Source organism: Hirundo rustica, chromosome 1, assembly GCF_015227805.2.
Source record: "Hirundo rustica isolate bHirRus1 chromosome 1, bHirRus1.pri.v3, whole genome shotgun sequence".
Lineage (NCBI taxonomy): Eukaryota > Metazoa > Chordata > Aves > Passeriformes > Hirundinidae > Hirundo > Hirundo rustica.
The window spans coordinates 307,266-442,643 of NC_053450.1; the positions used below are offsets into that span (position 1 = coordinate 307,266).

Below are 135,378 nucleotides of genomic sequence, written 5' to 3' on the forward strand. Positions count from 1 at the left end.
CACAGTGTGACCTTGCTGGGCCCAGCTGAGACGAGCGCTACAGATGAACCAACACCAGACATTGGACAGCTGGGGAGGCGTCACGGGGATTGTTCTCCCATATCCAGCAGGAAAGGCCTGGCATGTAGACAGGTTTAGAAGAATGGCAAGGTGACAGGGAGGGAGAGAATGTGATGGAAGAGGACACCCATCAGCCCCTGAAGAGCTGCAAAGCCCAGATGAGCCTGACATGGCTGTGGGAGAATGAGGACCCTCTCTATAAGACACCCACAAAGCACAGCACACCAGGGCCATGGGGTGACTTCACGGATGACACCCCACTGTCATGAGCTCTGGAATTGTAATCAGACCAACACCCAAAAACACCATCATCATCAGCAGCAGCCTTTGGTCTCTAATACTTGCATTTAAAAGCTGCCGCCAAGGTCACATGGACAGGCACTCAAAAATAGGACATGACACTGCAGAGCTGCAGGAAGGAAAACACTCCCCACCTCAGGACTCACCACTCTGAGCCAGCCACGAACTGTGGCCTGCAGAATGTCCTCAGAGTCATTCAACAAGACTGTCCCGCCCATCCAGGACCGGCATAAAAGCCAGCCCAGAGCCTCTCTCCATCACACACTATTCCTCACACCTTCTACTCCTGCTCTTGCTGACCAGGTGAGCCTCAAGCCCCTCACCCTCCTGATCCTGCACCCCTGGGCCCTCTCTGCCAGCACGCTCGGCCAGAGACTCAGGAGCCCCACAACAGCCTCCACGCTCCCTTGTCCTCCTGACACAGCGCCCCTTGCTACCCTCACCCCCACAGCCTTTCCTCACCCTCCTCTCTTCCAGGACCCTCCACACCACACCCATGGCCTGCTCCAACATCTGCCAAACCTGCGGACCCACCCCGCTGGCCAACAGCTGCAACGAGCCCTGTGCCCTGCAGTGCCAGGATTCTCACGTCGTCATCAACCCTTCCCCTGTGCTGATCACCCTGCCAGGACCCATCATGACCTCCTTCCCCCAGAACACCGCCGTTGGATCCACCTCCTCGGCTGCTGTGGGCACTGAACTCAGTGCCCAGGGACAGCCCATCTCGGGTGGATTTGGCTTCGGCCTTGGCTACGGCCTTGGCTATGGCCGTGGGTTTGGCTGTGGCCTGGGAGGCCTGGGCTGCTACGGCAGAAGGGGCTGCTACAACTGCTAAGGGCCCTCAAAACCATCCATGACACCACCAGCTTGGCGTTCTGGAAAAAGCTCCTGCAAGCAAAGCACCTCAGCTGATGGTCTCTCTAGTTGTACTTCACACCTGATTCCTTCAGTTTCTTATTTCACTTCAATAAATTTTTCTTGCATCAGAACTGGAGTTGCTTCCTCTCCTTTTTGAATTCCAATGTTGTCACATCTGCACCTTGGGCAATTGCAACACTCCACCATTTTGTAGGATGGAAAAGGTGCAAAGAACATTTCCTATCAAATATATCGCCACCAGTAACAGCCAACACTGACATGGGAAACAGAGTAGACAGGGTACCTTCCAAAAAATTACACAAGGCCATCACCTGATCTACCATAGGCTTTGACACTACCATTCTGTCTTGGGCACAGCTTGGCCAAAGTCACTCGAGGCCAGGGCGCACTTGAAAAATTCTCTTTCCAGCAGCACTCTTGAGTGCTCCCAGCAAACAGAGCAACAAGAGCATCCACCTGAGCAGGAATTCTGGATAGGAAGTGTTACCATCACCTCTGCTCTGGCAGGCACAGCAGGTGCTGCATTTCCAGCACTAGGGCCGGTTCAGTTTTGGAGCCCCCAGAAGAGGGAACCCATCATCTCCTATACTCTCTGAGAACCCACACACTCTGAAAAAGTCTTGCCTCCTTTGCCCATGGAACTCTGTCTCTTGTCACTTGCGCACTTGCAGCATTTTCATTCCCTGTGTGCAGTGTTAAGACCAGATGGGCACTCAAACAATCGTGACACCCACAGCAAAGCCTTGTCTCCTCAGAGTCCCAGCTCTCTCACTCTTTCCTCTAGCAAAGATCCACCACCCCTTGCACTATATAGTGGCCCTCAAATGGTCTTCATCCACTCCCCCATTTGTGCTTCTTCACCTGTGGAGGCCAGAACTGTCCACACCGCACCACATGGGATCTCCCCAGGGCTCTAAAGAGAGCAAGGGCCACCTCTCCCAACTTCATGCCAACAATTCTCTGAAATCTGTCTTGCACACTGGTGACACCCATTGGAGTAAAGCTCCACTGTGACATTGTAAGTTTCATTCTTCTCTACCAGTTGCTTTCTAGACCTGCAATTCTCAGCATTGCGTGGGCGACAGTGCCATTCCTGCCCACATGCAGAACTTCAGAAGTTACACTCTTGAAATGCCAGAGATTCCTTTAACCCCTAGGACTCCAGATCCCTCTGGCTGCTGGAACAACCAAGAGGGGCCTCAGACACTCCACCACGTGCCATCTTCCTGAGTGGGCAACTCTCCTGCTGCTCACATGGAACTGAAGAGTCCATGCAGTCACTCCGGCCACAGATGCAAAGCCCAGACCAGCCAGACTAGCATTTGATGGCTTGGGGCTCCCCTTCAAAACATTCTCACAAACACAAAGTCAGGGGTTCTACACGCTGACACCACAGAAAACACGACTCCTCTCCAAATCCTGGTCACGTCCTCTGTCCCCTTTCACACGCACCTTCAACACCAGCCTTTGGTCTCAAATACTCACACAGTAAAGGAGGAACGACCACAATGGAAGGAGCAGCTCCTCATGCACAGCACAGCTGCAAAGGCCAGATAGACTGACATGGCTGTGATACATTGGGGCCCCTCATCACAACACATCCACAAAATAAACCACTCAAGTGTCTCCAAATGATCTCACTCATGAAACCCACAGTTTTCCTAGGCTTTTATTGTATATTGTCTGGCATGCACCTTCCAAGCAAATCCTCCCAAATACCCACTCGCACATTAATGTTGCCACAAATATTACAAGAACATGGTCTGAAAAGCAGGACATGACACTGATGGAATGTCTAAAGGAAAACACTCCCCACATCATGACTCCCAAACCCATGCCAGACAAATCTAATGCCACAATATCCATTTAGCTACGTGTAGTGAGTAAAAAGGTCAACCCCCTTTCTCGGAAAAGTGAATGTCCACATTTCCTTCAATGGTTCCTCAGATCTTTATCTTATCCTTCACCAGTTTTCCTTTCTATGCTTCACCCAGAGCCCAGCAATGGCACCCACAGTGTGACCTTGCTGGGCCCAGCTGAGACGAGCGCTACAGATGAACCAACACCAGACATTGGACACCAGGGGAGGCGTCACGGGGATTGTTCTCCCATATCCAGCAAGAAAGGCCTGGCATGTAGACAGGTTTAGAAGAATGGCAAGGTGACAGGAAGGGAGAGAATGTGATGGAAGGGGACACCCATCACCCCCTGAAGAGCTGCAATGCCCAGATGGGCCTGAGGTGGCTGTGGGAGAATGAGGACCCTCTCCACAAGACACCCACAAAGCACAGCACACCAGGGCCATGGGGTGACTTCACTGATTACACCCCACTGTCATGAGCTCTGGTCTCGTCATCAGAGCAATACCCAAAAAACATCATCAGCAGCAGTCTTTGGTCTCTAATACTTGCATTTAAAAGCTGCCGCCAAGGTCACATGGACAGGCACTCAAAAATAGGACATGACACTGCAGAGTTGCAGGAAGGAAAACACTCCCCACCTCAGGACTCACCACTCTGAGCCAGCCAGGAACTGTGGCCTGCAAAATGCCCCCAGGCCATGGGACAATGCTGTCCCGCCCATCCAGGACCAGCATAAAAGCCGGCCCAGAGCCTCTCTCCCTCACACACTACTCCTCACACCTTCTTCTCCTGCTCCTGCTGACCAGGTAAGCCTCAAGCCCCTCACCCTACTGATCCTGCACCCCTGGCCCCTCTCTACAAGCACGCTTGGCCAGAGCCTCAGGAACCCCACAACAGCCTCCACGCTCCCTTGTCCTCCTGATACACCACCCTTTGCTACCCTCACCCCCACAGCCTTACCACAACCTCCTATCTTCCAGGACCCTCCATACCACACCCATGGCCTGCTCCAACATCTGCCAACCCTGTGGACCCACCCCACTGGCCAACAGCTGCAACGAGCCCTGTGCCCTGCAATGCCAGGATTCTCACGTCATCATCAACCCTTCCCCTGTGCTGATCACCCTGCCAGGACCCATCATGACCTCCTTCCCCCAGAACACCGCCGTCGGATCCACCTCCTCGGCTGCTGTGGGCACTGAACTCAGTGCCCAGGGACAGCCCATCTCGGGTGGATTTGGCTTTGGTCTTGGCTACGGCCTTGGCTATGGCCGTGGGTTTGGCTATGGCCTGGGAGGCCTGGGCTGCTACGGCAGAAGGGGCTGCTACAACTGCTAAGGGCCCTCAAAACCATTCATGACACCACCAGCTTGGCTTTCTGGAAAAAGCTCCTGCAAGCAAAGCACCTCAGCTGATGGTCTCTCTAGTTGTACTTCACACCTGATTCCTTCAGTTTCTTATTTCACTTCAATAAATTTTTCTTGCATCAGAACCGGAGTTGCTTCCTCTCCTTTTTTGAATTCCAATGTTGTCACATCTGCACTTTGGGCAATTGCAACACTCCACCATTTTGTTGGATGGAAAAGGTACAACGAACATTTCCTGTCAAATACATCACCACCAGTAACAACCAACGCTAACATGGGAAACAGGGGAGAGGGGGGCACCTTCCAGAACATGACACAAGGCCATCACCTGATCTACCATAGGCTTTGACACTACCATTCTGTCTTGGGCACAGCTTGGCCAAAGTCACTCGAGGCCAGCGTGCACTGGAAAAATTCTCTTTCCAGCAGCACTCTTGAGTCCTCCCAACAAACAGAGGAACAAGAGCATCCACTTGGGCAGGAACTGTGGAGACCAAGTGCTTCCATCCCCTTTGCCCTGGCACACCCAGCAGGAGCTGCATTTCCAGGACGATGGTCAGTTCAGTTTTGGAGCTCTCTGCTGAGGGAAACCATCATCTCCTACATTCTCTGAGTGCCCACACACACTGAAAAATTTCTGCCTCCTTTGCCCATGTAAGTCCATTTCTTTCACTTGTGTACTTGCCCTCTTTTCCATCATGCAAGTGCTGTGGACAACAGCTGGGCTCCAACACACTCATGACACCCGCCTGCTCATGCTTGTCTCCTCAGAGTCCCAGCTCTCTCACTCTCTTGTCTACAAAAGATACACCACCCCTTGCACTATCTGGTGGCCCTCAAATGGTCTTCATCCACTCCCCCATTTGTGCTTCTTCACCTGTGGAGGCCAGAACTGTCCCCACCGCTCCACACGGGATCTCCCCAGGGCTCTAAAGAGAGCAAGGGCCACCTCTCCCAACTTCATGCCAACAATTCTCTGAAATCTGTCTTGGACACTGGTGACACCTGTTGAAGTAAAGCTCCACTGAGACCTTGTGGTTTTGTTGTTCTATACCAGCCTCCTTCCAGGCTCTCAGTCCACACCATGACCTGGGGCCCAGTGCAATTCCTGTCCAGATGCAGAACTTCAGAAGTTACACTCCTGAAATGCAGGAGATTCCTTTAAGCCCTAGACTCTAGATCCCATGGATTGGTGGAAAAACCAGATCCCTCTGACTCGTGCGGTTTTAGACACTCCAGCATCTGGTAACTTGCTGAGGGAGCAACTCTCCTACTGCCCACATGGAACACAAGAGTCCACCTGGCACAGATGTAAAGCCCAGACCAGCCTGAGCGGACTGTGATAGTTTGGTACTTCCCCTCAAAACACACCCACAAACAAAACCCCATGAATTCTACAGGCTGACACCACTGAGGACACCCATCCTCTCCAAATCCTGGTCACATCTTCAGTCCCCTTTGACACACACCAAAACACCAGCCTTTGGTCTCAAATACTCACACAGTGAAGGAGGAATGACCACGATGGAAGGGGCAGCTCATCATGCACAGCACAGCTGCAAAGGCCAGACCACCCTGACACTGGGGAGATGGAATGGGGCCACTCATCACAACACATGCACAAACTAAACCACGCAAGTGCCACAGAATGACCTTACCGGTGGCACTCATAGTTTTCCTAGGCTTTTATTGTATATTCTCCTTTGTCTGACATGCACCTTCCAAGTAAATCCTCCCAAATATCCACTCTCACTTTAAAGGGTCCACCAAGGACAGATGGACATTGTCTGAAGAGCAGGACATGGCAAGGAAGGATTGTACGAATAAAAGCACTACCCCAAAACCACATTCTCAAGTCCATGCCACACAAAGCCAATGTTACAATTTCTGTTCCTCCACCTCTAAAGAGTAACAAAGTCAACCGGCTTTTTCTAAGTGAATGTCCACACTTCTTTCAATGGTTCCTCAGGTCTTCATCTTATCCTTCACCAGTTTTCCTTTCTATGCTTCACCCAGAGCCCAGCAATGGCACCCACAGTGTGACCTTGCTGGGCCCAGCTGAGACGAGCGCTACAGATGAACCAACACCAGACATTGGACACCAGGGGAGGCGTCACGGGGATTGTTCTCCCATATCCAGCAGGAAAGGCCTGGCATGTAGACAGGTTTAAAAGAATGGCAAGGTGACAGGAAGGGAGAGAATGTGATGGAAGGGGACACCCATCACCCCCTGAAGAGCTGCAATGCCCAGATGGGCCTGAGGTGGCTGTGGGAGAATGAGGACCCTCTCCACAAGACACCCACAAAGCACAGCACAACAGGGCCATGGGGTGACTTCACTGATTACACCCCACTGTCATGAGCTCTGGTCTCGTCATCAGAGCAATACCCAAAAAACATCATCAGCAGCAGTCTTTGGTCTCTAATACTTGCATTTCAAAGCTGCTGCCAAGGTCACATGGACAGGCACTCAAAAATAGGACATGACACTGCAGAGTTGCAGGAAGGAAAACACTCCCCACCTCAGGACTCACCACTCTGAGCCAGCCACGAACTGTGGCCTGCAAAATGCCCCCAGGCCATGGGACAATGCTGTCCCGCCCATCCAGGACCAGCATAAAAGCCGGCCCAGAGCCTCTCTCCCTCACACACTACTCCTCACACCTTCTTCTCCTGCTCCTGCTGACCAGGTAAGCCTCAAGCCCCTCACCCTACTGATCCTGCACCCCTGGCCCCTCTCTACAAGCACGCTTGGCCAGAGCCTCAGGAACCCCACAACAGCCTCCACGCTCCCTTGTCCTCCTGATACACCACCCTATGCTACCCTCACCCCCACAGCCTTACCACAACCTCCTATCTTCCAGGACCCTCCATACCACACCCATGGCCTGCTCCAACATCTGCCAACCCTGTGGACCCACCCCACTGGCCAACAGCTGCAACGAGCCCTGTGCCCTGCAATGCCAGGATTCTCACGTCGTCATCAACCCTTCCCCTGTGCTGATCACCCTGCCAGGACCCATCATGACCTCCTTCCCCCAGAACACCGCCGTCGGATCCACCTCCTCGGCTGCTGTGGGCACTGAACTCAGTGCCCAGGGACAGCCCATCTCGGGTGGATTTGGCTTTGGTCTTGGCTACGGCCTTGGCTATGGCCGTGGGTTTGGCTATGGCCTGGGAGGCCTGGGCTGCTACGGCAGAAGGGGCTGCTACAACTGCTAAGGGCCCTCAAAACCATCCATGACACCACCAGCTTGGCTTTCTGGAAAAAGCTCCTGCAAGCAAAGCACCTCAGCTGATGGTCTCTCTTGTTGTACTTCACACCTGATTCCTTCAGTTTCTTATTTCACTTCAATAAATTTTTCTTGCATCAGAACCGGAGTTGCTTCCTCTCCTTTTTTGAATTCCAATGTTGTCACATCTGCACTTTGGGCAATTGCAACACTCCACCATTTTGTTGGATGGAAAAGGTACAACGAACATTTCCTGTCAAATACATCACCACCAGTAACAACCAACGCTAACATGGGAAACAGGGGAGAGGGGGGCACCTTCCAGAACATGACACAAGGCCATCACCTGATCTATCAAAGGCTTTGACACTACAAATCTACTTGGGCACAGCTTGGCCAAAGTCACTCGAGGCCAGCGTGCACTGGAAAAATTCTCTTTCCAGCAGCACTCTTGAGTCCTCCCAACAAACAGAGGAACAAGAGCATCCACTTGGGCAGGAACTGTGGAGAACAAGTGCTTCCATCCCCTTTGCCCTGGCACACCCAGCAGGAGCTGCATTTCCAGGACGATGGTCAGTTCAGTTTTGGAGCTCTCTGCTGAGGGAAACCATCATCTCCTACATTCTCTGAGTGCCCACACACACTGAAAAATTTCTGCCTCCTTTGTCCATGTAAGTCCATTTCTTTCACTTGTGTACTTGCCCTCTTTTCCATCATGCAAGTGCTGTGGACAACAGCTGGGCTCCAACACACTCATGACACCCGCCTGCTCATGCTTGTCTCCTCAGAGTCCCAGCTCTCTCACTCTCTTGTCTACAAAAGATACACCACCCCTTGCACTATCTGGTGGCCCTCAAATGGTCTTCATCCACTCCCCCATTTGTGCTTCTTCACCTGTGGAGGCCAGAACTGTCCCCACCGCTCCACACGGGATCTCTCCAGTGCTCTAAAGAGAGCAAGGGCCACCTCTCCCAACTTCATGCCAACAATTCTCTGAAATCTGTCTTGGACACTGGTGACACCTGTTGAAGTAAAGCTCCACTGAGACCTTGTGGTTTTGTTGTTCTATACCAGCCTCCTTCCAGGCTCTCAGTCCACACCATGACCTGGGGCCCAGTGCAATTCCTGTCCAGATGCAGAACTTCAGAAGTTACACTCCTGAAATGCAGGAGATTCCTTTAAGCCCTAGACTCTAGATCCCATGGATTGGTGGAAAAACCAGATCCCTCTGACTCATGCGGTTTTAGACACTCCAGCATCTGGTAACTTGCTGAGGGAGCAACTCTCCTACTGCCCACATGGAACACAAGAGTCCACCTGGCACAGATGTAAAGCCCAGACCAGCCTGAGCGGACTGTGATAGTTTGGTACTTCCCCTCAAAACACACCCACAAACAAAACCCCATGAATTCTACAGGCTGACACCACTGAGGACACCCATCCTCTCCAAATCCTGGTCACATCTTCAGTCCCCTTTGACACACACCAAAACACCAGCCTTTGGTCTCAAATACTCACACAGTGAAGGAGGAATGACCACGATGGAAGGGGCAGCTCATCATGCACAGCACAGCTGCAAAGGCCAGACCACCCTGACACTGGGGAGATGGAATGGGGCCACTCATCACAACACATGCACAAACTAAACCACGCAAGTGCCACAGAATGACCTTACCGGTGGCACTCATAGTTTTCCTAGGCTTTTATTGTATATTCTCCTTTGTCTGACATGCACCTTCCAAGTAAATCCTCCCAAATATCCACTCTCCCTTTAAAGGGTCCACCAAGGACAGATGGACATTGTCTGAAGAGCAGGACATGGCAAGGAAGGATTGTACGAATAAAAGCACTACCCCAAAACCACATTCTCAAGTCCATGCCACACAAAGCCAATGTTACAATTTCTGTTCCTCCACCTCTAAAGAGTAACAAAGTCAACCGGCTTTTTTCTAAGTGAATGTCCACACTTCTTTCAATGGTTCCTCAGGTCTTCATCTTATCCTTCACCAGTTTTCCTTTCTATGCTTCACCCAGAGCCCAGCAATGGCACCCACAGTGTGACCTTGCTGGGCCCAGCTGAGACAAGCGCTACAGATGAACCAACACCAGACATTGGACACCAGGGGAGGCGTCACGGGGATTGTTCTCCCATATCCAGCAGGAAAGGCCTGGCATGTAGACAGGTTTAAAAGAATGGCAAGGTGACAGGAAGGGAGAGAATGTGATGGAAGGGGACACCCATCACCCCCTGAAGAGCTGCAATGCCCAGATGGGCCTGAGGTGGCTGTGGGAGAATGAGGACCCTCTCCACAAGACATCCACAAAGCACAGCACAACAGGGCCATGGGGTGACTTCACTGATTACACCCCACTGTCATGAGCTCTGGTCTCGTCATCAGAGCAATACCCAAAAAACATCATCAGCAGCAGTCTTTGGTCTCTAATACTTGAATTTCAAAGCTGCCGCCAAGGTCACATGGACAGGCACTCAAAAATAGGACATGACACTGCAGAGTTGCAGGAAGGAAAACACTCCCCACCTCAGGACTCACCACTCTGAGCCAGCCACGAACTGTGGCCTGCAAAATGCCCCCAGGCCATGGGACAATGCTGTCCCGCCCATCCAGGACCAGCATAAAAGCCAGCCCAGAGCCTCTCTCCCTCACACACTACTCCTCACACCTTCTTCTCCTGCTCCTGCTGACCAGGTGAGCCTCAAGCCCCTCACCCTCTGGCTCCTGCACCTCTGGGCCCTCTCTGCCAGCACGCTCGGCCAGAGCCTCAGGAGCCCCACAACAGCCTCCACGCTCCCTTGTCCTCCTGACACACCGCCCTTTGCTACCCTCACCCCACAGCCTTTCCTCACCCTCCTCTCTTCCAGGACTCTCCACACCACACCCATGGCCTGCTCCAACATCTGCCAACCCTGCGGACCCACCCCGCTGGCCAACAGCTGCAACGAGCCCTGTGCCCTGCAATGCCAGGATTCTCACGTCGTCATCAACCCTTCCCCTGTGCTGATCACCCTGCCAGGACCCATCATGACCTCCTTCCCCCAGAACACCGCCGTCGGATCCACCTCCTCGGCTGCTGTGGGCACTGAACTCAGTGCCCAGGGACAGCCCATCTCGGGTGGATTTGGCTTCGGCCTTGGCTACGGCCTTGGCTATGGCCGTGGGTTTGGCTATGGCCTGGGAGGCCTGGGCTGCTACGGCAGAAGGGGCTGCTACAACTGCTAAGGGCCCTCAAAACCATCCATGACACCACCAGCTTGGCGTCCTGGAAAAAGCTCCTGCAAGCAAAACACCTCAGCTGATGGTCTCTCTACTTGTACTTCACACCTGATTCCTTCAGTTTCTTATTTCACTTCAATAAATTTTTCTTGCATCAGAACCGGAGTTGCTTCCTCTCCTTTTTGAATTCCAATGTTGTCACATCTGCACTTTGGGCAATTGCAACACTCCACCATTTTGTAGGATGGAAAAGGTGTAACGAACATTTCCTATCAAATACATCTCCACCAGTAACAACCAACGCTGACATGGGAAACAGGGGAGAGGGGGGCACCTTCCAGAACATGACACAAGGCCATCACCTGATCTATCAAAGGCTTTGACACTGCCATTCTGTCTTGGGCACAGCTTGGCCAAAGTCACTCGAGGCCAGCGCGCACTTGAAAAATTCTCTTTCCAGCAGCACTCTTGAGTCCTCCCAGAAAACAGAGGAACAAGAGCATCCACTTGGGCAGGAACTGTGGAGAACAAGTGCTTCCATCCCCTCTGCTCTGGCACGCCCAGCAGGAGCTGCATTTCCAGGACGATGGTCAGTTCAGTTTTGGAGCTCTCTGCTGAGGGAAACCATCATCTCCTACACTCTCTGAGTGCCCATACTGACTGAAAAATTTCTGCCTCCTTTGCCCATGTAAGTCCATCTTTTTCACTTGTGTACTTGCCCACTTTTCCATCATGCATGTGCTGTGGACAACAGCTGGGCTCCCACACACTCATGACACCCGCCTGCTCATGCTTGTCTCCTCAGAGTCCCAGCTCTCTCACTCTCTCCTCTAGCAAAGATACACCAGCCCTTGCACTATCTGGTGGCCCTCAAATGGTCTTCATCCACTCCCCCATTTGTGCTTCTTCACCTGTGGAGGCCAGAACTGTCCACACTGCTCCACACGGGATCTCCCCAGTGCTCTAAAGAGAGCAACGGCCACCTCTCCCAACTTCATGCCAACAATTCTCTGAAATCTGTCTTGGACACTGGTGACACCCAGCGAAGTAAGGCTCCACTGCAACCTTCTGGTCTCTTTCTTCTCCACCAGCACCACAGGGTGCTGCTCAGAAAAGCCATTTTCCACAGTCTCAGCCCGCAGCATGATGAAGGGCCAAGTGCTATTCCTGCCGAGATGCAGAACTTCACATGTTACACTCTTGAAATGCAGGAGATTCCTTTAACCCCTAGACTCTGGAGCCATTGGACTGGCGGAAAAACCAGATCCCTCAGACTCGTCAGGTTTTAGACACTCCAGCATCTGGTAACTTGCTGATGGAGCAACTCTCCTACTGCCCACATGGAACACAAGAGTCCACCTGGCACAGATGCAAAGCCCAGACCAGCCTGAGCGGACTGTGATAGTTTGGGACTCCTCCTCACAACACACCCACAAACCAAACCCCATGAACTCAACAGGCTGACACCACTGAGGACACCCATCCTCTCCAAATCCTGGTCATGTTTTCAGTCCCCTTTGACACACACCGTCAACACCAACCTTTGGTCTCAAATACTCACACTATAAAAGAGGAATGACCATGATGGAAGGTGCAGCTCTTCGTGCACAGCTGGCCAGCAAAGCACAGAAAAGGCCAGACCACCCTGTCACTGCAGAGATGGAATTGGGTCCCTCATTACAACATCCCCACAAACGAAACCACATAAGTGCCCATAAATAACCTCACCGGATGCACCCATATTTTTCCTAGGCTTTTATTTTTGAATCTGATTTCTCTGGCATGCACCTTCCAAGCAAATCCTCCCAAATATCCACTCGCACATTAAAGTTGCCACAAAGATTACATGGACATGGTCTGAAAAGCAGGACATGACACTGATGGAATGTCTAAAGGAAAACAATCCCAACATCACAACTCCCAAACCCATGCCAGACAAATCTAATGTCAGAATATCCATTCAGCTACCTGTAGTGAGCAACAAGGTCAACCCTCTTTTTCGGAAAATGAATGACAGCACTTCCTTCAATGGTTCCTCAGGTCTTCATCTTATCCTCCACCAGTTTTCCTTTCTAGGTTTCACTCAGAGCCCAGCAATGGCACCCACAGTGTGACCTTGCTGGGCCCAGCTGAGACGAGTGCTACAGATGAACCAACACCAGACATTGGACACCAGGGGAGGCGTCACGGGGATTGTTCTCCCATATCCAGCAGGAAAGGCCTGGCATGTAGACAGGTTTAGAAGAATGGCAAGGTGACAGGGATGGAGAGAATGTGATGGAAGGGGACACCCATCAGCCCCTGAAGAGCTGCAAAGCCCAGATGAGCCTGAGGTGGCTGTGGGAGAATGAGGACCCTCTCCACAAGACATCCACAAAGCACAGCACAACAGGGCCATGGGGTGACTTCACGGATGACACCCCACTGTCATGAGCTCTGGTCTCGTCATCAGAGCAATACCCAAAAAACATCATCATCATCATCAACCATCTTTGGTCTCTAATACTCGCATTTAAAAGCTGCCGCCACGGTCACATAGACAGGGACTCAAAAATAGGACATGACACTGCAGAGTTGCAGGAAGGAAAACACTCCCCACCTCAGGACTCACCACTCTGAGCCAGCCACGAACTGTGGCCTGCAAAATGCCCCCAGGCCATGGGACAATGCTGTCCCGCCCATCCAGGACCAGCATAAAAGCCAGCCCAGAGCCTCTCTCACTCACACACTACTCCTCACACCTTCTACTCTTGCTCCTGCTGACCAGGTGAGCCTCAAGCCCCTGACCCTACTGATCCTGCACCTCTGGGCCCTCTCTGCCAGCACGCTTGGCCAGAGCCTCAGGAACCCCACCACAGCCTCCATGCTCCCCTGTTCTCCTGACACACCACCCTTTGCTACCCTCACCCCCACAGCGTTTCCACAACCTCCTGTCTTCCAGGACCCTCCACACCACACCCATGGCCTGCTCCAACATCTGCCAAACCTGCGGACCCACCCCGCTGGCCAACAGCTGCAACGAGCCCTGTGCCCTGCAGTGCCAGGATTCTCACGTCGTCATCAACCCTTCCCCTGTGCTGATCACCCTGCCAGGACCCATCATGACCTCCTTCCCCCAGAACACCGCCGTCGGATCCACCTCCTCGGCTGCTGTGGGCACTGAACTCAGTGCCCAGGGACAGCCCATCTCGGGTGGATTTGGCTTTGGCCTTGGCTACGGCCTTGGCTATGGCCGTGGGTTTGGCTATGGCCTGGGAGGCCTGGGCTGCTACGGCAGAAGGGGCTGCTACAACTGCTGAGGGCCCTCAAAACCATCCATGACACCACCAGCTCGGCTTTCTGTAAAAAGCTCCTGCAAGCAAAGCACCTCAGCTGATGGTCTCTCTAGTTGTACTTCACACCTGATTCCTTCAGTTTCTTATTTCACTTCAATAAATTTTTCTTGCATCAGAACCGGAGTTGCTTCCTCTCCTTTTTTGAATTCCAATGTTGTCACATCTGCACTTTGGGCAATTGCAACACTCAACCATTTTGTTGGAAGGAAAAGGAACAAAGAACATTTCTTAGCAAATATGTCCCCACCAGTAACAACCAACACTCACAGGGGAAAGAGGGGAGATGGGGGCACCTTCCAGAACATGAAACAAGGCCATCACCTGATCTACCAAAGACTTTGACACAACAATTCAGTCTTGGACACAGCTTGGCCAAAATTCATCTCGGCCAGCACGCACTCGAAAAATTCTCTTTCCAGCAGCACTCTTGAGTGCTCCCAACAAACAGAGGAACAAGAGCATCCACTTGGGCAGGAACTCTGGATAGGAAGTGTTACCATCACCTCTGCTCTGGCAGGCACAGCAGGTGCTGCATTTCCAGCACTAGGGCCGGTTCAATTTTGGAGCCCCCAGAAGAGGGATCCCATCATCTCCCATACTCTCTGAGAACCCACACTCACAGAAAAAATCTTGCTTCCTTTGCCCATGGAACTCTGTCTCTTGTCACTTGCGCACTTACAGCATTTCCTTCCCTGTGTGCAGTGTTAAGACCAGATGGGCACCCACACACTCGGGACAGCCACAGACCAGCCTTGTCTCCTCAGAGTCCCAGCTCTCTCACTCTCTCCTCTAGAAAAGATCCACCACCCCTTGCACTATCTGGTGGCCCTCAAGTGCTCTTCATCCACTCCCCCATTTGAGCTTCTTCACCTGTGGAGGCCAGAACTGTCCACACTGCACCACACGGGATCTCCCCAGGGCTCTAAAGAGAGCAAGGGCCACCTCTCCCAACTTCATGCCAACAATTCTCTGAAATCTGTCTTGGACACTGGTGACACCCATTGAAGTAAAGTTCCACTGCAACCTTCTGGTCTCTTTCTTCTCCACCAGCACCACAGGGTGCTGCTCAGAAAAGCCATTTTCCACAGTCTCAGCCCGCAGCATGATGAAGGGCCAAGTGCTATTCCTGTCCAGATGCAGAACTTCACATGTTACACTCTTGAAATGCAGGAGATTCCTTTAACCCCTAGACTCCAGATCCCTCGGACTGGTGGAAAAACCAGATCCCTCAGACTCGTGGGGTTTTAGACACTCCAGCATCTGGTAACTTGCTGAGGGAGCAACTCTCCTACTGCCCACATGGAACACAAGAGTCCACCTGGCACAGATGCAAAGCCCAGACCAGCCTGAGCAGACTGTGATAGTTCGGGACTCCTCCTCAAAACACACCCACAAACCAAACCCCAGGAATTCTACAGACAGACACCACTGAGGACACCCATCCTCTCCAAATCCTGGTCATGTTTTCAGTCCCCTTTGACACACACCAAAACACCAGCCTTTGGTCCCAAATACTCACACAGTGAAGGAGGAACGACCACGATGGAAGGGGCAGCTCATCATGCACAGCACAGCTGCAAAGGCCAGACCACCCTGACACTGTGGAGATGGAATGGGGTCCCTCATCACAACACACGCACAAACTAAACCACGCAAGTGCCACAGAATGACCTTACCGGTGGCACTCATAGTTTTCCTAGGCTTTTATTGTATATTCTCCTTTGTCTGACATGCACCTGCATAGCAAATCCTACCAAATACCCACTCTCACTTTAAACTTGCCACCAAGGACAGATGGACATTGTCTGAAGAGCAGGACATGGCACTGAAGGATTGTGCAAAGGAAAACACTCCCCCACAACCACATGTGCAGCCCATGCCACACAAAGCCAATGTTACAATTTCTGTTCAGCTGCCACTAGAGAGTAACAAGTTCCACCCGCTGTTTCAGAAATTGAATGTCAGCAGTTCCGTCAATGGCTTCTCAAGTCTTCATCTTATCCTTCACCAGTTTTCATTTCTACGTTCCACTCAGAGCCCAGCAATGGCACCCACAGTGTGACCTTGCTGAGATGAGTGCTACGGATGAACCAACACCAGACATTGGACAGCTGGGGAGGCGTCACGGGGATTGTTCTCCCATATCCAGCAGGAAAGGCCTGGCATGTAGACAGGTTTAGAGGAATGGCAATGTGACAGGGAGGGAGAGAATGTGATGGAAGGGGACACCCATCACCCCCTGAAGAGCTGCAAAGCCCAGATGAGCCTGACATGGCTGTGGGAGAATGAGGACCCTCTCCACAAGACATCCACAAAGCACAGCACACCAGGACCATGGGGTGACTTCACGGATGACAACCCACTGTCATGAGCTCTGGTCTCGTCATCAGAGCAATACCCAAAAAACATCATCATCAACAGCAGCAGTCTTTGGTCTCTAATACCTGCATTTAAAAGCTGCCGCCAAGGTCACATGGACAGGCACTCAAAAATAGGACATGACACTGCAGAGTTGCAGGAAGGAAAACACTCCCCACCTCAGGACTCACCACTCTGAGCCAGCCACGAACTGTGGCCTGCAAAATGCCCCCAGGCCATGGGACAATGCTGTCCCGCCCATCCAGGACCAGCATAAAAGCTGGCCCAGAGCCTCTCTCCCTCACACACTACTCCTCACACCTTCTACTCCTGCTCCTGCTGACCAGGTGAGCCTCAAGCCCCTCACCCTCTGGCTCCTGCACCCCTGGCCCCTCTCTGCCAGCACGCTTGGCCAGAGCCTCAGGAGCCCCACCACAGCCTCCACGCTCCCTTGTCCTCCTGACACACTATCCCTTGCTACCCTCACCCCCACAGCGTTTCCACAACCTCCTGTCTTCCAGGACCCTCCATACCACACCCATGGCCTGCTCCAACATCTGCCAACCCTGCGGACCCACCCCGCTGGCCAACAGCTGCAACGAGCCCTGTGCCCTGCAATGCCAGGATTCCCGTGTCATCATCGACCCTTCCCCTGTGCTGATCACCCTGCCAGGACCCATCATGACCTCCTTCCCCCAGAACACCGCCGTCGGATCCACCTCCTCGGCTGCTGTGGGCACTGAACTCAGTGCCCAGGGACAGCCCATCTCGGGTGGATTTGGCTTTGGTCTTGGCTACGGCCTTGGCTATGGCCGTGGATTTGGCTGTGGCCTGGGAGGCCTGGGCTGCTACGGCAGAAGGGGCTGCTACAACTGCTAAGGGCCCTCAAAACCATCCATGACACCACCAGCTTGGTGTTCTGGAAAAAGCTCCTGCAAGCAAAGCACCTCAGCTGATGGTCTGTCTACATGTACTTCACACCTGATTCCTTCAGTTTCTTGTTAATCATTCGTTCACTTCAATAAACTTTTCTTGCATCAGAACTGGAGTTGTCCCTTCTCCTTTTTGAATTCCAATGTTGTCACACCTGCACCTTGGGCAATTGCAACACTCCACCATTTTGTTGGAAGGAAAAGGAGCTAAGAACATTTCTTAGCAAATACGTAGTATTTGTAACAACCAACACTCGCAGGGGAAAGAGGGGAGAGGGGGGCACCCTCCAGAACATGACACAAGGCCATCACCTGATCTACCAAAGGCTTTGGAACTACCATTCTGTCTTGGGCACAGCTTGGCCAAAGCCACTCGAGCCCAGCACGCAATTGAAAAATTCTCTTTCCAGCAGCACTCTTGAGTCCTCCCAACAAACAGAGGAACAAGAGCATCCACTTGGGCAGGAACTCTGGATAGGAAGTGTTACCATCACCTCTGCTCTGGCACGCCCAGCAGGTGCTGCATTTCCAGCACTAGGGCCGGTTCAGTTTTGGAGCATCCAGAAGAGGGAACCCATCATCTCCTATACTCTCTGAGAAACCACACACTCTGAAAAAGTCTTGCTTCCTTTGCCCATGGAACTCTGTCACACTTACAGCATTTTCATTCCCTGTGTGTAGTGTTAAGACCAGAGAGGCACCCACACACTCGTGGCACCCACAGTCCAGCCTTGTCTCCTCAGAGTCCCAGCTCTCTCACTCTCTCCTCTGGCAAAGCTTCACCAGCCCTTGCACTATCTGGTGGCCCTCAAGTGCTCTTCATCCACTCCCCCATTTGTGCTTCTTCACCTGTGGAGGCCAGAACTGTCCACACTGCACCACACGGGATCTCCCCAGGGCTCTAAAGAGAGCAAGGGCCACCTCTCCCAACTTCATGCCAACAATTCTCTGAAATCTGTCTCGGACACTGGTGACACCCAGCGAAGTAAAGCTCCACTGCAACCTTCTGGTCTCTTACTTCTCCACCAGCACCACAGGGTGCTGCTCAGAAAAGCAATTTTCCACAGTCTCAGCCCGCAGCATGATGAAGGGCCAAGTGCTATTCCTGTCGAGATGCAGAACTTCACATGTTACACTCTTGAAATGCAGGAGATTCCTTTAACCCCTAGACTCCAGATCCCTCGGACTGGTGGAAAAACCAGATCCCTCAGACTCGTGGGGTTTTAGACACTCCAGCATCTGGTAACTTCCTGATGGAGCAACTCTCCTACGGCCCACATGGAACACAAGTGTCCATCTGCCACAGATGCAAAGCCCAGACCAGCCTAAGCAGACTGGGATAGTTTGGGACTCCTCCTCAAAACACATCCACAAACCAAACCCCATGAATTCTACAGGCTGACACCACTGAGGACACCCATCCCCTCCAAATCCTGGTCATGTTTTCAGTCTCCTTTGACACACACCATCAACACCAACCTTTGGTCTCAAATACTCACACTCTAAAGGGGGAATGACCTCGATGGAAGGCGCAGCTCTTCGTGCACAGCACAGCTGCAAAGGCCCGACCACCCTGACACCGCGGAGATGGAATGAGGCCCCTCAACACAACACTCCCACAAACTAAACCACATAAGTGTCCCCAAATAACCTCACCAGTGGAACCCATAGTTTTCCTCGGCTTTTATTTGAGAATCTGATTTCTCTGGCATGCACCTTCCAAGCAAATCCTACCAAATATCCACTCGCACATTAAAGTTGCCACAAAGATTACATGGACATGGTCTGAAAAGAAGGACATGACACTGATGGAATGTCTAAAGGAAAACACTCCCAACATCACAACTCCCAAACCCATGCCAGAGAAATCTGATGCCACAATATCCATTTAGCTACCTGTAGTGAGTAAAAAGGTCAACCCCCTTTCTCGGAAAAGTGAATGTCCACACTTCCTTCAATGGCTCCTCAGATCTTCATCTTATCCTTCACCAGTTTTCCTTTCCAGGTTTCACTCAGAGCCCAGCAATGGCACCCACAGTGTGACCTTGCTGGGCCCAGCTGAGACGAGCGCTACAGATGAACCAACACCAGACATTGGACAGCTGGGGAGGTGTCACGGGGATTGTTCTCCCATATCCAGCAGGAAAGGCCTGGCATGTAGACAGGTTTAGAGGAATGGCAATGTGAGAGGGAGGGAGAGAATGTGATGGAAGGGGACACCCATCTCCCCCAGAAGAGCTGCAAAGCCCAGATGAGCCTGACGTGGCTGTGGGAGAATGAGGACCCTCTCCACAAGACAACCACAAAGCACAGCACAACAGGGCCATGGGGTGACTTCACGGATGACACCCCACTGTCATGAGCTCTGGTCTCATCATCAGAGCAATACCCAAAAAACGTCATCATCAGCAGTCTTTGGTCTCTAATACTTGCATTTAAAAGCTGCCGCCAAGGTCACATGGACAGGCACTCAAAATTAGGACATGGCACTGCAGAGTTGTGGGATGGAAAACACTCCCCACCTCAGGACTCACCACTCTGAGCCAGCCACGAACTGTGGCCTGCAAAATGCCCCCAGGCCATGGAACAAGGCTGTCCCGCCCATGCAGGACCAGCATAAAAGCCGGCCCAGAGCCACTCTCCCTCACACAGTTCTCCTGACTCCTTCTCCTGCTTCTGACAACCAGGTGAGCCTCAAGCCCCTGACCCTCCTGCTCCTGCAACCCTGAACCATCCCTCCCACCACTCTCGGCCCCCAGCCGCAGCAGCCTTCACGCCTCCGCACAGCCCCACAAAAGCCTCCACACTCCCTCATCCTCCTGACACACTGCCTCCCGCACCTTTCACTCCCTCAGCCCTGCCTTACCCCCTCCTCTCTTCCAGGACCCTCCACACCACACCCATGGCCTGCTCCAACATCTGCCGTCCCTGCGGACCCACCCCGCTGGCCAACAGCTGCAACGAGCCCTGTGCCCTGCAATGCCAGGATTCTCACGTCATCATCAACCCTTCCCCTGTGCTGATCACCCTGCCAGGACCCATCATGACCTCCTTCCCCCAGAACACCGCCGTCGGATCCACCTCCTCGGCTGCTGTGGGCACTGAACTCAGTGCCCAGGGACAGCCCATCTCGGGTGGATTTGGCTTTGGCCTTGGCTACGGCCTTGGCTATGGCCGTGGGTTTGGCTGTGGCCTGGGAGGCCTGGGCTGCTACGGCAGAAGGGGCTGCTACAACTGCTAAAGATCCTCAGCAGTACTGGTGACACCACCAGCTCAGGGCTCTGCAGTGTTCCTGGAACAAAGCACCTCAGCTGATGGTCTCTCTACTTGTACTCCACACCTGTTTCCTTCAGCTTCTTCTTAATCATCATTCTCCCACTTTAATAAATTTTTCTTGCATCACAACCTGAGTTGCTTCCTCTTCTATTTGAATTCCAAAGTTCTCACATCCTCACCTTGCGTAATTTCAGCACTCACCCATTATGTTGGATGGAAAAGGAACAAAGAATATTTTTTAGTAATTATGTCCCCACCAGTAAAAACCAACACTGACAGGGGAAACAGAGTAGATGGGGCGCCTTCCAGAACATGACACAAGGCCGCTGCCTGATCTACCAAAGGCTTTGACACAACCATTCTGTCTTGGGCGCTGCTTTGCCAAAGTCACTCTAGGCCAGCACGCATTTGAAAAATTCTCTTTCCAGCAGCTCTCTTGAGATCTGCCTTTGAATTAAGAATAACATAATGAACTTCAGCAGAACTCCACATCACCTGTGCTTTGATGCCCTTTGCCCAAGCAAGCCCAGCTAGAGCAGCATTTCCAGGACAATGGCCAGTTCTGTTTTGGACATCCAAGAAGAGAGACCCCAGGGTCTCTGACACTCTGTGACCAACCACACACACTATATATTTCTTACCTCATTTGTCCCTGGAATTCCATCTGTTTTCACTTGTGCACTTGCCTCCTTTTTCTTCATGCATGAGGTGCTGAAAATAGAGCGGCTCCCACACACTCGTGTCACTCACCTGCTCATCCTTGTCTCCTCAGAGTCCCAGCTCTCTCACTCTCTCCTCCAGCAAAGCTCCACCAGACCTTGCACATCAGCTTCTTCTTTCTCATTATTAGTTCACTTCAATAAATTTTACTGGCATCAGATCCTGAGTTACTTCCTCTTCTCTTTGCATTTAAATGGTCCTACATCCTCAACCAATGAGTGCAATTCCAGCACTCAACCATTACGCTGGATGGAAAAAGAGCAAAAATATTTTTTAGCAAATACGTCCCCACCAGGAACAACCAATGCAGACATGGGAAACAGGGGAGAGGGGGGCACCTTCCAGAACATGACACAAGGCCATCACCTGATCTATCAAAGGCTTTGACACTACAAATCTATTTGGGCACAGCTTGACCAAAGTCACTCGAGGCCAGCGCGCACTTGAAAAATTCTCTTTCCAGCAGCACTCTTGAGTCCGCCCAGCGAACAGAGGAACAAGAGCATCCACCTGGGCAGGAACTCTGGAGAACAAGTGCTTCCACCCCCCCTGCTCTGGCACGCTCAGCAGGAGCTGCATTTCCAGCACTAAGGCCAATTCAGTTTTGGAGATCCCAAACGATGGAACCCATAATCTCCTACACTCTCTGAGTACCGACATCAACTCAAAAAATGTTGCCCACGGAATTCCATCTATTTTCATTTGTGCACTTGCCCCTTTTCCCATCATGTGTGCAGTGTTGAGGCCAGATGGGCTCCCACAAACTCGTGACACACCGGGCCCATCCTTGTCTCCTCAGAGTCCCAGCTCTCTCACTCTCTCCTCTAGCAAACATCCACCACCCCTTGCACTATCTGGTGGCCCTCAAATGGTCTTCATCCACTCCCCCATTTGTGCTTCTTCACCTGTGGAGGCCAGAACTGTCCACACCGCTCCACACGGGATCTCCCCAGGGCTCTAAAGAGAGCAAGGGCCACCTCTCCCAACTTCATGCCAACAATTCTCTGAAATCTGTCTTGGACACTGGTGACACCCAGCGAAGTAAAGCTCCACTGCAACCTTCTGGTCTTTTTCTTCTCCACCAGCACCACAGGGTTCTGCTCAGAAAAGCCATTTTCCACAGTCTCAGCCCGCAGCATGACAAAGGGCCAAGTGCTATTCCTGTCCAGATGCACAACTTCACATTTCCCTTGCTTGAACTTGGGAAGATTCCTTTAACACTCAGCCTCCAGGCCCTTATGACTGGTGGAACAGTTAAGTGGGGCCTCAGCCACTCCATCATCTGCCAGCTCGCTGAAGGAGCAACTCTCCCACAGCTGACATGGAATGGAAGAGTCCAGGTGCTCACACCTGGCAGAGATTCAAAGTCCAGATGAGCCTGACTGACCTGGGATTGTTTGGGACCCTCTTCACAACACATCCACACATCTGAAACTGTGAGTTCTACAGGCTGACACCACTGATGACACCCCAGCTTTCCAAATATTGCTCATGTCTTTAGTGCTTTTGGACAAGCATCATCAACACCAGCCTTTGGTCTGAAATACTCACACTTTAAAGGTGGAAAAATTGTGATGGAAGGGGCAGCTCCTCATGCACAGCACAGCTGCAAAGACCAGACCAGCCTGACACGGCTGTGATGGAATGGGTTCCCTCATCACAACACACCCACAAACTAAACCACACAAGTGCCACAAAATGACCTCACTGCTGACACCCGTATTTTTCTTAGGCTTTTGTTGTATTCTGGTTTCTCTGACACACATCTTCCATGCCAACGCTCCCAAATACCAACTCTCACTTTAAAGCTGATGCCAAGGTCAGATGGACATGGCCTCAAGAGCAGGATGTGACACTGCAGAGTGGTGGGGAGGAAAACATTCCCCACACCATGACTTGCAAGGCTGTGTCAGACAAACTGATATTATGATCTCTTTTCAGCTACCTCTAGAGAGTAACAAGGTCAACACTCTTTTTCTGAAATACGAATGTCCATAGTTCCATCAGCTGCTCTTCACACGTCTTCTTCTCCTTATCCTTCACCAGCTATGGATGAACCAACACAAGACCTTGGGGAGTATGGGAGGCATCCCTGAATCACAGGAATTACTTTACCATCTCCAGTGAGAAAGCATAGAATTCAGACAGGTTTAGAAATTTTGCAACATGGGAGGGAGACAGAAAATCTGATGGAAGGGGACACCTGTCACCCCCAGAAGAGCTGCAAAGCCCAAACAGCCCTGACATGGCTATGATGGAACGAGGCCCCTCTTCACCACACACCCACAAATCCACAGCACACTTCTGCCACAATGATGACATCTCATTGCCCAGAGCTCTGGTCATGTCATCAGACCAATACCCAAAAAACATCAACAGCAGCTTTTGGTCTCTAATACTACCAATTAAAAGCTGCCGCCAGGGTCATGGCCTCAAGAGCAGGACATGACACTGCAGAGTTGTGGGAAGCAAAACACTCCCCACCTCAGGACTCACGAGGCCTGCAAAATGCCCCAAGGGATGAGGCTGTCACACCCCCTCCACGACCAGCATAAAAGCTGGCCCGGAGCCTCTCTCCCTCACACACTTCTCCTCACACCTTCTCCTCCTGCTCCTGCTGACCAGGTGAGCCTCAAACCCCTGACCCTTCTGCTCCTGCCCTCTTGGATCCTCTCTGCCAGCATGCTCAGCCCCAGCCGCAGCGGCCCTCACGCCTCCGCACAGACCCACAACAGCCTCCACACTCCCTCACCCTCCTTACACACTACTTCTTGCACCCCTCACCCCCACAGCCTTTTCTCACCCTCCTCTCTTCCAGGACCCTCCACACCACACCCATGGCCTGCTCCAACATCTGCCGTCCCTGCGGACCCACTCCGCTGGCCAACAGCTGCAACGAGCCCTGTGCCCTGCAGTGCCAGGATTCCCGTGTCATCATCGACCCTTCCCCTGTGCTGATCACCCTGCCAGGACCCATCATGACCTCCTTCCCCCAGAACACCGCCGTCGGATCCACCTCCTCGGCTGCTGTGGGCACTGAACTCAGTGTCCAGGGACAGCCCATCTCAGGTGGATTTGGCTTTGGCCTTGGCTATGGCCGTGGGTTTGGCTATGGCCTGGGAGGCCTGGGCTGCTACGGCAGAAGGGGCGGCTACAACTGCTGAGGGCCCTCAGCACCACTCCTGACACCACCACCTTGGGGCTCTGAAAGAGCTTCTGCAAGCTGATGGTTGCCCTCGAAGCTCATATTGGATCCCATCCACTCACTGCTTCCGTCTCTTCATTCTTTTGCCTCAATAAAATTTTCATGCAGCAAGGCTTCAGTTGCCTCCTCTTCTTGTACCAGACTTCTCGCAGCTACACCCAGCACAGATAATTTGCTCCCAGTCTAAATAGTTGCAAGCTCTGTGACACCATCTTCACTTTCAGAGGGGTGCCAGGACAACCCAGAAGAAGGTCCTATTTCTTTGTCCCCTCTTCCTGCAAGGGTCTTGGCTTACCATGGTTTCCAGGTCATCACACCCCTTTCTGTGAGTTCCTCAGCTGACCCTGGTGATGGTCACTGTTGTGTTGTCCATCTGGCTGGACAGGCCCCATTCCACCTCCCTGGGAGTCTCCAGGCCAGGACCTCACCTTGTTACGAGGTCTTCAGCTGATCCCTGATGGAGATTCCCCTTTCCCTCTTCACTGCAGGGTCCCATGAAGGGACCTCCAGACCTCCCTCCTCCCTGCTCAGGGTCCCTGGATCATCTGTGATGCTGACCCCAAGCCACCACCCCTCTGCTCTGAGGTCACACAGAACATCCCCATTATGACTTGACTCCCACCAAGTCACTTCGGATTCCTGAGCATGGAGACCACAGCATGGAGACCGTGGAACACGGTGCGGGAACAAGACTGTGACCCTGTTGAGAAGGTGGTGTCCCTTGGTGCCACCTTCCTGCCTTTTTTGCCTCCTAATTTCGACACTCTAACATGGATTTTTGGGTCATAAAGATCTTTGGTCTCCCCAAATTGCTTCTCACTGGTGACGCTCACTCTTTCTTCTCCTTTGATGTGTTTTTTTTTCACTGTACAAAGGCTCCCGGCAAACAGGTGAGCTCTGAGCTGACACATGAGTTCAAAGTCTCCAGGGCTATTGGCAGCACTAAAATATTCATCAAAAGCAAATTAAAATAACATCTCTGGAGCAGCTGGAGTCCGGAGAGCTAGAGAACTCCACGCACAGCTGGATTAGGATTTTGTTCAAAGAGGAAGAGTTTTCTGAGGAACAAAGCCCTTCCCTAAAATGAAAACTAAACAGCCCCTGAATCTGAGCTGGAAAAGGAGAGAGGGAATAGGTCTGGAACTGTTTGACCTTTTATTTCTTGATTTAGTGTAAATAGTGCATTTCCCCTGGCTGCCCTTGAGGCCCAAACTTCAGCTCATCTTAAAGCAAAGTCTAACCCATAAAAAGACAAATTTAAGTAATCCGTGCTCTTAGACTCATCCACCTTGGAGTTCATCCAGCTTAACATCAACACTTGGACAGAAACAAGAGCAGGATTTCACCTTCCCAAGGTCCTGGGACATGCCCAAGCAGCCAGGCCCAGCGGGATGTCTGCCTCATCCCAAACCTGCGCCAGAGACGCTTTTTTTGGGCACAGTCAGCTCACGTGAGTTCCAGGGAACGCTGGGAGGAGGCTGAAATCCACATCCACAGTGCCTTGTGCCCACATTTCTCTCTCCCATCCACCCTGGGAAAACCAGGTCCCTTGGGTTGAGCCCTGCCCAGCTCTCCACACTCCATCCAAGGAGACCCCCAGCAGGTGGGATGGGCTGGAAGAGGTGGCATCGCCCGATGGGATTCACACCCAGCCTAGCCAAGATCCCAGTCCCAGAATAACCCCAAACCCTATCATGGAGCAGTGGCAGGTTCATCTCCCTCCTCCAGAGGACTGGACTCAACAAGACCAAACCCAAAATAAGGGTTGAAAGGACATTCTCATGCAGCAGCTGCTCCCAATCCCACGAACAGGGTTCCTTGGAATATCTGTGGCCATCGTCCCCATCCCCATCTCAGTTTTCCCCCTCTGTGCTTTTGGATATCTCCCACTGCCAAAGGGCTGCATATTGTAGGGAGCAACCCCCAATCCCTATGGAAAATGGCACAGGTGGGACAAGGCCTGGAAAAGGGGTCACTGCTGGTGTGCTGCTCCCTAAAAAAAAGAGCCCTAAAGCTGGAATTTTAGCGGGGAAGAGATGCTTAGAGCTCTCTCACCTGGGATCCTGGAGCTTGGCTGCATCCATAAAGCATCATCCTCCGACAGCTTCCACCTGGGATAGGCTGCACCCAGGAATCTCATCCCTATCTGCCCCACTTTCCTACAAGGCATGGGGAGGGCAGAGCAGGGAGTGGGGCTGGACTCAAAACTGGGCCTGTTCCAGAGAAATAGGTCACCCACAAGGAAGCTTCGTTAGGGAAACGACGCCACACACGAAGCAGCGGTTCTCCGACGGGATCTGGCCAAGCCGCCCAAGCTTTATCCTGCTGGAAGGTCCTGGGATGTCCTCTGGATCATGTCACGCAGACGCCCTGCCCAGATGAGCTAATGGGTCTGCTCTGGGCTTTGATCCTTAAATCCCAAGGCCTTGTTAGATAACATCAGAAGCCTGGGTGATATTTCATTAACAAACGAGTCTGTCCCATGTGGTCGCCGCAACTTTATCCCTTTCCTCTGTGATCTTCCCTCGTGCTCCAACATTTCTTCGGTAATTAGCCCCAGAATTAGCATATTTAAGCTCCAAAATTACTACATTTAATGCAACACCGTGGTTATTCGAGTGCTGTCACAGCAGCTCTTGCTGCGCCACCTCCCAGCAATTCCTTGGCCGAAACACGGGTTTATCCCTAATTAGTCTCCCAAAACTTGCAGGAGGCAGCAGGAAGATGTTATCCTCCCACCAGCACGTGGAAACTCTTCCTTGGCTTTTTCTCCCCCCATCCCTGGGAGTGTCCAAGGCCACATTGGAGCAACCTGGTCCAGCGGAAGGTGTCCCTGCCCATGGCAGGGGGTTGGAATGGGATGATTTTTATTTATGGGAATGATTTTATTCCAACCCAAACCTTTTTATTCCATAATTTCACCATGAAATGAGGTGGAAGCGTGGATGCAGCTGGATCTGACTCATCCCAACATCAGCATGAGGTTTCTCCTCGCCAAACCTTAGTGTCTCATGGAGGATGGAGGACAGAGAAGGAGCATGGCATGGAGAAGGAGCTTCAGTGTCCAGTCCTGGCTTCCTGGGTGAGATCAGCCAGGGAATCCTGTAAAACATCAGGTGGGAACAACACCACGACTCCTGGGAGTGGGATTTTGGAAGTGGGAAAGGCCTGGAAAGGCTGGGCACATGCTGGGACCCAGCCAGGTGGGAGAGGGGATGGGCAGTTCCAGGGGACACAGGCACAAGGTGACATCTTTTAGTATGCAAATGCCTCCCCCCCGTCCCAACTCCCAGCAAGGAGATCCCCAAGGATTCAGCCTTCCCTGAGACGTTCCCAAAGGAAAAGGGCACATTTCCAGGTCTCACCCAGAAGAAGAGGAATGAAAACCCGATATTCTATTGCTCCTTGACACTGGGGCTATCCAGGGCTTTGTTGGGAAGAATGTGGGAATTCTTGGCTTGGTCTCCTGCAATGCCACTTTAAAAAATTTAATTTAGAGCAAAGCCCTGCCCTTGCCTCACAAAAATCCTGAAGAAAAAGCCAGCTGGAAGTGGGGGTGGAGGGTTTGCCTTCAAAACCACCCCCCACTCACAGGAAAAGCTCTGCTCATTTTTAATCTCGGCTTAAGTGCATTAAAAGTGATTAAAACGTGTTCACATCGAAATCCCTTTTGATGAGCCCACTTTGGGGGGCGGAGGGGGGGGGGGAGAACCTAGGAAGAACCCCCTTTCCCTGCACCCCTTTCCCTTTCTGCATCCCTCTCCTTGCTTCTGCACCCCTTCCTATGAACCTCCTTAAAACCCCTGCACCCCCTTCCCTGCACTTGCATCCCCTTCCCGGTTCTTGCACCCCCTTTTCCATCCCCCCTTCCTTTTCCCTGCACCTCTTTCCCTCCCTCTGCACCTCATCTCCCCACCCACACCCCCTTCTCTTCCCCTGCACCTCTTCCTTCCTTGCACCCCCTTCCCTTCCCAAAACCTCCTCTCCTGCGCCTTCTCCTTTCCCCTGCTCCCGGGCACAGACTACATTTCCCGGCGAGCCAAGCGGCAGCGCCCGCTGACGGCGGCGGAAGACGCCGAGCGCAGCCGAACCCTCACCGGGCCGAAACGAACCGAGCCACGCGCAGCCGAACCAAACCGAGCCTCCACGAAGCAGCGCCGAGTAGCGCCGAGCATAGACGAATCTAGCCGAGCCCCTCCCAGATCCAACCCGAACCCTCGCCGAGACGAGAGCAGCCGAACACAACCGAGAGTATCCGAGCGCACCCGAGTGGCCCCGAATCCAGCCGAGGGTGAGACGCGCCCCTCACCCCATTAAGGGACATTTTGGGGGACAGGAGCCCCGCCAGGCCGGTGGGGAGGGGAAGCGGGGGGGTCCCCAAAGTGGGGGGGACAGGACGGTGGGGAGGGCAGGGGGACGGGAGGTTGTGGGTTTGGAGGAGGGACGCGCTCCGGGACGGGAGGGGGTGCGGGGAGATGGGGGTGCAGGAGTGGGATTTGGGGTGCAGGGGAGGTGTGTGGGGGGGATTAGGACCGGGTTCAGAGCTGAGATCTGGGGTGCAGTGCTGGGGTTTGAGGGGCAAGGGAGGCGTGGGATGCAATCCTGGGTGCAGAGCTGGGATTTGGGGTGCAGGGGAGCTTTAGGTTGCAAACACAGGACTTGGGGTTCAGGGGGAAAATTTGGGGTTCAGGGGGAGATCTGGGGTGCAGACCCGGGGTGCAGAGAGAGATTTGGGGTACAGAAGAAGATCTAGGGCGCAGGGGGAGATTTGGGGTGCAGACACAAGACTTGGGGTTCAGGAGTTGATCTGGGGTGCAGCCCTGAGGTGCAGGGGGGGGATTTGGGGTATGGAAGGCGATTTGGGGGTGCAGAAGGAGATTTGGGCACACACCTGGGGGTGCAGGTGCCTCTCCCTTTCCAGAGGCCGGGCAGTGCCACGTGGCAGGTCTGGCCCTGGCCCAGCTGAGGAGTTTCAGCCCGGTCACAGCCAAACACGCCCCTTTTTCCACTCCCTTTTTTCCCAAAAATGCAGAAAATTCCCCCCAAAAAATGCTCGTGGGTGCCCACACCAGGGTGGTCTGTCCCGAGGTGATCCCAGCTTGTCCCTCCGGCTTTTCCCTGCAGGGTTTTGGCCATGACGGAGGTGACCAAGCGCATCCTGGTGACAGGTGGCACCGGCTTGGTGGGCAGAGCCATCGAGAAGGTGGTGGCCGATGGAGAGGGGCGGCCGGACGAGGAGTGGATCTTTGTGTCCTCCCGAGACGCCGACTTGACGTGAGTTGCGTTTCCCCTTGGAGAACCCGGAATTTGCTCTGTCAACCCCAACAAACCCCAAGATTTCCCATCCCTGGATTTGGTTTTTCCTTGGAAACACCCCAGTCTGGTCAGGTGACCCCAAAATTTCCCGCCTCTGGATTGTGTTTCTCCTTGGAAGTGCCTCAATTTGCTCTGTCGACTTCACTGAATCCCAAATTTTCCCCTATCCAGTCTTTGATTTTTCCTTGGAAACAACCCAGGCTGCTCTGTTGACCCTGACAACCCCCAAAATTTCCCATCCCAGGATTGGAATTTTCCTCTGAATCTCCCCAGTCTGCTCTGGTGACCCTGACAAACCCCAAAATTTCCCATCCCAGGATTTGGTTTTTCCTCTGAATCTCCCCAGTCTGCTCTGGTGACCCTGACACACCCCAAAATTTCCCATCCCAGGATTTGGTTTTTCCTCTGAATCTCCCCAATCTGGTCTAATAACCCTGACAAACCCCAAGATTTCCCATCCCAGGATTTGGTTTTTCCTCTGACTCTCCCCAGTCTGCTCTGGTGACCTTACTGAACCCAAATTTTTCCATCCCAGGATTAGGTTTTTTGTTGCAATCACCCCAATCTGCTCTGGTGACCCCAAAATTTCCTCTCCCTGGCTTTGGGTTTTCCTTTGAAACACCCCAGTCTTCTTTGTTGATCCCACTGAATCCAAAATTTTCCCGTCCCAGGATTTGATTTTTCCTTGAAAACAACCCAGTCTGCTCTGTTGGCTCTGACAAACGCCGAAATTTTCCATCCCAGAATTTGGGTTTTCCTTGGAAAGACCCCAGTCTGCTCTGGTGACCTCACCCAATCCCAAATTTTCCCCATCCCAAGACTGGGTTTTTCCTTAGAAACTCCCCAATCTGCCCCCACCAAACCCCAACATTTCCTCTCCTAGGATTGGGTTTTTCCTCGGAAACACCTCAATTTGCTCTGCCGACGGTGCTGAATCCCAAAATTTCCCATTCCAGGAGCAGCTCCGAGACCAAAGCCCTGTTTGAGAGGCACAAGCCCACCCACGTCATCCACCTGGCCGCCATGGTCGGAGGCCTCTTCAAAAACCTCCGCTCCAACCTGGATTTTTGGGTGAGTATCCATGGAATTGGCACTGCTGGGATCCCTGTGGGTGAATTGGGATAAGGGAACAGGAGGGATGTGGCTTGCCCTGCTCCCAGAGCCAAACCAGAGCTCCAGTGGTTTGTGGAGCGATTAATGAGGTTTTGGTGAAGGGATTTGGGGATCCCTGGACCTCACGATCCCAATAAACGTCCCCTTCCCCAGAGGACAAACATCCACATCAACGACAACGTTCTGCACTCGGCCCACGAGTCGGGGGTGCAGAAGGTGGTCTCCTGCCTCTCCACCTGCATCTTCCCGGACAAGACCACCTATCCCATTGACGAGACCATGGTGAGAACCCCCATTCCCGCACAAAATCCTGGGAAAGCCTCGGCCCTGCTTAATTTCTCCGCTCTGATATTCCCAGATCCACAACGGGCCGCCTCATAGCTCCAACTTTGGCTACTCCTACGCCAAGAGGATGATTGACGTCCAGAATAGGTCAGCTGGGGATGTGGGAGCACCCCTTGGTTTTCAAGGCTGGGGGAATCCAGTGGGATTCCCAGGTGGAAGCTGGGGACGCACCTGGGCTCAGCAGGTGAAGGTGCTGCTGGCCAGGGGATTTTTGGGGTCACATCAGTGCCGTAGGAGGCTGTTGGGGGGCTTGACAGCCCACCCACCATCCCTGCTCTCATCCAGGGGTTATTCCGAGCAGCACGGCCGACGCTTCACCGCTGTCATTCCCACCAACGTCTTCGGGCCGCACGACAACTTCAACATCGAGGACGGCCACGTCCTGCCAGGGCTCATCCACAAGGTCTACCTGGCCAAACGTGAGGGTGGCAGGACTTCCAGGGATTCTTTTGGAGGCGGGGGGGGGGAGAAGTGAGGGTTTTTTCCTTTCCCACCCGCTCTGTGGGGTGGTTACAGGTGGCTCTGGTGGTCATGGCTCCTTCCTCCTGCAGAGTCCGGCTCTGCTCTGACCGTCTGGGGAACGGGCAGGCCCAGGAGACAGTTCATCTATTCCCTGGTAGGTGTGGCCTTGGGAATGAGGGAATGGGGCTGGAGGACCCACTGGCAGGGCCCCAGAGGGGTCTGAACCCCCCTGGCTTGTCCTGGGCCATCCTCAGAGTTGTGTCCCATTGGGATGGGAGGGCTGGGAGACATCAGTGACCCCTCCAAGAGGTGTCTGCTCTTCCACAGGACCTGGCCCGACTTTTCCTTTGGGTCCTGCGGGAATACGATGAGGTGGAACCAATCATTTTGTCAGGTAAGCCCTGGCTGCCCCCCAGAAGTCCCCTCTCCGTGAGGGAACAGCTGCGATCCTTCCCTTCTCCACAGTGGGAGAAGAAGATGAAGTCTCCATCCGGGAAGCGGCAGAGGCCATCGCAGAGGCCATGGAATTCAGGGGAGAGCTCATTGTATCCTTCACAAAAAGCTAAGTCCCTCTTCCCACCAGCTCCCCATGGAGATTCCATGATCCAGAGGGTCCTTCCCACCAGAGGAGGAAAAGCAAGACCTGTTTTCCCTCCTTAATCCTTCCCATCCCAGTTTGACACCACCAAGTCCGACGGGCAGTTCAAGAAGACGGCCAGCAATGCCAAGCTCCGGCGGTACCTGCCCGGATTCCAGTTCACTCCTTTCAGGAAAGGTGAGATGGGGGAGTCTCCAGGAGACACTGGGGGTCCTACCCTGTGCCATCAGCCTTGGTGGCATCAAGGGGATCCATCCTTTCCGGATGAGGAACCAGGGTGGTGAAACACTGGCACAGGTTGGCCAGGGAGGTTTCTCCACCCCTGGAAAGATCCAAGGTCAGGTTGGATGGGGCATGGAGCAACCTGGTCCCTTGGGAGGTGTCTCCTTGCATGGTGGTTGGATAAGACCTAAAAAAGTCCCTTCCAATCCAGCCTATCCCATGAATAAATTCCCAAAATCCATTCTCAATCCCCAAACCCAATCCCCAAACCCATCCCGTGATTCTATGACCAAAATCTATTCCAAATCTCCAAACCCATCCCATGATTCTACCACCAAAATCCATTCCCAATCTCCAAACCCATCCTGTGATTCTATGACCAAAATCTATTCTGAGTCCCCAAACCCATCCCATGATTCAATGACCAAAATCCATTCCCAAAATCCATTTCCAATCTCCAAACCCATTCCATGATTCTATGACCAAAATCCATTCCCAATCCCCAAACCCATCCCATGATTCAATGACCAAAATCCATTCCCAATCCCCAAACCTATCCCATGATTCTACAACCAAAATCCATTCCCAAAATCCATTCCCAGTCCCCAAACACATCCTGTAATTAATTCTATGGCCAAAATCCCTTCCAAATCTCCAAACCCATCCCGTGATTCTATCACCAAAATCCATTCCCAAAATCCATTTCCAATCTCCAAACCCATCCCGTGATTCTATCACCAAAATCCATTCCCAAAATTCATTTCCAATCTCGAAACCCATTCCATGATTCTATGACCAAAACCCATTCCCAATCTCCAAACCCATCCCATGATTCTATCACCAAAATCCATTCCCAATCCCCAAGCCCATCCCATGATTCAATGGCCAAAATCCATTCCCAAAATCCATTTCCAATCTCCAAACCCATTCCATGATTCTATGACCAAAATCCATTCCCAATCCCCAAACCCATCCCATGATTCTACAACCAAAATCCATTCCCAAAATCCATTCCCAGTCCCCAAACACATCCTGTAATTAATTCTATGGCCAAAATCCATTCCCAATTCCCAAAGCCATCCTGTGATTCTATCACCAAAATCCCTTCCCAAAATCCAAACCCATCCCGTTTTCTCCCTCCCCAGCCGTGAAGGAAACCTGTGCCTGGTTCAACGCCAACTATGCCAACGCCAGGAAGTGACGGCCCCGGGACTGGCGTCACCCGGCACCGGGATCATCCTCTTCAACTCAGGGTTGTCCTTTGCTGGGGCAGAGGACGGGGCTGGGGCGGTGACAGTGACATTTCCAAAGTAAAAACTGGAGCCCGGGAAGCAGCTCCCACATCCTGCCCCGCTGCTGGGAGCGGCGCAGGACGCCCAGGGCAGCGGGGAGGAAGGTTGGGGCGTCCCAAAAAGATCCCGAATCAAGTGTTAGGAGCCAACTGGAGCCATCGCTGTGGCTTTGTCCAGGAGGGTGGTGGCTCTGAGCTGTTAATGAGCTACACTAATTACCTGCAATTAGGCGTAATAAAGGGAAGGCAATCAGGATTCCAGGGCATGGAAATGGCAGCAGGGAATTTGCTGCTGCTCTTGGCACATGGGGATGATCCCACAGCCCCCCATCTCAGGATAGGAATGGGAAAGACTCCAGATGTAAATGTGGCATTTATTAAAATATATGCAAATGGCATAAAACTGGTGGGATAATTAACATCTGCCCCGTAGCCACATCCAGTGGCATCCTTAGGATACACGTGTTCTCCACCAGGATCTGGAATGGCCATAAAAAAGGTTAAAACCCCTCTGGGGAGGGGGTAGAGGGTCAAAAATGGGGGGATGAATCCATGGCCAAGCTACTGCCGGTGGTGTGGATGTGGCACAGGCACCTGCAGAGGAGACACCCATCAGCACCCCAGGAAGCCACCAGCAGCAGGGTTTCCCCCCGAGGTGACACCAGGCCATGGAGAAGGGACATTCCGGGTGGTTGGTGCTCACCTCTTGGCCCTCGGGCTGCAGGTTTTGGGCTCCCAGAGCTTCCCAGCATCCACGACCGGCTCCAGTGTCACCTGGTTTGGGAAGAAGGGGGTTTCTGCAGATATCCCCGGTCCCCTGGAGTGTCTTGGCAATCCTTCAGGACTCCCACCCCAAATTCCTCCCTTTGTGTCATGTCCCCAGCCCTGTCCATCTCCCAATGGGTTGCCCCACACCCGGAGGTACCACCATGGTGAGGACACCCCAAACTTGGAGGTCCTGACCCTCAGGGAGACCCAGCTGGCCCCCAAGAGCAGTTTTGGGGGACAATACCAACATGGGGACATCCCAAACACTCAAACTCAGTGTTGTCCTCTGGCCACTGGGACCGGGTGACACCTGCCCTGAAAATCCAGGAATGGCCCCGGCCACCTCTTGGGGCTGCTCCAGGGCTCTGCAGGAACATGGCAGGGGTGGAGACACCCTTGAGGTGCTCCTGTCCCCAGGTGGAGGGTGGGGACACTCTGGGGTGGCAGAGCTTGGGGACACTCTGGGATAACACACCTGTTCCCAGCAAAAGATGGGGACACATCAGGGCTTCAGGTCCGTGTCCTCCAGCCACCAGACCTCCCACCTTGTGGGCACCTCTCACCTTGCAGGCAGCTCATGTCCATCCTGTCCAGCTCCTCTTGCAGCAGCTCCATATCGCATTCCCTGTGTGGGAGGGAAAACCGGAATTCCGTCACCTTGGTGGCTTCTGTGTCACCACCACAATGGAGACATGCACCTCTCCAGACCCTTCTCAGAGCAGAAATAGGTCAGGGAGCTGGGAGGAGGTGCCCAAAAGGCATAGGAAATCCATCAGGATGTGTCCTGTCTTTTCCTGGAGACCTCTGCCAGATGGCTCCAGGATGGGACACCCAGGGAGGTGACATGGAGCAGAAACATGGAGCAGGACGTGGAGTTGGGATGAGATGCTCAAAAGCCATAGGAAAGCCATCAAGATATGTCCCATCCTTCCCTGGAGACCTCTGCCAGATGGCTCCAGGGTGGAAAATCCAGGATGGGGAAATCAAGGATGGGACACTCAGGATGGGATGTCTGAGCAGAAATGGGGCAAAGCATTGGGAAGAGGTATCCAACAGCCACAGAGAAGCCACCAAGATGCGTCCTGTCCCCTCCTGAGAACTTCTGCCAGTTGGCTCCAGGATGGGGCATCCATGGATGTGACATCAAGCAGAAACAGGATGTGGAGTTGAGATGAGATGCCCAAAAGCCATAGGAAAGCCATCAAGATATGTCCCATCCTTCCCTGGAGACCTCTGCCAGACGGCTCCAGGGTGGAAAATGAAGGATGGGACACCCAGGATGGAACATCTGAGCAGAAATGGGACAAGGCATTGGGATGAGGTGTCCAACAGCCATAGAGAAGCCACCAAGATGTGTCCTGTCCCCTCCTGAGAACTTCTGCCAGATGGCTCCAGGGTGGAACATCCAGGATGGGAAATCAAGGATGGGACACCCAGGATGGAACATCTGAGCAGAAATGGGACAAGGTGTTGGGATGAGGTGTCCAAAAGACATAGGGAAACCACCAAGATGCCTGCTGTCCCCTCCTGAGAACTTCTGCCAAATGGCTCCAGGGTGGGAAATCCAGGATGGGACACCCAGGATGGAACATCTGAGCAGAAATAGGACAAGGCGTTGGGATGAAGTGTCCAAAAGCCATAGGAAAGCCATCAGATGTGTCCTGTCCTTCCCTGGAGACCTCTGCCAGATGGCTCCAGGGTGGAACATCCAGGATGGGACCCAGCAGCTCCCAAGGGTTCCATGCCACCTCCTCAACCATCTCCTACCTCTTCGGGGTGGAGGTGAGCCGGTACCGGGGCTCTTCCCGGGGAACCGCTGTCCAGATCCTTCCACGGCAGAGGGATGCCACCAGCCAATGCCCTGTGGGAAAACGCGAGGGTGGGAGAGGACAGGGCCACCCCCAAAGGGTGGTGTGTCCCCAACCATGTGTCCCCACACTTGTCCCCACCTGCCACAGCAAGGACCAGGAGGGTGGAGGTTGCTGGGATGCCGAGGGCGCTGGAAGCGAGGAAGAGGAGGAGAAGGATGGCCCGGAGTGACGCCGGCACCAGGGGGAGAAAGAGGAGCAGGAAGTATGAGCCGTGTGGGACGCACAAGGAGGTGGCACTTCGGCTCTGACCTGTGGGATGGGGAAGAAGAGGCTGGTGTTGGCACCCACCAGCTCCCACCGATCCTCCTGCACCCATTCCCACTCACCATCCAGGTCAGGGACAGCTTTGAGGCGCTCCAGGTGCTTTTCCAGCTGGCTTTGTGCATCTTCCAAGGCCGTCAGCATCAGCGCCAAGCTCTGGTTGACCCTCCGCAGCTTCTCCATCACCTCCTGAAGGACCAGGATGCTCTCTGCATACGGAAAAGATGAATACAGCCAAGGGATGAGCCGGGGAAGATGCGCCTCAGTGTGAAAAAAGCTGGGAATGGGATTTGCTGTGTTCCCACCTGGTTGGGGATGAACATCCTGAGTCCTTTCCTGCTCCTGATGGAGGTTGGATAAGACAACCTGGGGTCCTTCCCGGGGCTCTGCAGCTCCACGGCTGCTCACATTCCCTGTGGGGAGGGAAAAGAGGTTGGATCGATCCCAAAGTGGGAGATGGGAATGTTGCAGCATCCCAGCCCTGGCTCGTACCCATCCGGTGGGTGATGTCCTGCATGAGCTGCACCATGGGAGTCTCATCCAGCGCCAGCCTCATCCAGTTCTCCCAGAGCTCCGCCTGAGGTGAAAATTTGGGAGGTGATGATGGGGAAACGCTTTTTCTCCCAATGGAGATCTTCAAAATGAGCCCTTGGCACCCCTGGGTGCTCCCAGCACAGGATGGGGGGATAGAGGAGGGGGTTTGGGGGTGGAAAATATGGAAAAAGGTGTGAACTCACCCCAGAACTTGGCCTTCAACCCCCCAGAAACCATCCCTACACCAAGCAAAGAGGCTGTCCAGGATGGGGGACCCCAGAATCCCAATTCACAGCCATCAGACAGTAACAGGAGTCCAGGTGCAACACCTCCCGGGACGTGGCTTCATCCTGGAACTGGCTGTCACCCGTGGTTGTCCTGAGGGGGATCTGTGGGGAGAACCCCAGCTCTGGTGTGGGTCCCCACCTTCTCTGGGGGGGCAGCAAGGCCCAGCCACCCCAAAAACCCGGCAGTGGCACAGAGGAGCAGCACAGCCCAGCAGCTCTGGAGCAGCATGATGGGAATGGAAGGGGTCCTGTGGGGAAAAGAGGGTGGGGAGAAGCCCCCCATACTCATGGATAAATTACAGGACCACTCCCCCCCCCCCCCCCAAATTTCGGGGACCCACCCCACTAAGGGAACCTCCACAGTCCCAGGTGGGTGAGGGTACTGCGGGAAGAAGAGGGTGAGGAGCACCACGGAGTGGGAAGCAGCTCCCACATCCACGGATAAATTAGGGGACACCCCCTCGGGGAGCACCCCCCACAAACCCGCGGATGCCGGCGGCTGGGAGGAGGAGAGTGGGGAGCACCTCCCACACCCACGCACAACTTCGGGGAGCGCCCCCACGCCAAATTTAATCCCCACCCCCGTGGCCCCAGGGATGCCGGGGCTCCGCTGAGCGCTGCGGGAAAGGTTTGGGAACAGTCGGGAATTCCCTCCCGGATCCCCACGCGTGGACCTGCGCGAACCACGTGGCGCCCGCGCCTGCGCAATTTCCCCTCCTTACCCCCTTTAACCCCGCCCCTTAAAGGGGGTTCCACCAATAGGAGAGAGGGGTGTGGTCGCGCTCGACCAATCAGCGCCGGGGGTGTGGCTGCGGGGGGGGCGTGGCCTCGCGTAGCGATGGAGGCGTCCGAGCTGTGGGTCGGGTTCGTGGGCGCCGGGCGCATGGCCGGGGGGCTGGTCCGGGGGCTGCTGCAGGCAGGTACGGCGTGGGGGGCGGCCGGAGGGGCCGTGAAACACGGGCAGGGGAGGGGACGTGCGGACAGGCCCGGTCTGGCGCCGTCCCGGCGTCCCTGCGGCGCGGGGATGTGTGGGGGGACGTGGGGACGGCGCTGGTCTGGACGCTCCCTGCGCTCCTTTCCTTGTTGTCTGGTGGAGGGACATGGGGACAGTCGCGTTCTGACCTGTTCCTGAGATCCCAGCCCGTTTCCTGGTCCCTGTCCTCCAGTGCAGGGATGTGGGGACAGCCCTGTCCTGGCCCGTTCCCAAGGTCCCAGCCCTTCCCCAGTCCCTGTGCTCCATTGGAGGGACACGGGGACAGCCCTGCCTTGGCCTGTCCCCAAGGTCCCAGCCCTTCCCCGGGTTCCTGTCCTGCACTGGAGGGACACGGGCACAGCCCCTTCCTGCCGCTCTTTCCCTGTTCCTCCCTGGTGTCCCCATCCTACAGATTAGTGTGGGGACATGGGGACAGCCCTGTCCTATCCCAGTCCCCCAGGGTCCCCGTTCCCCGGATCAGCGTGGGGACATGGGGACAGCCCTTTTCAGCACCCCAAGGCTCCTGCTCTCCCCAGGGTCTCTGCCCTCTATGAGGTCCCCTGGCTCAATGTGGGGACATGGGGACAGCCCTGTCCTGCCTCTCTCCCTGACATCCCTGTCCCTGCTCCCCGTGTGCCCCAGACTGTCCCTGTCCAACAGCACAGTGTGGGGACATGGGGACAGCCCTGTCCCACAGATAGTGAAGCCACAGCCCTGTCCCTGCTCCCCGTGTGCCCCAGATTGTCCGTGTCCCATAGAACAGTGTGGGGACTGTTAGGGCCACCTCCGTTGTCACTGCACCCTGACACAAGTTCAGCCTCTTCCAGCCTCACCAGCAGGACCCATCCCCAGCCGCCTTTTGCTCCATGTCCCCCTGTGGGATGCTGCTGGGATTGGAGGAATCACATCCCAGTGGAAATCGGGGTGTCTGGGCTGTGCCGGGGCGTCCCCCCAACCCTGGGGCCACCTTGGCCACTCACCCCGTTCCCTGTGTCCCCCAAGGGAAGGTTCCAGCCAGCAACGTCCTGGCCAGCGCTCCCTCAGACAAAAACCTGGATGCCTGGCGGGTGAGTGGGGCCATGGGGGTGGGAGATGTTGGGGTGTCCCTCACTGTGGGGTCAGAGCACCCTTTCCCCCCACGCTGGGGTTTGGCTCATCCCTTCCAGGTCTGGGTGAGATCCAGGCAGAGCCTCGGTGACTTTGTGACCGGAGCAGGTCCTCAGGCCGTGTCCCTGCCTCTGGATGTGCCATTACTATGGGGGGTCCTGGTTTTGGGATGTTGTTTTTGGGGGTGCTGGGCTGTGATCCCTCTCCCTGTCCCTGGGCAGGAGTTGGGCTGCCGGACCACGCACTGCAACCTGGAAGTGGTGCACAGGAGCACCCTGGTCTTCCTGGCCACCAAACCCCACATCCTGCCGGGTGTTCTGGAGGAGATCCGTCCTGCTGTGGGGCCCCACCACATCGTCGTGTCACTGGTGGCCGGTGTCACCATCCAGACACTGCAGAGGGTGAGACTCCTTCTCCTTCTCCTTCTCCTTTTCCTTTTCCTTCTCCTTCTCCTTCTCCTCTTTCCTCTTCCTCATTCTTCTCTTTCTTCTCCTCCTCTTCCTCCTCTTCTTCCACCTCTTCTTCTTTCTCTCCTCCTTTTTCCTCATCCTCATCCTCTCTTTTCCTTTTTCCTTCTTTTCCCTTCTCCTTCTTTTCTCCTTCTCCTCCTTCTTTTCTCTTTCTCTTCTGCTCCTCCTTCTGCTTCTTCCCCTCCTTCTCCTCTTCTTCTCTCCTTTCCTCCTTTCTTCTTCCTCTTCCTCCTTCTCATTCTCCTTCTTCTCCTCCTCCTCTTCCACCTCCTCCTCCTTCTCTCCTCCTTCTTCCTTGTCCTCATCCTCGTCCTCCTCCTTTTCCCTTGTCCTCTAATTCTCATTCTCCTTCTCCCCTTCTCCTCCTTTTTCTCTTCCTTCTTCACCTCTCATTCTCCTCTCCCTCCTTTCCTCTTGTTCCCTCCTCCTCCGTTTGCACCCAGGCCCATGCAGGACACACCACCATGGCCTTGTCCCCACCCAGCTGAACCTCCAGCTCCCTCCCCGTGCTCCTCGCTTCTCCTCCAGCCTGATGGGTGACACCCACTGGTGTCCCCCAGTCACCCTTGGGTACTTCCCAGGGCTGGCACCCCTTCTCCCATCCCCATCTTTTCCCAGCTCCTCCCGCCCTGGACCAAAGTGCTGCGGATCATGCCCAACCTGCCCTGCGTGGTGCAGGCAGGGGCCATGGTCTTCTCCAGGGGCAGCAACGCGGGTGACGAGGAAGCCGCGCTCCTCAAGAGCCTCCTGTCCTCCTGCGGCCTCTGCGAGGAGGTCCCCGAGTCCTACATCGACATCCACACCGGCCTCAGCGGCAGCGGCGTGGCCTACGTAAGCCAGGGGGACGGGGAATGTTTTCCTGGGGTTTGGGGTGCCCCCCTTTGCTCCAGGCTCACCCCCGGATGCTCCCCTCTCCCCAGGTGTACCTGTTTGCCGAGGCGCTGGCCGAGGGCGCGGTGAAGATGGGAATGCCGGGCGCCTTGGCCAGCAGGATCGCGGCGCAGACGCTGCTGGTGAGTCCTTGGCACGCACCGGCGTCGCTCCCCTTCCCTCCTGGGCTCCGCAACATCCATGGGGACGAGGCGCTGGATGCCGCCCTGCCTCAGTTTCCCCTCCTGGAAGCAAAACCGAGGCCACCAGAAGGGCGAAGCGCGTGGCGGTGGGGCACTCCCTCGTCGTGGCAGGGCGATGCCGTCCAGCCACGGGGAGGGGAATTTGGGAAGTCCTGAATCTCAGCTCCTTGGTGTTCCTGGTGTCCCGCAGGGTGCAGCGAAGATGCTGCTGGAGACCGGGGAGCACCCGGCGAAGCTGCGGGGGGACGTCTGCACGCCCGGGGGCACCACGATCTACGCCCTGCACCAGCTGGAGAAGGGAGCGCTCCGGGCCACCGTCATGGATGCCGTGGAGGCGGCCACCAACCGGGCCTGTGACATGGCCAAGGACTAGCGGACGAGCCCCTTCTGGGACACGAGGGGTGCTGGGGACCAAAGCGAGCTCCTCTGAGGAGTAGGGAGCTCCTGACATCTTCAGGAGAACCTGGATAGGGGTGGGAAGGTGGCCACGTGTTACCTCTGCAGGGCTGGAACCAAATAAATGTGGCCAGAGCAATGGGGGGTTTGGCTTTTTGTGGTCCTGGGGGGCGCTGTGGAAGCCACCACGGCCGTGGGGAGGTGTCATCCGTGATTCCCAGGGATGGAGCTGGTGCCACGCCGCTTTTGTGCTCACTGGGGGTGGTGATGGCACCAAGGATGAAGCTGGGGTGGGATGTGTGGCACTGGGGAGAGAGACTTTTGGGATCGAGGTGATGCCAGTTTAACCCTGGGGGAATGGCTGCACCCCTGTGGTCAGAGCCACAGCCATCAGGATGCTGCCCACATTCCAGAACGATGGGCAAGAGCTCAACCAGCCAAAAAAAAACCTGCACCATGATCCCTCCCCAACACCAGGGAATGGGATGGAAGCCCTGATCTGCTCCCAGCTCTGGGAATATTGAGGGGGTAGAAACTCAAACTTGCCCATCAGGAGAGGATCTGAGCCTTTTCCATGCCCTAATTAAGCTCTGTTTGCCTCCCGGCACCTGCATGGATGCAATTAGTGATGACTTGGGAACTGCTTTATGGATGAAAAGGATTTCAAAATCCTTGAAACATCTGGATGCTGAGCAAAACATCACTAGTGGGAACATCTGGATGCTGAGCCCTGACTTTGGGTAAGGTCCTGGAGTGCCAGGACACAGGGAATGGCTTCCCACTACCAGAGGACAGGATTCGATGGGATATTGGGGAAGAATTCCTCCCTGGGAGGGTGGTGAGGAACTGGAATGGAATTCACAGAGAAGCTGTGGCTGCCCCATCCCTGAAAGCATCCAAGGTGAGGTTTGACTGAGCTTGGAGCAATTTGGAGTAGTGAAAGGTGTCCCTGACCACAGCAGAGCGTTGGAATTTGATTTCCTTGCAGGTCCCTTCCACCCCAAACCATTCCATGATTTGATCTTCTCACCCCCACCCCAAACCAGTTCAAAGACCTCCAGCCCAGCACCTTCTGCTGATCTTCGCAAGGTTTTTGTCACACAGCCGAAGCCTCCTTTCATTCACGAGCTCCTGCTTGAAACGAGCCACATCCCGAGCTCCGAAATCTTTTTGTGGGGCGATTTTGGTGCAGAAGACAAGAAAAATACACAGAAATGTGATTTTATGTGATTACACCCCATTGGCATGGGGCCACGCTGAGAGGACACAACCCCATGAAGATCCCCCTGGTGCCACCCCAAATCCCTCTGGGCTGGCTCCACGTGACAGTTCACAGACGGCAACCTCCACGTGGGAATAAAAATCCATTTAATTTCCATAAACTCTGCAGCGAGGAGACAAAGACCCGACAAGTAAAAACCCCCACCTTCCCTCCGACGCGGGGGCATGGCAGCACTGAGGAGTTAATTTCATTTCCCTCTTCCAGTAATTCGGCTAAACACCCTAAAATTTCATCCGAATCAGGTGAGGAGCTGCTAAATTCCTATCAGATGCCCCCAGTATTCCAATTCGGTGCCGGGAGCCTTCCCTGCTCCAATCTCAACTCACACAGATGCATCCTCCGGGCCTGGGCACCCCAAAAACCCCTTGGGGAACACCTCAACCCCCATCCCAGGTGCCTGCAGCTCCATGAGGATGCTCAGATGGTGGTACCTCGTTCAGCAGGTCTCCGTGGTCCAGGTGTTCCCAGCTGTGTTGGGAATGATGGAGGTGACTCTCCCTCCTGGATGCCACCACTCCCAACCCAGTGCCTACCTTAAACCAGCCCCAAACCATCCTGGTTTATCAGGATTCTGTTTTGGCAGTAGGAACGGCGTCACCAGCCTCTTCCAAGGTGGAATTTTTCCCCTGCAGCACCTCAGGAGCGGTCTCCGTCCAGCTGGCTGCGCCCACCTCAGCCCTGTTCTGAGATTTGGGGATTTTTCCAGCGTAACATTCCAGTGTTACATTTCAGTTTAAGAGTGTAATATCCCCCATTATCCCAGAGGTGCTGAGCAGGTCCTCCCCTCTCCCCTTCTCCCCATGGAATTGGGGGAACCGGGAATCTGGGGGGTATCCATCCCCTTTCTGGCAGTGCCAAGTGACCAGGGGCAGCAAGGGACGTAAAAAATAGCACCTCCTAAATATATTTTAGGTAAGCAACAACCCTGGAATTCGAGTTGTTGCACAAAACAATCCCCGAAATCGTGACCCACGGGCATCCGGGCTTCCTGACCCCCAGGGAGTCACGGTCACAGAGGGGCGAGTGGCACCTCCACCGCCACCCCCCTGGGACAACCGGGGCTTCCCCAGCTCTGTGGCCAACCAGGGGTGGTTGGTAGCCAAAAAAAAAGCGGGGTTAACACTAGGACTGGGGGCTGAGGCCGCGGCGCAGCCGCTGGGCCATGGAGATGAGGGAGCGCAGCTGCACCAGCTTCAGCGGCCCCACTTGCCGGGGGTCCTGTCCCTCCAGCCAGCGCAGCGCCGTCTCCAAACCCTGGATGGCTTCCCGAGCCGTGGGCAGCAAAGGATCTCCCCCTTCCCCGCCCCTTTTGCCACCAGCTGCTTCTTCCTCCTCCTCATCCTCCTCCGCCCCGCAACCCTCGGCGCCTTCCTCCTCGGCATCATCCTCGGCACCATCGTCCTCCTCCGCGCCCGGAGCCGCGTCATCCAAGTGCAACCAGTCGGACACTTCCTCGGGAGCCAAGCGCTTGAAGGCCAAGGCGGCCAGGTGGGTCAGGTCACTGAAGACCTTGCCGTCCCCTCCGCCTTCCTCCCCTCCCGGGGCGTCCCCGTGCTCTTCCTCGCCGGGCTGGGGCTCGAAGGCGGCGCGCAGCCCCAGCAGCCAGCACTTCTCGATGGATCCGGGCGGGATGAGATCCCAGGAGAGGCCAGCCAGGTACAGCATGTCCTTGAGGAGGAAGGACCGCACGAAATCCGCGGGGCCGCCGGGGCCGCCGCAGGACACGGCCAAGCGCAGCAGCTCCCGCTTGTAGAGCTGCTTGAAGGCCGACACCACCCCGTGCTCCAGCGGCGCCGGGATTCGGCCTCCTGCTCCGGCCACGCCGCTCCCGGAGGGGCCCCTGGAGAGGAAGAGGGCGCGGATGGACCCATCCGGAGTCTGGAGCGGCGGGGAATCCTCAGCCCCCGACCCGGAGCGGGACGGAGCGGAGCTGAGCAGCAGCACGGCCTTCTGCTGCAGGCAGCTCCGCCGCAGGTACCGCTTGACCCCCGGCACGAAGTCCTCGAAGAACCAAGCCCGCAGAAGTGCCGGCGCCAGCCGGGCCTCGGGGCTGTAGCGGTAGCAAGCCGGGAATTTCTCCTGGTTGTGATGCCGGAGGCTGGCGGGATCGCGGAGACCCCCGACCACCAAAGGCTTGAGTTTGTGGGAGCCGGTCAAGTTGGCGGCCAGCAGCACCGTGACGCACTCGCCCCGGGCCGGACGCCTGGCCGTGATTCCAGCGCCAGGAAGAAGCTTCCAGAAGAGCCTGGTGACGTTGGCGTTGTAGATCTGCTCATCCCCGTAGCCGCCGCCGTCGGGCAGGACCTCGGCGCGGGCGGCCGGAGCGCGCTCGGGCTCGGCGGGGAGGCCGCCCTCGCCGTAGATGCGTTGGCTGGAGATGCCGTGGCGCTTCTGCCAGCGCCAGAACCAGCCGTGGCTCGCCTTGAAGGTGCATTCGGGCCCGTAGATCTGGCGGGCGAAGGCTTCCGCCTGCGCCTGGATGAGGGGTCCGGAGAGCGGCACGCCGTGCTGGCGCAGGGCGAGGAACCAGGCGTAGACGGCGCGGTCGATCTCCTCCTCGTTGGCCAAGCGCATCTTCTTGCGCTGGGTGCCCACCTCGCCGCCGAGCTGCTCCAGGAACCAGCGGAGCTTCGCCTCGTCCTTCAGCCACCCGCGGAGCGTGCCCCCCGGCACGCCGAAAGCCCGGCACACCGACGCCTGGCGCTCGCCCTTCTTCACCCTCTCGATGGCCTGGAGCTTGTCCTTGATGGAGTAGGCGCGGCGAAGCGACATCTTCACCGACACCCCCCCGGGTGATGCGCTGCTGCCTCCACCTCCTCCTCCTGCCCGCCGCCCTCCCGCCATTCCCCCGCCCTCTTCCGGCTCCCCCCCGGGCATGGAGCGACCCCCGCGTCCATGGGAATGGGGGGCGCGTTATAACCGGGGAGGAATGCGGGGATGGGGTGGGGGGGGCGCGGCGGCGCCTTTGTCTCTGCTCCGGTCCCCCGCATGCGCGCACCCCGCCACAGCCGCTGAGCTGAGCGGCTCTCCGCCCCCTTTTCCTCGCCGAGTTGGATTCGTCCTCCTATCTCCATCAGCGCCCATGGGTTGTACCACTCTGCGAAAAGGGGGGAGAGCGCCACCCCGCTGCCCCCCCCCCCCCCCCCACCACACGGCGCTTTCCCCCTTGAGTTGTTCCACTTGGCCTTCACGGGAGGGAGGAGAGGTGCGCGAAGGGAGACAACGCGCCTCACGCACAACGCGGGGGCTCCTCCTCGCCGTATTATCTCCCTCCGTAAAATACACGGGATCATCCCGGGAGAGGCAGGGAAGTAGCGCGGGAGAAGCAGAGAGTTGGCGCATCCCCCTTTTCCCAGAATGGCACAACCCACAGGCGCTAGAGGGGGTACAAGGACGACTCCAACTTGGCAAGGAAAAGGGGAGGCGGCGGGTCCAAATAGTTACGGGTGTGGCTCGCGCATCTCTCTTCCACTCCTCCGGTAATGTTCCACACGACCCTGTTATAGTGGGGGGGACAGGCCCCCGCTGTGCGTGCCACACGTTGTCTCCCCACAGCGCACCCCCATCGCCACCCCCCGGCGCGCCACGTGTGGTACGCGCCTCCCCCATAACTCCCCGCGCGGCGCGCGCTGCCGCCCTTTATCCCGGCGGCGGCCAAAGGCAGCGGAGGGGCCTTGCGGGGTCAGCGCTGCCGGTGAGTCCTGGTTTCCAGCCCCTAGGAATCCTAATGCCCCCACTCTAGGGTACTTTATCCCTCTCCCTGAGCCTTGGTAAGGGGAGTTTTGGGGGGTCTCCAGAGCGACCTTTACCCCTCTAGGGCGGGAGGTGGGGGGGGGGCTCGAGATATTTGGAGGGGAGGGGACTCAGGGGGCCCTTCAGGGTGTGTAGTGTTCCTTTGTCATCTCAGAATCCCCAAGAAGGAGGTTGTGGTCGCCCTTTTTATTCTCTTTAGGGCACTTTTCCTGTGGAAAGAGGGATTTGGGGTCCCCTCATAGGGAATGGGGCTCCTTCCATCACAGCGGTGGGAAGAGAAGAGTTTTGGGGGTCCTTCCTTGTGTGTGGGGGTTTCTCGCCCTGTTAAAACCTCAGAAAAGGGAGTTTGGAGGGGTTCTCCCATTGCCTTTAGGGTTCATTCCATTCCCCAGGGTCCTGAGGGAGGGGATTTGGGGTGCTCTTGGTCTTTGGGATAACTTCCATGCTTAGAATCCTCGGGAATGCTGGGGTGACCCACCCCCTTTCCCCATGTTTTCCATTATTTTTTTTCCCTTAATAGGTCTGGAAAAGGGGTCATGGGCGTCCCTAAGAGTTCTGAAGGAAAGGATTTGGGGATGCCCTTGTTTCTTGGGATTACATCCCCCACTTAAAATCCCAGGGAATACTGTGGTGACACTCCTCACTCCCAATGTTTTAGGTTCCTTTTCCCTTAGAATTTCTGGGAAGGGATGTGTGGAAGCCCCCTCCACGTTCCCTGTGGGGTCTCTCCTCCCCTCACACCCCAAAAAAAGGGATGTGGGAGATCCCCTCATTATCTAGGAGATCCCTTTCTCCCTTCCAGCATAGGGAAAGGGGGATTTTAGGATTCTCCATGTTTTTGGGGTCCCTTTCCTTTCCCAGGATTTAAGAACTCTCTGTTACAGGTAAGGGGTCTTCCTAAACCTTTGTGGTTTTCCACAGATTGTGGGGACATATTCCCTGGTTTTTGGGAATATTTCTGATGTATTAAAGCCTCACCTCTTCATGTCTGGATTGGGTATGAGAAAAAAGAGATCCATGTTATTCCTGCCTTGGTGGGACGAGGAATTTAGGGATCCCACTCATCCCCAGTTGCTCCAGGTACCTTGAAGATCTGCTCCTCCCCCCATTCCTGGGATTTTTTTGTCCAGTCACTTGCTGCGAAGGGAAACTGGAGCTGCTGTCGTGTCCTGGCACGGAGCAGCTGATCCATCCCATATCCCAACCCCCTTGGCTGCCTTTCCAAACTTATCCAGGAGCTGGGAAACCTGGAAAATCAGCTCTCTGTGCACCTGGGCTCTGCTTATCTCACCTCTCCCTCCTTCCTCGTGCCGTTGTTCCCAAATTTCCGTCACCTTGGTGGGGTTTGTCCTCTCCCTGTTTGTTTTTTATCTCGATTCTCAGGGGGGAGGGATCCATTTCCAAACTATTTTGGGAACGGGTAGAGCCTGCTGTTGTGCTCCACGGGGTTTTTGGAGGATTACATCCCTAACTAAACTTGCTGAGGCTGCCGCATCGGCGTCCCCACAAATCCCGTATGGATTTATTCTGTCGCATCTGGGTTGCTGATGAATTGGAATTGATTGGGATCCCGATGATCACAATCCTAAGGGATGAGAAATTCCCTTTTCCCAGCTGTTTGGCTGTAATTCTTTTCCTCTCCTTTTTCCAGGCGTGTCCCATTTCTCCCTGACCTTCAGGTAGGATTTTTCCTCACCTGAGCTGTTCATTCCCAACTCTTTTTTTTCCCTATTTTTCCTGAAGGTGACACATTCCCAGTCTTTCTCTTCTGCTGATTTCCCATAATCCATGGGAAATCTCCTTAGGAATTTTCATCTTGGAGCAGAAAGTTGTGTTTTTAGGTGATCAAAGATGGGAATTGTGGTGTTTTCCTGGAATGTGGAACTCTGTCTCATAGCAAAGGTGTTGATAAGGGTCTGACTTAGGGAAGGGCCAGTTTTAGGGAATGAAACCAGCAGGAATTTGGGAAATCCCAATTTTAGGGAATGAAACCAGCAGAAGAGCTAGTTTTACATGATAAAATACTAAAAATAAGTGTTAATATTCTGATTTATTTTGATCTCTGTGATGGTTCTTGAACTCATCCTGAATTTCTGGAGTGCGACTTTTCCCAGCGGAGAACGTTCCCAACGCCACAGCGTGGTTTTTAATCGAAAACTTTGTGTTTGAGGAGGTAAAAACGGCAAATTTGGGTGGAAGATGTTGAAGGGTGATGGCTTGTGTGACTAAAATCCCTTTTTCTCAGGTTCTTCCAGGAGAACTGATGGACACAGAAGAGAAATTACTTTTTTCCCCAATTTTTCCTTGTTTAGAAGCTTTATTTCCTTGGAAATTTTAAATTTTTCAGGACTGAACATAAGGTTTGGCTGCTTGGTTTGGAAGCAAAAAGATGCAGCAGGAATGTTTGGAGTCACCTAAAAATTGGGATCCTGAGTTCCATCAACACATGCCAGGATTGGGATGGCAGGTTGGGAATTCTCAGTCTGGGAAAATCCTTTTGGATAACATCACAATAACGTTCCTTTCCTTGTTGTTAAAATGGAAATAAACGCGTTTTCTGTGGTGTTTGTTCACAAACTTCGTGGAGTTCTGGAAAGTTCATCGGCTCCAAACTTCATTAAATATGTTTATTAATTAATCCATTAATTATTAAATAAATGTTTTGGCTGAGGAGCTGCTGCATCCATAGAAATTGGAATTTTTTCTAATTTTATCCTGGTTTTTTTTTAATGCTGTCATAGGAGCAAAAAAAAGTGAGTATCTTCTAATTGTTGTATGTTTTATGGGAATTCTGGAAAACCTGGGAATGTCAGCACTGTTGGGATATTTATTAGACAAATTACTGCAGAGTTTTCATGGAAATAATTATTTTTTGAAGAGTTTTTTAAATTAATTTCAGCTCTGTCAATTGGAGGAAATCTCCTGGGAGTTCTTCATTATGGAATTCCTCTGGAATTCCTACTCCATAATTCACCTCATCCATGAGGTCTGCATTTCCAGGGCTTGGAGCTGCTTAAAAACTGGAGCAAAATCACTTAAAAAAAATAGATTAAATAATGGGGGGAAAATCAATTTAAATTTAATTTTTAAAAGTTCAAATTTTAAATTTAGTTAAAGAAAACTAGGATTTTTTTGTGCAAAATCCCATTTTTTTATTATTTTACTCTCTATTATTTATTTACTGTAATAAATTTATTTCTATGTAAAGGTCTTAACAAGAATTTATTGCTCCATAAAATAAAAGAGAAAAACATGAAATAAATTAAAAAATTAAAAATAAGCTTTAATTTTGAAATTTTAAGTTCTGAATTGAAAACTCAATTTTTTATGCATTTTTAGCTGTACCAAAGTTTCCCAACGCCAGGAAAAAAAAAAAGAGAAAAATCTTATTTTTCCCTTCCTAATAACTTGTCTAATAGGAATCTAATTAATATTTTAAACTCTATACATTTAAATGTTCAAAGGCAAAAAATTTATTAATATATAAATGTAAATGGAAGTATTCAAGACGTGAAAAAAGCATTCATGCGTGAATTTTAAATTATATCTTAAATTTAAACAATAAATTTAAAATTTAAATTAAACTTTAAAATTAAGCCTTGGACTTGAGGATTCCATAATCTTCTAGGAGTTCTTGGAATTACAAACCTTTGAGGATATTTTGTCTGGGAACTTTATTTGGCAACCTGCCACAGGTCAATTTTTCTTAATTAATTACTGAATTAATCACGAGATTTCCGGCTCCTGGACTAGTTTAATTTGCCGATAACTTGAATTTTATCCCAAAATCAAATCCTGGTTTTTCAGGAGCTGCCTTGTAGTAGGAAAACCCAGCCAGGAGTAAACAACAACTTCCAAAAACTCAAAAATTGGAGCCAGTTTTTTGCCTAATTGAGAATAAGCAACAAATAATTAATTACTAATCCACTCACTTGGAATAATATCCTATAAGTCCCAAGGATTTGATCAAAATCCCGTGGGTTTTTTTCCTGCCTGTTGCCTTAAAATTTCCAATGATGGGGGGAATTCTTGGCTGGAATATTTTAGGAGGAAGGCGATTTCGGCCGCACTGAATTCCCGGGAGTTCAAACTTATCCCAAAAAAGAGAAATAAACAGAATATTTGCACTTTTTCCCGGGAATCTTAACGGGAAAAAAAAAAAAAAAAAAGAGAAAAAAAACCTCCTGCATGCCTTTGCCTTGCTCTGCTGCCTCTACATTTGTTGTGCTTATCTCTCCATGCTGCCCGTTTTTTTTCTTTCGGGAAGATGAGGACGCAGAAAAATCCCTGCTCCCCGGACAAAGTTTGGCTGGAAAAACACCGGGACGACGAAGCCGAGCGGGAAGCACCGGAGCCTGAGGCCGTCAACGGGATCTGCCACGAGGATTCCATCGAAGGGGAGTTCAAGGGGGACCTGAAAAAACCCAGGAATGGCAAAAAGCAGCGGAAACGGAAGCGCTCCCCGAAAGCCAAAGCTCCGGATTCCAGGCTGGAGGCGATCCTGGCGGGAATGTCGGCGGATCGCGTGTGGTTCGACAAGCCCTTGTATGACCGCGCCGAGAGCGCCTACAGGAAAAAATTAGCGGGTTCCCAGAGTTGGGAATCACCCGAGAATGGGAAAACGGCTCGGGAATCTCCCACCACGGCCAGGTCGAAATCCAGCCAAGATATTCCCAAGGCAAGGATGCTCCCGGCGTGTTCCCACGGGAACCTGGCCGCCTGTCACCACGTGGTCCAAGGGGTTTGGATCAACAAGTTTGACTTCGACAAGGCCGAGAGGGCGTTCATGGAGAAATCCCAGTTTTTCCTTCCTCCCGACGTCCTGGCCGTCCCATCCGTGTGGGCGAATTCCAGGCTGGCAACGCCGGACGAGGGCTACGGCACGGCCTTGCCCACTCCTGCCATGCCGGGCTTGGCTCCCGGCGTTCCCAACTCTCCCGTGGCCTCCGTTCCCGGTTTGCCCGGCTCCGACCAGCAGACGGTCAACGGGAAGCCGCAGATTTCCAACTGGGAAGTTCTGGCGTCCGAGGTGTGGCTGGAGAAGCCCCTCTACGACGATGCGGAGAAGAATTTTTACGAGAAGATGTTGGACGGGCACCCCTCGGATAAAACCCAGCGGCGGCAGCGCGGCTGCCCCGAGGCATCCGAGAACCGCAGCCTTGGGAAGCGAACGGGAATCGCCAACCCTCGGCTTCCCGGCGTTCCCAAGGAAAATCCCGCCTGCTTCTTCCTGCACAAGGACAGCGAATCCGTGTGGCTGAATAAGGTGACCTACGACAGGGCCGAGTCCCGGTATTTCGCCCTGGAAGCAGCCAGAGCAGCGGAGAGAACAGGGATCCGGGAATCTGCTGCCGGAAATCCTTCCCATCCAGCCGCTCCAAGCGTTCCCGCTCCGGAAATGAAGTAGGAGAAATTCGTTTGGGGGTAACGCCCGTGCGAAAGAAACGGCCGGGTCGGGATTGAGCCGGAAGGAATTTGCATGTGGAGAAGACTGGGTGGACTTGGAGATGATTCCAGTGGGCAGGGAGCAGTGGGGAAGATCCTTCAAGGAATTCCCCTTCTCCTGAGGAATTCTGGTGGATAAAGGCTGTGTTTGTGCGGAACTAGAGGTTGAATGTTTAAAGGCAGGGCTGAGAAGTGAGCTCGGTATTCCCCTTTTTGCATGGACCCGTCACCATCCTCCTTTCCATCCTCTCATTCCATAAAAAAATCCAGCATCACAACCGGGATCCAGCTTGAAAATGGCTGGAATACAGTTCAGGGAATCGCTCTGGTGGGAGAATGTGCTGTAGTTTGGTTTTTTGAGGGAATTTGTATTCAGTCTGTTCGTTTTTGGAATGCCCTTGGATCCTCTCCAAAGGCAGAGCTAAGGTAGGGGTGGATATTCCTGGGAAAAAAGACTTGGAGCATCCATCCTTATTTCTGACACTTGAGTTTTGTTGGGATTTGTTGGAAAGCCTTTAGGATCTATGTGTTGAGGGATTTAGGGGTTTGGTCCTGTTTGGGATCATTTCCTCTTTGGTCAGAACTGGATATTTGGGAAAATGCACATTTCTCTTTAAAAATGTGGGATCATTTTGTATTTGGGATTTTCTGCGGGTGATCCTGGTCGGAATTCCAGCAGGTTCTGGAGATTTGGGTGTGGAAGAGTGGTTCTGCTGCAGCTCCTGTGTCTGGCGGCCTCTGGTCCCTTCCAAGTGGGTGGATGAGATAAGAAGGGATTTGACTTCAGGAAAATTGGGTTTTTTTTGGCGTCCGTGGAAGTATTTTGTGGAAAACTGTGGGATTTGGGATGATGAGGAGAGGCTCTGCTGGGGTCTGCTCCAGTTGTGGTTTTCTTGTGCTGCTCTCCACCTCTTCAGACTTCTGCTGGCTCTGTCCCTTGCTGGAATTCAGGGCACTTTTTCTTTCCCTCCTTTTCGGGAGCTCCGTTTCCCTTCAAATTAAGACTTTAACCCACCTTTGGAAGCTGTTCCATAAAAATCCCCCACTTCCCAGTGGGATGTGGGGTGTTTTGTGCTGTTTTTCCACTTTTTCTCAAAAGATTTCCCAGAGAACCTGTGGATGCCCCGTCCCTGGAAGCATCCAGGGAAAAGTTGGATGAGGCTTGGAGCAACCTGGGATAGTGGAAGCTGTCCCATGGCAGGGAGTTAAAACTAAATTATCTTTCTCCTCTTTCCCAACCCATTCCATGATTTCCATTCCCTTTTTATTCTCCTACACAAGGCATTTTCCATAGCACGGACTAGAAAATCCTGGATTTGGGGGTGTGTGTTTTTTTTGTGGGATAAAGTCTGGATCAGCTGATTCATCCCATCCCCAGGTCAGGCAGGTGGGTGATTACTCTGTCCTGCTTTTTTAAGAGGATCCCGGATACTTTAATCCGCAGCCAAGCCGAGCTGCGGGCACAGAAACCGCTCCTGACAGGCTGTTAACCTTCAACCCTTGCGGGGATTCACTTTTTGTGGGTGTTTTTCCCTTTTCCCAGGAAAATGGCTGTGGATTACTTCCTGCACGACAAGATCTGGTTCGAGAAGTACAAATACGACGACGCCGAGCGAAGGTTCTACGAGCAGATGAACGGCCCCATGGGTGGCCCCTCCCGCCAGCAGGTAATTCCCAATCCCAGGAATTCCAGAGTAAGTCAGAGGATGTCATCCACCTGGGGTTTTGTGGGATTTCCACTCTTGGTGCTGGGTCGTTTTTGGTTTTTTTTTTCCCTGGAGCTCTCTAAACTCTTCCCCCACTGTTTTTTGTGGAATCTGGAGGATTTGATCCCAAGGAACTGGGAGATCAGGTGGCCTCCTAACAGCTTCCAGCAGTTTTCCTTAATTTTTCCAGACTGCTAGGATCCATGGTGGCACGATTTGAGCTGGAAATCCCCCAAATCTCCAATTTTGTCCCCTTTCATCCAGGGAAAAAACGCTGCTTTGCTTCCATTTTGGAGCAGTCCTTTGAGCTATTCCAAGGGAATACAAACCTAAAGTTTGAACAGAGGCACCACAGCTCCAAAGATTTTTTTTGGGGAATTTTATTTTTTTATCACTCTCTTTGTACTCCTGGAAATATTCCGGGTGTTCCAGTGGAAGATTCAGTTTGTGGTACCGGTGAGTTGGGGAGGGGAAGGTGGAGGGGGAAGCATGATCCTGCCGGGCTGAAACATTTCCAGCTTCAGTATTATCCCAAAATTATTCCTGTTCCAAGGTCCAGAGCTTTCCTAACCTCTTCCTGCTCCTAACTGCCTGTGCCTTTGGAGTGCTGAGCGTTCAGTGCCTCTTTCCAAATGTTTACAGGGAAGCTTTTTGCTGAAGTTATAACTTTTAGGCACGTTCCAGCTATCCCTGCTGCCCATCCTGGTTTAGGTGCTGGCACAGCACCTGGGAGATTGGGAATAAAAAAAAAAATCGGGAGCTCTGGATGAGTGCTGGAAGTAGGTTTTGGAGTGAAAAAAATACAAACTCTTGGAACAGTTCCACTGTTCCAACCCAGGAGTTTGGCCTGGGTGAGGTGGTTGGAAGGATGTTTGGAGATCCTGCAGGAATTTATCAGCCGCTTCCCCTATGGAAAAATATCCTTAAAACCTCCTTGGAGGCAGCAGGAAGTGAGGCCCAACTGGATGTGTCCAGGCTGTTTCTCCTTTATTTTCTGTTTTAACTCAAGATTTGGGGGGAAATTTCGTGTCTCAGTTCTTGCTGGTGGGGGTTGCAGTCCGGGAAAGGCGAGGTGTGAAAGGATCATGGAATTTCCAGGGAGGGAATCTTGAAATCCAGGCTAAGGAATGGCAGCAGGAGCATAGGGACAAAAAAATCCTGGTGTTTTGAGTCCCACCTCTCTGGATAGAGCAGAGTCAGGGTTGTCACTTCCTGCCTGAACTCAGGTAATATCATGGAAAAATCCTGCCGGAGGCTGGGTTTTTAAGGAGTTTCGGAGTCACTCCAAACTTCTGGCAGCTTCCCAAACTTTTCAGGGTAATCATAGGGAATTTAAAAGCTCTTTGACTGGATGATCCTTCTGGACACATGGCCAGGGATTGCCTGATTTATCCCCAATCCTTACTGCCAAAAAATCGCTGAATGATGGAAAGGACACTTCCCAATTCTCCCAATCCCCTCGCTTCTTCCTTCCTTTCATTAGTTTTTTTTTTTTTTTGTCTTTTTGAACTTCCCTGATGAATTTTTTTTTTTTCCCTCCCATGTTTTAATATTTTTTTTTTTAAAAAGAAACTCTTGGTTCTTTCTGCGCTGTTTGCAGGAGAACGGAGCCAGCACGATCCTCCGCGACATTGCCAGAGCCAGGGAGAATATCCAGAAATCGCTGGCCGGAGTGAGTACCCAAGCTCTCACCAGCTGGCTGCCTGCATCCCATTTTTTTTTTTATTATTATTATTATTTTTATGGAATTCTAACCCCTTGGATCGTTTAACTTTCGTGGTTGGAAGTTAGAGGAGAAGACCAAGGTGCCGTGTGCCACCAGCTCCGCCCCGTCCCCGCACGCCGCTCGCCCGCAGCTCTGCCAAAACTGGATTTGGGTTGAAAGAATCCCCTGAATTGGGCTTTTCCTTCCATTTTTTTTCCTTTTTTTTTTTTTTCCCCCCTCCCTCTCCTGGTGGGATGTTGACTGACAGCTTCCAACTTGCTGAGTTGCGTGGCTCCTTTTTGTGATACGCTGGGCTGCCACCTTCTCTTCCCTGTTTGGCTTCCAGTTTAGGGGATGTGCAGAAAAAAAAAAAATAAACCCCAAAAAGGAGTGAATGGATTGTGGAATTTCCAGTGGAAATTCCCCCCCCCAAAAAAAAATTAAAAAAAATTCCATGGAATTTTCCCAAGAAAAAAAGGTGTTTTCCATCTGCTGTATCCAGGGAATTCAGCTTGGCTACAAAGGTCCAAGGCTGGAGCATCCTGGAGGAGCTCAGGAATGTATTTTGTGGAGGTGTTTATGTGCTGAGTGCAGACAAGAACAAAAGTTTAGGGAAAAAACCCCCACAATCTTCATTTTTGTAAAAGGAAGTTAAAATACTAATGAGTGGGAAAGGAAAATCCATGGAATACAGCCCAGGTGTCTTGATTTCCTGCCTCTTGCAGTGGGACTCCCAAAGGAATCCATCTATTATTTGGCCTCATAAATCCCTCTTGGAATGTTCAGCAGCCTCGGTTTCTATCTTTGGTCAGTCCAATATCAGGGAACAGCAAGGAATTTTCCCTTTCCCAAGGGGAATATTCCATATCCCTCCTTACACCAGCAGAAAGGAGCCAGACATTTGGGATGAAAATAAGAAATCGGGATTTCAGCCAACAGCTTAAGGAAAAAAAATTTCCTTAACTGGCTCATTTTATAAAAAAAAAAACAGGGATAAAGGAGGCCCCCATCCCAAACAGGGTCAAAAATTCTTTTGGGAAGAACTTCTGGAATTGGGCAGGGAATCTAAACCCAAATCACCTGGAAGTGCTGCTCATCCTCATCTTCCAGTGTTTTGCTAGAGATGAGGAATTTCTTTCCTGACTCCTGTTAAAGAGCTTTTTTGGGACAGAATCCCAGAGATTTGGATCATCCAGGTGCTGTAGCAGGGAACTGGTAAAGCAACAGCCCGAAGCCAGGACAGGAATTTTGGGCTATAAATTGCTTGGAGACGTTTTTGGGGATTAGTGCTGGATGTAAAGAATTCCTCTGCTAGTTATTTTTTGTTCCTGGGAACAGGGTTGGATCTCCCAGGTGGCTGAAAAATAGTTGGAATATCCCTCAAGGATCATCATTAATCTTGGATAACCAGGCTGGACTTTAGAACATTCCCAAATCTCTTCCTTGCATCCCCAAACCCCAGATTTACCCTGTGTGATCCAGAAAAGTGTGGGAAGAGCAAAATTCCCAGGGTTTTTGTCTTTCCTTCCTCCGGAGTTATTGTCAGGGGCCTTAGGATGTGGCAAGGGAAGGGCTGGCTGTGAAAAGATGGGAAAATGGGAGTTTCCCCTTTTGATGGGAATTTCAGGCTGGGATTGTGTCAAAATGTAGGAATCAGCACTTGGAATATGGGGAGAGTCTGGAGTTCCTTGTTTATGAGGAAAAGCAGGAAGCAGAACAGGAAATTCCACCTGAACATGAGGAAAAATTTTATTGTCTCTGACATTTGAGATGTATTTTAGGGACTCAAACTTCAGGGAATAACAGATGTTTTTATCCCAAGTTCTTCAGCTGAAGTCCCGTTTCGTACCCTTCGTAATTCCCAGGGATTTTATTTGTTTGGATAATTAAGTTTATGCACAATCCCAGCTTTCCCAAGCACTGCTATCCAAAATATTCGAGACAGGCTGCAGCTTTAAGGTGGGTTTGGCACAAAAATTACGGCTTAAAAATAAAGGATTTGAGGGTTTTGTACAAGAGCGCGGAGGGAGGGAGGGAAGTGATGCTGTGGAACTCCCCACCTTTGGAATTTTGGATTCTTATCCTTGATAAAATTCACGGACGCTTGTGTGGAGCTGGAAGTTGGAAGAGGGAATGGTTTTTTGGAGGTGTGGTGTCCACATTCCCAAAGTTTGGAGCACCCTCAGGGAAGATCCCACAGTCTCCTAAAGGCAATTTTTCCATAGTTTTTGAGGATTTGGGACATGGTTGTGCCTCTTGCATTGTCTTACTGGATTGTTTCAGCTTGGGACAGTATCCCTTGCTCTTCCCTTTTTTTTTTTTTTTTTTTTGAGGAAATATTAATGACAGGGAAGAGAAATTTCCTCTCCCTGTGCTGGCACTGCTGGGGCACCTCCAATTCCTGGGATGAGTTTTGGGCCCTCATGACAAGAGGGACATGGAGGGGCTGGAGAGTTTCCAGGGAAAGGAATGGATTGGGAAAGGTCTGGAGCACCAGGAGCAGCTGTGGGAGCTGGCAGGGCTCAGCCTGGAAAAAAAAAAAAATAAGGTTCAGGAGGAACCTTCTCACTCCCACAGATTTCCAAGTGGGAATCAGGAACTACTCCCAGGGAATGAGGGGATAGGGTGAGAGGGAACCACCAGAGGGAAAATTTGGCTGGAATATTTGGAAAATTCCTCGTGGGAAGGGCTGTCCAGCCCTGGCACTCCCCATCCCTGTGGATGTGGCACTTGGGGATGCGCTCAGCGCTGTCCCTGGGAGAACTGTTGGACTCCGTGGGCTCGGAGGGATTTCCCCACCTCCGTAATTCCACGATTTCCATCCTTGGAGCATCAGGGCTGGCATGGTGTGATGAGCCCACAGTGCTGCATGAGCTCCCTGCAGACACAGAGATGCTCGTGGAGAAGATCCCAGAATTCTTGGGAATTCTGGGGCGGAATGTTTGCCTGCAGTGCAAGGCTGTTTCCCACCGCTCCATAACTTTTCCTCTGCATGCCGCTCTTCCCTGTGCTTGAGTTCCCTCTGGAATTGCGAAACCTTTTCCCATCTTCCCAAACTTCTTCCCGCCCTGCAGCAGAAGACGCCTGCTCGGAGCAAGGAAGCTCCTTGTGCCCGTCCCAAGAAACAGTCGGGGCGCTCCGCTGTAAGTGACCCGCGCATGGATGTGGAGCCTGTGGAAAAAACGGGAGAGGATTTGGTGGGATGAGGATGGAGCAAGTTCTCCTTCCTCGGGGTTTGTCCTTTTGGCACTGGGATAAACCTGGATAATGGGATCAGACAGCAGGGAGTTGTCCCAGCTCCGTGTCCAGGGATCTGCGCTCCCCTTCCTGAGCCTGAATCCACATCTGAGGCGCCGGAGGTGGAATTTCCTCCTGCCCCTTGGATATTTCCCAGCCTCATCCCTGGAAGTGTCCAAGGCCAGGTTGGACAGGGCTTGGAGCTGCCTGGGATAGTGGAACGTGTTGGTCTGGATGATCCTTAAAATCCCTTCCAACCCAAACCATTCCATGATTCAGAGCTTTCCCTGTGCCTCATATTCTTCATCTCATCCCTGCTTTTCCCTCTTTCCATTTTACCTGACTGCTGAGATTCCACATTGGAATGAAGGAGAATAAATTATTCTCTCTTCTTTTCACTTAGAAATGACAATTCAAGGGCAAATCCTGTTATTTTCTTTCGTTTTGCTGCCTGGAATTGATGGATAAGGAACCTCCTTAACATTAAAAAAAAACAGCTTTTTTTTTTGCTGTCAAAAAAATCCATTGTAAGCCAGAGCTGGAATAATTATTCCCTCAGGATGTGTTAAAGCAGATTGAAATTGTTAGGAGAGGAATTAAAGGCTGGGCTGGGGAAGGTGGGAGTGTAGAATTCCTGGGATCTTTCCAGCTTTCCCAGCGTTACCTTAGGCAGGTCATTCCTGTCCCTCAGTGGGTTGGGAGAGGAGACCAAGGGACTCCAAGGTTTTTAAGGGGCTTGGTGTGAAATTTCCACATAAATTTTATGTGGTTTTGGTGGCATTTTGGGATCTGAGAGTGAGAAAAGTGATTTTTTTTTTTTTTTTTTTTTTTTTTTTTTTTCCTTTTGCTCCTTGGTGCCAGCTGAAATTCCTCGGGATTTAGTCCGTGCTTCATTTTATAGAGCTGCTCCGTTAGTTTTTGTCCTAATTTAGAGAAAATATCCTAGGTTTTAGTTCAGCTCCTGAACTTCCTCCCTCCCCGAAGACACGACTCCGCTTTGCTTCATGGATTTTTAGGGAGGAAGGGAACCAGCTCAATTTCATCCCGGTTTTCCTCGTTGCAGAGCGCGAGCACAACCTCCTCTGGACCTGCTGGTGACCAAAATGAGCTCCTGTCCCGAATTTCCCACCTGGAAGTGGAAAACCAGAACCTCCGCAGTGGTGAGTGGGAGAATTCCTTGTCCTGGCTGGAGACCTGACATTCAGCTGGGAATTTAAAGTCGTTTTTCCCTCCTTTTTCCCAGTTGTTGCAGACCTCCAGATGGCCATTTTCAAGCTGGAAAGCCGCCTGAACGCTCTGGAGAAATCCTCAACTTCCCACCAGCCCTCAGCTGTTCCTCCAACCCAGGTGAGCCTGGGGATAAAAAGCTGGAATTTTTCTCTCGGAATTACAACCAAAGATCCACGTGGACAAACGTCCTGTTTCGAGAAATCCATATAAATCCCACAGTGTGGGGATTGTACGGTCTCCCGAGGGGTGGAAATTCCCGTTCCTGAGCTGCTTTGTGGCTGCTCTGCTCCAACTCCAATCTTTTCCCTCTTTTTTCCCTTCAAACAAACAAACAAACAAAAAAACCCCCTCTGATCCGGTGAAGAAAGTGGAACCTTTCAGCGTTCCATCCAAAAAAGTGGAGCTTCCGGCCAAGAAAGCCGAGCCGGCCGCTGCCGAGGAGGATGAGGACGACGACATCGACCTTTTCGGGAGCGATGACGAGGAGGAAGACCAGGAAGCTGCCAAAGTCCGGGAAGAGCGGCTCCGGCAGTACGCCGAGAAGAAGGCTAAGAAGCCGGGGCTCATCGCCAAGTCTTCCATCCTGCTGGATGTGAAGCCGGTGGGTGGCTTTTGGGATTTGGGAGCGAGGCTGGGAATCCCCTCTCATCCAGGTTGGATGGGAATTCCTGTGGAATTCCAAAGAAGGGCTTTTGGAGCTAGGTGGGGTTTGTTGCTGTCAAAGCCTTGGGGTGGGAACTTAAATCCCATCTCATTCCATAAGCAGGGACACGTTCCGTTATCCCAGGTTGATCAGACTTGGCATTGAACACTTCCAGGGATGGGGCAGCCAAAGCTTCTCTGGGAATTCCATGCCAGGGCCTCACCACCCTCACAGGGAAGGATTCCTTCCCAGTATCCTATCTAATCCCACCCTACCCCAGTTTAAAACCATTCCCCCTTGCCCTGTCACTCCATCCTTGTCCAAAGTCCCTCTCCAGCTCTCTTGGATCTCCTTGAGGCAGTGGAAGGGGCTCCGAGATCTTCTCCAGCCAGGAAAGGCCACTTTGGATCAGCCGTGACATTCCCCGAGGTGTCACCTGGATACCTCTTGGAGCTGCTGCCGATCCCCCAGGAAAATAAACCTCCCCATTCCCGCTTTTCCAGTGGGACGACGAGACCGACATGGCCAAGATGGAGGAGTGCGTCCGGTCCATCCACATGGACGGCCTGGTGTGGGGAGCCTCCAAACTGGTCCCAGTCGGATACGGCATCAAGAAACTCCAAATCCAGTGCGTGGTGGAGGACGAGAAAGTCGGGACAGACATCCTGGAGGAGGAGATCACCAAGTTCGAGGACTATGTAAGTCTTGGAATGGCATGTGGGAGAAGGAACCCGTGGGAGCGGGGGTGGACTCAGGTGTTTTTTCCTGGGAACACCTGGATGACTCCAGCTTTTGTCCCCTTCCAGGTGCAGAGCGTGGACATTGCTGCATTTAACAAGATTTAGAAGGAAACAAAAAAACAAACTGTATCCCCTTCCTCTGAACCCGGAAGTAATAAAGAAACTTTGGGAGTGCACCTTGGGTTGTGGGTTTTTCCCTTGGGTGCAGCTTCTCTGGAGGAATTTGGTGGGAGATTCTGGGATATTTGAGCAACCTGGGCTAGGGGAAGGCGCCCCTGCCCATTGCAGGGGGTGGGATTGAGAGGTATTTAAGGTCTCTTCCAACCTAAACCATTCCATGATTTCCCCATCTTTCACAGTAGGAAAGATCTCAATCCGTGGACCTGAATTTTGGGGCTGGAATAAAGGTTCTCAGGGTGTTTCCAGTCACCTTTCCCAAGGTTTAGAGAGACCTCCAGTCACTCCCTACAGGAGCATCCAGGAATTGCTGGTTTGGGATGGCTTTCATCCCTCTTTTCCCACTGACTCCCTCAGCTGAGCATGGCCTGGCAAGGGAACAGGTGACATTCCTGACTTTGGAACACGAGGTCTGTCCCGGTGCCAGAATCCACAGTCTGGGGCCATGGAGGGACATGGGAAGCTCCATGGGATTGTGCTGCAAGGCTGTCCCTTGTCCTGGTGGGGTCACTTGATCTGTGACACGTGTCCCCTCACGGGGTCCTGCCACCCCCAGCGCAGTGCTGGGAGTGCCACTTGTCCCCTGTGCTGCCATCCTGAATCCCTGTTGGTCCAAGTGCTGCCACGTGTCCCCTGTGTGTCCTATTGCCATCATGTCACGACCCATCTGTGCTGCCATCCCTGGGGTCCCCTGTGTGCCACCATTCCTGTCCCATGTCCCCTTTGTCACCATCTCTGTGTCCCCCTGTGTGCTGCCAATCCCTGGTGCCTTGTCCCCGTTGTCGCCTGTGTCCTGCTGTCCCTGTATCCTCTCTCTGCTGCTATCCCGGTGTCCCCTTTGTGCTGCCATCCCTGTGCCACATGTCCTCTGTGCGCTGCCACCCAGCGTGTCCCAACCCGGACCTGTGTCCCTTGTCCCGCCATCCCCGTGTGTGTCCCTTGTGCTGCCATTCCCGTGTCCCCCTTGTCCCGCCATCCCCATGTCCTTTGTCCTCTCATCCCGTGTGTCCCTTGTGCTGCCATTCCTCTGTGTCCCTTTTCCTGCCGTCTCCGTGTGTCCCTCGTCCTGCCATTCCCGTGTGTCCCTTGTGCTGCCATCCCAGTGTCCCTTGTCCTCCCATTCCCTTGTGCTGCTATCCCCCTGTGTGTCCCTCTTTTCCTGCCATCCGGTGTGTCCCTTGTCCTGCTATCCCCTTGTCCTGCCATCCCTGTGTGTCCCTCTTGTCCCGCCATCACCGTGTGTCACCCTTGTCCTGCCATCCCCTTGTCCTGCCATCCCCGTGTATCCCTTGTCCTGCCATTCCCCTGTGTGTCCCCCTTGTCCCGCCATCCCCGTGTGTCCCTTGTCCCGCCATCCCCGTGTGTCCCTCGTCCTGCCATTCCCGTGTGTCCCTTGTCCTCCCATTCCCTTGTCCTGCTATCCCCCTGTGTGTCCCTCTTTTCCTGCCATCCCGTGTGTCCCTTGTCCTGCTATCCCCTTGTCCTGCCATCCCTGTGTGTCCCTCTTGTCCCGCCATCACCGTGTGTCACCCTTGTCCTGCCATCCCCTTGTCCTGCCATCCCCGTGTGTCCCTTGTCCCGCCACTCCCCTGTGTGTCCCCCTTGTCCCACCATCCCCGTGTGTCCCCCTTGTCCTGCCATCCCCGTGTGTCCCTTGTCCTGCCATTCCCCTGTGTGTCCCCCTTGTCCCGCCATCCCCGTGTGTCCCTTGTCCCGCCATCCCCGTGTGTCCCTTGTGCTGCCATTCCCCTGTGTCCCTTGTCCTGCCATTCCCCTGTGTCCCTTGTCCCGCCATCCCCGTGTCCGCTTTTTCCTGCCATCCGTGTGTGTCCCCTTTGTCCTGCCATTCCCGTGTGTCCCTTGTCCCGCCAGCCCCTTGTCCTGCCATCCTGTCCCCCTTGTCCTGCCATCCCCGTGTCCTCCTTGTCCTGCTATCCCCTTGTCCCACCATCCCCGCGTGTCCCTTGTCCTGCCATCCCCTTGTCCTGCCATCCCTGTGTGTCCCTTGTCCCGCCATCCCCGTGTCCCCCTTGTCCTGCCATCCCTGTGTCCCTCCTTGTCCCGCCATCCCCGTATCTCCCTTTTCCTGCCATCCCTGTGTGTCCCCCTTGTCCCGCCATCCCTTCTGTCCCGCTTCCCCCCCGCACCCCGCTCTTCCCTCTCCCTCCCATTCCACCGCTCCTCCCCGCTCCCTGCCCGTGTCCCCTCCCCTGTCCCCGTGTCCCCGCCCCGCCATGGCGCCGCTGGCGGACCTGTACCAGGTGTCCATGGCCTACGGCCACTGGCGGGCCGGGCGACACCGAGCCCCGGCCGCCGCCGAGCTCTTCTTCCGCCGCCCGCCCTTCCGCGGCTCCTTCGCGCTCGGCGCCGGCCTGGCCGAGGGGCTGCGGGGGCTCCGAGCTTTCCGCTTCTCCGCTGCCGGTGCGTGGCGACAGCGGGGGACGGGACGAGGGGAGAGAGACGGGGTTGGAGGGAGGAGTGGTGGGAGAGAGGGGATCGCCCCGGTGGGAGAGGGAGGGACGGGAGAAGCGTGGAGGGGAGGGGTGAAGGGGGAGGGAGAAGGGGAGAAGCTCAAGGGGAACAGCCGGGACGGGAGGGGACCGAGGGGAGGGTGAGGAAGTGGCGGGAGAGGGAGAAGGGAACCTTCCCAGGGAGACTTTGGAACAACTCTAAGGGACCGGGTGGAGGGTGAGGAAGGGATAGCGAGCGAGGGAAGGGGGGAAATTCCCTCCGGGAACAACTCCAGGAGATTCGTAAGGGATGGGACGGCATCCAGGGATGGTTGGGGACGCTTCAGGGGGGACAGAGACATCTCTCAGAGGGATCTGGGGTTGGGAACGCCCCAGGGAGGGACTTGGGGAGGACAGGGGAATCCCTCAAGAGGACCTGAGGGAGACAGGGGCATCTCTCAGAGGGACCTGGGGGACTGGGGACGTGCGGCAGGGGAGAGGGACAGCATTTGAGGGGGGCTTGGGGGACACAGGAACCCCCTTGGGGGACTGCAGGGGATCAGGACAACTCATAAAGGGTCAGGGACATCGCTCAGAGGGATTCGGGCGACAGGGAGACCCTTCAGGGGACACAGGTGACACAAAGAGCCCCGAGGGGAACTTGGGGGGACATTGGGACACCCTCCAGAGACGTCTGTCCCAGGATGTCTGTCCCTCCAGGGGACTTGTGCCACCCTGCCCTGTGTCCCTCCGTGCTGGGGGTGCTGTCACCCACCTGCTGTCACCCACCGTCAGTGGGAGGCTTGCTGTCCCCTCCCTCCTCCCCCCGTGTCCCCGGTGTCACTGCGCTGTCCCCGCAGATGTGGCGTACCTGCGCTCTGTCCTGCCCAGCACCACAGACGACGCCTTCTTCGACTACCTGGCCACCCTGGATGCCTCCGAGGTGACCGTCACCGCCATTCCCGAGGGCTCCGTCGTCTTTCCCAGGGTGGGATCCCCGCTCCATCTTCTTTCCTGACCATCCCACCCCTCCCAGTTCCCAGACTTCCCCTTTTCCCTTGAACCTGGGGTCTCCTGGAACTCCAAACCTGCTTTTCCCAACACCTCCCTTTTCCCTTGAACCTGGGATCTCCTAGAACTCCAATCCTGCTTTTCCCAGATCTCACCTTTTTCCTTGAACCTGGGATCTCCTGGAACTCCAGTCTTGGTTTTCCCAACACCTCCCTTTTCCCTTGAACCTGGGATCTCCTAGAACTCAAATCCTGCTTTTCCCAGGTCTCACCTTTTCCCTTGAACCTGGGGTCTCCTGGAACTCCAATCCTGCTTTTCCCAACACCCCCCTTTTCCCTTGAACCTGGGGTCTCCTGGAACTCCAATCCTGCTTTTCCCAACACCCCCCTTTTCCCTTGAACCTGGGGTCTCCTGGAACTCCAATCCTGTTTTTCCCAGATCTCACCTTTTTCCTTGAACCTGGGATCTCCTAGAACTCAAATCCTGCTTTTCCCAGGTCTCACCTTTTCCCTTGAACCTGGGGTCTCCTGGAACTCCAATCCTGCTTTTCCCAACACCCCCCTTTTCCCTTGAACCTGGGGTCTCCTGGAACTCCAATCCTGCTTTTCCCAGATCTCACCTTTTTCCTTGAACCTGGGATCTCCTGGAACTCCAGTCTTGGTTTTCCCAACACCTCCCTTTTCCCTGACCCTGGGAGCCCCCTGGACCCCCATTCCTGCCTTCCCAACCCCTTCCCCTTTCCTCAACATCACGGACCCATTGAACCCCTGTCCTGGGTGTCCCCACCCTGTGATCCCCCCTTTTCCTTTGCACTGGGAATCCCTGCAACCCCTTTCCTGAGCACAGGGACAACCTGGACCCTAATTCCTGGGCAATAGGATCCCCCTGCACCCCCTTCCCTGGCACTGGGATCCCCTTGTACCCCCTTTTCCTTCACCCTGCACCCCCTTTCCTGGCCATCCCTGCCTCTCCCAGGCCCCCTCTTCCCTTTTCCTTGTCTCTGGTATCCCCTGCACCCCCATTCCTGCCTTTCCCAGCTCCTCTCTGCTCCAGAGGGACCGGGATGTCACCGCTGTTCCCGCAGGTGCCGTTCCTGCAGGTGAAGGGGCCGCTCCTGGTGGTGCAGCTGCTGGAGACCACCTTGCTGTGCCTGGTCAACTACGCCAGGTATTTTGCGATGGGAACGATCCCAAAGCCTCTGGAAGATGGAGAGGGGCAGGGAAGGGAGTGCAGCATCCCCCCCCCCAAATCCAGAGGGAGATGTGAAGTCAGGGACACGCCAGTCTTGGGGCTACCATGAGCCCACAAATCCCCTGCTGGAATTTTAACTGCTGGAATTCTTCCAGTTGTGTTTAACTACCGGAGGGTGCCCCAGTGTCCCCCCGGAGTTTTCCTGAGGGTTTTCCACATCCAGCCCACCCAGTGGGATCTCCCTTTCCCCCCGGTTCTCCTGGGAGATGTCCTGGTCCCCCACAGGTCACCCTTAGGATCTCCCTGTGCCTCCAGTCCCCTTGGTCGGCTCCACCACATCGCTGTCCACCCAATCCCGTGGTGATCCCTGATTTATCCAAGCAGGGAGTGTCCTGGAGCCCCTTCCCCCTTGGCTCTGACTCGTCCCCTTCGTCCCCGCAGCCTGGTGGCCACCAACGCCGCCAGATTCCGTCTCCTGGCCGGCCCGGACGTGAAGCTCATGGAGATGGGGCTCCGCCGCGCGCAGGGGCCGGACGGAGCCCTCTCGGCATCCAAGTATTCCTACATCGGGGGTGAGTCCCGGCCCGCGGCGCCCGGCGCCGCCGCGGCCCTGCCGTCACCTGGGCGTCCCTCCTGGCAGGCTTCGACTGCACCAGCAACATCCTGGCGGGAAAGCTCTACGGAATTCCCGTGCGCGGCACCATCGCCCACTCGTTCGTCATGTCCTTCAGGTGCCTGGAGGAGGTGCAGCCACGGGTGAGCCGGGGATGGGATGGGGATGGGGATGGGAATGGGAATGGCGTAGGGATGGGATGGGATGGGAATGGGAATGGGAATGGGGATGGGGATGGGGATGGGGATGGAATGGGGATGGGAATGTGGTGGGATGGGAAGGGAGACAGGGATGGGGAATGGGCATGGAGATAGGGATGGGATGGAATGGGATGGGATGGGATGGGAATGGGAATGGGGTTGGGGATGGGAATGGAATGGGGATGGGAATGTGGTGGGATGGGAATGGAGACAGGGATGGGGAATGGGCATGGAGATAGGGATGGGATGGGATGGGAATGGGGATGGGATGGGAATGGAGATGGAGATAGGTATAGGAATGGAATGGGAATGGGAATGGGGATGGGATAAGATGGGATTGAGATAGGGACGGGGATGGGGTGGGAATGAAATGGGGATGGGATAAGATGGGAATGGGGATGGGTTTGGGATGGGGATGGAGATGGTGATGGAGATGATGGGGATGGGGATGGGATGGGAGTGCAGGTGAGGGTGGGATGGGGATAATGTCATGGGGGTGGGGATGTAGAGTGGGATAGGGATGGAGATGGGAATGGGTTGGGATGAGACAGTGGGGTAGAGCTGGGGCTTGGATGGGGTTGGGGACGGGACGTGGATGAAGATGGGATAGGGATGTGATTGGGATGGTGTCGTTGTAGGACACGAAAGAAGGATGAGAGACTCCAAATATTTCAGAAGGCAAAAAAGTATAGAAAAAAGCTTTATTGTCTAATTCTTACCGCCTTTTATGAGGTGTTCGATAGAGACCTGACATGATTGGTGAATGGGAGCGACACCTCTCAAATCCCACTGGTGAAACCAGAGAAACAGCAAAACTCCACCTGGAGAAGGATTGTTTTGGGAAAGGACAGTTGTTTGCCAAGATTGTTTTGAGAAGAAGCTTTCTCGAGGAATTTTCCCTTGGGAAACAGTTAGCAGCTGCCAGCAGGCTGAAATCCCTTCAGAATTAGAAATGTCAGGCCCACAGGATGAGGATAGGGATGGGCAGAGGGAAGTGGGATGGGGTTTGTACAGAGTTAAGGATGAGAGGAGATGGGATAGGGATGTGGGATGAGATAGGGATGGGATGGGGATAGGGATGCAGACAGGGACTAGAGTGGGATGGATGTGGAACACTCCACCCATTCCCACGCACCTTGGATAATGCCACGGGCTGTGCGAATTCCATGTTCCCCTGGCAGGATCTGCCGCCCCAGGCCGGGGGAGATCCCGTGGATCTCGCAGGCCTGGCCGTGTCCTGGCTGCAGCGGGTTTGTGACCTGCTCCAGACTCCTCCCGGCAAAGCCAACCAGGGCGAGCTGGCCGCCTTCGTGTCCTACGCCGTCACCTTCCCGTGTGACTTCCAGGGATTGCTGGACACCTACTGTGTCAGGAGGTGAGAACACCAGGAATTTGCCACCACGGCACCGGGGATGGATGTGTCCCTCCTCGCTGGCGGCCTTGAACTAGGAATGTTGGCTGGTGCAGGGTTTGGGAACGCTGCTGGATCCACCCTGGACCTTTGTCCCACTTGTCGTTAACTCTTTCCTCGCCCGTGCCAGGAGTGGTTTGCCCAATTTCTGTGCCGTGGCCTTGGCACTGCACCAGCTGGGATACCGGGCCATCGGAGTGCGCCTGGACAGCGGGGACCTGGCCCAGCAATCCAAGGAAATCCGGGAAGCATTCCGAGCCTGCGGAGCTCAGTGAGTCCCACACCAGTGCTGGGATGGGCGTCACTGATCCTCGTCATCCTCACCTGCACCCAGCCCCTCATCCTGCCAGGATTTGGGAGCCCTCATGGGTGCTGCGGGCGGATCCATGAATCCTCCCAAATCCTGCTCCTTCCAGCTTCCAGGTGCCCTGGTTTGGGACCATCCCCATCGCCGTCAGCAACGACATCAGCGAGCAGAGCCTGGAGGAGTTCAGGAAGGAGGTGAGGAACCTGCCTGGGTGGTGCTGGCATGGCTGGGATGTCACCTGGGTGGTGCTGGCAGGGCTGGGATGTCACCTGGGATGTCACCTGGGTGGTGTTGGGAGGGCTGGGATGTCACCTGGGCTGTCCCCGGTGGTGGCAGGGCTGGGATGTTGATGGTCTCCATCTTCTCTGCTGCCTCAGGGCAGTGAGATCGACATGATCGGCATCGGGACCAACCTGGTGACGTGTCCCCTGCAGCCATCGCTGGGCTGTGTCTACAAGGTACAAGCCTAAATCCCAAATATCCCAAATATCCCAAATATCCCAAATATCCCAATCCCCCCTGAGCCACTTCCAGGTGCTCCACGCCTGCTCCGTGGCCATCCAGCCCCACTGGAGTCACAGAGTCACAAAGGAATTTGCCTTGGAAGGGATTTTTGAAGGTTCTCCACCACCATGGGCAGGGACACGTTCCATGATTCCCAGGTTGCTCCAAGCCCTGTCCAGCCTGGCCTTGGACACTTTCAGGGATGGGGCAGCCACAGATTCTCTGGGAATTCCATCCCAGCCCCTCACCACCCTCACAGGGAGGAATTCCTTCCCAAAATCCCATCCAGCCCTGCATTCTGGCAGTGGGAAGCCATTCCCTGTGTCCTGTGCCTCCATCCCTTGTCCAAAGTCCCTCTCCAGCTCTCCTGGAGCCCCTGGAAAGGGCTCTGAGCTCTCCCTGGATCTTTCTCCAGGCTGGACATTCCCAGCTTTCCCAGCCTGGCTCCAGAGCAGAGGGGCTCCAGCCCTTGGAGCATCTCCATGGCCTCCTCTGGATTTGCTCCAGCAGCTCCAGGTCCTCCTGCTGTTGGACCCAGAGCTGGAGCAGCTCTGCAGGTGGGGTCTCACCTGAGCGGAGCCGAGGGGCAGAATTCCCCTTTTCCTGCTGCCCACGCTGTGGGATCAGCCCAGGACACGGGGAAGTTCCGGGTGCCAGCGTTGGGTCAATTCTTTGCCCACCAGAAGCCCCAAGTTCTCCACAGGCAGGGGGAGGCAGAATGCCCAACTTTGGGGTGGTTTTAGGGTTTTTTAGTTGTCTTTTCTCAGCTGATTTGCATCAGTGGCCTCCCCAGAGGGGTCAGAGGTTCCCTTCCCTTCTCCCACAGCTGGTGGAGGTCAACGGCTCCCCGTGCCTGAAGCTGACGGAGGATGAGGAGAAGATGACAATCCCGGGGATGAAGGCGATCTATCGGCTCTACGACGCTGCTGGTGAGTCCGGAGACCCTTCTGTAATGGTTTTTAATTTAATGTAACTGGGCGGAAACACTAATTAATGTAGCGGTTTTACGTTCGCCGAATTCCGGTTGTCAAATCTAGCGTAGCAGTTTTAGTGTTTATTCTTTTTTGTGGGGGAGAGAGATTAGGGGGAAAAGCGAAGCAGGCTTAAGCTTAAAAATTAACAAATAGTTTTATTAACACACATTAAAAGAATGGAAAAAGAAGGTTGGGGAAAAATTAAAACAAAACAGAATGAAACTCTAAAAAAACGCTCTTCCTTCTTCCCCTTACAAACTGTTAACTTTCTTACAAAACAACGTAGAAAGACACAACTTGTGCTTTTTAGTCAGTTTTGCCATTTGAACATAATCTTTCATTACTTTGGGAAAAGAATCTAGAGTCTCATGGAGATATTTGCCGCAAGACAAAACAGTCCAGTGGCTCTCAATGTCACAAACCTGCAGCCGCACGGGATTTTTGCAGATTGTGCTGTTCCATTTATTAACAGCCTTCCCCTGGCTACCTATGGGCCTCTCAGTGTACCTGGGGTGCCGTTTAAGAATGCTTCCTCTAGTCTAAAATCATCTTTGTCTCAAAGGCTGAGACCTCCTTTTAACTTAGGAGCGAGGGCTTTAAAGTTCTCAATTACATCTCGGGCACATCCGTCTTTAATTTTGATTAGAATCAAAATCAGCATTTCTCCTGACAGCATTAAGACGCTAAAAGGAACCGTCCATTTCTCCACAGTTTACCCCGGAGAAGTCCGGTTAAAAATGTCCACATCTTCAATCCTATTCCAATATTATCAGTTCTTTCACTTCTAATTTACTGACTCCATGAGGTGTCTGTTCTGCGTACCTTCTGTTTTCTTTCTTCTTTCTCTCAGGGAAGGGTTAGACCTTGGAAGCTCCATGTTGCTAGGAAAGGATTAAATCTGCCCTGGCCTGAAGTGGCCACGTGATCCTTGCTCCGGGCTGTAGAGGTGCAAAGATGTGCCATCAGGAGAAACCGCTGTGTCTTGGTTTGGAAAGACAGTTGTCTGCCAAGGAAAGCCAGAGCCTCCCTTGGAATGGAGAATGTAAACCCCCTTCCCTCCAAATTATTATAATTTTGCAATTAGGGGCTTTCAGGCAAAGATATGGGAAATAGGAGTAACAGTTCTTTTACTAGGAATATTAAAAAATAAAAAGGAAAATACAAATGTAGTAGTACAAAAAATACAAGCAAGGAAGCAAACAAAAATCCTGGAAAAAGCCCTGACAGAGTCAGGGATACGACCTGGCATCCTGTTGGTCAGGGTGTTGGAAGCAGTCCAAATAAATCCTCCTGGAGTAACAGATGTGGTTCTGTGGAGTAGAGATGATCCTGTAGAAAGTCCAGTGGTAGCAAAGTGGGTCCGGTCTTCCTCCAGGAATCCAGTGGAAAAACCGGATACCTTGTGCCCTTCATTCCCTGTTTTTATCTAGCTGGGAACAGCTCCGCGTTTCTCTGTAACTAGAAACAAGACTGTGCTAACCCATGACGCCTTCCCAGAGTCCTGGGGGAATCTCCTGCTCCGTAACCCTCTCCCTGACGTCCTCCTGGCAGGTCACCCCTTCATGGACCTCATGGCCCTGGAAGAGGAGCCGTCGCCCAGCGCGGGGCAGGAGCTGGGGATCCACATCCTGGGGCAGCTTGGGGAGACCACCAAGGTCATTCCCGCCACCGTGGAGCCCCTGCATCGCACCTACTTCAGGGACGGCCAGGTCAGGGCTGCTCCCATCTCCTGGGAGGTCTCCTCTCCCAGGCTGGAGGGTGGATCAAGGGCGGCGGTGGCTCCTGAGATGTGCCAACGGCTCCGGTGCCAACCCGAACACGGGATCGGCGCTGGGTGGTGCCGTCCCACACGGATCTCCATCCCTGCAGGTGTGTGAGCCCCTGCCCAGCCTGCCCGAGGTGAGGACCCACGCCCAGGTGTCCCTCAACCTGCTCAGCCCCGCTCACCGCCGCCTCCAGGAGCCGCAGCCCTACCCGGTAACGTCCAGCCCTTCCCAAATCCACACCTGGGAATGCCACCGGATGTGGTGGCCCGAGCAGAGCCACCAGGGAGCTGCTCCCTGACCCCTCCTGTTCCCGTTCCCAGGTGGCCGTGACGGAACGGCTGCACCGGCTCTTCCTGGAGCTGCGTCAGGGCAGCCACTGAAGGGGGTCCCTGCTCATCCCCAGCTCCTGCTCCGCGCTTTTTTTTTTTGGGAAGCCCAGGCGCCTCGTTAGGAATCAACGGCTCTAATCCAGACCTTTCTGCTGCCCGGTGCTAACCCGAGGAACCTGCAGGAACTGGGAGAGCGCCCTGGGCTCCCAGTAGGGAAGCTGGGAACGCGGGGATGGGGAAGGCAGAGCTGTCCCTGCGTCCTCTGGAAGTGACAGTCCTGTGCCCAGCTTGGTGGCCCCGCCAGCCTCGTGCCTTATCTTGGTGGCCCTGCCAGCCCTGTGCCCTCTGCGGTGGCTCCTGAAGATCCTTGGTGGCACCAAAAGGGTGACACCCGTGGGACACCCATGGGACACCCACGGCAGACACTCTGTGATTTGGCAGTTCCGAGCTTCGTCTCTCTGGCCACATTCCAGCTTTCCCCATTTTAGCCAAATTCCCTGGGACATGGAGGCTGGCTCCAGGTTGATCCCTGCTCCTGGTTGATCCCAGTTCCAGGCTGATCCCGGCTCCTGGTTGATCACAACTCCAGGTTGATCTCAGCTTCTGGTTGATCCTGGCTCTGTGTTGATCCCAGCTCCAGGCTGATCCTGGCTCCTGGTTGATCCCAGCTCCTGGCTGATTCCAGCTCTATGTTGATCCCAGCTCCAGGCTGATCCCAGTTCCCGGTTGATCCCAGCTCCAGGTTGCCACCTGCACACTCTAACCCCTGTTCCCACAGGAATTGTGGCTCTAACCCACACTGAGCTTCCGACTAAGCAAGAAATAAATAAAAGGCCTTTTCCCACCCTGGCTCTGACCCTAATTCCAGTGAAAAACCCTTTGGAGCTCCGTTGGGAATGGGAAGGTGAGAGGGAAATCCCCAGGGGGTCAGACCTGTGGCTTTCCTGTGCACCCTCCTCTCCATGGTTTGGATCTTGGCAGAAATTACAGGGAAGAAAACAATTAGGAGCTTGATGAAGCATGGCCTGATGGTCCCGGATTTCTGAGAATTCCAACGGCATTGCATCCCATTTTAAGACAGGAAAAAAAAAACAACCCAAAAAACCCTCCAGGAAATGCAGGATCAGTTTGTTATAAATTAGATTTTTTTTTTTTTTTTTAAGCAAAGCACCAAAGGTAAGGAGTCCGTTGTACCTGAGTAGAGATTTTCCTGAGTTTTTGGGAGAGGAGGAATGAAGAACAAGGAGAGTGACCTGCGCCAGCATTTGCCACCCTCATGGATAAGATGCAATTCCCGATGTTCAGGAAACACTTTCGTGGGCAGAGAAGCTCCTGGGTGTCTCTGCACTTTCTCCTCAGGTATTTATGGATGTTGAGGAGATTTCCGGAGCCTTTTCTTCTCCAGGCTGGGCAATTCCAGCTCCCTCAGCCTCTCCTCATAGGAGAAGCTCCAGCCCCTTCCTCATCTCTGTAGTTTTTCCTTGGATTTTGTCTCTCTTGTACTGGGGAGCTCCAAACCGCACCCAGTATTCCAGGTATGACCTATCAGAGCCGAGCAGAGGGAAAGAATCCCTCCAGGAGCTGCTGGCAACGCTTGGAATGCCAGAAAGATCCCAAACCTCGTGTGGTTTAACCAAACCACTCCAGGCTTGGTTAAAATTACTCCACTCTGCATTAAAGAAGGGGGGAAAGGAGCAGGAACGGGGTTAAACCTGCGCATCTGGGACTCCTGGATGCTTTCCCTGAGGTTTTTGTGGAATTTGGGCACCCCACTGACTCCGGTACAACTTCCCACTTAATAGCAGAGAACCCCCAAGTTGACAAATTTATTTAAGGAACACCAGCTCCCACCCAAACACTAAACTTTCCCGCAGAAAATCCTAGAGTGCTCTTTTTTCTTCTTTTTTTTTTTTTTTCCATTTTTGCCCTTGGAATTCTGGCATTGGACCCCAGAACTCGGCAGTGAACGCAAAGATGGGACAGAAAGTGCTAAAAGTGAGGTTGGAATGCTGAATCCCGCGCAGATTTTGCCAAAAAGAGGAAGCAGCAGGAGCCCAGAGGTTGCTCCTCTGCTCCCATCCTCCTTCCAGTTTTGCTCTTGGAAAAATAACAACTTTTAAAGCACAGCTTCACCTCAGGAGATCCGTGATTGGAAATAAGGGATGGTGGGTAAAAGTGCCAGTCAGTGCTGGATAAGAGAAGTGCAAGGAATTGAGGGACAAGGGTGAGGAAAATCGATCCTGGCCTGATTTTCCTCACTCCACAAATCCAGGTGAGGATGCTTTAGGAAAGGTTGTGGTTTCCTGGTAAACCTGTGGATAATTCCTCGGGTTTTGATCTCTGCTGGTCCCCAGCTTTGGAGGGGAGGGATGACAGGGAAACGAGGATGTGGGGGATGCTCAGGCTGCGGAGTACCTGGAGAGGGAGAATTGTGGAATGCGGGGAATGAGAATGAATTTGAGCATCCATAACTCCAAGCCCAGCTGCTCCCAAGGACCAACAGCCACCGGATAAAGCCGAGGATTTAACAAACCCAGCCTGACTTGGATAATTCGACACCAAGAGAGGTGAGAAGAGGCAGCTCAGAGCATCCAGGCTCGGCTGCTTCCACCTTCTGGGGATGATCCAAGCTCCCATTCCTGAGGAGGCTCCGTGCCGTCGGGCCCGGGAAGGCGTCACTTGTAAAGCGCCATTTTCCTGCTCTGGTACAGGTACATGTAGGCGTCGCAGAAGAGGCGTTTGGCCACCCCATCCATGTCCCGAGGCTGCTCCAGGGCCAGCACAGCCAGGGGCAAGTCCAGGTATTTGGCAACTTCCGGGCACAGCGTCACCGTGGGAATGTTGAAGCCGTTTTCGCCGCCTGCGGTGGAAAGGAGGAGCAAAGTACCAAACCAGATCCCAAAGGGATGAGTTCCCATGGCTCCAGCAGATCCCAGCACGCTCTCAAGAGCCATGCAGAGCCTCAGCTGGGAGATGGGGAGGCCAAAAGCACTGGAAGAGGCCGGATGAGGGGAGATGGTTCAACCTAAAGGGGCTCCAGGAGAGCTGGAGAAGGATTTTGGATAAAATAATGGTGGGACAGGACACAGGGAGTGGCTTCCCACTGCCGGAGTGCAGGGATAGATGGGATATTGGGAAGGAATTCTTCTTTGTGTGGGTTGTAAGGCCCTGGAATGGAATTCCCAGAGAAGCTGTGGCCGACCCTGGATCCCTGGAAAAGCCCAAGGCTAGCTTGGATGGGGCTTGGAGCAACCCCATGGCAGGGGTTGGAGCTGGAAGTGTTTTAAGGTCCCTTCCAACCCAAACCATTCCACAATTCTGTGATCAAAGCACAGTGGGGAAGTACAAGAAAACAATCTGTGCCCACAAGCTGAGCCAGTTGTGATGGGATCCCAAGACCTCCTTGTTGGACCACAACCAGAAGCTGGAAGCACCTGGAAAAACTCCCACACGCTTGGCTTGGCCCCTCTGGAATCTAATTAGAGGAAAGCCAAATCCAGAGGAAGCCTAAAGAGGGGAACTTGAGAGGAAAAGGTGGAGTGAGCAGGCCCTGGGAGCTTCCCACATCCCAATCCCAACATCCCATTCCCGTTCCCTCACCGTGCCGGTCGGCCATGCTGTCGAAGAACATCCAGTGCTCGTTCCCGGGGCCGTATTTCACGAAGGACACGTAGTGACTGGTCTCGATGCAGAGCACTGCAAACAGCTCCAGCTTCTCCCGTGGGACCTGCTGGCAGCCCCGGGCGCTCCAGCTCTGGAATTCCTCCGGAATGTGCAGCTTCCTGGGTTTGTGCGCTTTGCGGCGGCGATGGGAGTGAACCTGAGGAGAAGGGAGAGGGTGGCATGGGGCTGAACTGGCCCTGGCTTGCCAGGAATTGGGGGCAGAGGTCAGATTCCCGATTCATTCCCTGCTGATGTGATTCCCGTGCTCCCTGCTCGCCTGGGAATGGCGTTGTGGGAACAGCCTGGCAGCAGGAAGCTGAAATGGGAGCGGGCCACCCTCCAAGAGGAACTGTGGGAATGCTCATGGAGAGGCAGCAGGGAGGGATCAGCACTTGGCTCCTGCAGGATTCCACCTTATTCATGGAACAGGTCATCCAAGGAAGCTGTGGATGTCCCATCCCTGGAATTGTCCAAGGTCAGGTAGGACAGAGCTTGGAGCAACCTGGGATACTGAGCAGCAGGCAGGGGGTGGAGCTGAAATGAGCTTTCAAGGTCCTTTCCAAATCCAAGTTTTTTCCGTGATTCCATTATTATTTAGGCTCTGTGTAAGCAGAGGGTTCCCGGCTTCTGGATCCTGGTGGGAATGACCCTCAGGAAAAGGCTGCTCCGTGCCCAACCTGAGCAGCTGCAGGGACAGCCAGGGAAATGCAGGGATTTCGGGAGGGTCCATCCCGCTGAGAGCTTCCAAGGTGTATTTTGGGAACAGCCATGGAATACCTGTCTGGAGCAGGAGCTGCAGAACTGCTTCAGGCCCGTGGCTGCGAACACCTTGTCCTTGAAACACTCGGAGCATTCCAGAGTGGCGACATCTCCACACAGGCAGCATTCCCTGGGACCTGCCAGGAAAACAGAGCTCAGAGGGAACGTCTCCTCCAGATCCCACCTGAAATCCAGCTTTGTCCTGCCAAAACTGGGACTCAGAGGAAGAGGAATCCCACCCCAGAGAGCCCAGAGCTGGTTGCTCGCAGCCCACCACTCACTGTCCAGCAGCAGATCTGTTATATCCAGCTCCAAGGAAGGGATGATTTTGCTGAACATTTTATATTCCTTCCCAAAACGTGGCATCTGGATAATGAAGCAAGACGGGATCTGGGGGTAAAAAAACAAAAAAAAAAACAGGGAAAGGAGTCACCCTGCCAGAAGAACCAAATCCCAGAGATTTTCCTCTCAATTTGCTGTCATTATTCACAGGACAAAAGGGAAACAGCGAAAGCCGAGGCCTTTTCCTAAGTCACGCCTGGATTCGGTGTTGGATATAAAACATCCAAGGCCTCACAGGTATTTTGGGAATCAAGCAGGGAAGCAGAAGGAAACTGGGCTCACCTCCACCAGCTTCAGATCCGAGGACAGGAAGGAGCGCTCCACCAACTGCTGCACGTCGGGAACCACCAAATCCTCCTGTTTATCCATAAATATCTGGTAGCAGTAACATTCCTGCTCCTGGCCTCCTGACCTGCAAGGAGAGCTCATGGGATTGGGGATGTGGTGGCACCAAAACTGGAATTTCCCAAGGTTTGTCCTGGGCTTGAGGCACTGAGGGTGGTTTGGTGCAACACAAAGCACTTTTTCCACCCCAAAATACCAAATTTATGCCGGGGGAGCGGGAGATAAGTAGGAATTTTGGCTTCATTATCCCTTTGGAGCAGCACATCCTATAAGCAAAATCGCATTTCCCCTCGATATAAATCCAAAGGATAATTCAGTATTTAAATTAACAAATGGATGCTTCGATGAAGGATTAATTAAAAAAAAAGCAGCCAAAACGCCAAACTCAAGGTGAGCTGTGTGCGCAGATCTCCCACAATCCCTAAAGAAAGCAGGGAAAGGATTTCCTTGGGATGACCCCGTGCAGGGGAGCTGCAGCACAGAGTCCTCTTTGTGCCCGGCCTTTCCCAGCACTCCACGATCCACGGCTCGAGCGGCGGCTCCACAACGGAGCACAGAAATCCAACAATTCCCTTCCTGTGCTCACAAACAGCACAGTTATTTTTGGCTTCCTCCAGCCTCTCATCCTCTTTGTAGAGTCCCCAAAAAACTGGGACTGCGTCCATGGACTGCCTGTTTTGAGAGGCTGCGGGAGCTGAGCCAGCGTGGCAGCCTGGACAAATCCCAGATTCATCCGAAGGCGGTTGGATGCTGCTGGATCTGCCCTAAAGTCGGACATCACCTTTCTCAAACCCCTTCTGGCTCTTCTCCCTGAGGATGGCACAAGGTTTTTATCCCGATTTTCTGAAGGCAGCACCCTCCAGGGAGAGCTCAGAAGCATCTTTGCCCAGATGGGAAAATCACAACAAGCAGGATTGGAGTCTGTTAATAAGGGAAGGCTGCACAAAACTCAGAGCTGTGATTCCAAAACTTTGGTGGAAAGGGACAAGTGACCCCCCACCAGGATTCTGAGGTGGAAAATTAATGAGCCTGGCCTTGGGAATTGTATCCCTCAGCTGTGGAAACTTACTGGAGTTTCAGTAGTGGCTCAATTCCCAGGATCTGCTGCATTATGAGATTGAGGAATTCCTCAGGATCTGGAGAGTGAGAGGAAAGGACGGATCAGACCATGCCAGGAACTGCCTTGTCCCACTGCATCCCAGAGCTGCCAGGTAAACATCAGGCAGTGTTCCAGGGACCTGGAATTTCCTTTTCAGGATCGGGGACAATTGGGGAAAAGGCTGAGAGCACTTGGTTAAGGCACAAATCCCAAAGGGATCATGGAAAATGCCAAGCATCCTTCAGAGACTGCACTTCCATTAATTCCAGGATGGTTTGGGTGGGAAAGGACTTTCAAGATCATGGAATTACAGCCCCTGCCATGGGCAGGGACACCTTCCACTATGCCACGTTGCTCCAAGCCTCATCCAACCTGGCCTTGGACAATTCCAGGGATCCAGGGGCAGCCACAGCTTCTCTGGAAATTCCAGCCCCTCACAGGGAGGAATTCCTTCCCGAAATCCCATCCATCCCTGCCCTCTGGCAGTGGGAAGCCATTCCCTGTGTCCTGTCCCTCCATCCTTTGTCCCAAAGTCCCTCTCCAGCTCTCCTGGAGCCCCTTTAGGAACTGGAATGGGCTCTGAGGGTATGGAGAGATTTGAAAGCTGCAAGACTTTTACAAGTGCATTTTTTGTCAATTAACACCAGCACCTAATTAAAAAGCATTCCTGCGAGAAGCACAAAGGGAAGTTGCCGGCTGCTGCCTGGATGAGGCAAAACTCTGGGAAGCAGCTAGGGAAAGGCTCCAGGGAGCTCCTCACCTTTCTCAGCGTTGGTAAAGCTGGAGCACTGGCCTTTGTCCGTGAGCTGCTCCCGGAGGTGCATCACGCTGCTGGCTCTGACAAAGCCAGTCCTGGGAACAACAACCAGCCGCAGGTGAGGGAAATCATGGAATGCCTGGGCTTGGAAGGGATCTTAAACTTCATCCAGTTCGACCCCCTGTGTCTAAAAAATGTGTATTCTATTTCATCTGATGAAAGCTGGTCTTTTGGGAGATGTTTTGTCCTTCTCTTGTAACTCCAGGGGGGAGGAGGATGCCTCCAAATCCTTAAATCCAGGTGGGGCAGTGTTTCTTATCTCCGTCACCACCCCTCCATCCTCCAGGGGGACGTCTTCTGATAATGGCCATGACACATTCCATCATCCCATTGGGAGATGCTCCACACAGTGGAGAGGAGCCAGTTGTTCCCAGCTAGATAAAAACTGGGAATGAAGGACACAAGGTATCCTGTTTTTCCACTGGATTCCCAGAGAATGACCGGACCCATCTGGCCACCACTGGATTTTCTACAGGATCATCTTTACTCCACAGAACCATGTCTGATACTCCAGGAGGATTTATTTGGACTGCTTCCAACACCCTGACCAACAGGGTGCCAGGTCGTATCCCTGACTCTGTCAGGGCTTTTCCCAGGATTTTTGTTTGCTTCCTTGCTTGTTTTTTTTTTTTTTTTTTTTTTTTGTACTCCTACATTTGTATTTTCCTTTAATATTCCTAGTAAAGAACTGTTACTCCTATTTCCCATATCTTTGCCTGAAAGCCCCTAATTGCAAAATTATAAAAATTTGGAGGGAAGAGGGTTTACATTCTCCATTCCAAGGGAGGCTCTAGTTTTCCCTGGCAGACAACTGTCCTTTCCAAACCAAAACACTCTGCCATGGACAGGGATGCCACCAATGAGACCAGGTTCTCCAGGCCCCATCCAACCTGGCCTGGGACACTTCCAGGGATGGGGCAGCCACAGCTTCTCTGGGAATTCCATTCCACCCCCTCACCACCCTCACATGGAAAATTCCTTCCCAAAATCCCGTCTCAATCCCCTTTAAAACCGTTCCTCCTCGCCCTGAACTCCTCTGGATGCGGCTGCCAGGTTTCCCTCCTCCCTCCCACCTTCAGGGCAGCAGGGAAGGAATGAAGGCAAATGGGACAACTTCCAGCATTCCCTACGCTCACCTTCGGAGGGGATTGACAATCTCATCCCGCAGAATCCCCTGGACATTCCTGTCACACAGTGGGAAGGGCATGAAGAGCATGGAGTCCAGCACGGAGGTGCAGGAGAAGAGGCTGCGGGAAGAGTGGGATGGGTTTGAGTTTGAGGGCTTGGGAGCAACAGCTGGAATCAAAATGTGGTGGCTGGTGACAGTCAATGGCTTTGATGGCCAGGAATCCATGCATGGAATTACAGGGAGGTGAGGGAAGCACATCTGCACAGTGAGGCACATCTGGAACAATGGACACTGGGAGAAAGCAAGGGAACAGCTCAGGGAGAAGGAAATTCCTACTTTGCAGCCAAAACTGCTCAGGGAAGGGCACCACTGAGTCTTTTCCTCTCCAAGCAGGGAAGTTGGGAGCTCCTGGGTGGGTTCTTTGGAATGATTCCAGCCAGAACTTCCAGGGACAAAGTCAGCACATTCCAAATCCGGAAAGCTACGAGCTCTCAGCGCCCTGAATGACAGACACAGGGGTACAGGGGGGTCTTCAGGGCTGAAAAACCTGCCGGATTTGGGCAGGAAATCAAAAAGCAGCCTGGAGGTTGCATTTCCACAAAGTTACATCCTGCTCTACACCAGGTGAACTTCCAGCCGACTTGGAAATCCAGGGAAGTGCTGCAATCCGGGGCTCTGCTCAATTAAAGAGCCGTTCATTTAAGGAGCCTGCACCACCCAAGCAGGTCCTTACCTGAAGAGAGCTGCATCCATGTAGCAGGAATTACAATGGCCTTGGATGCCCTTCATCCGCCCTTGGAGAACACGGACAGCTGCCTCATTCCTGAGGGGAGGAAAACTCTCTGGGTCTTCTGAAAGAACCTGTCCTCCTGCAAGAAAAGGAATTGCCTTCACCTTCTCATCTGGGTCAGCTCTGCCCTTCCTTGATGCCTCAAAAGTCTTGAGGTGACTCTCAGACCTCAGGTGGCTTCTCGACCCAGCTTTCCATAAATCACAACCTTTCAGACTTGTGGGACATTCCCTAAGGAATCATTCAGGTCGGAAAAAGAGCTCTGGGATTGAGTCCAGCTGTTAATCCAGCCGAAGATGGATAAACACCAAAGAACAACACCCGAAGAAAGGGAAGAAACGCTGCCCCACGGGGATTTTTTTTCCACATCCTTCTCCCATCACAGCCCCGTTTTCCTGCTTGCCAGGGGACTCACTGTAATCCTGGAGGGCCGGCTCAGAGTTGGGAAGGCTCTGGAAGCGCAGGTCGGGCTGGCAGGAATTCAGCCTCACGAAGAGGCCGCGCTTTGGGGCGCAGTGGAAGTAGGACGTGCCCAGCCACTCTCCAGCTGTGACCCCCTTGTCTTCATCCTGGGAAAACAGCGCCAGAGACCAGCCTGAGAGCAGGATTCACGGAATCATGGTTGGAAAAGAGATCTGAGAGCGAGTCCAGCTATGCAGCGCTGCCGAGGCCACCGCTAGCTCGTGTCCCCAAGTGCCACATCCACAGGGATGGGGACCTCACCCCTGCCCTGGGCAGCTGTGCTAGGGCTGGACAACCCCATCCATAAAGGAATTTTCCCAGTATCCAACCTAAATGCCCACTGGAGCAGTTTGAGGCTGTTTCCTCTTGTTCTGTCCCTCGTTCCCTGGGAGCAGAGCCCAATTCCCACCCAGCCCCACCCTTCTGTTAGGGAATTGTAGGGATCCAGAACGTTCTTCCTGAGCCTCCTTTTCTCCAGGATGAGCCCTCCCAGCTGCTCCTGGTGCTCCAGACCCTTCCCAGCTCCATTCCAGCCCCTCAATATCCTGTGCCTGGGGATCCCAGAATTCCACCCTCCATATCCAGCCACTGCCACCAGCACTCCCAGGTCCTTTCCCAGCCTTCCAGCCTCACCAGTTCAACTCCAGCCATTTTGTCCTTGATTTGGGGCAGGTAGCCCAACCAGCGGATGATTCCTGAAACTTGACTCCCTTTGTCCAAGGTGATCTGGACCATGGAATTCACTTCCAGGGGGGAATTCCCACCTTCCCCCTCCTCGCTGCCCTTGCTGATCTCTCCTTTCATTGGGTTTGGTTTTCCAAAGCCCACATCAGTTTCGAACGTTGGGAAAAAACCTGATGGGCAACACAAAACATCAGGAGAGGCGGGAATTCTATCCCCTGGGTCTAATTCCAGGTCTGTTTTGAACATTCCAGGCTACACACACAAGCAGGAAGCTGAGCAGCAGGGGACAAGGTGTAATTCCCAGTGTGTCCAAGCTGGTCTGACGGGATGAGAGGGAATGATCCTGCTCCTCGTTTCCCTGCTCAAAGCTTCACATTCCAAGCTCTCGCTGGCCCTGGAGCTAATCCAGCCCTTCCCAGACTACTGGAATGGCAGCAGGGGGGTTGTTTCCTAATTTTTCTACCAATTCCTTGTCTTGTCCGACAATTCCCACCATTGCTGCTGGCACCTGAGCCTTTCCCACCAGGATGAAGTTCCTGCTCCATCTTTTACAGTGGAATCAAAGACTTTTTAACCAGTGGTGCCTCTTCCCTGGGGGAATTCTCTGCTGCCATCAGACAAATGGGATTCAGCTTTAGCTTTGTGTGGAACTTGAGATTTTTCCATAAATCCTGGTCCATTAAGACAAGCTGTAAGTTTTATTGGAATTTCAGCTCCTCAGTACCCTGCAGAGAGGGAATAAATTCCAAACTCCCCCAGAATGGGATCAGGAGAGACACATCCGAATACCACCTACTTTGCAAGCTCTCCTTCACGACAGAATCCATGGGGATTTCCCTGAAAATGTCAGTCGTTCCCTCTTCTTCCTGAAAGGAGCGAAAAATCCATCAGCTGGGGGAAAAAATCCACCGGGTAAACACTGGAACGTGAAGGATTATTTTTTTTAAACAAGCCCGTAAAGTTTGCGCAAAGAAAGTTTCTACTTCTCTTTCACGTCCGACCACAGCGTGATTTTCTTCCTTTAAAACCTCAAAAAGAAACAAACAAACAAAAAAAACCACGGAAAAGCCGCTCTTACCGGGCAAACCTTCACGAACCACTGGCTCCCTTCCCTGTAAACTGCCATGGCAATTCCTTTGGTCGGGATCTCATCCACGTAGAAGCTGACGGCGTCTCCCACTTTCACGGGAACCACCTCCTCCGCGTCCCGTTTCCCCGGCTTCTGCTTCCCGTTCTCGTTGCCTGATGCGGGAATAAACTGGATTTTGCTGAAGGGCAGGAAGATCCCACAGTTCCTCTTGCACTTGAAGTACTCGGTGCCATGGTAGGACCCGTCGCTTCTCCCTCTGTTTTCCCCCTCTCCCTGAAAACACGCCGGGAAGGGACGTCACACGCGGAAATTCCATGGGAAAAACAGGGAATCCGCTGCTTTTGGGCATCACCCCCTCCAATCCTTACCTGCAATTCCACCCCAAAAAACACCGGAGCCAGCACAGCCAAGCTGGGCTTGTAGATGCTCCCAATGTAACGCACGACTCCCGGGAAAAATTCCCGCTCCACCTCCACCATCACGACCTGACCCGGCACGGCTCGGAGAGCTCCTTCCAGGCTCAGCCTCTCCAGGAACAGATCCAAGCGCTCGCTGTGGCTCCCGACGGCCAGGAGGAATCCGGCGGCTTCCTGGCGCACGGGCTGCAGGATTTCCATGTTGATGGTGACCGTGGAGCTGTCGTCCAGCATGACGACCTTCAGGAAGCAAGCCGGAGGCCCATCCTCGGAAAAATTCCGCAGGTAGCTCCTCTCGCTGCAGAAGCACAAGTTCCCGGCTTGGAAGTACTTGCTTCCATAGGCACAGTCCTCCGTCAGGATGTAGAAGCAATTCCCGTCCGCTGCTGGAGGCCAGAGGTTGGACATGGCGGATTCCCTCTGGGTCGGGAGAGTCACAGCGACAGAGATTTGTGAGTGTTGGCGCAGAATTCCCGAAGAATCCGGGGTTGGAAGAGGTTTTTTTAGGATCCAACCCCGCGCTCGAAGCCTCGCCCGGCTGAGCTTGAGTGACTCCCAAAGGTTCCCTGCTCCCTTTTTCCAGGTGTTTAATCACCCTGGCGGTGGTGATTCGAAATTCCATCTAACCCGGTTTCCCGCATTCCTGCTCATCCCTGTTCCCTCACTGTGTTTCCATGGGAAAAGTCCAGCTCTGCCTTCTCCGCTAAAACTTCCCAGCATGAGGTTGTACAAAAAAAAAAAAAATCCCGTGGAATGGTTTGGGTTGGGAGAAACCGTAAATATTACCTCATTCCATGAGCAGGGACACCTTCCCCTATCCCAGGCTGCTCCAAGCTCCATCCAACCACACCTGGAATATTTCCAGGGATGGAGAGGCTGCTCCAGCTTGTCTGACCTGTTCCGGCACCCTCCAGCCTCATTAAATCCCACATTTTCCTTCCTTACTCACGGGAGTGAGGCAAAGGATCGATCCTGCTTTTTAAAATTCCTTGGAAAAGGGATTCCCTCTCCGGGTGTTGCTAGAGCTCGTGAATATTCAAATCATATGCAAATCACCTCCTGAGGTGCTAAAGAGCTCCAGCTTTCCTAGCAAAGATTTATTTATTATAAATAAATAATTTATATTAAATAGAATGTAATTTATATTTTATAATTTATATTAAAAGAGATGCAAGTATTTGGAAGCCGAAATACATTTTGGTGCTTATTTTTTTCAGTTAAATCCCGAAAGTTCTTGTAGTTAAAATTCCAGTAGTTTAATTCAACGGGTGGAATTCCAGTTAAATTCCAGTAGTTACATTCTGATAGTTAAATTCCAATAGTGATTAAATCCACTCATTAAATTCCACTTTTTACCCGTCCCTTATCCCTCCTTTGATGATTCCATGGAAAATCGGGATCCAAAATTTTTGTTTCAACAAAAAGAGTGAATTTAAAAAAAAAACAAAACACACACACACATAAACCCCAAAACAAAAACAAACAAACAAAACCCCCCACCCTTTACCTCCCTAAAACTGCAAAATAAATTGATTCATCTGATGAAGTTTCCAAAAATAAACTATTTAATTAACTAAAACCCCAAGAATAAACTGTTTTTCTCATAAAAGTTACCAACTTTCCTCATCAAGCCTGTTTTCCTAACGAAAGCTCCAGAATAAACCACTTCCCTCATAAAAACCATACAAATAAACCATATTCCTCATAAAAACCAAAAAATAAACAACTTTTCATCATAAAACCTACAAGAGCAAAGAATTTTCCTCATCAAAAAGGCAAGAATAAACCATCTCATTCATCAAACCCCAAGAATAAACAATTTTCCTCATCAAAATCCTCCAAGAAGTTATTTTCCTCATCAAAAACACACAAATAAACCATTTTCCTCTTCAAAAGCCAAAAATGAACTTTTTTTTCCTCAAGAAAAACGCAAAACCCCCCACTTTCCTCACCAAAACTACAAACAAATCCTGTTCCTCATTTTCAAAAAAAAAAAAAAACCCAAACACACAAAAGCAGTTTCTTTTCCTCAACAAAACCCCGGAACAGACCCTTTTTCTCATCAAAAATCCCCAGAGAACAAACAATTTTATTCGCCAAACCCCGAGAACAAACACCTTTTCTCATGAAAATAAACAAGAATAAACCAAATTCCTCCCGAAAACCCCCAAATAAACCATTTTCCTCTCGGAGTCACAGGCATAAACCCTTGTCCTCATCAAACCCAAGAGTAACCCGGGCATTTAAACCAGAACATTCCCAATTTCCTCCGATTTATGGGAATAAATCCCCATTCCCAAAGCTCCGAGCGGGATTTGAGCTCGACCCCTCCCCCCTCCCCTCACCGTCTCCGCCGCCGCTCGAGCCCCGGCACTTCCGCGTCCAGGCGCGCGCGGCGCGGCAGCCAATGGGAAGCGGCGGTGGGAGGCGGACGGCCAATAGGAGTGAAGGGCGGGGTCAACAGTTGGAGAGGGGGAGTGGCTCCACGACCAGCCCCGCCCCCTGCCCGCCGGCCTAAGGGGGAAGGCGGGAACTGCGTGAGGGGCGGCGGGCGGGGGTGTTTCCATGGAGCCAAATCCCTGTGGATTCGCGTGTTTCCATGATCCCAAAGCCCTACGGACCCTGGAGTGTGTATTCCCATGGACCCAAATCCCTATGGACTCGTGAGTGTCCTAATAGACCCAAATCCCAATGGATTTATATGTTTCCATGGACCTGTGTCCCTGTGGTCCCCGTGTGTGTGTGTCCCCATGGCGCCCATGTCCCTCTGGATCTGTGTGTGTGTGTTGCCATCGACCCAAATCCCTATGGGTCAGTGAATTTGTGTCCCCATGGTGCCATGTCCCTATGGATCTGTGTGTGCGTGTGTCCCCACAGACCCAAATCCATATGGACTCGTGTGTATCCTAATGGACCCAAGTTCTAATGGAATTGCATGTATTTCCATGGGCTTAAATCCCTGTGGATTTGCATGTGTTTCCATGGACCCAAAGTCGTACGGATCCCTGAACCTGTGTCCCCATGAACCCAAATCCCTATGGATCCATGCATATCCTCATGTACCCAAATCCCTATGGATCTGTGTCCCATAGACCCAAATTCCTATGGATTTGTGTGTCCCATAGACCCAAATCCCTATGGATTTGTGTCCCCATAGTGCCATGTCCCTTTGGATCTGTGTGTGTGTTGCCATGGACCCAAATCCCTATGGATCTGTGAATTTTTGTTCCCATGATGCCATGTCCCTATGGATCCGTGTGTGTGTGTCCCCACGAACCCAAATCCATACGGACTTGTGCATATCCTAATGGACCCAAATTCTAATGGATTTAAATGTGTTTCCAATCCCTGTGGATTTACATGTGTTTCCATGGTCCTAAAGCCCTATGGATCCCTGAACCTGTGTCCCCATGAACCCAAACCCTGATGGATCCATGTGTATCCTGATGTACCCTAATCCCTATGGATCTGTGCGTCCCACAGACCCATCACCCACCCTGGGGACACTGAGGTGGCAGCAGAGCTGGGAGGGGACACCATGTCACAGCAGCAGGGTATAAATATTGGCTAAATAGATTTATTTTCATACAAAGAATACACAGGTCCCCCCTGCCGACCCCGGGGGACACCTGAAGATGTCCCCAGCCACCGCCAGGCTGGCCACCACCTCAGCTGGCTTTCCTGTCAGGATCTGTCCCCATTCCCAGAGTTTGGTGACAACTCTGGGTCACCTCGGGGACATCCCTGTCCCCTCTTGGGGCCACCTTGCTGCCTCCTATTTACAAGGTGCCTGCTCAGGGCACCCTGTCACAGGCCACTCTGCCTTGTGGGGCACCCCCAGACTCGGTCCCCTGCTCCCTTGGTCCCACACTGGGACATGTCTGGACATTTTGGGGTCCCCCTTGTGCCCTAATACTGTGGCTGGTACAGACACCCCCTCCCCCACGCCGTATGTACACGCTGGATAAAAGAAGAAAATACAGGTATTTATAGCGGGGGAGCAAAAGACACCCCCTAACCCCTCCCCCCTCCCCAAAAAGTGTCCCCTGTGTCCCCATCCTGGTGCCTCACCCCCAGCCAGTCCTGACACCGGTGCACAGGATTGGAGGTGGCCAGTCCTGCACCATCCTGGGCTGGCTGGGCCCTTGTGCCTCAGTTTCCCCATCGGTCACGGGGCTGCCGTGGGATGGTGGGACATCGAGAACGTTGGGTGAGGAGGAGCCACTGTGGCCATCCCATGGGGACAAGGATGTGGCCACCGCCCCAGGGAACACGGGATGAAGCTGGAGGCATCTGGGACTGAAGCCAGAGCGTCCCGCCTCCCGCCTCACCCCCGTCCACAGGCACAGCTACCCAAGGTCCCCTTTCATCCCCAAATTTGTCACGCTGCTGTCACCCAGCCCTGGGCGTGCTGGGAGGTCCGGATGTGGCCACCACACCTCCCACTGTGGCAGGAGAGGAGGTGGCTGGGGGAGCTCCTCAGCTCGAGTCCCTCCAGCTCAGCTGCGTTTGGTGACCATCTGCCGGTCCCTCTTCTTCTTCTCCATCAACCTGGCGGGGAGCAGGGTGGTGGCCTCAGGGACTCTCCCCCAAGAGGGACCACCTGAAGCCGCGGGGAGGGGGACAACTCACTTGCGGTTGCGGACTTCAGTGAGCTCCATGAGCCTCTCCTGGGCCGCCCGGAGCTCATCCAGGCGCTGCTGGTAGCGGGAATCGCAGCCATTGGTGCGCTCGTAGCTGGAGACCTGGCTGGAGAGCTCACTGGCACGGTCCCGGAGCTGCTGGATGGACGAGTAGAGGTTCTCCTCATCTTCTTCCTGCTCCAAAACAAGCGTGTGAGGCTGGTGGGGTGGGCAGGACATGCCGAGGAGCTGGTTCCCCTTGTTCCAGGTTTCCCAAGCAGCCTGGGCCACCTGCCTTGGCATTGATGATTTCGATGTGGATGAGGAGGGAGGCGAGCTCCAAGTCCTCGGTGTAGCTGTTCTTCAACGGCACCGACCGGTAGCCTGGACACGACATCACAACACAAGCTCAGCACCACAGCAGGGTCCGAGCCCCTCACCATGGCCAGGACCCCAGGGAGATAATGGTGATGGTTGCAGGGGGTTTGCACTAGAAGACCTTTAGAGGATCCTTCCAACCCAAACCCTTCTATGACCCCATGACAGTGATGGAGATCATGATGATGACAATGCAGGGGAGTTGGGCTCAATGACTTCTAGAAGTCCCTTCCAACCCAAACCCTTCTATGACTCCACTTAATGATGGAGATCATGATGATGATCATGACAATGCAGGGGAGTTGGACTCAATGACTTTTAGAAATCCCTTCCTAGCCAAACCCTTCTATAATTCCATGACTCAGTGATAGACATCATGATGATGACAATTGCAGGAGGGTTGCACTAGAAGACCCTTAATGGTCCCTTCCAACCCAAACCCTTTTATGGCTCCATGACTTAATCACGGAGATGATAGTGATGATGGAGATAATGATGGTCGCAGGGGGGTTGGACAAGATGATCTTTAAAAGCCCCTTCCAACCCTAACCCTTCTGTGATTCCACGGCTTATGACGGAGATTGTGACGATGATGATGGTGGAAGGACCGTACCCGTTTTGAGGCCCTTGACGGGGAAGGTGGCTTGTGCCAAGAAGTTGGGGTCACTGAACATGTCCTCCTCATACACCACGAAGCGGAGGAAGGCAAACTCGGGGTTGTTGATGTCAAAGACGAACTGCTTGAAGAGCCAGACGGGGTTGAAGCCGTTGTCGGCTGTGGGAGAGAGCACGAAACCCGGCCTCGTCACCCACATGTCCTCTCAGGAGGACTACAGAGGGCACAGTCAGGGTTGTCCCTAAGGGTGGGGACGTCACGCGTGTGGTCCCTCACCTACGACATCCGTCTTGTTCTTGCTGTTGTCATACTCGGAGCCGCACACCTCCACCTCCACGAAGGGGCACACGATGCTCCTCCCGTTCTTGGGCAGGTGCCGGGCACCGAGGATCTGTGGGAGAAAGGGGAGGAAGAGGAGGGTGAGGTCTGGCCACACTGGATGAAGAAGATGTTAGTCCCGAGAGTAACAAGCTCCATGGAGTAAATATGTAGCTGGAACAAGTAAAAACCACCCCTGGCTGACCCAAACAGAAGGAAGTGACACACAATGGTGACCACCTCAAGGTGGCCTTGCTGTCCTTGCACACTTGCCTGCAGCTGGACTGTGATGGGCTCCACAATCTTCAGGCTGTTCTTGTCGAAGGGGTCGAAGGTCTCGTCCCTCATGATGTCCGGCTGCAGGACGTAGCCGCTGCGGCCACCGAGCATGAAGAGCGCCTGGTTCAGCTGCATCGGTTTGTCTGTGGCCGTGGGGATAGAGCAGATTTGAGTGTGGGGCTCAGGGACCTCCCTGAGGTCCTTGGGCAGAAGGTCCTACCCTGCAAACCCAACCAAGAGTTCCCAGCCATGGCTGGAGGAGGGATGCAGCCGAGTTTTGCATGAATCACCCAAGGACTGCATGGAGATATGCCCACCAGGATGAGGACAAAGACTGGAGAGCATCCAAACCACCTCCTGTGTCTCCATCAGGACAAGGACAAAGCTTGGAGAGATCATCCAAACCATCTCCCCTATCCCCATTGGGATGAGGACAAAGCTTGGAGAGATCATCTAAACCACCTCCTCTATCCCCATCGGGATGAGGACAAAGCTTGGACACATCATCCAAACCACCTCCTGTGTCTCCATCAGGACAAGGACAAAGCTTGGAGAGATCATCCAAACCACCTCCTCTATCCCCATCGGGATGAGGACAAAACTTGGAGAGATCATCCAAACCACCTCCTGTGTTCCCATCAGGATGGGGAAAAGGCTGAAGAGCATCCAAACCACTCATGTCCCCGTGAGGATGGAGACAAAGGCTGGAGAGATCACCCAAACCACCTCCAACAAGACGACCCAGGGCAGAAGCATTGGGAATGGGAGTTTTGAGACAACTTCCAGGGATGAGGCCAACAACAAACCCAGGAGCAGGATTTACCGGGTGTCTGGAAGTTGAGGGCCACGAGTTGGCTCCCACAGATCCACATGGGCAGGGGGTCGTAGTTGGAGGAGTCCAGGCGCTGTCCTTTGGGATAGATGCGGCTCAGCTGGCGGCGGTTGTACTGCAGGAATTTCTTGCCCTTGCTGCGGTTGGCGTATTTCTCCGCCTTGGTCTCCGGGAAGGAGGACATGTCCCGGTAACACGCCTTGTCTGTGCCAATCTCTGCAAGCACGGAGTGGCCGTCAGGGAAGGAATGAGACCTGGATGCTTCTTCCCACCCCGTCTCTTCCCACACTGATCCCTTTATCCCACTTCTCCAGGACTTACTGTCCTCATCGAACGGCACCGGCCGGCAATACACGACCAGCTCTGAGAGCTCCAGGGCGATCTTCTTCCTCCGCTCCATGATCTTCCCCTCCTGCATCTGCACCAGGAAAAACAGGAGCTGCAAGTCTCCCCCCAGACTCTTCCTTTGGAGATATTAGGAACAATCTCCGTGAGAAAGGGACCGTCCAGCCCCGTCCTCTGCATCCCCTCACCCTGGCGTCGGCGTTCTGCGTGGCCTCCCGGATCTTAGCCACCCACTCGCTGAGTTCCTCCTGCGTGTCTGCGGCCACGTCCAGTGACTGGGCTGCGTGGGACATCTGCTGGGAATGGATGGTGAAGACAAATGGTTTGGAGCTCCTCCCGTCTTTGGAGATAACTATAAGGACATCAGAGGGGGGGCTTTACTCGAAGACATTCCCAACGGATGGCTCTGTGGAGCAAATGAAACCTCAGTGGTCCTGCTCCCGGGCCCCTGCCAGCCCCTCCTGGCACCCCGCCATCCATCAGGATTCTCCTCCTGTGAGGATCCCGTTTTTTTTTCAATGCGTGGCTTCAGCTTTCCATGCTGAAACACGCCCTTAGAATCAAGGGAAAATGTCCCCTGAATCATCGGGGCATCCCAATCCCTCCAAACTCCTCCCAAATCCATAAGCAGGGACACTCACCGACGTGGCAGGACGGGACATCGATGAAGCCCTTCAGGAAGTTCCCCAGGGGGCTGTTTTCTGATGACTGCAAGAGAGGAAGGAAGAGGTAACATGGGAGAGGCCTGTGGGTTACAGGCACCCACCATCCAGCCCTCCGAGTTGGACAAATCTGAGGAAAAGAAGGAAAAATCACCCAGGAGCATCATCCCAAGAGGGGGGTTGGAACAGGACTGGGAGAATCCCCCAGCTTCTGGATAAGGGTCTGGGCTGGAGCAAGGGCTGGGAGCATCCCCCAGATTCTGGATAAAGGTCTGGGTTGGAGCAGGACCTAGAGCATCCCGTGACTCTGTGGGACCAGGAGCATCACCCTGATTCTGGATAAGAGTCTGGGCTGGAGCAAGGCTGGGAGCATCCTCCAGTTTCCAGGAAAGGATCCAAGCTGGAGTGTGGCCAAGATTATCACCTGGCCTCCAGACAGAGATCAGGGCTGGAGCAGGAATGGGAGCATCCTCCAGCTTCTAATAAATTGTCCAAGTGGGAGTGGGGCCAAGAACATCCTTCAGCCTCCAGATCAGGATCTGGACTGGAGCAGGACCAAGAGCATTCCTCAGCCTCTGGATAGGGATCTGGGCTTATACAAGACTTGGAATATCCTGCAGCTTCCAGGAAAGGGTTCAAGCTGGAGTGGGGCTGGGAGCATCCCACAGCCTCTGGATAAAGACATGGGCTGGAACAGGACCAGGAACATTTCCCAGCTCCCAGAAACTGGTCCAAGTTGGAGTAGGGCCAGGAACGTTCCCCAGCCTCTGGATAAGGGTCTAGGCTGGAGGAGGACTGTGAGCATCCCACAGCCTCAGGATAAGGATCCAAGCTGGAACAGGACCATGAGCATCCCCCAGACTCTGGATAAGGATCCAAGTTGGAGCAGGACCCTGAGCACCCCACAGACTCTGGATAAGGGTCTAGTTGGAGTAGGATTATGAGCATCCCACAGCCTTGGGATAAGGATCCAAGCTGGAGAAGGACCATGAGCATCCCACAGCCTCTGGATAAGGATCCAAGCTGGAGCAGGATCATGAGCACCCCACAGCCTTGGGAAAAGGGTCTAGGCTGGAGCAGGACCATGAGCATCCCCCAAACTCTGGATAAGGATCCAAGCTGGAGCAGGACCGTGAGCATGTCCCAGCCTCAGGATAAGGGTCTGGACTTGGTCAAGGCTCCTGGGAGCCTCCACTCTCCTCGCTCCCAGGGTCCCAGGGAGGTGGCACTCACGGCCTCATCCTGCTCCTGTGCCTGGGTGCCGACAATCTCCTCCACGTAGTTGGCTGGAAACCAGAGCTGCTTCTTGCCCCCGTAGTCCCCTCGCCACCTGCAAGGGGTGAGAGGATCAAGGCGAGCAGACAGATTTCGGGGAGAGGGCGGACAGGGGTGTCCCAGCTGCATGCGGTGCCGGGGGGGGGTGGCTGGAGAAGGGGTGAGGGGACAGAGAAGGAGGCTGAGTTAAAACCCGCCGTGGGAACGCACGGGGCGTCCCCTCCATCTCCCGCCCACGGTGATGCCCAAGTGACCATCCTCACCAGCCACCGTCCTGCTTGTCCACGTTGTGGATGATGGCCTGCTTGCAGAACGACAGCTCGTCCTCCCGCTGCGCCTTGTAGTCGTACAGAGCCTTCACCGTGCACTGGGGACACCGGGAGGAGGGACACGTGTGTCACCACTCAGCCCAGCCCCTCGAGCCCCCGTAGTGGAGCGTGGGGGCTGCTGACCCCAAATCACGGCATCACAGAATGGGAAGGGGCTGGAATAGACCTTAAAGGTCATCACATCCCAACCCATCCCACCACGGGTAGAGACACTTTCCACTAGACCAGGCTGCTCCAAGCTCTGTCCAACCCGGCCTTGAGCACCTCCAGGGATGGGGCAGCCACTTCTCTACTCCAGGGTCTCACCACCCTCACAGTAAAAAATTTCTACCTAATATCTGACCTGAACTTCCTCCATTTTGTATCCATTACTCCTTGAACTATCTGCAGTTCCTGACAAAAAGTCCCTCCCCAGCTTCCAAATTCCTCACGGCAGTGGGATGGGTTAGAGGGGGCAGGAGGGCCGGAGGTGCCCGTGGTCCTGCAGGGTCACCACATTCAGAGCAGATCAGGTTCCTTTTTTGGGACCCCCAGTGGTTTCTGCTGGTGCACTGAAGGGTTAATCCTCTGATATTACCACATTCCCTGGAAAAAATCCCCTGTGGGTGAAGTTTTCCTTTGTGTGGTCGTACCTTGCTGCAAAGGGACCATTAAGGCACCAGCAGTGCTGGACCATGGGATTGCAGGATCACAGGAAAGGAACCTTAGGGCTCCAATCCAGCTTCTCCCAGGGTCAGCTCCAAGATATGTCCAGCAAAAACCTCCAAGGGTGGAGACTGGGTCAACTCCAAGACCCACCTTATCCCAAAAACCTCCAAGGGTGCAGATTGGGTCAACTCCAAGACCCACCTTATCCCAAAAACCTCCAAGGTGAAGCTCCAAGAACAAGCAGGTCCCAGAAACCTCAGAGGATGCAGACCTGGGAACTGACCCTAGACCTGCTTTTTAGGGGTTCCCCCAGTGCAAAGGGATTTCCCTGCTGTTTGGGGCAAACTTCTGCCAGGTCCCTGCTCCAGGCTGGGGTCTCTCCAGCCCTGTCCCCCACCACACTGTGACAATGCTGTCACTGGAGCTCGGACTGTCCCCAGGCGATGACGATGTCGGCTGGGTCCAGCTCCAGCATCACTTGAGGGTCAGAAAAATGCAGCACAACATCACAACTTCTCAGGTCAGTGGCGGTGGGAGGTGTGATGGATCTGGGGAAGGACCACCCAAGAACCCCAGCACTGGAATTGCCATTATCCCACCACCCACCACTTCCCAGGACACCAGCCTGGCCCCTTACCCTGGCCATCGGCATCTTGTTGGCCTCTACGTAGAAGTGGGGCGTCCGCACCTCATACAGGGCTCCATAGTCCAGTTCCTGCAAGGAGAGATACCTGAGGGGGTCACCTGGGTGTGGGCAGGGGTTATGAGGGGATCAGAGGAGGCTGACTGGGATCTCATATCCCCTTGCAACTCGTTGGAATTATGGTGGAGTTTTAATGCTGGGTGATGACTGTGGGACAAGCTTGGCCGGTTCTGGTTGGGCTCCCACCAAAATTCTGGAAGGTGGTGGAGCTGAGGATAGGGCTTGGTTGCCCACGGCACAGAACTCCCACCGTCCCCACTGCTGGGAGAACTCACAGTGGTGCCCATCTTCTCCAGGGTCTCCTCGTTGATGGGGTAGCGCAGCTTCATCTTGCGGTACAGCGGGTGCTTCTCGTAGTAGCTGATGAGGTCCACCAGGCTCTCGAACTCGGCCGAGCTGCCCAGCATGAAGAGCCGCCCTTCCTGCTGGATGCGGCAGTGCTTGATCTTCCCCTCCGCCCTGGAGCCAGGAGAAACAGGAATGGGATGGGTGAGGAGCGGTGGGATCCTGGCTCCATGATGGGAATGGCCGGGAGGTGATGCTTGGGGATGCCACCAAGGCGACCACCCCGAGGAAATCAGGGAAAAGGTTTTCCCTTCATGACACCATCACTTGTCCCACTGTGTCAACCACAGCAAACCCCTGCCACCCCGCTCGGGGTCACTACAGATGTTCCTCAGCCTGGCCAAGCCCAGCTGTCCTCGTGGTGGCCACGCTCACCGGAAGGAGATGGCGTAGGAGTTGGGTTCGCTGCGCTTCCGCACCAGGAACGCTCCATCCCGCGGGACCCTCATCAGCATGTGCTCGGCCTGGAGACGTGTCAAGCTGGCATGGTACCACCTGGCCAGGGAGAACACGGAGACGAGGGGCTGCCATCGGCATCTCTGCACCCTGCTGGGGCTGGAGGAGGCTGGTGGACACACGGGACCAAGCGGGCGGGGACCGGGAGGACGCTCACTCCTTGCTCTCGTGGGCGTTGGGCTGGGGCACGGGGTCGGTGAGGCGCATCTCGAACTCGTTGCAGCGCAGCGGCACCTCCCGGTAGTGGCAGATGAGGCTGTAGAGGCTGTCGAAGACCAGGTTGTCCGTCAGGTAGAACTTGGTGGCCCCGGCCTCCTGCCGCGAGTGGATCCTGCAGTGCTGCACCCGGCTGGACCTCCTGCCATGGGGGTGAAAGAAATCCGAGTCAGTCTGGGCTCACGTCCTCACCATCCCATACTTTGGAGTGACATTCCTCCCCCGAAAGCCACTCCAGCCACCACGGCGGGTGTTGGCCAGAGGGACACCAAGGGAGAGTGGGATCCTGCCTCCCTGCCGGAGCTCCTACCAGAAGGAGAGGGTGTAGTCACCCACGAAGGTCTCGCTCTCGCGCACCAGGAAGGTGCCGTCCTTGCCGCCCGTCTCGGTGCAGTACTCGTGCAGCAGCTTCTCCGCAATCTGTCGCCCGTCACGGCCGCCCCCGAGCTTGCCGTGGAACCACTTCTCCGTGAAGTGCAGCTCGTTGTTGTTGAACTCCTGCAAGTTCACCCCAACGCGGGCGTTGCCACCCTGGCGCCCGCCCCACGGAGTTGTCACCTCCCCCCCGGGGATGCATCCTGCCCCTCACGCACCTCCTTCTGCTCCACCTCCTCCTCATCCTCGTTGAACTGGTAGCGGGAAGTCTCCTCCGAGTAGTAAATCTTGTTACTTGTCAGGACGAAATAATGAGGGCTCCAGGTCTGGGAAGGAGGAAGAGCATCGGTGGGGTGAGGAAGAGGATGACACGGAGGGATGGAGCTTTGGGATGGGGTTTTTAGTCCCTTTATTCCTGCTCAAAGCATCGCAGTGGTCCAGGAGAGCCCATCCCAAACCCCAGTGTCTGACAGATCCCACTCAGCCCCCGGGGGCCTCTTCTTACGTGGTCAATGGGGTCTTCAAGGTAGAGAATTCCATTCTTGATGGAGTTGCTGATGTCGTTCTCTGAGTAACTGGCAGTGGAGACCTCCTCGTACAGGTTCCCTTCGACCAGTTTCTTGTGCTGGGGGACACCAGGGGGGAGAGCTCAGCAGTGGCCGTGGTGTCCCTGTCACACCGAGCTCCCAACCCTCAGGATCAACCTCCCACAGGTCCCCTCCCACCAATCCTTGTTCCCCTTCACCATCTCCCGGTGTAGAACCCAACACAAGTGGTGTCCCTCCTGCAAAGAGGGGTTTTGTGCGCTCCACACCTTGATTAGGATTTTCTTCTTGAGCTGGGTGGGCGAGGGCAACTCGTCGGCGTTGATGTCCACTGGCTTGGTGAGGAGCATGTCCCCAAAAACCTTCTTGAAGTGGGAGGCCATGTTCCTCTGCTGGACGATGCTGCAGTGGTCTTCGATGGAGAGGATGATGGGGAACCTGGAGCAAGCAGGCAGAAACGGTGGCCTCAGACAAAAGTGAGGGAGAGGTTTCCTGGAATTCCGAGATCACTGGGGGAGCTGGGTCTTACTCAGAGGTGACGAAGGCGTGCTCCTTGATGGTGTGCAGCACATCCAGGAATTTGATCTTGGAGGTGAGCGTGTGGCCGTGGTAGATGATGGGCAGATCGTCCGGGCCATCCCAGCAATCCACTGAGAAGGAAAACACCTTGGTTAATTCATGTTTGCCACCAACTGTGTGCTGGGAACCATTTGTTTGAGCAGCCAAATGACAGGGAAAGACCCTCTGCTCCGGTGCTGTGGGATGGGGGCAAGGAATGGTTTGTTTGATGGGAGATGAGGGCTTCCAGCATCCCCGTGGAGGGCTGGTGGGACTCACACTCGATGCAGCGGCAGCCCATCCGCAGGCACCGAGCGTACGCTTCCAGGGAGGACTCACTGGAGAACTGGTCTCCTGTCAGGTACCTGCAGAGGAGAGACAAGGATGACGGGACGCTCACGGATATCCCTGAGGAAGGCCCCATGCGAGGGGAAATTCCTTACGTGTTGTGGGATGAGGAGATCCAATACTGGGACAAGGGGTGGTTCATCTCCTCGGGCACCACGCGCTCGTACTTGGCATCCATCACCATGTTTTCCTTGGAGAAGAGGTATGTGAGGAACTGGAGGTGGAGAAGCAGAGAGGTCAGGGCCTGATGGCGCCGGGGAGATCCCTGTGGGGACAGTGTGTGGGGCCACCCACCTCATCCAGCTGGAAGGAGGGATCCGACGCTTCGTTGGAGCTCTCCTTGAGGTAGGAGCACATGTAGTCCCGCACCATGCCCACGTCACTGGCCCAGGATTCCTGGGATACAAACATGGATGTTGTTAGCGGGGGAGCTGGGCTGGAGCATCCCATGGGAGCTCCTTAGGCTGCGGAGGGAAACTCCACCTTCTGGTCATGCAGCAGGAACTTCTGGAAGTCGTAGAGGGACACTTGGCACAGCTCAGGGCGGTCCACGTTCCTGGGACAGGGAGCAGCCACCAGTGAGGAGCAGGAGAAGGCATTGGGATAGATCCCATGGCAGAGCTGAGGCCATCAGTGCCCACCTGCAGCTCAGCCTCCCCACGATCCCCATTCCTACCGGTCCCTCCACCCTGTGACTGGAGGGGCTGGCACCAGCTGGAATTTCTTTTACTTTTAATTAGTTTCAGCTAGCTAAAGCAAAAAAGTTCCCTGGACTGTTTTTTTTTTTTTCCTTTTTCTTAAAACTGTTTAAACCTAAACTAAAAACCCAAAACAGCACCGAAGCTTACACCTACAGCCCACCAGAGCCTAAACCGCAGCATTTTCCAACAGCACCAGAAAGACTAAAACTAATAAAAGACTAAGAAAGAACCAAACTACATCCACAGCAAAAACTTTCTCAATTTACTATCTCACTCTAAAAAAAACCTCTTCCCCTAAAGAATTAATAAAAGACTGTTATCAGATGGTAAAACTGATTAAAAATTACAAGTTTTGTCTCTTTATGTTGTTTTATTGAAAAAAAAAGTTTATAAAGGGTGTTTTTAGAGTTTCATTCTGTTTCATTTTACTTTTTTTTCCCCAACTTTCTTCTTCTATTCTTTTAGTGTGTGTTAATAAAACTATTTGTTCATTTTTAACATTAAGCCTACTTTGTTTTTCTCCTAGTCTCTCACCCACAAAATAAAAAAGTAACTACTAAGACCAAAATTTAATAAACGTAAAACCACTACAAATGTGCGGCATTGTCCGAGGATACTGAGAGGCGGGGAGGGCGACGTGTCCCTACATCCCTGGCAGCCATCCCATCTCCCGTCCCTGCTCACCCCTTCTCCCACCCCTGCTCCTATCCTCGCTTCCATCCCATCATCGCTCCCATCTCTTCTGCACCCATATTCCCATCCCTTCTCCCATCCCTTCTCCCATTCCCATCCCCATTCCCTGCTCTACCCCACAGCCTGGCTGTGCTCCCCACCCTATGGATCCAGCTCGGAATATTGATTGGGACGGGAGCTGGGAACTCACCGCAAGGGGAAGGAGAGCTCCAGCTGCTCAATGACCTGGAAGGAAGAGAAGGGGTCCAGGCTTAGCTGGAGGGGGACGCATCCCACCAGGATGGGGACACTTGGGAGGCCAAACCACGGATCTTACCGACTTCTGGGCATCAAACATCAGGTTTTTGTAGAACTGGATGAAGTGGGAGAAAGTCATCTCATTCCTGGCTTCCACTTCCTGTGGGAGACGGGGCTGGATGAGAGTGGGGCCACCAGATTGGAACCAGGGACACCACAGTGGCCCCAGCCCGTGCGGGGCGGGTTGAAGAGCATCTCCCACACAGCTGGGGTGTCCAGAGGGTCCTTACCACGAGTTTATCCCGCAGGAATCTCATGTTGGGAACGCGGTAGTTGACCTGGGGCAGCATCGCCTTCAGGTCCTTCACCGTGATGCTGCCAGAGGGAGAAGCAGAGTCAGGGCACTGCCAGAGCCCTGGAAGAGTCTCAGCTCCCAAAAGCGAGGGTCCCACCCCAAATCTTGGTGCCTGGCATGGGGATCCCACCCTCCTGGCCTGTGGATCCCTGCAGTGGCACAGAACTTGGGGAAACTGTGGATGTCTCATCCGGGGAGGTGTCCAAGGCCAGGTTGGATGGGGCTTGGAGCAACCTGGTCTAGTGGAATGTGAAACCAGATGATTTTTAACGTCCTTTCCAACCCAAACCATTCCACGATTCCATGTTTCTGAGATTAATTATGTGGTGTCTGTCACGAGTGTGAGCAGAGGGAGAAGGAGAGGAAGCACATTCAAAACCAATCAGGCGCTCTGAGCCATTTGTTCTGCCTAGAGGCAATGCCCATCGCCATCCCCAAAATAATTTAAGTCCAAATTCCCTCGGTTTTGGGGGTTCCATGTCTTGGGAAGATAATTATGGGCTGCATTAATGGCCTGGCCCCTCTGGCACCGGTGAAAATGTGGCACTGGGGATGGGTCCCAGTGGTCCTCACAGTCACAAATCTCTGATTTTCGGTGCCTTCAAGCATCCCAAAAACCCTGGTGCTCCCTTGTCCCACAAACCTCACCCCCAGCCTGCCTCAACCTCCAGATTTGGGATGCCACGGGGGGAATATGGTCCTGTCCCGCTGAACCCACCGTGCTGGTGGCTCACCTGCCTTCCCTCGCCCGGTCCATCCCATCAAACTGCTTCCGCAGCCACCTGGGAAGGAAGGGATGGACAGACGCTGCTCAATCCCGAAGAAGACCAAGCCCAGGGAAGGTTTTTTTCCCAAAACAGGGATCAGGAACTGGGATCTGCTGCTCCTTCCTCACCTCTCGATCTGCAGCGGGGTCTGGGCTCTCTGGGTGTCAGCCACCAGCCAGTTGAGCCCCGTTATCCACAGGTTGATGTCCTCCTCGCAGAAAGCTGTTGGAGGAAGAGGAGGGCCGTGAGGTTGGGATGGGGACGACGGGATGTTGGGAAGGGGGTGGGACCCCAAGGATGGACACAGGGAATGGGGAGGGACCCAACGCACCGGCCACGCTGAGCGTCCGCAGCCTGAAGTCCATCCCGTAGAGGATGATGAAGCACATGGTGAAGTCCAGCTTGCGAGCGTCCTCGGGGTAGCGCTCGAAATCCCGGGAATTCTTCCCCAGGCGGATCTCCTTGATCTCCCGAATGTCGACTGCGGGGAGAGGGGAACATGAAACTGTCCCCCGCCACCACAGCCTCATTTGAGTGGCTCAGGGAAGCGGGAATTCCAGGAGAATGTCTGTCCTCTGGAGAACTTTTCTCCTGGGATGGGATATCCTCAGGAGCGTGTGATGGAATTACGGGTGCTGCGGCCACGTGTCTTTGAGGGAGACGCGTCCCCAGCGTCCTCCAGTGATGTGTGATGGCACCATGGGTGCTGCATCTCCTTCAGGGAACCGTGTTCCCATGATGGGATGTCCCTGTGGAACTGCCCGTTGAGGTGGGATGACACCAGGGTGCCACGGCCTTGTGTCCCCCTGGGATCTGTGTCCCTGGATAACGCCAGGATGGAGTGTTCCTGCATTGCGGCTGCTGCTGAGTGACACCAGCACAGATCCCATGGCCACCTGTCCTCCAGGGATCCGTGTCCCCAGGATGGGGCATCTCCATGGCACTGCCCGTTGGAGTTGGATGGCACCATGGTGTCACGGCCTTGCGTCCCCTTGGGATCTGTGTCCCGGGATAACCCCAGGATGGAGTGTCCCTGCAGTGCTGCTGCTGCTGAGTGACACCACATGGATGCCACAGCCACCTGTCCTGCAGGGAATCATGTCCCCAGGATGGGATGTCCCTGTGGAACTGCCCATTGGAGTGGGATGGCACCAGGGTGTCACAGCCTTGTGTCTCCCAGGGATCCATGTCCCGGGATATCCCCAGGATGGGGTCCCCGCAGTGCTGCTACAGCTGAGTGACAGCACCATGAATGCCACGGAAAAGTGTCATCCAGGGATTCGTGTCCCAGGATGTGCCCAGGATGGGGTGTCCCCGCACTGCTGCTACAGCTGAGTGACAGCACCATGAATGCCATGGAAAAGTGTCATCCAGGGATTTGTGTCCCAGGATGTCTCCGGGATGGGGTGGCCCCGCACTGCTGCTACAGCTGAGTGACAGCACCATGAATGCCATGGAAAAGTGTCATCCAGGGATTCGTGTCCCAGGATGTCTCCGGGATGGGGTCCCTGCAGTGCTGCTGCTGCTGAGTGATACCAGCACAGATCCCACGGCCACGTGTCCTCCAAGGAATCATGTCCCAGGATGGGATGTCCCTATGGAACTGCCCGTTGGAGTGGGATGGCACCAAGGTGTGACGGCCTTGTGTCCTCCAGGGATCTGTGTCCTGGGATATCCCCAGGATGGTGTGTCCTTGCAGTGCTGCTGCTGCTGAGTGACAGCACCATGGATGCCATGGAAAAATGTCATCCAGGGATCCATGTCCCCAGGATGGGGCATCTCCATGGCACGGCCTGTTGGAGTGGGATGGCACCAGGGTGTCACGGCCTTGTGTCCTCCAGGGATCTGTGTCCTGGGGTATCCCCAGGATGGAGTGTCCCTGCAGTGCTGCTGCTGAGTGACACCACCACAGATGCTATGGGCACCTCTCCTCCAGGGATCCGTGTCCTCCAGGGATTTGTGTCCCAGGATATCCCCAGGATGGGGTGTCCCTGCATTGCTGCAGCTGAGTGACAGCACCCTGGATGCCATGGAAAAGTGTCCTCCAGGGATCTGTGTCCCAGGATATCCCCAGGATGGGGTGTCCCTGCATTGCTGCAGCTGAGTGACAGCACCATGGATGCCATGGAAAAGTGTCCTCCAGGGATCTGTGTCCCAGGATATCCCCAGGATGGGGGGTCCCTGCATTGCTGCAGCTGAGTGACAGCACCATGGATGCCACAGAAAAGTGTCCTCCAGGGATCTGTGTCCCAGGATATCCCCAGGATGGGGTGTCCCTGCATTGCTGCAGCTGAGTGACAGCACCATGGATGCCACAGAAAAGTGTCATCCAGGGATGTGTCCCAAGGACAAGGTGTCCCTGCAGCCCTGCCTCCGTGTGCCTGATGGCCCCCATCCCTGTGTGTCCTCCAGGCACTCGTGTTCCCAGGACGCGGCATCCCGACAGCGCTGCCCACTCTTCTCCCAGCTTTGCGGCTGCCACGCATCCTCCAGGCTCATCCCACCCCATCCCAACCAGCAAATCTCCAGCCACATCGTGCTCCCCAAGCCAGACCCCGCACTGGGATAGGCTGAGCTCGTGTTTTCCTTGGAGAACTCTTCCCAAAAGTGGCAATTTGGAGCCCCGGCAGCCGGGACCGCAGGGCGTTGCTTTCCTGCTGCTCTGCTCCCTCATTATCCCGCTAAATAAAGCTCCAACAGCGGCGGCAGGGCCGGGTTTCCGGACCACGCTCTTCCTCGCTACTACTCCACCAAGGGAGATTTCCAGTTTTCCCGCTGGACACATCCCGCTGGGAGCAAGAATAATAACTTAATATTAGGAACAACACACGAAATTGTTCTTGATCCCACAACCGTCACCTCCCCCGGGCAGGTTTGTCCTCTGGGAATGAGCCACTGACACCGGAAAAGGCTTTGTGTGACCCAGGGTGGCCGGACCACCTTGCCAGGGGTATTGTCCTGCCGAGGAAATGGGTCATTTCCTGGAGAATTTCCAGCCCGGCCCGCGTTTCCGATGTGGTGGTGGGGAAGGCTGCAGACGTGCCTTGGTGGAAACCCTCAGCCGAATCCAAAGGGGAGAGAAAAGCTGAGTGCAAGGAGGAACAAGGGATGGGGGAGGAATCGGGCTGATTAAGCAAGAAGAGAGGGGAAGAACAGTTTTTCTTGGCGGAAAAGCTCCAAAAAACAGTGGAGGCTTTATCCAGCGCTCTTCTGCTGGACGACCGCAGGCCAAATTTCATGGATCAGGGTGGGATCTTAGCACAAGTGACACACGGGAGCTCTGCACGCTTGGCAGGAGCTTTGTTTTGGGGCAAGATCTCAAGGAATGAAATTCCGTTGTCTCTGCCTGACTCCTGTGGCTCGGAGTAAACCCTCTTCCATAAGAACAGGCAGATTTTGGGGATAAGAATGGGTTTTTAGGTTAAAAACAGCCAAACCTGACCATCCACAGGGTGGCAGGGAGGGGGGAAAAGCCAGTGGCTATCGGGGGTTTGCTAAAACGTTGCAATGCTGCCATTCCATGGATTTAAATCCCCCAGGATCCGGCCTTGCACCCGAACTCTGGGAACTGTTCCTAATTCCAAGATGGTTTGTGTTGGAAGGGACCTTAAAGCTCATCTCATTCCAACCCCCACCACGGGCAGGGACACCTTCCACTATCCCAGGTCGCTCCAACCCGGCTTTGGACACTTCCAGGGATCCAGGGGTAGTCACAGCTTCTCTGGGAAACCTGTGCCAAGGCCTCACCACACTGACAGGGAGGAATTCCTTCCCAATATCCCATCTATCCCTGCCCTCTGGCTGTGGGAAGCCATTCCCTGTGTCCTGTCCCTCCATCCCTTGTCCAGAGTCCCTCTCCAACTCTCCTGGAGCCCATTAAGGCACTGGAAGGAGCTCTGAGTTCTCCCTGGATCTTTCTTTTCTCCAGGCTGGACATTCCCAGCTCTCCCAGCCTGGCTCCAGAGCAGAGGGGCTCCAGCCCTTGGAGCATCTCCGTAGCCTCCTCTGGAATTGCTCCAGCAGTTCCACATCCTCCTGCTGCTGGACCCCAGGGCTGGAGGCAGCTCCAAAGGTGGGGTCTCACCTGAGAGGGGCCGTAAGGGCAGAATTCCCATTTTCCTGCCGCCCACGCTGTGGGATGAACCCAGGACACGGGGAATTTCTGAGCTGCCAGCAGCAGTTTTTCATCCACCAACACCCCCAAAATCCTCCTCCCCGGGGCAAAGAGCCCATTCCCACGAAAAACAGGGGAAAAGGGAGCGGCGTGGGGCCGCACAATAAACCCGAGCAGCAGCTTCCTGGAAACCACATCTGCAGCGGATTTGCCTGGATCCTGTCAGAACTCTGTCTCCAAACTCCTCCCCGCATTGTCTCCATTGTCCCGGGCGATTAAAACGAGCTGGAAGTCGGTTCCAGCTGCGAAAATCCCTTTTCTTTTCTAATGCAAAGCGAGTAGCGTGGTGAAAAAAAAAAAAAAAAAAAAGATTTTGGAATGGTGGGGAGATGATGGAGGAGCAGGTTCTGCCCGGTGGGATTTTAGGGATACTGACAGCCTGGGAGGTTTTTAAGGCATTTAGGAGGGAAGCAAAAGGGTTGGAGGGAATGGTTGTGCTGGGAATTCCTGCTGGCCTGGGCACCTGGGTCATCCCTTTTTACAGGACTTGGCAGCTCAGACCCTCCTGGACGGGGGAAACTGGGAGACCGTATCCTGCTGGGATCCTGTGGTGTGGTTTAAAACCTGGAATAAAATATTTCCTCCTCGTCCAACAGCGATAAATCCCAACTGGGTTTTCTCCCCTCCCAAAAAAGGCCTAATTCTAATTATTTGCTGTTAACAAGGCTGGAGGTGCCGTCAAACCTCCTCTTCAAAATCCTCTTGGATTTTTCATGCTGCTTTCACCCCCTCTTTCCTTTAATTCCTTCTAAAGATCCATTTTTTGGGGGGGGCTGTTTTCCACCAGATTCCTTGTGCTGGGAACTGGGGTCTGCTGAGGGCGACCGGCTGGGAGCCCTCCAGGATGAGGTTACATTTTGGAGGCCAAAATTTTAACATTTTGGTGCTCCAGGCGATCCCAGGCATGGGCACACGGACACGCGTCCAGGGGCTGCTTAACAAAGCGTGTAATTATCCGGGGGGTCCAGGGGTGAGCCAGGATCCGCGTCCCGGCCCTGACAGCCCCTAACAGAGACATCATTCCCGCTAATCCCGCTCCAAGCGGGATGCCAGCTTCAAGGGGGGGGATTTAAAATAGTCCGGGGAGGTGTGAGGTCTGGGAGATCCCGATCCTTCCATAGAATCCCAGAGAGTGGGAAGAGGGGGATGGAGAAGGGGGTGAGGATGCTCCAGCCCAGCACCAGGACGGGGATTTCTCCCGCTCCAGACTAGGAAAAGCGAATGGTGGGATTGGGATGGCAGGATGGCACATTTCCAGATGGATTTTCCCCTTTTTTTTTTTTTTTCATCTCACTTTGGGGGATGTCCCCCATTCCCATGGGTGAGATTGGGCTGTTGGGTGGGAAAAGACAGATCCTAAAGTTCCAGAGGGGAAACTGAGGCACAGCACCATGAGCAACCCGAGATCCTGACCTGGCAGCGCACGGCGCTTCCGGAAAAAAACGAGGAGCTGGAAATGCATTATTTCCATGACTGGATAACAAACTCCTCTCCATGAGGACCTAAAATACCTCTCCAAAACTGGGTGCCCTTCGCCCCATCACCTCCTGCTGCCACCAATCCGCTCCTGTATCCAGAAGGTCCGGACAAGCACGGATCCTGTTCATGTCTGGGCTCAGCTCCGAGTGCCACCCTCCTTTTCCCGGCTCAAAGCTGGAATTCCGCCTCGGGATCAGCCCCTCCATGCAGGAGCTGAAGCTCCCTGGGGATTTTGATGGATCCTGCAGAGAATCAGCAGCGCGTGGTGATTTTTTTGGGGTGGTCAGTGGTGATTTTGGAGGAGCCTCTCCAGGGAAAAGGCACTTCCCAAACCTCTGGGGTGGTTTTTTGCCATCACCCAGGTGAGGTGATATCCCAAAACCGAGTTCCTTCCCTGCACAGGGATGTGGGATGAGGTGACGGTGGAGCTCCATGGCATCCCAATCCCAGCTTCCACCCACTGGATTTTTTTTATCTCAATTAAAGATTTGAGGTAACGAGCACCAAGACACGGAGCCTCAACAATTCCCAGTGTTGGGGGAACGTCCCAACAACCTCCCAAGCACCGGTGAATCCACATGGAAGGGTGATTTTTATGGATGCTCCAGTGGGATTTTGGGGTTAAAAAGCACCATGAGCAGGAACAGTGACGGTCATTTCTTTCCCTCCTTGCCAGAGAGGATATAAATCCCCAGGGATGAAACGGAAGCAGCTTGATCCCACAGAACAACTTCCAAGGTGGGATGGAGGAGCCGAGGGTTGCCCAGCCCAGCAGCTCCTGCTTTTGTGGGAATCACTCCGTGGCCAGGCACCCTGGCAAGGTAGGACATTCCATAGGGGGAGAAGATCCCACCGTGGCAGGATATTCCATAGAGGGAGAACATCCTACTGTGGAAGGACATTTCATATAGGGGAGAACATTCCACCGTGGTAGAACATTCCAGAGGGGAGAACATCCCACTGTGGTAGGACATTCCATATGGGGGAGAACATCCCATCATGGTAGGACATTCCACATGGGGGAGAACATCCCGCTGTGGAAGGACATTCCATAGGGGAGAACATCCCGCCGTGCGTGGTAGGACATCCCCCTGCGGCCAGGAATTCCACAAACGGTCACCCCACCACTGCAGGACGTCCCACCAACCCCAAGCACCCCACAAAACAGTTACCCCACCATGGGAGAACATCCCACCACAGCTAGGAACCCCACAGTCCGGCACCCCGCCACAGTGGAACATCCTGACATGGCCACAAACCCTACAAACAATCTCCCCATAGCAGGACACCCCAATACAGTCTGGCACCCCACAAACAGTTACCCCATCACTGCAGGACACCCCAATACAGACACCCCATAAACAGTTACCCCACTACTGTAGGGCACCCCAATACAGTCCGGCACCCCACAAACAGTTACCCCATCACTGCAGGACACCCCAATACAGGCACCCCACAAACAGTTACCCCATCACTGTAGGACATCCCAATACAGTCTGGCACCCCACAAACAGTTACCTTATCACTGTAGGACACCCCAATACAGTCTGGCACCCCATAAACAGTTACCCCACCCCTGTAGGACACCCCAATACAGTCCAGCACCCCACAAACAGTTACCCCATCACTGTAGGACACCCCAAAGCAGTCAGGCACCCCACAGTTATCCCACCCCTGTAGGACACCCCAATACAGTCGGGCACCCCATAAACAGTTACCCCACCGCTGCAGAACATCCCAACACAGTCACCCCAAAAACAGTTACCCACCACTGTAGGACACCCCAAAGTAATCAGGCACCCCAAAACCTGTTACCCCACTACTGTAGAACACCCCAAAGCAGTCAGGCACCCCACAAACAGTTACCCCACCACGGGAGGACACCCCAATACAGTCAGGCACCCCACAAACAGTTACCCCACCACTGTAGGACACCCCAATACAGTCTGGCACCCCATAAACAGCTACCCCACCACTGTAGGACACCCCAACACAAGCACCCCACAAACAGTCACCCCACCACTGTAGGGCACCCCAATGCATTCCAGCACCCCACAAACAGTTACCCCACCCCTGTAGGACACCCCAACACAAGCACCCTACAAACAGTTACCCCACCACGGCAGGACACCCCAATACAGTCGGGCACCCCACAGTTACCCCACCCCTGTAGGACACCCCAATACAGCCACCCCATAAACAACTGTCCCACCACTGTAGGACAACCCAAAGCAGTCAGGCACCCCACAAACAGTTACCCCACCACTGTAGGACACCCCAATACAGTCCAGCACCCCACAAACAGTTACTCCACCACTGTAGGACACCCCAGCACAGGCACCCCACAAACAGTTACCGCATTGTGGCTGGGAGGCCCAGCACACCCAGAAACCCCCACAGCCAGACACCGAACCACTGTGAGACACCCCAATACAGTCCAGCACCCCACAGTTACCCCACCCCTGTAGGACACCCCAACACAGCCACCCCACAAACAGTTACCCCACCACAGCAGGACACCCCAATACAGTCACCCCATAAACAGTTGTCCCACCACTGTAGGACACCTCAAAGCAGTCTGGCACCCCACAAACAGTTACCCCACCACTGTAGGACACCCCAACACAAGCACCCCACAAACAGTCACCCCACCACTGTAGGGCACCCCAATACAGTCCAGCACCCCATAAACAGTCACCCCACCATGGCAGGACACCCCAATACAGTCACCCCATAAACAGTTACCCCACCGCTGCAGGACACCCCAATGAATTCCAGCACCCCACAAACAGTTACTCCACCACTGTAGGACACCCCAAAACAGTCTGGCACCCCACAGTTACTCCACCCCTGTAGGACACCCCAATACAGCCACCCCATAAACAGTTGTCCCACCACTGTAGGACACCCCAAAGCAGTCAGCCACCCCACAAACAGTTACCCCACCACTGTAGGACACCCCAACACAAGCACCCCACAAACAGTTACCCCACCACTGTAGGACACCCCAACACAAGCACCCCACAAACAGTTACCCCACCACTGTAGGACACCCCAATACAGTCCAGCACCCCACAAACAGTTACCCCACCACTGTGGGACACCCCAATACAGTCACCCCACAAACAGTTACCCCACCGCTGCAGGACACCCCAGCACAGGCACCCCACAAACAGTTACCTCATTGTGGCTGGGAGGCCCAGCACACCCAGAAACCCCCACAGCCAGACACCGAACCACTGCGGGACACCCCAACAGATCCAGGCACCCCACAACCAAATTACCCCACCATGGCAGGACATCCCCCAAACCCCGGCACCCCAAGGCATCCAGTCACCCCACAATCAGCCCCCCCCGCTACAGCAGCACATCCAAGCACCCCCACAAACACCCCACTGCGGCGGGACACCCCGAGACACCCGGAACACCCCCCCCCGAGCCGGTCACCCCAAGACATCTCAACATCCCAGCAGCCCATTCCCAAAACCCCAAATCCCGATACTCACTGTCCCCTTCCACCTTCTCGGGCGTCCTGCTCCAGATGATCTGCCGCGTCTCCAGCTTCACCTGGAAGGTCCTTCTCTCGGGCCTCTGCGATTTCTTCTGGTAGAACAAGGTGAGGACGGTGCCCATCTCCAGGCAGCGCAGGATCCTGCCCATGTCCCCCGGCTCCATCCTGGCGTCCTCCAAGAAGCCATTGACGCTGTTGAGCCTGGCCACGGACATCTTCAGTGCTCGGCCATCGCCCGGCGGAGCCGCCCGGCCGCGATTGTCTCATGCAAGGGGAGCGACGAGCCAAAAGGGCCCGGAGAAGCTTCCCTTGGGGATTTTTTTTTTTTTTTTTTTTTTTTTTTTTTTCCTGGGGATCGCCCCGGGCGTGTGTTTCCTCTCTAAGGACGAGCGGAGCAGGGCCGGGACGCGCAGCCGGGGAGGAAAAGGCCGGGCTGGAGGTACCGTGACCTTCGCGGATCCGGCCCTGGAGCTGGCATCCAGCGGCGCCGGGAAAAGATGGACAAACGCCGGCCTTGCTCGCGGTGGGGAGTTTTTTTTTTTTTGGAGGTGGGCAGGGGAAAAAAAAAAATATCCGGCGCTGCTCCCCTCCCTACACACACACACAAAAAAAAATAATTAAAAAAAAAAAAAAAAAAAGAGCCAAGTCACCCCAAAAGTGATGGTGGCAGCGTTGAGGTGGCAAAAAAACCCTTCCACCCCGGCCTCCGGGCCAAGCGGGGCCGGGGTTGGGAATGGGGTGAGGAGAAAGGGATGGCGAGAGGCGGCTCGGGAGCGGCGGGGTGGCGGTGGGAAGGGATGTGGGATGCGGGTTTGGGAGGTGGGATTGGGGTGGGGAGGGGAGGGGGTTCCCACCGCCAGCCCGCCCCACGGCCGCCCCCTTTTTCTATTTTTTTTTTCTTTTTTGTTTTTTCTTTTTTTTTTTTTCTTTCCCCTTTCCCCGCTGCTCCTTAATTTCGGGCTGATGAAATGGACGCCCGGAGGAAACTGCAATCACACATGGCCGGAAAGAGATCAGAAAGGAATTTAAAAAAAAAAAAAAAAAAAGAGAGAGAGAGAGAGAGGGGAAAAAAAAAAAAAGGCAAGCAGGATCTTGGAGAAAGGAAAATGCGAGCCGGGGTGGAGGTGGGGGGGGTGGGGGGGAGGTTGGAAAAGATGGCTGAGGGTGACATCTAGAGGAATTCCAGATGGGAATCGCATTCGGGGGTGTGTGGGGGATATCCCAGCGGCTGGGGGGGGCACCCTGGGATGGGGCTGCCTGAGTGGAATTTTTTTTTTTTTTTTTTAAATTTTTTGTTTCGTTGGTTGGTTTTTTGGGGGGGTTATTTTGGGGGAAAAAAGGGGTTAAAGGAAAGCAGCTGCCGTGGGTTTAGTTCCTGGTTGATCCCGCTGTGACGCTGAGCCGGGAATGAAGCTCCAGGAGGGACTGGGATTGGAATCACTTCTGTCATGAGTTTTGTCCAGCCTCAACTCCGTATGGGAAGTGGCTGGGAAGTGCAGTGTGGGGAAGGAACATGAGGAGAGAGGGGGAAGGCAGCAGGGCACAGGGATTGGTGTCACAGCACCCATTTTGTCCCTTTGATGGATTCTGGGTGGGAAAAGACCCGCCGGTGCCCTGGGAATTGTGCAGGGATTTGGGGGAGGCAGAGGAGCAGGCGGGACCAGGGGCACACAGGGTGGGCAGGGGATTGCTTCCTGGCTCCATGCTTTGGGAATTTGGACCAGGAGGGGATTTTTTGGAGCTGGGCTCTCCTGGGAATATTTGGGGTCCTAGTGATGGATGCTACAGGAGTGTCAGTGATGCATGCTCAAGAACCTGGGGATCCCAGTGATGGATCCAGAGATCCATGTCCCAGGCTCATCCCACAGCGTGGGCAACAGGAGAAGAGGGAATTCTGCCCCTCTGCCCCGCTCAGGTGAGACCCCACCTGCGGAGCTGCCTCCAGCTCTGGGATCCAAAGGCAGGCGGATCTGGGGCTGCTGGAGCAAATCCAGAGGAGGCCATGGAGATGATCCAAGGGATGGAGCCCCTCTGCTTTGAAGCCAGGCTGGGACAGCTGGGAATGTCCATCCTGGAGAAGGCTCCAGGGAGAGCTCAGACCCTTTTCAGTGCCTAAAGGGGCTCCAGGAGAGCTGGAGAAGGACTCTGGACAAGGGATGGAGGGACAGGACACAGGGAATGGCTTCCCACTGCCTGAGGGCAGGGATAGATGGGATATTGGAAAAAAACTCTTCCCTGTGAGGGTGGTGAGGAGCAGGAATGGAATTTCCAGAGAAGCTGTGGCTGCCCCTGTCCCTGGAAATGTCCAAGGCCAGGTTGGACAGGGCTTGGAGCAACCTGGGATAGTAGAAGATGGAAGATGTCCCTGCCTGTGGGACAGGGGGGTGGAACTGGATGCCGTTCAAAAATCCCTTCCAATCCAAATTGTTTTGTGATTCCGTGACTGCAGTAGGGCTGGATGGCCACGGAGCAGGTTTGCACCAGTGGCTCAGTGAGGATTGGGATATTTAGGATTTTACCCCCATGAGGTTTGGAGTTGCAGAGAGAGAGAGAGATCGATCTCCATCTTTCCAGTGACTGCCTGCAACTCTCCGCTTTCCCAAAGAATTTGGGCACATACAGGGTGGAAAGGAGATCGTGAAGGGAATTTTATTTTCCTTCCTTTATCCATGAATTAACTTCTGTTTCCCCCTCCTCCTCTGGAGCAGAATGAGCTTTTGTTCAGGGGCAATAAGCTGCAGAGATAGTGGCTGCTTGTGTTTATGTTTTCCATTTCCAGGCAAATCCCGTTTCAGAGCTCCCTGAACGCCGGGCTGGGAACTGAACATCCCGACCAGAGCGAGCTGCGGTGGATGGAGGATCAGAATAGAAGATTGTTTTTCCACAGGGGACTGAGCAGCCGGGGTTTGGCTTCTGATGTCCATCCAAAACACGTGGGTGGAGAAGGAATGCTCTGTTTTCAGTCAGCAGTGGAATCACTGGTTTAATTTTGGCCTCTCCAGAGCAAAGCTCGAAGGAAAGGAGTTCCCAGAGCAAAGCACCCTACAGAGGCTGGAAGGGGCAGAGCAGCTGGAGTCTCCATGTGGCCCCCAGGAGTTGTGGTGCGCCCCCAAACTGGTGCTGCTGAGCATCCAAAATTCGTGGATTCTCAAAATTCTTCTCAAAAACCTGGATGTGGCTCATCTGTGCAGGTCAGGGGAAGCACTGGGACATCATGGAGCTGTCGGGAGGATGAGGAGAAGCCGTGGATGTGCCAAGCTCCATCAAAAGGTGCCCCAGCGATACACAGGGAGCTCCAGTGGGTGAAATGGCAGGAAAAATTGTTCCCAGGAGGAATCAAGCAAGTTGAATTCCCTCAGCGACTTTTGGATGTGCATGGACCTCTGTTTTCCGGAGTGGTGCCGCCCACAGAATTCCAGAGATTCAGCTGGGAGAGGGGGGTCAAAAAAAACCCCAGGAAGGTCCCAAAAATTCACCTCCTTCTTCCTGAACATCCTTCCCTCTCATCCAGGGCTTGCAAAGGAGCATCTGATGCTGCCTTTCCCTCAGCTTTTCCAGCAAAAGCCATGGCTCAGATTGTCAGGAACAGTTTTTTTCCCCTCTCTTTAGTGCTGTTTCCTGAAATCAAAAGGATTTGAAAATGTTTTTTGCAAGGAACTCCGGAGGGACAGGTCCTGCAAGGTGGGAATTTTGCAACATCAGCTGGTGGTGTGGCTGCATTAAATTGGGATAAAAGCAGATCCCTGGATGGCTCCTGGAAGAGCTCTACTGGACAACGCTGAACATCCAAACCATATTCCCAGCCCAAATATTTACAATTGGAGGTGTATGGATTTCTTTCTCAACCTTTCCAAGAAGGGAAAAGTCCAAGGCCCAAGTGGTTGGGGAGCAAAGTCCTCTCCCCTTCACAGCTGAAGTTGGATCAATACGGATGTTTTCACGTTAACAAATATTTTTGGGAGTTCTGCCAGGGTTTCCTGGCAGATTGATTCTACCCCTTGGAACTGGCAAAGGAAAAGCCATGTTTCCATTGCCAGGATATGGTGGAGACGCGTCAGAATCGTGGAATGGTTTGGGTTGGAAGGGATCTTCAAATTCATCCAGCCATGGGCAGGGACACCTCACACGATCTCAGGGTTTTCTGAGTCCCGTCCAACCTGGCCTTGGACACTTCCAGGGATCCAGGGGCAGCCACAGCTCCTCTGGGAATTCCATCCCTGCCCCTCACCACTCTCACAGGGAAGAATTCCTTCCCAACATCCCATCTATCCCTGCCCTCTGGCAGTGGGAATCCATTCCCTGTGTCCTGTGCCTCCATCCCTTGTCCCAAGTCCCTCTCCAGCTCTCCTGGAGCCCCTTCAGGCATTGGAATGAGCTCTGAGCTCTCCCTGTATCCTTCTTTTCTCCAGGCTGGACATTCCCAGCTCTCCCAGCCTGGCTCCAGACCAGAGGAGCTCCAGCCCTTGGATCATCTCCATGGCCTCCTCTGGATTTGCTCCAGCAGCTCCAGGTCCTTCTGCTGTTGGGGACCCCAGAGCTGGGTCCTGTGGGGTCCCTGTGGTCACCTCCCCGCTCAGTAAAGGATTTTTCCGTGGGATGTCACAGCCCCCACGATCCCATTCCCACACAGCAGAGGATTTAGGGCATTTTTGGATTAATTGTTTCGTAGCTGAGGTTTTGGATCCACGGTGGATCCATGGATGCCTCCATGGAATTGCGAAATGAACCATCTTGAAATCAGTGGGTGAACGCAGAGGAGAAAGAAGAGGATTTGCCCTCTGTCCCCACTTGGAATACCTTGGAAAACAATTCCTGCTGGGAAAGACAGTGATGTGGAAGCACAGAGATCATCCCTCTGGTTTCTCCCTTTCCCAAACACTTGGATTCAGCTCGGTGTGTCGCTCCTGCCCTGGCAGCACCACCAGAGGCAAGAAACATCCCCAAAAACCAGACACCACAACAGAAAACCAGCATCCCCTTGATAAATGACAGCAGCTTTTCCGTTAGGATCCTGCAGCCGTTTCTTTTCATGTTCCTGGCATTTTCCTCTTTGTTTTCCAGGAGACATCTCCTTCCCTTGAGCCTTGCTCTGGAGTCTTGCTGTTATCAGCAAAAAAATTGTGAGTTGAGAGTTTGTTTGCCTTGGGAAGCTTTTTTTTTTTTTTTTTTTTTTTTTTTTTTTTTTTTTTTTTTTTTTTTTTTTTTCCCATTTGAGTTAAAATAGGAAAAACTTTTTTGGAGAAGAAGCAAATTTCTTCAGTGGTAAATAATTGCTGAGTTCCTCTTGGAGCTGGGGCTGTGGATTTCTGTAGGAATCGGAGGAAGGGTTTTTAGTAGGGCCTGGAGTGACAGGATGAGGGATGATGGATTTAAACAAAAAGGGGAGAGGTTTAGACTGAAGATAAAAAAGAAATTGTTCACTGTGAGGATGGTGAGATGCTGGATCGGGCTGCTCCGGGAAGTTGTGGATGCCCCATCCATGGAAATGTTGAGAAGAAGAAGAGGGAGAAGGAGAAAGAGACAAAGAAAAGGAGGAGGGAAAGGAGGATGGGGAAGGAAAAGATGAGAAGGAGAAATAAAAAGGAGGAGAAGGAGAAGGAGAAGGAGAAGGAGAAGGAGAAGGAGAAGGAGAAGGAGAAGGAGAAGGAGAAGGAGAAGGAGAAGGAGAAGGAGAAGGAGAAGGAGAAGGAGAAGGGGAAGGGGAAGGGGAAGGGGAAGGGGAAGGAGGAGGAGGAGGAAGAGGAAGAGGAAGAAGAAAAGGAAAAGGAAAAGGAAAAGGAAAAGGAAAAGGAAAAGGAAAAGGAAAAGGAAAAGGAAAAGGAAAAGGAAAAGGAAAAGTTCTGCAGCCGGATCACATCCCACGAGTCCATGCCATGAATGGCGCCGACACAGGAGGGAATGGGTCACTCACCTCCAGACTCTTTTCTTCCCAATCCTTCAGGAAGAGGATGCAGGGAACAACCACTGACCTTGAGGCTACATAGGTGATGCTTCAAACCTTCACTCTCTTGATTTTCCACTTCTTCCTGGATTCTCTCCAAATTTTTTTTTTTTTTTTTTTTTTCACTTTAATTAAGGCATCCCCCTGAATTCTTGACACAATGATCCAAGTGAGACTCGCAGGTGCTGGGAGACAATTCCAGAGAATCTGTGGCTGCCTCATCCCTGGAATTGTTCCAGGCCAGGTTGGAAAGGGCTTGGAGCAACCTGGGATAGTGGAAAGTGTCCCTGCCAAGGTTGGGGGGGCGAGATTCCATGACTTTGAAGGTCCCTTCCAATCCAAACCATTCCATGATTCCCACACGTGCTGTTCCTGCAAATGGGTCCCTGACAGTTCTGGGCACTTCAGGATCCAGGGATCCTCTGGCACACTTGTCACTGGATCTGCACTGGGATAACGTTTTAGGACATGGAAAGGATTTATTTTTGGGCTGAATGAGACAATTTAATTCCTCTTCCATGCATTCCCTTCCCTGGGATGTTTACTCACACCCAAAACCCTGCACTTGTGTATTTTTCTTTTTTTTTTTTTTTTTTTTTTTTTTAATTAAATTTGAATTCAAAAGTATCATAGAAACGTACTGCTGTGATTTAAAAGTGCCATGAATTCTTTTTGGATATGTCGCTTGTGACAGGAATGGGCTGGAAAGCCAGGGGAAAAAAAAAAAAAAAAAAAAAAAAAGGTTTATTTTAATATTTTAAAATCCTGGTCTCTCCTTTGCCCTCTGCACAAATCCCAGGGGAGATTTCTGCCAGCTGCTTGTCCCAAGGCAGGATGCCCCTCTGTATTCCCTGGAGAAAATCCAGTTCATGTTTTAAATGCTGCTTCCCCCCCCCTCTGGATACCCCCATCCCAAAGTTCTCCCAATGGAAAACATCCAAGGATGACCCCGAGTGGCCCAAGGTCCTCCAAACTTTGCATTTTCTCCTTACAGGTTTTGGTGTAAATTGGTACAACAGCTTCGAGTTCGCCTTTTCCCGAGGGTGGATTTTGTGGGAGTGGTGGATCCACGGCTTCCCTGGGTTAAAAATGAGCCTTTCCTCCACGTGTGCTGAATTAATTTCAATTCAGAGCAGCTCGTTCCGAGCTCATTTATGCAAAGTGCTCGACTCCCTGTGCCAGCACAAGGGAGGGGAAGGAGCAGCTGGGAGTGGAGGAGGAATTTTTTTTTTTTTTTTTTTTGGCACAAGTGCCAATTCCTGTCAGTTTAAAGCCATTATGAAACTCTGGGTGGGATTTGGGATCGATTGAAGCTGATCTGAGGCCTCCCAAAGGGAGGAGATCTGTCATTCCTGCCCGCCTGGTTCCCAGCCTGTTCCCATGTGTGCGAGACTTGGGAAAAAAGAGAGGGTTTGGGGTTGGTTTTTATCAGTTTTAGGGTCAGACTCCCTAAATTATTTGCATTTTGAAGCCTTTTCTCCAAAAATAGTTTACCCCAACAAGCTGGTTCTTCACATATTCCGCCTTAACATGCCACAAAACACCGTAAATAATTTACTGACTCTCCTTTTCCAGGCAGGGAAATCGTGGGCTCGTCCCAGGGATGTGATTTGATCAGAGCTGGGACGGGCAGAACTCCCTGGCTGCATCGGGAAGTGAGATATCCCAAGGGACAGCATCTGCTTTAAGGGATTTGAGGTTGATAATGGGTTCCTTTTCCAAAGGTTCCATCCTGGTCTCGTGTTGTTCCAGCTCCTTGGCTTTGCCTTTTGTTCCCTGAATAATTTTGGGCCGGAGTTTTATCTCCTTTGAAGACTTGGGGCTTTGCTGCTCTTTGTTGATGGGGTTTAATCCCTCAGGGAAGAACGAAATTACTTGGAAAACAAGCTCCTTATGGATTTTCCTCACTTCCACGAGTAAATCTGAAGCTTTGGGACTGGTTTTCCTGCGAAAGGTTTTAGAAACGACAGCCAACGTGTGGGAAATAAGGAATCACGAGGCTGATGGGTGGAATTAACGCTTCCTTGCTGGAGATTGTCCTTTGGATCACCAGGAAAATCTCCCCCTCATGCCTGGCTGTGGGAAGACACTGGTGATGGGAGAGGGGACAGGGGATGGGGACAGGGACAGGGGATGGGGACAGCTGGACCAGGTTCACCTCGATACAGGAGATCCCAGAATCCTGAAGTGGTTTTCGTTAGAAGAAACCTTGAAGATCATCCCATTCCAATCCCAGCCATGGGCAGGAACAGCTTCCACCGTCCCAGGCTGCTCCAAACTCTGTCCAACCTGGCCCTGAACACTTTCAGGGATGGGGCAGCCACAGCTTCTCTGGGAATTCCATTCCACAGCCTCACCACCCTCACAGGGAAGAATTTTTTCCATCTAACCCTGTCATTTTGCAGCCATTTCCTGTGTCCTGTCCTTCCATCCCTTGTCCCAAGTCCCTCTTCAGCTCTCCTCGAGCCCCTTTAGAGCTCAGAAGGAGCTTCAGAGCTGGAAGGTGCTCTGAGATCTCCCTGGAGATTTCTCTTTTCCAGGCTGGACATTCCCAGCTCTTCCAGCCTGGCTCCAAGATTTCCAGTTTCCAAGTGGATAAACTGTGTTGTACATTGCAGCCTTAGTGAGCCTCGGGAGCTGCAGATGTGGAGACAGGAGGGAAGAGGAAATTTGGGATAAAATATCACCCAACCCCCAACCCAAGGGAACATGGAACCAATGGACCAGGGAGGGGTGGAGAAACAGCCAAGGCCAGGAGAAGGGAAAAACAGCTCCTGCTTTTCTGTGCAGAAATGTCAATAATTCCAATATTTTGGCTCAGTTTGTAGATCAGGCTCTTGCACACTGTGTGGAAGAACTTTTTTGGGACAGCAGCCACAGGGGAAATGCTGAAGCCATCTGATCACTGGGAGATGGGGACAGCTGGACCAACCAGGCTGGGATGGGGACAGGAGAAATGGGAACAACTGGGCCAGGCTGGGGTGGGGACAGGAGATGGCTGGATGAGGTTGTGGAAGGAACAGAGGCTAGGGACAAGGGCTGGGGACAGAGAAGAGCCACAGTGGCCCAGGCTAAGGACAGGGGCTAGGGACAGCTGGTCCAGACTAAGATGGGAACAGGGGACAGGGACTGGTGACAGTTGGAAGGAACAGGATCTGGTGACAGTTGGACCAGGCTGAGATGGGGACAGGGGCTGGTGACAGTTGGACCAGGCTGAGATGGGAACAGGGGACAAGCCGGGCTATCCCAGGCCGGGGACAGAAGCCGCGGACAGCCAAGCCGGGCTGGGTTAGGCCCAATCCTAGGCCCGGCTCCGGGCTCAGTTTAGGCCGCGCTGTCCCGGCCCCGTTGCCCGGCAACAGCCAAGGGCGTCACGTGACCGTTCGGGGGCGATCATGTGGGTCCGTTGGCGGCGCCGACTGATGACGTCACAGCGGCGCGGGGCCGTGCGGGAGCGCTGCGGGAATGGAGGAACGGGAGCGGCTGTGCCGGGAGATCCGAGCGCTCCAGGGTGCGGGAATCTGGGGGATCTGGGAATGGGAGCGGCTGTGTCGGGAGATCCGAGCGCTCCAGGGTGCGGGAATCGGGGGGATCCGGGAATGGGAGCGGCTGTGCCGGGAGATCCGAGCGCTCCAGGGTGCGGGAATCTGGGGGATCTGGGAATGGGAGCGGCTGTGTCGGGAGATCCGAGCGCTCCAGGGTGCGGGAATCGGGGGGATCCGGGAGTGGGAGCGGCTGTGCCGGGAGATCCGAGCACTCCAGGGTGCGGGAATCGGGGGGATCTGAGGGATCCGGGAATGGGAGCGGCTGTGCCGGGAGATCCGAGCGCTCCAGGGTGCGGGAATCGGGGGGATCCGGGAATGGGAGCGGCTGTGCCGGGAGATCCGAGCGCTCCAGGGTGCGGGAATCGGGGGGATCCGGGAATGGGAGCGGCTGTGCCGAGGGATCCGAGCTCTCCAGGATGTGAAGGGATCGGCGGGGACACCGGGGAAAAAAGGGAGGGTGGGACAAGGAAAAGAGGCTGAGGGTCGGGAAACAGAGAGCGGCTGCTACGAGGGGAACTGGGAGGAATGTGAGAGGACCTGGAGGAGGGATGAGGGGAAATCTGAGCATCTTGAGGGGCGGTGCGGTGTTTTGAGGGAATTTTGGGAATCTGTGGTGGGGCAGTGACAGGTTGTGTCTGGACCTGGGGGAGTTGGTGCAGGAGGGATGAGCTGTGGAAGGGATGTTGGATTTTAGGGAGGGACTGGGGAGGAGTGTGAGTGGGATGGGGATGGAGGAGTTCCCAGAGTGCTGGGAGAAGGAAGGAAAGGGGAGAAGAGAGGACTCTGGAGTTCTGGGAGAAGAGGGAAGTGATCCAGGGAGTGCTGGGAAAAGGTGGAAAGGGAAAAGACCCAGGAAAACCCTGGACCGAGGCAGGGAGGGAACAGAGCCCATGGAGCGCTGGGGAATTTTGGGGTCCCCACACCAGGGAATTCCCACAGTGCTGCTCTCAGCAGGATCTGGGACTCTCCTGGCTTTTGGGCTTTTCCCTGTCCCACAGCCCCAGGCTGGAAGCACAGAGGTGGGATGTGTATCCGTGTGCCTTTCCCAATCTCTGGAAAGCACAAGAACTTATTTTAGCACCAAATCCTTCTATTTTCATCCTTCAAAGTAAATTTTCCTCGTTAGTGAGGCCACAACCTCCGCCCAGGACTTGGGATTTGCCTCTCCAGGAGCTCCTGGGTGGGGGAATGATGAGAGGGGAGGAAAACAGTGCCTGCTTTTCCATGAGGAATGTGCTGATGTGGCTCTCTGGCAGCTCCGTGACCCCGGTGAAGGAAAAAACTCTGCCTGAAATACCGGGCTCCAAATTCCTTTGGGAATCACTCATGGGAAAGGTTTTTTTAAACACCAGGGCAGGACAAGGGCAGAAATTCCCGAATTAACAGGGATGTTGGTGGATCAAAAAACACCGGGGTGAGGTGGCGGCTTCCAGAGGGACACAAAGCCTTGGAGAGTTCTTGCTGCTTGGAAGGGAAGCAAGGAAGGGGATTTGGGAAGGGTGTGGAGCAGCAGGAGCAGCTGAGGGGCTCATCTTGGAGAGAAGGAGGCTCAGGGGGAACCTTCTGGATCCCTAAAATTTCCTGACAGGAGGGTGGAGTCAGGCAGTTCAGGATCTGCCAGGACGTAGGGAATGGCTTCCCACTGCCAGAGGGCTGGGATAGATGGGAGATTAGGAAGGAATTCTCCCCTTTGAGGGTGGTGAGGGGGCTGGAATGGAATTCCCAGAGAAGCTGTGGCTGCCCCTGGATGCCTGGAAGTGTCCAAGACCAAATTGGACGGGGCTTGGAGCAACCTTCCAGGAATTCAGGGACGTGGCAGGGGAGTGGAACCAGATGTTCTTGAAGGTGCCTTCCCACCCAAAACGTTCCTGGATGCTGCGATTCCATGACTTTTCCTTCCACCCTGGCCCGCCCTAAGCCCGGCTCCCGCGGCGCTCTCAGATTCCCACGGGATCAGGGGGTTAATGCTCTGTCTCCCCTTCCAAAGGTCTCATCAACAGCCACAGGAACATGCACGGCAACGTCCCGCGCCCGGCGCCTTCGGCTCCTCCGAGGTGGAACAATCCCGGCTACGCCAGGAGAGGAGCCTTTTCCGCCAGGTACCCCCAGCAGGCTCCCAGGAATTTCCACCCATGCCAGACTCACACCTGGAGGAAAAAATACTCCCTGGACAACCGGCTGCTGGGCTCGGGCTACGACCTTGGAAGCGCTTCCCAGGGTTTTGGGAGCCATGGGGACAGCCGGCCTCCCGAGCCGCCGGAATCGTCGCCGGAGAGACACGTGGACCTCACCACGGACGGGAACATCGTTGTGGATATCCAGGTGCCACAAAGGGCCGGCCAGGAAAATGCGGGTCCTTACAGCGTGTTTTCCAGGCGGGAAGCGGCGGCTGCTCCTTCGGGGGATGGGAATAGCCAGAAATCTCTTCTCCAGAAGGAAGAGAGGAGACCTTCCCTATCCATTTCCTTCAGTTCCACGTCCAGGACCGTGTGCCTGCCTGGAAGCGGAGCCGGGAGCTCCTTTTCCGCCTCCGGAAGCAGCAGTGAAAGTGCCGTGGCGCTGAAATCCGAGCCACAAATGCCTTTGGAATTGCCAGGTCAGGAGCCGGCCCAGCACTCGGCACGGATCAAGGCAGAGCCCCCCTCTCCAGGCCAGCCGAGCGGTGAGGAAGTCCAGGATGCTTCCCTACATCCCAAACTCTTCGGGAATGCCGAGACACTCTCTCGACCTGCTCAGGCTGGGCTGACTCCGGTGAAGAGCAGATTTCCCGTGATTCCCAAAGCTCCCGCTCCCCAAAAAGCTGCCTCAGCACCCGTCTCCGGCAAATCTCAGAAATTCAGGAAAAACAACTACACCTGGGTGGCAAACTCTGGGAAAAACTCTCGGGTCGTGAAGAGGTGGGCGAGCCCTCGGGCTGAAAATTCCAAGAAGGGAATTGCAGGAGCGGACAGAGGTGCCAAAATCTCCCCCAAGGCGGATTTGGGAGCGAAGGCAAAGAAACTGGGATTGCAATCCAAGCTGGGGGTTTCTCCCAGTAAATATAAGTGGAAAGCCTCCAGCTTGCAGACCTTGCCTTCCACTTCCAAGTCGGCATTCCAATGGAGGTCCGAGGACCAGAAGAAGCCTCCGGCCCCAAATATCCCTCGAAGCGCCGCTGTCCCGCCGGCCCCGAGCGCGGCGTCCGTCGTTCCCGGTGGGATGAAATCCTTTGGAGAGGCTGCACTGTCCAGTTACAAAGTGAAGAGTCGGACAAAGATCATCAAGAGGAAAGGGAGCGTGGGGTGAGTTGTTGGTTTGGGTTTTGGGGCCGTGGATTTCACGTCAGGCTGTGGCTGCAGGAGAGATTCCGGTGAGGGCTGTTGCGTGCTGGTGGATTTATGGAATCGTGGGATGGTTTGGGTGGGAAGGCCTTAAAAATCACGGAATTCCACACCCCTGCTATGGACAGGGACACTTTGCACCATCCCAGGCTGCTCCAAGCCCTGTCCAACCTGGCCTTGGACACTTCCAGGGATGAGGCAGCCACAGCTTCTCTGGGAATTCCATTCCATGGCCTCCCCACCCTCACAGGGAAGAATTCCCTCACAAAATCCCATACATCCCTGCTCTCTGGCAGTGGGAAGCCATTCCCTGTGTCCTGTCCCTCCATCCCTTTTCCCAAGTTTTTCTCCCTTTTTCTCCAGCTCTCCTGGAGTCTCTTTAGGCTCTGGAAGAGGCTCTGAGGTCTCCCTGGCTCCTTCTTTTCTCCAGGCTGAACATTCCCAGCTTTCCCAGCCCGGCTCCAGGCAGAGGGCCTCTATCCCTTGAAGCATCTCTGTGGCCTCCTCTGGATTTGCTTGAGCAGTTCCATGTCTTCCTGATGTTTCCCAGATCCCTTCAGTGCTTCCCAGCAGGTTTCCATCCATGCCTTGCCCTCCTGCTTTGCCTGGAAAACTTATCAATGAGTGGGAAAATCACTCTGGAGCAGCCCGGAGAAGCTGGGAATGTTTGGGATTTTTTTGGCAGTTCAGGGAGACCTCCCACACCTTGGTAAATTCCAGCAGAACCAGGGAAGGGATCATCCTCCCGTGCTGGGCACTGCTGAAGCTCCTCAAATCCTGGTGGGAAGATATTGAGGGTCTGGAGCACATCCAGAGTTGTGAAAGGAGCTGGGGAAGGGTCTGGAGCACCCGGAGCAGCTGAGGGAGCTGGGAGAGCTCAGCCTGGAGAAAGGGAGGCTCAGGGGGGAGCTTCTGGCTCCCTGAATTCCCTGACAGCTGGGTGAAGCCAGGAGGGATCGGGATCTCTCAGGGAACAAGGGATAGAGCGTGAGGAAACAGCCTCAGACCGTTCCAGGGAAGGTTTAGTTCGGATATTGGGAAAATCCCTTCCTGTAAAAGATGGTCAGGTATGGGGAATTCCCATCCCTGGAGGGATTTATGATCCCTGTGGATGTGGAATTTGGGGACATGGTCAGCAGTGGCCTTGGCACTGCTGGGAAATGCTTGGACTTGATGATCTCAGCGGTCTTTTCCAACCTAAACCATTCCACGATTCCGTGATTCAATCCCTCACATCTGTTGAGCAGAAGGCAGTGAGTAAGTTTGGCTGTCAAATACCTCATTCTCTGTCTGCTCCTTGCCAGGAATTCCTGACTTTTACCCCGTTTCCTTGGAATTTTCTGTTCAGAGCCTCTTCCTTCAGAGCTTCTCCTTTCCCCCCACCAGAGGAGAATCCCGGTGGGATTTGACCCCTCTTGGAGAAGGACACCAGGAGCATTTTGGTCACTTCCCCGCTCCCTCCTAACTGTGTGACATTCCTTTTCCCAGCTCCCCCACGGATAAGAAGAACATTTCCCCCACCACGGCTCTGAAGAGCCGCTTCCACCTCCGGAGGAGGAATTCCGTGCGGGGAAAACCTTCGGTGACGGCGAAGCGCTCCTCACCCCGGGGCATGGTGCAGATCTCCAAGCACCGGCTCTGCCGGATGCAGGTGGCCGCCAAGGAAGGTAGGAAGGGGAATTCCAAGGGCTTGCCGGCTCAGGGGAGTGGTTCCAAGGGTTCTTGGATTTGGGAATGTGGTGGTGAATCCTCCTGGAGGTGTTGTTGGTCCTGGAGCAAACACTGAGGAGTTTGACTCCATATCCATGTTTGGCAGTGCCGCAAAAAAACCCCGTTTCCTGCTTTTCCTGGGGTTTTCCTGGATTTTCAGGAAGGTTTTGCAAGAAGGAAGAGGTTGGCAGAGGCCGGAATACGCAAATCTCTCGCCTACATCCCAGCACTGTGTCCAGTTTTAAATCTAATTTGCTTAAAACACCGGTAATTAGTGGAATACTGGATCCATCCTGTTTGAAAACAGGGAATTTGCATCCATGTCCTGCAGCCTTGGAGCAGAACTCAGAGCTCAGAGTGGCCCCTCCAAGAGCCTGGAATGCTGTTGGAATGTTGATCGCTCCAAGTCTGGTTCTTCTGTTCCCTGGGGATATTTTTGTGGATAAAGGGCTTCCCCCATCTGTGATTCAGTTGTTTCAGATGGATATGAGGCACATTTTCCCTGTGGCCCCACAAAATTCCCTCTGGGAATTGGATCAGACGTAGCTGGGATTTGTCTCCAGTTATATTTTGGGATTATTTAGTTTTCAGACAGCTCTGTTGAGATGTTGAATTTTCCTGGATAAGGGATTTTGGACAAGGGGCTGGAGTGCTAGGACAAGGGGGAATGGCTTCCCACTGCCAGAGGGCAGGGTTAGGTGGGAAATTGAGAAGGAATTCTTCCCTGGGAGAGTGGGGAGGGCCTGGAATGGAATTCCCAGAGAAGTTGTGGCTGTCCCTGCATCCCTGGAAGTGACCATGGCCAGGCTGGACAGGGCTTGGAGCAACCTGGGATAGTGAAAGGTGTCTTTGCCCATGGCAGGGGTGTGGAATTCCATGATCTTTGAGTTCTTCCAACCCAAATCATTCCATGAAAAGACAGAAAGCTGTGGAGACACGGAACAATTTGGGATTGCTACAGCATTTTAACCTCGAGGGGGAATTGAGGCAGTGATGATTCCAGGGATATCAGCTTGTTTGGAGTCCCAGTTCCTTGATGGATGGGAATGTTCCCATCCTGAAATCTAGATTTTACCTGGCTAGGAATGAGCAAATAAAGCAGGAATGTGGTTTTGCTCCAGACTTTGGGAAGTTGGCAAATAAAGAAGGTGGGAGAATGGAAGAAAGCAAAGGGAGTGGGTCTGGGAGTGACCTTGGGATAGTAGGGAGTTCATTCCCCCCTCCAAAAGTGGATTCAATTATCCAGCCTTTCCTGGCAGGTGCTTCTCCGTGTGGCACCTTCTCCTTTGCAGAGAAATTCAGAAAGAGCCCGGATTGCCTTGAAATTCCCTCAGCGAATTTTGGATTCTCTCCCTTTGATTAAAATTGACTTTCTGGATTTGAATCCTTTTGCGCTTCCAAGATTTTTCTTGGAGAGCTTCAGTCCCAGGCAGAGGATTTGCAGCTTCATGTGTTGGAATATTCTTAAACCCTGGGTTTTAAAAGATGTGGGATTATTCCAGGGCTGTTCATCTGTGTGCTCCAGGACTCCTGTGTTTTGTGGGTTTTTTTCCCCCAGGTTTAGTAGGAAAAGATTTTTAGGTGATGGATGGGGCAGGGATATTCCCAAATGTGGGAGATCCTGGATGCTCAGGGATTGGGACAATTCCCATGTTCCCCTTTGTTCCCTCTAAATGCTTAGTTATGGATGTGGTGCCAAGTGTCTTCTGCTTCCACAGGGAATAAGTGAAATCTTGTGGATTCAATTCCTGGCTCCCAGGTCATCCAAGAGGTTTTGGGGAGTTTGTTTTGGTTACTTTTGGGGCAAAGTGTGGATATGAATCCCAGCGAAATATTGTGAATATTAATCACCACAAAGCGGGAATTTCCAGCCTTTTCCATTTCTCCTTGGACGGGTGTGAGGGAAGTGAATGGGGTTCCTGGGATTCCCTGGGAGCAGAGTGGGGCAGGAATGGAGCAGGGAGCTGGATCCATTTCTGGGATCACGCTGGAGGGAAAGACAGAGGGGAGGAATGTTCCCAACTTCCTGCACGGCAGTGTGGCTGGAAAAGCTGGATCAGCCCCTTCCGTCCCCACGGATGTGGGGCCTGCGGTGACGCAGCCGGGCTGGATTCCTGTTTGTCCCGTTCCACGGGATTTTGGGATCTGTGGCACAGCTCTGTGGGCCGTACAAAGACACTGCTCCTGCTTTTCCCAAGTCCTGCTCTGTCTCCTGACTTTCCAGTTCCTGCCTCGGACCCAAATGGATCTGTTTGCTCTCATCCATAGGGAAGCTCTTCCAGCCATTGCCGAGTTTTGAGTTGGGATCGGTGTTTCCCAGAGCTCTGTCCAGAGGCACTTCCCTCTGTGGGAATTGCTTTTATTTAGGGATCAGGGGGCCAATGGAAAGCGGCAGATTGGTAGGAATTTTCTTGGGATTATTTGGGCCGTTCCCCGAGAGATCCACCTGCAGCTGTTATCGATTAATTCCAGTGGAACGTTTAATGACGGCTCAGATATTGGAGTGTGTCCCAAATGGAAGTTTTTCCAGTGGGATGGTGCAGCAGGGAGGAAGTTCCTGGTCAGGCTGCTTCCCTCACCTCTGGGATCCTCAGGGATGTGATGGAAGAGGGATAAAAGGCGGTGGTTGTTTCTGTCCTTATCCAGGGAAAAGCTGGGGAACCAACAAGGATCGTCAGGGTCTCGGGTTCCACTGTGTTCGATAAAACCATGGAATGATTTGGGTGGGAAGGGACCTTGGAGATCATGGAATTCCAGCCCTCTGCCATGGGCACTTGCCACTATCCCCGGTTCCTCCAAGCCCTGTCCAGGCTGGCCTTGGACGTTTCCAGGGATCCAGGGTCAGCCACAGCTTCTCTGGGAATTCCATTCCTGCCCCTTCCCGGTCTCACAGGGAGGAATTCCTTCCCAAATCACATCCATCCCTGCCCTCTGGCAGTGGGAAGCCATTCCCTGTGTCCTGTCACTCCATCACTTGTCCCAGGTCCCTCTCCAGCTCTCCTGGAGCCCCTTCAGGCACTGGAAGGGCTCTGAGCTCTCCCTGGATCCTTCCTTTTTCCAGGCTGGACATTCCCAGCTCTCCTAGCCAGTCCAAATGCCAAATGAGCTTTTTTTTGTCCACATCCTGTCCCATCACCTTGGGAATCCTCAATCCTCTTTCTTCAAACTGAGGATGGAACATTCCCAAAAGTTCAGGGATGGCATCTTTTTCTCACCGGTTTTGAGGGGAAACACCAACTTCGAGTGAGGTTTGACGGATCCAGGCGTGATAACAGTGGGATTTTCCTGCTTTTCCTATCCCAAAAGTCCTGTGCCAGAGGATATGGGAATCCCACGCTTTTCCAACAGCTTTTTCCTGCCTTTATCTGGGATTTCTTGCAGCGTGAGGTTTATTCCCAACCTGTTTTTTGATGAGGGATGAGCAAGTTCCGGTTGTTGGGAACTTTCCTCGCCATCCCTTGGCTTGTCCTGCTTGGGCATCCCAGCTGTCATTTCTCGTTCCTGAGACTTTTTTCCGTGGAAAAAAACTAGGAACAAGTGCTTCAAAGGAAGATCTATTGATTTTTTTCCCCCTAATTCATTTTAACGTCGGAGGTGTGGCAGATGTACGGACGAGGAGAATGTGAGCGATGGCTGCGCGGTACGTGTGGGAAAAATCGGGATTTTTGCAGGAGAATCGGGGGCTTTTCCGGGAGAATCTGGGATTTTGGGAAACACGCACAGCCCTGCAGAGGGCACTCGCGCCTCTCCCATCTCCTCAGTCCACCTTTTTCTGGTTATTGATGGCCTAATTTCGTCTTTATGTGAAAGAAAGCAGATCTGGAGTAATTTGCAGCAATAACCTGCTAATGCCGGGCCAGTATCAAAATTCCCATGTTCATTCCCGGTGGCAGATAAAACACTAATATATAATTATCCTTGCAAATTGGATTGTTTTAAATAACCAAAAGGCTACGGCCGGGGAGAAAAACCATCCCATTTCCCTGGAGTTCCTATTGCGGGGTAATTGCTGCGTTCAATCAATTTCCTTGGCATTAGAAATTCCATCACAATCAACATTAAGCTTTATTCATTGTGATGGCAAAGAGCCGGATCATTTCTCCTCTTTTCCTTAACTGGCAAAATTAATCAGGGAAAAGATTTTAAACATTTACCCGTGCGAAAGAGGTCAGCTCTGCCACTATATTGCTCAGCAGATAAGGGGGCTAATAAAAAGAAAATTGAATTACTAATGATCGCCAGGAACAGAGTATATAAAACCTGGCAATCGCCCGGCGCAGGGAAAAAAAAAAAAAGGGAATCAATTTTCTCCGGACAAGGTGCGCTCGTTTTTTATTTTGGCTCATATTATCAGCAATTTAATTGGAGAGAGCATAAACAGGAGGAAACAGTTAGGGAATAATGAGGCTGGAGGTGTAAAATCCTGCAGGATAGATGCTGGACACAATTTATTTGGCACAACAGATAATCACTTTAATTGAATCCAAAAGTGCAGCGTTCAGCAAGCGCCGGCTCTGCGCCTCGCCCGGGGGGATCGTGGAATATTACAGAGAGGCTCCTCCGTGTCTTTTTCCCCCCTCCGTAATGTCCCCTTCCAGGCAGGACTGCTCCGGGATTGCTTCGGCACGGTCACAGCTGGCTGGAAGCAGGAGACGGAGAGAGCAGGAGGGAGATTCTCCAGGGGCTTTTCCTTGTTTATGTTGGGTTCGTTCCGTAAATAATCCGCTGCTCGCCGGGGTTGGATGGTTCCGTGTGAGAGTGGTCGTGTCCTGCTCGAGGTGGGATTGGGATCGTGGGATTGGGTGGGGAGGGATCTCGAGGATCAACTTAATTTTGCTGTGTCCCGAGTTCAGAGCCTGGCTCCCTTTTCCTGCTGCGACCTCCAGGTCTGGATATGGAAGGAAGTTCTAAGGAGCTCCTTTTGGATTTTTTCCTGAGAGAGGTGGGTTCCAGATTCATCCTGGAATTTAAATCCCAGGATGGTTTGGGTGGGAAGGGACCTTGAGGATCATCCAATTCCACCCCCATGCCATGGGCAGGAACACCTTCCAGTATCCCAGGTTGCTCCAAGCCCTGTCCAACCTGGCCTTGGACACTTCCAGGAATCCAGAGGCAGCCACAGCTTCTCTGGGAATTCCATTCCAGGGCCTCCCCACCCTCCCAGGGAAGAATTCCTTCCCAATATCCAACTAAACCTTCCCTCCTTCAGCTCAAGTAGGTGGGGAATTGTTGCAATTCCCCGTCTCTGGCTGTGCAACTCCAGGGCCAGAGGAGGAGTAATTTCGGAGCAAATCCTTGTGGGATCCTCTACATCCAACCTGGTTTCGTGATGCTTCCCTTGGAAATATTCCTTCCCTGCTTTATCTTCCCCTTTCTCCTGCTCCAAACTGAGATAAGCCAGTGGTTTGTGTTATCAGCTCCCTGCTTTTCCCGTGTTGCCACCCCAGCGTTGAAACCGCCAAACTGAAGGAATCCCGATTTGTTTTCCCGTCTTCCTAAAGAGAGATTCCGTAGGATTCAGGGAATCCGCTCCACTCTGCATCTGCAGAAGCTTCTCCAGCCCTTTTCTTCCAGAATCGCCCTCCAGAAAAAAATTCCCTAAACTCTCATTTCCTCTCCTCCCCGCTCCACAGGATGTGAGGCGAGAGGCTCTGGATGGGCAAGGAGCGTTTGCTTGGAAAAACGCTGGAGGCAAAAGTGGCAGGAGCCGCTTTGCATTACTCGGGCGAGTAAAGGGGGTGTAAATGGTGAGGAGCGAGTTATGAGTGGCATCCGAATGCTCAGCTGCTGATAATTTTATTGACGCCGAGTGTTCGGATCCCTCTGGCAGCTCTGAAAATCCCAGCCCTGGATTTTGCACCCTCTCCTGTTTTTTTTTTAATGTTTCCAGCGGGATTAATTCCTGGCGGGACAGCAGTTGAGGGAATTTTGGAGGTGGTTTTTTCCCCTCGTTTTGTGTTTTACTTTGTATTTATTTTATTTTCCTTCTGAGCTGCGTGGGGTTTTGCTGCTCTTCGAGGTGACGCCTCCGATCGCGTTACGGCCGCGTTAAGCTCTTGATCCCTTCCCTCAGGGAAGCCCTTGGATCACACACAGAACCTCTCGGAGTTCATCCCATCTCTTTCTTCTCTCCATCATCGCTCCCATTTTCCCGTGTTTCTTCCAGCCGATCCAAGCCCTTCCAAGGTCTCCGCTCTCTGTCGTTCCTCTGTCCCACCTAAGTTTTGACCTTGCCCGGAAATCATTCCATTGCCAGCCCTCCCTTCCCTCTGGCTTGTCCTTGGGAGCCAGGGGTGGAGCGTGGCTGGCGAGGTGGCTCCTCACTCCTTCAGGAATTGGGAAAAGTTCACATTCTTGGCTCCGTGCCGGCCCCGGTTACGTCAGCGGCCGTAAGTAACGGTTTTGGGTTTCCGCCTTGACTTGGCATTTCCAGGTGACTCGTCCCGAGATGCAAGAGGAGCTGCGGGCGTGGAGCCAGGATTGGGAATTCTCTTTGCAGAGCCCCTCTTTTAAAAATAACAGCCTGCCGGGAGCGAGGGGATGGGCCTTGCTCAAGGAATTGTTCCCGTGTAGACTTTGGATTTGGGATCGGGGAAATCGGCGGCTGCGGCAGAGGGAACGCCGAGAGGGAAGTGGGGATCCTGAAGGTGACGATTCCCGTGTGTCTCTTTCCCTGCAGAATTCGAGCTGCACGCTCAATTTGTCGTGGGAGCTGCATCCCTGGAAGTATTCCAGGTCAGGTTGAATGGGACGTGGAGCAGCCTGGTCCAGTGGAATGTGTCCCGTGGCAAGGGGGTGGAAGGAGATGACCTTGAAGGTCCCTTCCCACCCAAACCATTCCATGTTTTAGTGAAAGTCACCTCCCAATCCCTATTTTGGGTCATTTTACCTCAATATTTTTACCTCAGTCCCTGTTTTAGAGGCTCTCCTCTGCAGCTCCAGCTCTGTTGGATTGGGAAATTCCATTGGTAGCCGGCAGCTCTTTGGGGAATAGTCTATTTATACACTAATAGGAAAAACACTTGGCTTTGTGTATGGATGAGCTCCTTCCATTGGCTCTGACCCTTGATATTTCCAGGTCTGTGGGGGGCTTTGTGTAAGACTCCAAACCTTTCAGGGAAGGCATGGTGCGGAGCTAAAATAGACAGGGAAAAAAAGAAACCATAGGGAAAAAAAAAAAAGGGAAACAGAGCAGTAGGTCCTGAACTCCTCGTTTGGCCTCCTGGGGTTTGCCTGGCCTTTAATATTTCCAGGAAGGGAGCATCCACAAATTCCCTGGGCAGCCAGGACCTCACCACCCTCATTGGGAAAAATTTCTACCCAATATCCCATCTGAAGCTACTCTCAGTCTGAAGCACATCCCACTTATCCTGTCACTCCATGCTCTTGGAAGCAGATCTTTATCTTGGAAATAGATATTTGTTTTTCCGTGGAATGCTTTGGCTTGGAAGGGACCATTAGGAGTCTCCTAACCCAACCAAAAATGAAGCTTTTAAACCGGTTTTGGACCCACTGCTTGGATTTGGGTGGAATTTCAGTGCTGATCCCTCTTACCCCTCTGCTTGTTGTCCCTTGGGCTCCTAAATAAAAATAAGGAAAATAAAAGTGGGTGTTTAAGGCACTTTAAAAAAAACCCAAACCCCTCAACCTGAAAAGTGACAATGAGTCCCTTTTCCCTGTTTTTTTTCCTCCCTTCCTTTTGCTATTTCCTCCCACTTAATAAACTGTCTGCTGGTATTCCCAGCACGGTCACAGTTGGAATTACTGATGCCGGCGTGGATGATCGGGGTATCCTCCACTGCTCTGTCAGGATTCCCAAAATCCCGCCCTGGCAGATGCTCAATTCCCCGGAAAACCCGTGTAGGTTTCTCTGTTCTGCTTTCCGCTTCCAGCTCTTTCCCAAATCCCGGTTTACACCCCTATTTTTTTTTTTTTTTTAATTTTCTCATGGAAATCTTCCCATTTGATTTTTCCCCGTAACGACTCGGAAGCGTCTCGTAGGGAAATTCCTCTCCCTGGCCGCTGAGCCGAGTTAAGCCGTTCATTCCAGGACTTGCTGGATCTCTCAGTGTGCTCTACAAAGCGCTGAAAGTGAACAAAACCCCTTGGAATACGGAACAGATGCCAGAGCGCACCTGGAATAAGGGATTTGCGGACTCGGCAGCATCTCCCGAGTCCTACAAAACTCTGCTGTTCCAGCAGCTTTGCCGGAGTTTCTGCTTCAGCCTGAGGGATGGGGAAATGCCTCGACTCCGCTTGTCAACGGGAATTTTGCTGTCACCCCTCAGGAAATTTGAGTTCAGGGAATGTTTCCTCCTCCCCCACGCTGCTGGATAATCCCCGAGCGTGCGGATTTCGGGGGGCCGTTTCTATTTTGGATTGTTTGGAGCGGTGTCAGGCGGGGATTTGTTGTGGATGTGTGGATGGGATCGGCCCTTAAGCTGCCCTCGGGGGCTCTCCATTGGAAAAGGGCACGGGAATTCTTGGAGGTTTAGTGTGGGCTGTGAACTCCGGGGTTGGTTGCGATGGGAAACTCCGTGTTGTTCCTCACGGCACCGGCAAATGTCCCGGGACGTCTTGTCCTTGGATGGGGCAGAGAGAGCCCAGGGAAGGGGGAGTGGGGGGGATGTGCCATCAAACTTTGGGTGTTTTTTTTCCATGGAATCACAGAATGGTTTGGGAAGGATCTTAAATATCATCCAGTTCCGATCCCCTGCCATGGGCAGGGACGACTTCCACCGTCCCAGGTTGCTCCAAGCCCTGTCCAGTGTGGCCTTGGACAATTCCTGGAATCCAGGGGCAGCCACAGCTCCTCTGGGAATTCTGTCCCAGCCCCTCACCACCCTCCCAGGGAGGAATTGCTTCCCAGTATCCCATCTATCCCTGCCCTCTGGCAGTGAGAAGCTATTCCCTGTGTCCTGTCCCCCCATCCCTTGTCCCAAGTCCCTCTCCAGCTCTCCTGGAGCCCCTTCAGACACTGGAAGGAGCTCTGAGGTCTCCCTGGATCCTTCTCCAGGCTGGACATTCCCAGCTGTCCCAGCCTGGCTCCAGAGCAGAGGGGCTCCATCCCTTGGAGCATCTCCATGGCCTCCTCTCCATGCTCCAGCATCTCCACATCCTCCTGATGTTGGGTCTCGGAGCTGGATGCAGAATTCCAGGTGGGGTCTCACCTGAGTGGGGCTGAGGGGCAGAATTCCCCTTTTCCTGCTGCCCACGCTGTGGGATGAGCCCAGGACATGGGGGATTTCTGGGATGTGAGCCCACATCCAGTTTGGATCCAGGATGGGGGCACATCCCCATCCAGGATGGGGGCACATCCAGTTTTTCATCCACCAACACCCCCAAGTCCTTCTCCTCGGGGGCTGCTCCCAATCCATTCTTTATCCAGCTTTGGGGTGGGGAAGATGCTCGAATCCCGGGGCTCAGGTGGATCAGAGTCAAAAGCTCTTTTTGGGATTAAAAAAAAAAAGCAGGGAATTCTTTCCTTTTAAAGAGGAGCCCAACCTGCCACCTAAATAGTGTTCTCTCCTGGCTGGGTCGAGGTGTTTGCAGTGATTGGTGACCTTAATTTAGCAGCGGTGACATCCAAGCGCTTTCCCTGTTATCAGGAATCCGGGAGTGGAGCCCTCCCTTATCGGGAAGCAAATCAAAAGGGAATTTGATGGGGGGGGTGAAACGAGTCCATCAGAGATCCCGCTCTGTTTTTAAAATAAGATTTACTCTGCTCTCTCCGCATTAACCGTGGCGTTTTACGGTGCTCCCCTCTCCGTGAGCTTCCGTGATCCATCATTTCCCGGCTCGCCTGCCGGAGTGGCTGTTAGATTTTACTACAGCAAACACTGTAAAAGGGCATTAGAGCAGTTAAATCTGGAGTCTTGCTTCCATAAGGAGAAAAGAAAATGCTGAATTAGGCACCAGAAAAGGCAACCACAGCGATACTTTAATCTTGCATAAATTATCAGAAGAGTCAGAGGCGAGCGATTTTATGTATTGTTGGAGCTCTGCTAATTAATTATTCCGGAGTAATTGATGTTTAGAAGCACCAAAGTTGGGTCCTTTCCTGGCTTAATGGACTTCCAATATGGCAGCTGGATTTTTATTTCTTTCTTAATTTTAACCCTCCCTTCCGCGGGGTTAATGAAGTCGCTTTCCTAAATATGAAGAGTCTAAACAATAATTTATCAAGGAAATAGCTCCACGAATTCTGGGGCTAAGTCAGTGGTTGTTCCGGAGACGTTCCTGACATCCAGGGAGAGTTGAGTCCCCAGTGGGAATATCTGAAGGATGAAATGCCCTAAAGACATGGATGTGGATAAGCTGAAGAAGGTTAGATGGGATATTGGGAAGGAATCCTTCCCTTGGAGGGTGGTGAGGAATTGGAATGGAATTCCCAGAGAAGCTGTGGATGCCCCTGGATCCCTGGAAATGTCCAAGGCCTGGTTGGACAGGGCTTGGAGCAACCTGGGATGGTGGAAGGGAATCTCTGCCCATGGCACGGGGGTGGAACTGGATGGACTTCAAGGTCCTTTCCAGCCCAAACCATGATTCCCTTTGATAGGAAAAGATTGCCTTCCTTGGATTGCTGGAATTGGACAGACCTTCTCATCAATTTCTTCATCTCTTTCTGGAGAGTTTGGATTCGTTGTTTCTGCAGGGTTTCGGATCCCGGTAAACCCAGAGCCCTGGAATGGGGCTTGGGAATCACAGAATTCCATCTGGCACTGACCCTCTTTGTGGCACTGGTGGGGCCGCGCTGGTAACCAGGGGCTGCTTTGGGCCATCCCAGTTCAAGAAGGGTACAAAGAGATGATTCCAGTGGATTTTGGGATTACCTTGGGAATGTGACAAGGGATGGAGTGACAGGACACAGGAAATGGCTTCCCATTGGCCAGAGGGTGGGGTTAGATGGGATATTGGGAAGGAATTCTGTCCTATGAGGGTGGTGAGGGGCTGGAATGGAATTCCCAGAGAAGCTGTG

General features: G+C 53.5%; 14 protein-coding genes across 24 annotated transcripts in view; 10 read left to right on the forward strand and 4 right to left on the reverse strand.

Moving 5' to 3' along the window:
- The first annotated feature begins 4,100 nt into the window (after positions 1–4,100).
- Positions 4,101–4,439, forward strand: LOC120749396 (feather beta keratin-like). The gene has a single exon (XM_040056761.1). It carries the CDS (start codon positions 4,101–4,103, stop codon positions 4,437–4,439), a length of 339 nt encoding a protein of 112 aa, XP_039912695.1.
- Positions 4,440–7,351: 2,912 nt separating this feature from the next.
- On the forward strand, positions 7,352–7,690 carry LOC120749402 (feather beta keratin-like). The gene has a single exon (XM_040056772.1). The coding sequence runs from the start codon at positions 7,352–7,354 to the stop codon at positions 7,688–7,690; it is 339 nt and encodes a 112-aa protein (XP_039912706.1).
- Positions 7,691–10,601: 2,911 nt separating this feature from the next.
- LOC120749416 (feather beta keratin-like) lies at positions 10,602–10,940 on the forward strand. Its single transcript, XM_040056797.1, has one exon. The coding sequence runs from the start codon at positions 10,602–10,604 to the stop codon at positions 10,938–10,940; it is 339 nt and encodes a 112-aa protein (XP_039912731.1).
- Positions 10,941–17,167: 6,227 nt separating this feature from the next.
- Positions 17,168–17,506, forward strand: LOC120749424 (feather beta keratin-like). Its single transcript, XM_040056810.1, has one exon. The coding sequence runs from the start codon at positions 17,168–17,170 to the stop codon at positions 17,504–17,506; it is 339 nt and encodes a 112-aa protein (XP_039912744.1).
- A 6,886-nt stretch (positions 17,507–24,392) lies between these two features.
- On the forward strand, positions 24,393–24,719 carry LOC120749572 (feather beta keratin-like). Its single transcript, XM_040057105.1, has one exon. It carries the CDS (start codon positions 24,393–24,395, stop codon positions 24,717–24,719), a length of 327 nt encoding a protein of 108 aa, XP_039913039.1.
- Positions 24,720–28,847: 4,128 nt separating this feature from the next.
- Positions 28,848–34,510, forward strand: GFUS (GDP-L-fucose synthase). 2 transcript variants are annotated; one of them, XM_040065068.2, is made up of 11 exons: positions 28,848–29,051; positions 29,885–30,034; positions 31,033–31,147; positions 31,343–31,471; positions 31,548–31,621; positions 31,820–31,953; positions 32,086–32,150; positions 32,324–32,390; positions 32,462–32,541; positions 32,672–32,771; positions 33,962–34,510. In XM_040065068.2, the coding sequence occupies exons 2-11, from the start codon at positions 29,895–29,897 to the stop codon at positions 34,015–34,017; spliced, it is 960 nt and encodes a 319-aa protein (XP_039921002.1). In that variant the 5' UTR covers positions 28,848–29,051; positions 29,885–29,894; the 3' UTR covers positions 34,018–34,510. The 2 variants fall into 2 exon arrangements, with proteins under 2 accessions (XP_039921002.1, XP_058276776.1); XM_058420793.1 differs by lacking the exon at positions 28,848–29,051 and adding an exon at positions 29,052–29,112.
- Positions 34,468–38,531, reverse strand: LOC120753128 (uncharacterized). Its single transcript, XM_040065083.1, has 10 exons — positions 38,503–38,531; positions 37,968–38,076; positions 37,500–37,584; positions 37,313–37,420; positions 37,073–37,216; positions 36,825–36,995; positions 36,643–36,736; positions 35,439–35,500; positions 34,811–34,881; positions 34,468–34,701 (listed from the first exon to the last, which is right to left on the reverse strand). The coding sequence occupies exons 2-10, from the start codon at positions 38,055–38,057 to the stop codon at positions 34,669–34,671; spliced, it is 858 nt and encodes a 285-aa protein (XP_039921017.1). The 5' UTR covers positions 38,058–38,076; positions 38,503–38,531; the 3' UTR covers positions 34,468–34,668.
- A 110-nt stretch (positions 38,532–38,641) lies between these two features.
- On the forward strand, positions 38,642–41,984 carry PYCR3 (pyrroline-5-carboxylate reductase 3). Its single transcript, XM_040066169.2, has 6 exons — positions 38,642–38,748; positions 39,804–39,868; positions 40,130–40,309; positions 40,997–41,209; positions 41,299–41,391; positions 41,642–41,984. Exons 1-6 carry the CDS (start codon positions 38,667–38,669, stop codon positions 41,822–41,824), a joined length of 816 nt encoding a protein of 271 aa, XP_039922103.1. The 5' UTR covers positions 38,642–38,666; the 3' UTR covers positions 41,825–41,984.
- Positions 41,985–43,198: 1,214 nt separating this feature from the next.
- On the reverse strand, positions 43,199–46,059 carry TIGD5 (tigger transposable element derived 5). The gene has a single exon (XM_040068613.2). It carries the CDS (start codon positions 46,004–46,006, stop codon positions 44,252–44,254), a length of 1,755 nt encoding a protein of 584 aa, XP_039924547.2. The 5' UTR covers positions 46,007–46,059; the 3' UTR covers positions 43,199–44,251.
- A 682-nt stretch (positions 46,060–46,741) lies between these two features.
- On the forward strand, positions 46,742–61,764 carry EEF1D (eukaryotic translation elongation factor 1 delta). 7 transcript variants are annotated; one of them, XM_040062311.2, is made up of 10 exons: positions 49,628–49,635; positions 51,150–52,285; positions 53,871–53,994; positions 55,634–55,705; positions 58,813–58,881; positions 60,039–60,135; positions 60,219–60,322; positions 60,570–60,806; positions 61,352–61,546; positions 61,655–61,764. In XM_040062311.2, exons 2-10 carry the CDS (start codon positions 51,150–51,152, stop codon positions 61,691–61,693), a joined length of 2,073 nt encoding a protein of 690 aa, XP_039918245.1. In that variant the 5' UTR covers positions 49,628–49,635; the 3' UTR covers positions 61,694–61,764. The 7 variants fall into 7 exon arrangements, with proteins under 7 accessions (XP_039918265.1, XP_039918276.1, XP_039918245.1 ...); XM_040062288.1 differs by lacking the exon at positions 49,628–49,635 and having other exon boundaries at positions 58,816–58,881; XM_040062331.1 differs by lacking the exons at positions 49,628–49,635; positions 51,150–52,285; positions 58,813–58,881 and adding an exon at positions 46,742–46,823.
- A 2,235-nt stretch (positions 61,765–63,999) lies between these two features.
- On the forward strand, positions 64,000–73,370 carry NAPRT (nicotinate phosphoribosyltransferase). Of its 3 annotated transcripts, none has more exons than XM_040061892.1 (13): positions 64,000–64,186; positions 65,076–65,203; positions 66,311–66,393; positions 66,859–66,989; positions 67,058–67,173; positions 68,412–68,605; positions 68,772–68,912; positions 69,058–69,142; positions 69,326–69,406; positions 70,279–70,381; positions 71,978–72,135; positions 72,296–72,403; positions 72,513–73,370. In XM_040061892.1, the coding sequence occupies exons 1-13, from the start codon at positions 64,000–64,002 to the stop codon at positions 72,570–72,572; spliced, it is 1,575 nt and encodes a 524-aa protein (XP_039917826.1). In that variant the 3' UTR covers positions 72,573–73,370. The 3 variants fall into 3 exon arrangements, with proteins under 3 accessions (XP_039917826.1, XP_039919500.1, XP_039918672.1); XM_040063566.2 differs by having other exon boundaries at positions 64,030–64,186; positions 68,499–68,605; XM_040062738.2 differs by having other exon boundaries at positions 64,030–64,186; positions 65,076–65,158.
- A 278-nt stretch (positions 73,371–73,648) lies between these two features.
- On the reverse strand, positions 73,649–86,495 carry LOC120750976 (ubiquitin carboxyl-terminal hydrolase CYLD-like). Of its 2 annotated transcripts, XR_009208210.1 has the most exons (16): positions 86,463–86,483; positions 84,070–84,537; positions 83,690–83,974; positions 83,408–83,477; positions 82,561–82,781; positions 81,881–82,034; positions 81,409–81,544; positions 80,683–80,793; positions 79,490–79,581; positions 78,700–78,766; positions 77,568–77,697; positions 77,225–77,333; positions 76,962–77,080; positions 76,122–76,341; positions 74,937–75,381; positions 73,649–74,833 (listed from the first exon to the last, which is right to left on the reverse strand). XR_009208210.1 is itself a non-coding variant. In XM_040060615.2 (15 exons), the coding sequence occupies exons 2-15, from the start codon at positions 84,523–84,525 to the stop codon at positions 75,197–75,199; spliced, it is 2,355 nt and encodes a 784-aa protein (XP_039916549.1). In that variant the 5' UTR covers positions 84,526–84,537; positions 86,463–86,495; the 3' UTR covers positions 73,649–75,196. The 2 variants fall into 2 exon arrangements, 1 of the variants encoding a protein (XP_039916549.1); XM_040060615.2 differs by having other exon boundaries at positions 73,649–75,381; positions 86,463–86,495.
- A 1,180-nt stretch (positions 86,496–87,675) lies between these two features.
- Positions 87,676–110,707, reverse strand: LOC120750365 (1-phosphatidylinositol 4,5-bisphosphate phosphodiesterase gamma-1-like). Its single transcript, XM_058420461.1, has 32 exons — positions 109,880–110,707; positions 101,052–101,201; positions 100,849–100,942; positions 100,688–100,735; positions 99,889–99,973; positions 99,678–99,758; positions 99,552–99,586; positions 98,451–98,523; positions 98,262–98,363; positions 98,063–98,181; positions 97,899–97,984; positions 97,591–97,711; positions 97,331–97,499; positions 97,022–97,141; positions 96,735–96,842; positions 96,452–96,639; positions 96,083–96,283; positions 95,845–95,964; positions 95,400–95,583; positions 95,059–95,136; positions 93,708–93,811; positions 93,403–93,499; positions 92,149–92,215; positions 91,696–91,859; positions 91,484–91,580; positions 91,154–91,378; positions 90,325–90,473; positions 90,010–90,124; positions 89,731–89,892; positions 89,031–89,123; positions 88,750–88,930; positions 87,676–88,668 (listed from the first exon to the last, which is right to left on the reverse strand). The coding sequence occupies exons 1-32, from the start codon at positions 110,097–110,099 to the stop codon at positions 88,617–88,619; spliced, it is 3,888 nt and encodes a 1,295-aa protein (XP_058276444.1). The 5' UTR covers positions 110,100–110,707; the 3' UTR covers positions 87,676–88,616.
- Positions 110,708–119,240: 8,533 nt separating this feature from the next.
- ZC3H3 (zinc finger CCCH-type containing 3) overlaps positions 119,241–135,378 on the forward strand; it is a 129,951-nt gene continuing 113,813 nt past the window's right edge. The window contains exons 1-3 of the mRNA XM_040078847.1: positions 119,241–119,336; positions 121,358–122,651; positions 124,179–124,357. Coding sequence (XP_039934781.1) covers positions 119,291–119,336; positions 121,358–122,651; positions 124,179–124,357 — 1,519 coding nt within the window. The 5' untranslated portion in view covers positions 119,241–119,290. The remainder of the gene's footprint in view (positions 119,337–121,357; positions 122,652–124,178; positions 124,358–135,378) is intronic.

What these genes read in the sequence shown, in the direction of transcription:
- LOC120749572 (XM_040057105.1), top strand. Translation starts at nt 24,393, where the DNA reads ATGGCCTGCTCCAACATCTGCCGTCCCTGCGGACCCACTCCGCTGGCC.
- LOC120749396 (XM_040056761.1), top strand. Translation starts at nt 4,101, where the DNA reads ATGGCCTGCTCCAACATCTGCCAACCCTGTGGACCCACCCCACTGGCC.
- LOC120749416 (XM_040056797.1), top strand. Translation starts at nt 10,602, where the DNA reads ATGGCCTGCTCCAACATCTGCCAACCCTGCGGACCCACCCCGCTGGCC.
- LOC120753128 (XM_040065083.1), bottom strand. Translation starts at nt 38,057, where the DNA reads ATGCTGCTCCAGAGCTGCTGGGCTGTGCTGCTCCTCTGTGCCACTGCC. An exon ending in CTCACCTCCACCCCGAAGAG is followed by an intron (nt 35,501 to 36,642) that starts GTAGGAGATGGT and finishes CCTCCCACACAG; the next exon opens with GGAATGCGATATGGAGCTGC. An exon ending in TGCAGCCCGAGGGCCAAGAG is followed by an intron (nt 34,702 to 34,810) that starts GTGAGCACCAAC and finishes TCTCCTCTGCAG; the next exon opens with GTGCCTGTGCCACATCCACA.
- LOC120749402 (XM_040056772.1), top strand. Translation starts at nt 7,352, where the DNA reads ATGGCCTGCTCCAACATCTGCCAACCCTGTGGACCCACCCCACTGGCC.
- LOC120750976 (XM_040060615.2), bottom strand. Translation starts at nt 84,525, where the DNA reads ATGTCCAACCTCTGGCCTCCAGCAGCGGACGGGAATTGCTTCTACATC. An exon ending in TTTTTGGGGTGGAATTGCAG is followed by an intron (nt 83,975 to 84,069) that starts GTAAGGATTGGA and finishes GCGTGTTTTCAG; the next exon opens with GGAGAGGGGGAAAACAGAGG. An exon ending in ATTGTCAATCCCCTCCGAAG is followed by an intron (nt 79,582 to 80,682) that starts GTGAGCGTAGGG and finishes TGTTGTTCCCAG; the next exon opens with GACTGGCTTTGTCAGAGCCA.
- GFUS (XM_040065068.2), top strand. Translation starts at nt 29,895, where the DNA reads ATGACGGAGGTGACCAAGCGCATCCTGGTGACAGGTGGCACCGGCTTG. An exon ending in ATGATTGACGTCCAGAATAG is followed by an intron (nt 31,622 to 31,819) that starts GTCAGCTGGGGA and finishes GCTCTCATCCAG; the next exon opens with GGGTTATTCCGAGCAGCACG. An exon ending in CAAGGTCTACCTGGCCAAAC is followed by an intron (nt 31,954 to 32,085) that starts GTGAGGGTGGCA and finishes TTCCTCCTGCAG; the next exon opens with AGTCCGGCTCTGCTCTGACC.
- EEF1D (XM_040062311.2), top strand. Translation starts at nt 51,150, where the DNA reads ATGAGGACGCAGAAAAATCCCTGCTCCCCGGACAAAGTTTGGCTGGAA. An exon ending in TCCAGAAATCGCTGGCCGGA is followed by an intron (nt 55,706 to 58,812) that starts GTGAGTACCCAA and finishes CCCGCCCTGCAG; the next exon opens with CAGAAGACGCCTGCTCGGAG. An exon ending in AACAGTCGGGGCGCTCCGCT is followed by an intron (nt 58,882 to 60,038) that starts GTAAGTGACCCG and finishes TCCTCGTTGCAG; the next exon opens with AGCGCGAGCACAACCTCCTC.
- NAPRT (XM_040061892.1), top strand. Translation starts at nt 64,000, where the DNA reads ATGGCGCCGCTGGCGGACCTGTACCAGGTGTCCATGGCCTACGGCCAC. An exon ending in TGCCTGGTCAACTACGCCAG is followed by an intron (nt 66,394 to 66,858) that starts GTATTTTGCGAT and finishes TCGTCCCCGCAG; the next exon opens with CCTGGTGGCCACCAACGCCG. An exon ending in CAAGTATTCCTACATCGGGG is followed by an intron (nt 66,990 to 67,057) that starts GTGAGTCCCGGC and finishes CCCTCCTGGCAG; the next exon opens with GCTTCGACTGCACCAGCAAC.
- PYCR3 (XM_040066169.2), top strand. Translation starts at nt 38,667, where the DNA reads ATGGAGGCGTCCGAGCTGTGGGTCGGGTTCGTGGGCGCCGGGCGCATG. An exon ending in CCATCCAGACACTGCAGAGG is followed by an intron (nt 40,310 to 40,996) that starts GTGAGACTCCTT and finishes ATCTTTTCCCAG; the next exon opens with CTCCTCCCGCCCTGGACCAA. An exon ending in GCGGCAGCGGCGTGGCCTAC is followed by an intron (nt 41,210 to 41,298) that starts GTAAGCCAGGGG and finishes CCCTCTCCCCAG; the next exon opens with GTGTACCTGTTTGCCGAGGC.
- LOC120750365 (XM_058420461.1), bottom strand. Translation starts at nt 110,099, where the DNA reads ATGTCCGTGGCCAGGCTCAACAGCGTCAATGGCTTCTTGGAGGACGCC. An exon ending in AGAAGAAAATCCTAATCAAG is followed by an intron (nt 97,142 to 97,330) that starts GTGTGGAGCGCA and finishes GGTGTCCCCCAG; the next exon opens with CACAAGAAACTGGTCGAAGG. An exon ending in CGCAGAACGCCGACGCCAGG is followed by an intron (nt 91,581 to 91,695) that starts GTGAGGGGATGC and finishes TTCCTGGTGCAG; the next exon opens with ATGCAGGAGGGGAAGATCAT.
- TIGD5 (XM_040068613.2), bottom strand. Translation starts at nt 46,006, where the DNA reads ATGCCCGGGGGGGAGCCGGAAGAGGGCGGGGGAATGGCGGGAGGGCGG.
- LOC120749424 (XM_040056810.1), top strand. Translation starts at nt 17,168, where the DNA reads ATGGCCTGCTCCAACATCTGCCAACCCTGCGGACCCACCCCGCTGGCC.